The sequence below is a fragment of the Oncorhynchus tshawytscha genome, linkage group LG21 (assembly GCF_018296145.1).
Source record: "Oncorhynchus tshawytscha isolate Ot180627B linkage group LG21, Otsh_v2.0, whole genome shotgun sequence".
NCBI lineage: Eukaryota > Metazoa > Chordata > Actinopteri > Salmoniformes > Salmonidae > Oncorhynchus > Oncorhynchus tshawytscha.
This window is the reverse complement of record NC_056449.1, coordinates 22,107,768-22,229,663: the sequence shown is the minus strand read 5'-3', so window position 1 is coordinate 22,229,663 and position 121,896 is coordinate 22,107,768. Positions and strand designations below refer to the sequence as shown.

General features: G+C 43.2%; 1 protein-coding gene across 2 annotated transcripts; it reads right to left on the bottom strand.

Moving 5' to 3' along the window:
* Positions 1 to 1,912: 1,912 nt before the first annotated feature.
* glra4a (glycine receptor, alpha 4a) lies at positions 1,913 to 75,372 on the bottom strand. Of its 2 annotated transcripts, XM_024383200.1 has the most exons (10): positions 75,016 to 75,372; positions 17,930 to 18,063; positions 16,041 to 16,108; positions 14,243 to 14,466; positions 13,247 to 13,329; positions 8,048 to 8,185; positions 7,527 to 7,741; positions 6,496 to 6,645; positions 4,783 to 4,911; positions 1,913 to 2,932 (listed from the first exon to the last, which is right to left on the bottom strand). In XM_024383200.1, the coding sequence occupies exons 1-10, from the start codon at positions 75,081 to 75,083 to the stop codon at positions 2,636 to 2,638; spliced, it is 1,506 nt and encodes a 501-aa protein (XP_024238968.1). In that variant the 5' UTR covers positions 75,084 to 75,372; the 3' UTR covers positions 1,913 to 2,635. The 2 variants fall into 2 exon arrangements, with proteins under 2 accessions (XP_024238968.1, XP_024238969.1); XM_024383201.1 differs by lacking the exon at positions 4,783 to 4,911.
* Between the last annotated feature and the right edge of the window lie 46,524 nt (positions 75,373 to 121,896).

Below are 121,896 nucleotides of genomic sequence, written 5' to 3'. Positions count from 1 at the left end.
GAGACCCTGAGGATAAATGTTCCCTTCAGGAGGTGGGGATGGAGCAGGTGGGAGCAGGATGGAGCCTAGTGGGAGTGATGCGCCAGAAAGCACAGGGCCTATTTTGTGTGTGTCAGTCATGGATTGCAGATTTAGAAAAGCCTCTTAAACTCACACAAAAGCACAATTTTTCTCCACAAAATGAGACAATGCCTTCTCATGTTATACAGAGCCATAATTCAAATAAATGGATACATTATTGCTGTAATGGTTGTTAAAGTAATTTACAGCAGTCTCCATTTCTGGAACTTTTCCTGTTGCAGTCTCTCCCCCTTGGGTTGTGATCGCTGTGAAGAAACCGAGAGACAGACCCTCGCTGTTGACTACAAAATCCAATCTTTTTGACATTTGCCCATTGCCCTCAGATTTCCTTTTCGAAAATCTACTTAAGCTGTCAGAGGCGAGTATGCAGGGTTTAAGCGAATGTGTCAACCCAATGTATCCGTTCTCATGTCCAGAAACCCTTCAACTCTCTGAGGCAATGTGCCTCACCTTCCCCCATTTCCGATGTTTCTTTTCATGTATTCATGTCGGGAAAAGGGGGTCATCATCAAACTTGATTTGAGACAACAGGAATCGAGCTCTCGTCAGTAACTTGTCATAGTGAGGACAGTGTTTTATTATGGGCCTTCTAGGCCACCTTGGATTAACTCTGCAGTGGGCATGTGGAAGAGTATACATGTAATTTCAGAATCATAATGACAAGCTCCATCAGAGGGGAAAAATAGCCCCTTCAAAATCTGATTGTATGGAGATTGTATGCAACTATCCCCCAAGTAATGAGGAGATCCCACTCCCTTTCAGTCTGATTGGTTTACGTGCTGGTTTTTGACAATAGGTCTGTCTGTATGCATCGATTCATCAAGTGTCCACAACCTCCTACCTACACCCCCACATCCACATCCACACACACCCCCGCACTCACCCGCCCATGGGAGCACAGCAAACAAGAGTTGATTAGGAATGCCTCGTCTCAGACAAAGGACAGTGAGCTGAAGTTGCTGGTCTGGATTCATTGTCATTAGCAGTGAACGGCAAGTTCTTTTTAAACTCATTAGTTGATAAAACACCCTCTGATTTCCCATTTAAAAAATCATTTATTCTCCCTTGCTGGCAATGCCCTCTTTCTTTCCACGTCTCCACACGTCCATAGCCACACTAGGGACAGGAAAATGAACGGGAGCTTTCATACGTTTCACTCAAGGATTCTGGCAGTGATGCTTCTAATAGAAAAAAGTATAGGGGTGATGCATGTTTCTGCTAGTGACAATTAATGCCCCGGGGAAAAGCCTTCAAAAACTGTTGATGTTCACCGATGTTCTATTTGCTGGGAGGCAAAGTTGTAAAATTTCATGAAATAGTGGCAACACTTTTTGCACTTGCCTAATGGAATTTGGCCCACTGTTGGTGTACTCTAATGAAGTAATTCTGCCTGAGGAGGTGTAGTATATGATGAATTGACCACGGCTAAGGGGCTGGTTTTAGGATTTACAGCCCTTTGCCATGGTATATTGCCCATATACTGTACCACAACCCCCCGAGGTGCCTTATTGCTATTATAAACTTGCTTACCAATGCAATTAGAACAGTAAAAATGTATTTTTTGTCATACCTGTGGTATTGTCTGATATACTGTACCATGGCTTTCGGCAAAATCAGCATTCAGGACTCCAACCACCCAGTTTATAATGGAAGACTATAACAGAAAGCAATTGTCTATGATGCTGTAAATCTGTTGGGGAATTTCCTGACTGTTTTAAAAGTCAGTCTTGAATCTTCTGTGTATTACAGCTCTGCTCTTCTGTGATGCAAGCAATTTCAATCTTCCGCCAACAATACATTTAGCGACAGAGGAGCAAAAGCAATTGCGATTTCCTGGCAGAATATCCCATTTATTCAAATGTTAGACAAAAGGAAATACACATTTGTGAGGTGTACAATCGATGAACAACTCTGTTTATCTACAGTTTATACATTTGTGTGTGATACATATATAATCTCGTCATATGTAGTTAAAACAACATATCCCCACCCCATTTAAATATCCAGAATATCAAAGACCCCAATCCCTCCCTCATTTGTTTGGCAATCTAAAGTTGTAAAAAAGCCTTTTTTTAATTGTTATTTTTTAAAAACATTCATTCAAAGATGCATTGAGTGTTAAAATTCAAGTCAGCATTATCCATCCAGCTACAATCAATATTCACTTTGGAATATGGCTAAAGGCAAAGACAACGACTTCAGAGTTCAGGCAGAAGTTCAAAGACTAGCATTGTTATGTCTCTAGTCTAGCGCCTGTAGCATCTGCTGTAATCCAGTCAAAACAAGAGGAGTAAGATAAAAGAGAATGCAAAAAACAAACTGCAATCTAACACCAGTTTGAATCCATATCTTCACTTCGTTCTCTGCTCACATGCTCTCGCTCTGAGATCCTGAAGACCTACCTGAGCAGAGTTTTTAGGATCAATGGTTATGAAGCATATGCCTCAAACACTTAATCCTCCTTTTTTAATGTATATCTTGCAGGCAGTTTTGGTTGAAAGAAGAAAAACTGAAATGTAGCATGAAACAATGAGGAAGTTGTGCAGAGAGTGTATTACAAGTTTGCATGGATGTCTTCGTGTCGCAGCACTTTGTAGGTGATCCAGTAGAAAATGTTGAAGAAGAGGAAGCTCAGAGGGAAGACGGCCCTGGATATCGTGTCGATGCGCTTGGCCCGGTCCACGAAGCGCTGGCGGACCGCTTCGCCATCATAAACAGTGGACACCGCTGGGGGTGGCGGGGTGAAGACTGTTGCACCCTCCACAGTTGTTCCGTCCTTGGTCTGTAGGCAGTGACCCAGTCCGTAGCCGCGGAAGTAAAACCCACGGCTGTCTCTCGCCAGTTCCTCTTCCTGGGGGATCAAAAGGAAAACACAGATTGGCTTCACACTGTCAACTGGCATTAGCTCATATTTCTTCCCAGTGGATAATTCTCAGATGCAGGCATTTGGGGTGTATCGTAGCAAAAGGGCTATAGGGTGAGGGCACGATATAAAAAAAAAAAAACATCAAGCATGCCTGAAAATATAACTTAAAGGGAGATGTATTTCCAGTCTAAAGTGTTGTACTTTTGCCTCGTGTGATGGATTCTTTATGAGAGATGGGCTTTATAAATACATTTGATTGATTGATTGATTAATCAAGCCAGCGACCTAAGATCACTTTTGTTCAATCATCTGCCTTTCTGGAGTGTCAACAGCGTCATTAAAGCGAAGGGGACGTTTTAATTATCAGTATAACAAAAATTACCTCCATTTCTCTTTGTAGGCTAAGGACACTTTTTTTAATGATCTCTCAAGGTGCCTGAGTGAAAAGTCGGGGTCCGACAAAAAACTCACAATGGGCATTACCATGTGATGGATGGCACCCTTTCCACGCAGAGTGAGACGCCCTGTTCCCTTTCTTTGTGGAGAATATTAATAGACATGTAGCTTAACGCTGACAGTCCTTTGACACCTTGAGAGATGCCATTTGGCAGGGGGAAAGTGGAGATGTAGGATCTAAATTGGGTGATTAATAGTCAGTGTGAAGGCAGTGAGTCAATTGACCCCCCTCGAGTGTCTCTCTCTCTGACCCTTGATGCCCTTAGTGAAGGGCAGTTACCAATATGTCCCCATTTATTGCTCAACTTCAGCTCCGCCATGTTCCTTTCTTCAATAATGAGCATTGGCTTCCCTCTCCAACTTGCCTGCCTTGTTCCTTGGCTGTAAGTGAACTTGGTAGAAACTAACCATTTATCTGTTGCACAATGACAAATTACACCTTACAACAGAAGGATGAGGAGATCTTCTTGCACTTAATTATCTCTTCTACTTCCACCTAAACTACAGTACGTCATGTGCTGAGGTCTAATGATGCGTTTCACTAAAGATAATAGGTACTCATCGTCATTGGCCCGTGCTCATGGCCCCAGTCAGGTAGCTTTGGTACACACTTTGTGATTTGTTGAAGAGGAGTGCTGTTCTCACCACTGGGATCAACAGCATGCAGTGTCCTGACTCTGCAGAGCAGGGGTGGACAAGGACCAGAAATTGGCCAGCGCATTTCTGACACACCGGCCCTGGGTCGGGCCATTTTGGGCCAGCGTCTGGTTAATTGGACAGTAGTCAATTAGCCAAATGGTGATCATTCTGAGCAAAAATCATAACATTTGCATGCCCAAGGCCTGCGCCCGCTCTGCGTCCTAAAGATGGACCAGCCCACCGGGTATTTGCCCGAACTGCCCTAATGCCAGTGTAAACTGAGTGTATGTGGAAAAGTTGGTGTTAAAAATGGAGTTGCACTTCTGGTGACTTTCCTTTTAGCCGACTGCTAGAAATTCACACCAACGTTTTACATTATCGGCTTTGGCCTGGGGGTCAGAGCAGCAAGTAGTTGTCGACACTTTGAAATCAAACAGGTAAGTATATTTCAAGGGGTATGTATACTTTCTGAAGGCACTGTGAACCCCCCCCCCCCACACACACACACAAAGTGATGACAGACGAGGGAGAGAACACACCTGGATCCGCAGACATAAAGGCATCAGACTTCAAATAAATGTTTATAATTAGGAAGGAGTGAAGGTCAGGAGCCAAACCAGGGGAAGGAGAGTGAGAAGGGGCTTGGTTTAGGCCGACACATGGTGGAGCAGACCACATTCAGTTTGGGGACCAGAAGTGGCGGAAGACATTCAGTTTGGGGTGACACGGGTTGGTTTTACCCTGGCACAGGCGCTGCAGTGCTGATTCAGGTTCCCGTGGTAGCTGGTGCTGGTAGTGCTGTTGCTAGGCAGGTCGTTCACTTTCCTCAGTGACTCTACACTCCCCGGTTGATTGGCCAAGGCCATGGCCTCCGTAGGGAAAGGAGCAAGGACACAGATTGGAATAATGCCATTTGAAACCATGCTATTCTCTCAATACCAGTCAGAAACCAGTTGCACATTGGACTGTGTACTTATTCGCTCAGCTTTTATTATATTACAAGGGTCCCGAGAGAAAGAGTCGCTTAGTTCCTCAAACTTAATTCCACAGAAATGCTAATCTGCTTTTTGTTGAGTGCAGGAAATCTTTTCTACTTCATTCCAAATTCAGCTAAAGCACTAGCTTTGAGCCAAAACGTGTGATGAAAGAAGTGGACATAAAATGTATCAAACATGGTGATGTGGAACTAAACGGAAAACAAGCTATGCTATTTAGTCTTTAAGTCAGAAGTGCTCAAGGAAAATGTTGAAAGTACAATTCATCATCCATAGCTGTTACCAAATGAATTACTGTGGCTCAGGAGGCTGAGGAAAATATCCTTAAGGAACTAGAGTAGGCTCGGCAAACACCCTACAATTGTTGGCTCGGCAAACACCCTACAATATAACACATTTTAATTCCGGTATGATGTAAGCTGTAGTGTATACAGTAGAGGTACATGGGTGCTTGGAACTCAGGGTCTAACTGCTCTCTCTGGTTTTTCAAAGCTGAAGACCATGGAGGTACAATAGGTATTGATGAACCCTGGTCAGTCGGTGGCAGTAGGCAGGTGTGCTCCATCAGACCAAGGCTTTGCTTCAATACCACCCTAGATGGATAACTCAGAAGCCAAATTTCTCGACGGGAGTAATTGCCCAACTGATGTGGAGAGGAGGAGTCATAGGGAAGTAGGGGTGCTGAAACACCCCCTGAAAAATAGGAATTAAAAAACAATATTAATATTTCCTCACAAAAGTAATGTACTGGCCCTTTACTAGTCCTGTGTTAACGGACCGATATAGCCACTATGGGAGGAGTTACTTCTTGCTCTCGTGGACAATCATTTTCTCCCCTGTTATTGATTTGGGTCCAGTAGACGGTCCATTAAATCTGTGGGATTTGTCTGCCCTGGACAGTGGAAGCTTTACTACAAGTCTGGGAAAGCAGCCCAGCCATTTTGGAGCACAGCTTAATGTGATTCTTTCGGACTCTTGTCTCTGCTCTTGAGATTTAATTCTGTTTCGCTAAAGGGTCTTCCATTTGATCACATGCTCTCAGTAGCACTACCGCTCTACACTCTCTACAAGTGGGTACATGGTAGATTGGTTGTTTGCCTGGAAAGTAATACTTCAGATCAGCAATTTAAGTCGTAAGCTCTCATTCATCCTTTAAAACCCCCTGTATTACTTTCCCAAAGTTCCAGTGATGTGAGGCTGGAAAACAGCCTGTTAACCCAGCAGGGGAATGGTGTGCCGGGGGGAGCAAGGAGCACACAAACCTCTATGCAAGTTAGTGCTCACCATGGGAATGAGCTGAGCCTGAAACGAGCTGATCTGTCTCATGTAATGTGACGGCCAGCTGTAGTGTGTTGCCATTGTCAGTCTCTGAATAAACATAGGCGCACCATAACATGGGGCAAAAGTCAGTGTGATAGGAGATGACAGGTAGGTGTGTGTGTGGTGGTTTACACTCACTATTCTCTGCCGCCGCTGCTTCTTCCTCAGTCTGATGAACTCCTTGTGTTGCCGTGAGACAAAGTTGACTGCTGCGTACTCGAGCAGTGCGGCGAACACGAACAGCAAGCACACGGCCATCCAGATGTCAATGGCCTTCACGTAGGACACCTGGAGACGCAGGGAAGGGGTACATAAAGTCGCCGGGTCATCAATAGCCAATCAATTGAGGTGTTGGTGCGCATAATGACGGAGGTGTGACTTTCAACCCATCCCTCAACCAGGCAGACTATGGAGCCATGTCCTCAGAATGGCTCAGAATTCCAATGGGAGTCAATAAGATACAGGCAGACATCATCCTTGAGAGGTCACAGTAAGACCCAGGTAAAGCCAACTCCGCTCTATTCATGAACACGCCAAGGTCAAAACAGATCAAACTCAAATTGGAAATTCAATAGTCTGCCAGCTACCTGTCTAGACATGGCCTAGTTATTGTGATATTTCCTTATTCAGTCTAACCTAGCTATTGTGATATTTCCTTATTCAGTCTAACCTAGCTATTGTGATATTTTCTTAACCCATCAAACCTAGAGGCCTAGCGTGAGGCAGCAGTTACTTATCCAGGTACTTCCACATGTGTGTCATGGCAAGCATTGCAGATGCTGGAAGTGTTGGTTATGAACTGGACCGCTAAATTGCGTTCTGTTGATCTGTCAGGTGACGATAACCAGGTGTAACATCAGATTGATCTTAGCTTCATACTTCGAAAATTGGCATGGTCTACTTTGAACCAGCCTACTAAAGTGACATCTGAAATAGCCAATCAGCATTGGGAGAGGAGTCATTTGATTAGACTGAAACAATTTGAAAGATTCTGATACATACCCACCAAATCTAGCGGTTCCTACAAGCTCTGCGTTGACAGCGACGCATCTGATGTATAGTGTTTACGTGCGCTAGCACTTACTATACTCGCCGTCCATCATCCCGCTTACTTGTCTTACTTTTTAACACTACATCCCTGAGGTTGGTAGACCATTATCTCTGCTGACCTTGGGTAGAGAGGCCCGGGACCCAGAGCTCTGGGTGGTCATAGTGAGCACGGTGGTGATGCCTAGGCCCACTCTAGCCGGGGCAGCATCCATGTTGATCCAGAAGGAGACCCAGGACAGGATGACAATGAGCAGGCTGGGGATGTACATCTGGATCAGGTAATAGCCCATCTGTCTCTCCAGGTGGAACTTAACCTCGATGCAGGTGAATTTACCTGCCACCGGAAACAATAGAAATGGCAAGTATGTGTGTCAGTCTTTTTGGCATATTCAGAAGAATTTAAGTAGTTTAAATGTGTAGGTTGGAAAAGTTGCCACTGGTCCATGTTGATAAGGAAGTTGTTGCTACTCCATTGAGCACTTAATTATATATATTTTTCTCAGTTAAACTAAGTGAGCAGAAAGCACCGTCTTTATGCTCTGAACTTTTCTTAAACTTGGATTCAATCCCCAAACCTCTATACTGTCATTTATGTTTCTACCAGAAGAACAATGGAAGTGAAGTTCCACCAAGGTCCCACCTGTGTTGTAGTGCTTGGTGCAGTAGCCTAGATCCTGCTCATCTTTCAGCACAAACTGTGGGAGTGTCAGATCATCAGCCACCTGCACTGGGTTCTCAGCCAACCACTCGAAGATCAGATCATTCATGGTATACCCAACTACAGAGAACGAGACAGTGGGGGGAGGAGGGGTGGGAGAGATTGAGAAACAGAGGTGCAAAGGGTAAGATATAAGTGTTGGGCGGTTTCCAGATTTTTGTATCTTCATTCTGGGATTTACAATATTACATGCTTAATACACCAGGGGGCGCCAAACAAATGAGAAAAAACGACCATTGGGAATCTGTTTCCAGAATGCTAACAAAAGTAGCACAAGTAACAGCGAATTTCCATCGAGTCTGCTAGCTAAATATGCTAACAAACACACACGAAAATAACAAATGGCAAAGACAGGCAATCCAGCTCATAAAGTTATAAATATATGTAGGAGCTACCGAATGTCACTTTTGGTAAGTTTAGACATTTACAAGCGAATGTGAATGAGACATTGCGCAAATGAACAATGTTTTGATCCATGCTTGTCTGATGCAGCACCTTATTAATTCAGTATCTTACTTAGATAACGAGCAACCCTTACAAAAAAAGTGCAGTAACTGTGCAGTCGACTGTGGTATTTTGGACACAGTAATTGCAGAGTGCCTGCAGTGGTACTGCAATATAATTAAGCAATAAGGCACGGGGGGCTATATGGCCAATATACCACAGCTAAGGGATGTTCTTATGAACAACGCAATGCGGAGTGCCTGGATACAGCCCTTACCCATGATGGCCATATACCACAAACCCCCGAGGTGCCTTATTGCTATTATAAACTGGTTACCAATGTAGTAAGAGGAGTAAAAATAAATGTTCTCTCATATCTGTGGTATACGGTCTGATATACCATGGCTGTCAGCCAAATCAGCATTCAGGGCTCGAACCACCCAGTTTATAACTGCAGTTATACTGCACTGTAACTGCAGTTGCACTGCAAAATTACAGTTTTTTTAAAAAGCAGTATTTGCAGCATAGTGCACTTTAACTGCAGTTATACTGTACTGCACCTCGGTTATACTGCACTCTGACTGCAATCTTTTTTCGTATGGGAAGTTAAACTGAATTTTTCACGCAGGAAAAAAGATAATATGTGTAAGAAATCTTATTCTGCGTTTTGTAAAGGCAGATCTAAAATGCTTATTTTTGTCATTTCTGCTGGGCATCACACACATTTTGTGCTTCAGTTGCACCTCTCCACTCATGAGAATTCAAGAATGGGCATTCTATCAGCAGACAGTGCTTTGACTGATGTGTAGCTACTTTTCTCTGGTACTTTTCTTGGTATAGCCAACCTAATTTTCTCTGGTAAAATTCAAGATGAACTTCAAGAAACCATGATAAACATTAGAAATAGGATGGCCATGCATCAGCTGAATAGCGTTCCACTTCTGTTCATGAAAATTAACCAATTTTCTGCCGAATGTGTTGCACTAACGTATTTCAGACGGAAATCTATAGCTGCACGTCCCTTATCACTCGATTGAAACCAAAAACATTCAATATGAAACTTCTCCCTTTGTGCTATTTACACGTGACTGGCTGTTCTGGGGAACTATAAGCTTCATAATGTAAAATAATATGTAATAACCTGCTTTATCTCCTAACGCATTGCACAAGTTGACTGCAGGTATTTGTATTGAAAAGTTTCAAATGGTATTGAAAAACCATCCCGTGGCCATTTACAAATAACCTGGTATACGGTATACCGCCCAAGCTTAAATGATAGACATATGGAGAGAGGGATAGAGTTGAGAAAGGGAGAGATGGAGGGTTGGACAGAGATAGACCAGGGTGTAAAGAGTTAGGGTGGGAGAGGGAGAGGTGTGGGATATACAGGGTGATGTCCCTCAGTCCAGCTGCCATTCTGTTCACATCTCACTCCCCGCCTGTTTGTCATGATAAAGGTCATACGCCACAGCTTCCAAAGTGGCAGACCGGTTGCTTGAAGGTTGAATGCGAAGGGTGAACGTGAGGTGCATGCCTCCCCGACAGCGGGAGCTAATGGCTTAATGGATGCAGGGTTGCCCTTGCATTTGCTTACACGTGTTTGCGCCGCTGAAGACCCACAAAGCCTGTCAGTTTGGCGAGGTTACAGTGTAAGCAAACATACATCACACTCCACCAAGCACCCGTACATAACCACTCAAGACGAGACTGTAATTGCTTTGCACACACACACCCCACCCTCTGCCGCCCATTAGAGCACAGTATACAGGAGTTGATTAGAAGTGCCTAGCCTCAGACAAAGGACAGTAAGCTGAGGCTACCGTGGAAGACTTTACACATCTGAATAATACTACTGATGTCCATCTGGGGCCCCTTGGGGCCTGAGTAACAAAGACATCAATTATTGAAGATATTATCCCCCGATCCTTACCAGCAGACTGAAAACAACGCCACCACTAAAACACACGTATTTCTCCCCTGTTGAGTTCTGAGTCATTCACACAACCTTCATTAACGAGCAAGGAGAATATCAAGGTTTTCATAATGGTGATGAAATGTTCTCTGGACTGTCTGGATGTGTTTGACAAGGTTACCTAGCAGAGAATATGGTTTCGTATTGATGTGGTCTGGTCTCTTTTTGATGTTTATGGGCCTTGTCCCTGTAAAAAACACATTTAGATGGTGCTCTGAATTAGTCCAGTCTAACTCTGTCCTGTGGATTTACACTTTATCCATTTACTTACTAGCTTAATGATACCAAATTGGGTCACAAGAACACATCCTGGTTTAAAAGATTGTTTGAAATATGAAATAGCTACATGATCTGTCAGAATAAGGCAAACATTAAAAATGTAAATGTTTACTAGAGCTCAAGGCATCAAGATTACAGCTAACAAACAGCACTGGAATCCTCAGACCTCTTTCCCTCCCCCTCCCTTCCCTCCTCACTCTCTCTCAATGTGGCAGCGTTGGCAGTTGGCACGTCGCGTGGCAGTTAAACCTGCAACTGTGTCCTCGTCCCTGTCCTCCCGGGCAGACAAGGTGATCACACCCTTGGGCGGTGTAGTAACACTTGTCAAAACAGAGCTGGCCGGCCCCTTTAGAGCCACGGAGAGGAGGGCTTCCTTTAATCAGAAAGGATTAGGACTCCTGTAATGGCCCTGTCAGGTAGTAAACCTGCTGGCTGGCACGTTCTCCGCTGTTGGACAAGATCTCTCCTCACTTGATCTCCACACTTTAGGAGGGTTTAACTGCAGACAACGGAGGGGACGACGACGACAGTGGTATAGGGTTACTCTGTAGGGCAATGCTGAGAATAGTGAACCTCACAGAAGTAGGATTTAATTTGATCATTCTTTTGTTGCTGAGCATTTTCCTGCACCACAGGAAATGCAGATGAGCTTCATAATTTGCATAAATTCACAGAAAACCAACATGGTTATATTAACAGTTTAGCACTTTTCATGTAGCCTGATTGTGGCCAACTAATAGCCTATCCACAATCAAGCAACATTATGAACTAAACTTTCAAATCCTATTGCTGCAGGATTATTTTGCTGTGACAATATAGGTAAAATTAAGATCCTACATCTGTATATGCATCTGCATATTGATTCCCACAAATATATTTATTCATCTTTATCATATTTGGCATTGAAATACACTGAGTATACAAAAGACTGGCCAAGTGAATCCAGGTGAAGGCTATGATCCCTTATTGTTGTCACTTGTTAAATCCACTTCAATCAGTATAGATGAAGGGGAGGAGACAGGTTAAAGAAGGATTTTTAAGCCTTGAGACAATTGAGACACGGACTGTGTATGTGTGCAATTCAGAAGGTGAAAGGGCAAGACAAAAGATTTAAGTGGCTTTGAACAGGGTACGGTAGTAGGTGCCAGGCACAACGGTTTGTGTCAAGAACTACGATGCTGCTGGGTTCTTCCACACTCAACAGTTTCCCATGTGTATCAAGAATGGTCCACCACCCAAAGGACATCCAGCCAACTTGATACAACCGTGGGAAGCATTGGAGTCAACACGGGCCAGCATCCGGCATGCACACCTAGTAGTGTCCATACCCCGACATATAGAACCCAACAGTGGAGGTTTCATAATAGCCATAAAACCTAGTGGTCAAACAGGGAAATGGTTGCAATGGAAAAACGATTGGAACCATTTCCCTGTTTGACCACTAGGTTGTATGGGTATTATGACTCATACTGTGGTACACCCTAAAGGCTGTTCTGAGGGCAAAAGGGGGAGGTGCAACTCAATATTAGGAAGGTGTTCCTAATGTTTGGTATAGTCTGTGTTTTTGCTCCAAGCAAGTTCTTAAACTAGTAGAACTCTTCCAATTGAAACAGAGGGGCAAAGCAATAGGAATATTAACTAGACTTAAGTTATTTTGTCTGGCCTTGAGGAGGGCGCCAGGGGTGGGTCATATAATAAAAGGGAACATAAAATGAAGGTTTCATTATTGATATCCTGGAAATTAGATTTGTGGGGGGGAAGATGCCATCAGTGCTGGGGGCAAGGGGGTAGCGAATGGACTTTTTTTCTTGACCTTTTCTCTAGGTAATAAGGAAGGACATGCTATATCCAGGATTTATCCACTGACTTTGTTCTATTTATATTTTTTTATGAAGAGATTCCTACGTTTGATACACTGCACATTAATTTCATTACCCTTAAAGGATATCACTGTCAAAGGGGTGGCAGGTAGCCTAGTGGTTAGAGCGTTGGACTTGTAACCGAAAGGTTGCAAGATCGAATCCTTGAGCCGACAAGGTAAAATTCGTTGTTCTGCCGTTAACCTGCAGTTAACCTGTTCCTAGGCCATCATTGAAAATAAGAACTTGTTCTTAACTGACTTGCCTAGTAAAATAAAAAGTGTGTCATTTGTTATTGCACTACACAAGCCAGTGTCAGAAAGTCCATCTTTTATTTTATGCATGCGTAACCGTCATCAGAGGATGTTTGATAAAAGCAGCAACTCAAAACCTAGCCGGTCACATTCAGGCATTGAATAGAACCTCAATCAATGTCACCTCTTTGTGATGATAAGATTAAGATTTTCACAACTAAAATTGCTCCATCTATAAGCTAATAGCCAGTGTGAAAAGGGGAGGAGGAGGAGATGAAAACGAGGAAGAGGAAGGAGATAGAGGGAGACTCACAGCTTTCAAGCTGCATGGTACAGGTCTGAATATCCATGGGGAAATTCTTTAAGTCCATAGGGCAGGACAGGATGAGAGTCAGCCTGAGATAGAAAGAGAGAAGGGCAGCTTTAGGTTAAAGGTAAAGGGCAAAGGAGAGCGTAAAAGAAGAGAATTATAACATACAGAGAGAAATGAAGACAGAGGCAAGGAGGACAGCTGCAAAGGTCACCAAAGGTGCTTCACAGGGCAGACATTTGATTAAAACTCACCTAATGCTTCGACGGTGGACAGTTTTACGACCTATCCCAAGATGAACTCTGTACTATACATTATGGCATGAATTGTGAGCGTTATCAAAAAAGGCAAATTGCAAAGGATGCCGTGAGTTACAACGCCATTTGGTTACAATAGCAAACTAATTGGTAGACACATCCTTCCCTATATTTATTGAGGCGCTGATGCATTGAGCCTTCAAGGAGCCGCGGGGAAGAGAAGTAACTATTAAGGAGTTTGAGTTAAGAGAAGCCGTGTAATTACCTGCTGTAATGCATTGCCCAGAGGACAGACGAGAGGCACCAGCGCTATGCTGCTCGCAGCAGGAGCCCCATCGCTATCGTGCTGCGATGACGTGAAATTCCAGGCTCAAAAATATCCCCCACAAATACACTGACGAATGAGCCTCCGAAGTTTCTTTGTGTCCTCGGTTTCAGAGAGGTAGCTACTAAAATGCCTTTTGGACTACTGTGTGATTGTTAGCGAATAAATCTGCCATTGTAACCAATATGGTATGCCTAACTGCATGTTTTTCAATTCCTTTCATGGGGTCATGAATGTTGATGAAGGAGTGATAGATCAACTCACAGCAGTGTTTGGTTTTGATTGTGGGACTAATATATTGGTATCAAAGTTAATGTGATGAATAACTCACTCGGTCCCCCTGTGGCCACAGACAGAAGCATCTTGAATAACTCACTTGCTCCCCCTGTGGCCACAGACAGAATTGTTTCTGCTCACCTGATGCTATACAGTACACTCCCATCTTGGAAGATCCGCAGCAGTTTGTTGTCAGTGGTGACCTCATGAAAGTTAGCCCCCTTCTCGTTAGCGAAGAAAAGGTCAGGCTTCCAGATGGAGTCCAACATGGAAGGATCCAGGTCCAAGGAGTCGTCTGGGTACTCCTGGTAAGCCAAGCGGGGATCGTTCCACTTTTGCCGTAGGAACACATTGAGCCTGTAGTCCTGTGGATTGACCAATACATTTAGTAATCGTCTCTTTCTCAATGAATCTTTCCTAGATTCCTCGCATTCTCTTTCTTCGCCACCTCCTCAAAAATACACTGGAAAAAAGGTCAGAGGGGATGGATTTGGAACTTCTCCTGGAATGCGGTTGAGAAGGAGGCGAGGAGGTAGGACGTCAGGAATTGTGGAAGATGAATCGAGATTGAGACATAGTAGTTTGAGACAGTGTGTCATACCTTGTCACACACTATAGGAGGCAATTAATGAAGTGATACCATTGCCAGGTTTCAATTCTTCAATTAGCTTGTTCGGTTCATGATCGTCTGTCTCTGATGTAAAGTAGGAAGTCTGATTCAATGAATAACCTTTACTGTTGTTAATTATAGCCAAGACAATGCAACATTTTAATTAGTTCTTTGAAAAGTAGGGTGTATTTATAGAAAGTAGAAAGTAGTGTGAATCTATGTAGTTTAGGGTTACGCTGAAGGAATTAGGAGTCATGCAGGAGTAATTAACATTTTGTCCATTTGTAAAGGGGGAAATCACAGACAATAACCTAGAATACTTAGTGCAGAATGAAGTACCAGATTCTGGGTTAATCTAAGTTCTGTTCAGTGCCTGTTGAAATGACAAAAATATGCTTTGTGGGAAGCAAAATCAATGAATAACTACTTTGAAATTTGGTTAATTCCACAAAAAGTTCACGTCCTCATTTAGTCACAGGAGTTATTCAAGTGAATCATTTAAGTTAATGCTCATGGTATTGAAAGACTCAGCTGTGTCTGTCTCCTCCGGCAGTTCATAACGGTCTGTCTCTGTTCCCATGAGGTACCACAAATAAACTAAGGGCAGCACAACACATTTATCACAATAAACACTAGGCCTTTACCACATCGTCCAGTGACATCACTAGTGTCCTCTGTCCACACTGACCTAACCTGGGGTCCAGCCCTCTGTGCCAAAAGAGCCTTTAACAACTACAATCTACTGACCAAGCACTTTCCCTCTTGTATTGGACAGGCTTACAGGGAGAGATTCTTTCGCACTTCTTCCCATTTCACTCTTTTTTCCCTCCAATTTTTCATTTTAATTGCAGAGTGGACAGTTCATTATCAGAACATCACTGACCCACTGGTCTCTGAAGGTTGCTCTGATAGGCTCCAGGAAATAAAGGGAGAGAGGTGAGGGAATTGATCCAATACTGAGCAGGCCAAAGGGTAGGAATTAACAGGGTATTGTATAAGCTGGAGGAGATCATTTAGATTTCTCTTTCTTCAATTCAGGGATTTAGCTAGTGTATACCTGCTCAAATATGCTCCTTATCACGGTCATTCATGATTACAAAGCAATGAGACTGCCTTAGGGTTATCATGCTACCTGGATAATTATGGTATTTTGTATAAAGTGCATATTCATTTACATTTTTTATTTCACCTTTCTTTATACAGGTTTGTCTCTCTGAGACCCGTTCAAGATTGCAGCAGTCAGCAACACATTCAATTATTAGCTTAAAACAGTTTCTTATTCCAGGATGTTAATTCACTGTGGAAATTCAAGTTGGTCAGTTGACTCACCATAGTAGTTTCCGTGATGGACCCAAAGCTGTTGATGAAAATATTGCAGGTGACATTCACAGGCGGACCTGAAGAAATGATAAAAAGACAATCCATCACTCCTTATATGGAAGAGTCCTTTCAACTGTTTGACCTGCTGTGTAAAAGTTTGTGAGAGATCATTTTGAAATCTTTGAATGACACTGAGGGTTATTGTATGTACAGGAAGTGGTGAGTGTCTTGCTGTTAACTCTCTGATGTGGAGCAAGTATGAAATAGCCACTCAGTGGCCAGTTTATTATGTACACTGGTGTACCAGCTGGTTGGTGTGTTTACGGACAATTCAATCGCTCCCTATCCCAATCTGTTGTCCCCACATCCTGGGGACTTCAGGAAACAGCAGAGTGAGCACCCCTCAATCCACATCGAAGGGACAGCATTGGAGAAGGTGGAAAGTTTTAAGTTCCTAGGCGTACACGTCACAGACAAACTGAAATGGTCCACCCACACAGACAGTGTGGTGAAGAAGGCGCAACAGCGCCTCTTCAACCTCAGGAGGCTGAAGAAATTTGTCTTGTCACCCAAAACCCTGACAAACTTTTACAGATGCACAATCGAGAGCATCCTGTCGGGCTGTAACACAGCCTGGTACGGCAACTGCACGCAAGGCTCAAGAGCCTTGGTGCGGTCTGCACAACGCATCACTGGACACCTACAGCACACCTCCAGCATCCAATGTCACAGGAAGGCCAAAAAGATCATCAAGGACAATAACCATCGAAGTCACTGCTTGTTCACACCGCTACCATCCTGAAGACAAGGTCAGTACAGGTGAATCAAAGCTAGGACCAAGAGACTGAAAAACAGCTTCTATCTCAAGGCCATCAGACTGCTAAACAACAATCACTAACTCAGAGAGGCTGCTGCCTACACTGAGACCCAATCACTGGCCACTTTAATAAATGGATCACTAGTCATGCTACTTTAAATAATTCCACTTGAATAATGTTTACACATCTTACATTACTCATATCATATGTAAATACTGTATTTTCTACCATCTACTGCACCTTGCCTATGCCGCTCGGCCATCGCTCGTCCATATATTTATATGTACATATTCTCATTCACCACTTTAGATTTGTGTGTATTAGGTAGTTGTTGTGGAATTGTTAGATTACTTTCTAGATATTACTGCACTGTCGGAAGTAGAAGCACAAGCATTTCGCTACACTCGCATTAACATCTGCTAACCATGTGTATGTGACAAATTTGATTTACACCACCCCGTTCATGAAATGGTTTGCTATGGAAAGTAGGCAGACCGGCAATGAGGCATTCAGTTACGGTTTGATTGAACGTTAGCATGGACAAATGAGTTCACTTTCCTTGCTTTGTCAAACACCATCATGAATCTAGCAAAGAAGTTGTATTTAGTTTCATAGCACAAACGTTTGTTAGCACGTTTCTTACACTGGCTTTAGCCATGGAGGGAGCAGGCCTGCCCAGGCAAGTGCAGGGCGTTGCCTAGCAACATGTGCCTCAGAGGGAGACAGTGTCTGCACAGCACAACGGATTCCCGTGATTTGTGAATATTTCTGGCCGAGCAGCTAGCGTGACAGCTAAAATGGCGTCGAAAAAATATGATTACAGCTATTAGGGAGAAGTATCTAACAAAATAATGACATTATAGCATTCAGTAATCAAAATGTTTTCATATAATAGAAATCTGGGTACATTTATGGATAGAATTCAAACTTTAAGCAGTTCTATGCTTCCTATATACTTCTACAGGCAAGTCCTATTTGGCGTTTTATTAAAAACAGTGGCTGTCCGCTTGCATTCATTCTGTGAAGTTTCAGTGTTTTTTTATGGGAGCTGTGGCCCACTTCTGAAAATACTTAAGGTACCTTTGAAGTTGGGTCTGATGCGGGCGTCATAGCCAGACCTTTTCCCCATGAGCTTGTCCAGGAAGTCAGACGGGGACTGCGAGGAGGGGACTGTCCTACTAGAGGACTTTATCTCCTCCTTACAGGAGCCCGGTCTGAGGAAGAACAAAAACAAACACATAAAGAGGGGGAGAGAGAAGCAAGAGTTAGAGAAACTTCAAATTGGCATCAGTGGAATACATAATGAGAGAAAATAAACTTTTACACGGCCGCCTCCGAAAACCCATCGTTTGTCACATGATGTTCAGTACATAGTGTTCAATAGACCCTAACTACAGTGAGGTGGCGAAAGGGGAAAGGTACATCCACATCCAACCCCTGCACTCCCCCTTTCAGTGTGTAATCCAGCCTGGCTTAGCAGCAGTGGGGCTTGACAGATTGATGGCTCAATTGAAATGCTGTGAATGTCACACCAGGGGAGGAAGGCTTTGATTCCAGCTCCAGCATGGCTCAGTCTGCCACTGACAGGCCCAACAGGCCAAGGAGAGAAAGAGAGCGATAGAGAGAGAGGGGGAGAGAGCAGTTCCGGAGCCCAAGGGCCCTGGCTTGTGTGATGGATCTCTCCTGGCTGGCATGCCGCTGATTTTGCACGATGCTTTTGATGCAATTGTTAGCGGATCAGTCACGATGTGTAACCTGGTGCGCTGTGCAACCTGGGCTGTGAAGAGGCTCCCTCTCTGCTCTGTGTAACCTGGTGCCCTGTGTAACCTGTGATGGATCTCTCCTGGCTGGCATGCCGCTGATTTTGCACGATGCTTTTGATGCAATTGTTAGCGGATCAGTCACGATCCTGGCTCCCTCTTGTGAACTATGGAAGGCTATCCCACCCCAGGCCCCTCCCCCAGGCTCCCTGTGTGCTGTCTGCCCTGTGTAACCTGGGCTGTGAAGAGGCTCCCTGTCTGCTCTGTGTAACCTGGTGCCCTGTGTAACCTGGGCTGTGAAGAGGCTCCCTGTCTGCTCTGTGTAACCTGGTGCCCTGTGTAACCTGGGCTGTGAAGTGGCTCCCTCTCTGCTCTGTGTAACCTGGTGCCCTGTGTAACCTGGTGCCCTGTGTAACCTGGTGCTCTGTGTAACCTGGGCTGTGAAGTGGCTCCCTCTCTGCTCTGTGTAACCTGGTGCCCAGTGTAACCTGGTGCCCAGTGTAACCTGGTGCCCAGTGTAACCTGGGCTGTGAAGAGGCTCCCTCTCTGCTCTGTGTAACCTGGTGCCCTGTGTAACCTGGTGCCCAGTGTAACCTGGTGCCCAGTGTAACCTGGTGCCCAGTGTAACCTGGGCTATGAAGAGGCTCCCTGTCTGCTCTGTGTAACCTGGTTCCCAGTGTAACCTGGGCTGTAACCTGAAGTGGCTCCCTCTCTGCTCTGGTTCCCAGTAACCTGGTTCCCAGTGTAACCTGGGCTATGAAGAGGCTCCCTCTCTGCTCTGTGTAACCTGGTTCCCAGTGTAACCTGGGCTGTGAAGTGGCTCCCTCTCTGCTCTGTGTAACCTGGTTCCCAGTGTAACCTGGGCTATGAAGAGGCTCCCTCTCTGCTCTGTGTAACCTGGGCTATGAAGAGGCTCCCTCTCTGCCCTGTGTAACCTGGTTCCCAGTGTAACCTGGTTCCCAGTGTAACCTGGGCTATGAAGAGGCTCCCTCTCTGCCCTGTGTAACCTGGTTCCCAGTGTAACCTGGGCTGTGAAGAGGCTCCCTCTCTGCTCTGTGTAACCTGGTGCCCTGTGTAACCTGGTGCCCAGTGTAACCTGGTGCCCAGTGTAACCTGGTGCCCAGTGTAACCTGGGCTATGAAGAGGCTCCCTGTCTGCTCTGTGTAACCTGGGCTGTGAAGTGGCTCCCTCTCTGCTCTGTGTAACCTGGTTCCCAGTGTAACCTGGTGCCCAGTGTAACCTGGTGCCCAGTGTAACCTGGGCTATGAAGAGGCTCCCTGTCTGCTCTGTGTAACCTGGGCTATGAAGAGGCTCCCTCTCTGCTCTGTGTAACCTGGTGTGCTGTGTAACCTGGGCTGTGAAGTGGCTCCCTCTCTGCTCTGTGTAACCTGGTGCCCAGTGTAACCTGGTGCCCTGTGTAACCTGGTGCCCAGTGTAACCTGGTGCCCAGTGTAACCTGGGCTATGAAGAGGCTCCCTGTCTGCTCTGTGTAACCTGGTGCCCAGTGTAACCTGGGCTATGAAGAGGCTCCCTCTCTGCTCTGTGTAACCTGGTGCCCAGTGTAACCTGGGCTGTGAAGAGGCTCCCTGTCTGCCCTGTGTAACCTGGGCTGTGAAGTGGCTCCCTCTCTGCTCTGTGTAACCTGGTGTGCTGTGTAACCTGGGCTGTGAAGTGGCTCCCTCTCTGCTCTGTGTAACCTGGTGCCCAGTGTAACCTGGTGCCCAGTGTAACCTGGTGCCCAGTGTAACCTGGTGCCCAGTGTAACCTGGGCTATGAAGAGGCTCCCTGTCTGCTCTGTGTAACCTGGTGCCCAGTGTAACCTGGGCTGTGAAGAGGCTCCCTCTCTGCTCTGTGTAACCTGGTGCCCTGTGTAACCTGGGCTATGAAGAGGCTCCCTCTCTGCTCTGTGTAACCTGGTGCCCTGTGTAACCTGGGCTATGAAGAGGCTCCCTGTCTGCTCTGTGTAACCTGGTGCCCTGTGTAACCTGGGCTGTGAAGAGGCTCCCTCTCTGCTCTGTGTAACCTGGTGCCCTGTGTAACCTGGGCTATGAAGAGGCTCCCTCTCTGCTCTGTGTAACCTGGTTCCCAGTGTAACCTGGGCTATGAAGAGGCTCCCTCTCTGCTCTGTGTAACCTGGTGCCCAGTGTAACCTGGGCTGTGAAGAGGCTCCCTCTCTGCTCTGTGTAACCTGGTGCCCTGTGTAACCTGGGCTATGAAGAGGCTCCCTGTCTGCTCTGTGTAACCTGGTGCCCTGTGTAACCTGGGCTGTGAAGAGGCTCCCTGTCTGCTCTGTGTAACCTGGTGCCCTGTGTAACCTGGGCTGTGAAGAGGCTCCCTGTCTGCTCTGTGTAACCTGGTGCCCAGTGTAACCTGGGCTATGAAGAGGCTCCCTGTCTGCTCTGTGTAACCTGGTGCCCTGTGTAACCTGGGCTATGAAGAGGCTCCCTCTCTGCTCTGTGTAACCTGGTGCCCTGTGTAACCTGGGCTGTGAAGAGGGTCTCTGTGTGATCTGGTGCCCAGTGTAACCTGGTGCCCAGTATAACCTGGTGCAATGTGTAACCTGGGCTGTGAAGGGGCTCCCTGTGTGCCATCTGCCCAGTGTAACCTGGTGCCCAGTGTAGCCTGGTGCCCTGTGTAGCCTGGTGCCCTGTGTAGCCTGGTGCCCTGTGTAGCCTGGTGCCCTGTGTAGCCTGGGTGGTGAAGGTTCCAGACAGATCACAAGGTTTCTGAACTGTACTCATCTGCTGAGTCCCATACACTCTTGTTCGAACCCCGGTCTCCTACGTGCCAAGACTGTGTTAGCCTAATGAGCTAAAGCCAAGGCATTTTCTTGAGAAACTAGCACACAAGTTCAGGTCTCAGGCAAGGTTACATATCCAAATATCATGGTTCAACAAACCACCACCTCCATTTCAGAAGCACTGGCGCATTTGATGTGTATAGAGTTGCGTATGAGAAAAATAATGAAACCCAACATGCGTTGGCCAGCTACACAGGCAAACACCTCGAAAAGCCACAACACTGACTCCATTCAATCCTGGAAGAGCCCCCAAATCTGATGAAACCGGGTAGCAAACTTAGCTACATAGATATGATTGTCATTTTTTTTTTTACATGATTGGGATGCTCTGGTGTTTCTGATGACTAAATTTAAACAGGAAATAAAATGGTTTAAAAGCCTTGAATAGTATCACAAATCCCTCACTCAAACGTTGCTGTGATGTGTTTAATAAGATGATGCCTGCACAAAAAAACATGCATTTTTAATGACAGATGAGAGCTAAACCTCTGATTTGGGGTCTCCTTGGATGTCTGACTAAAGTTCACTTTCTCCACCCTCCATTGAAAATCAATCATCAACTATATACCCCTGAGGATTCTACTGAGCTACATCTCAGTCTCTCTTACTGCGGGAACGTTCCTGAATTCCCCCTAGTCTTTGGTTCATCTGCTGTTGAATGAAGTTTACAGTTGATGCTACTGCATTGATGCACCTTCCATCTCTTTTACTCTCGGTTATGGCCACAGAGACACACACACACACACACACACACACACACACACACACACACACAACGTTGTATTGGTAACCTGAATAGAATTCTATCCAGTAAATATATGTTTAATTTCTATCTGCTGTGAGACCAAGCTCCAAATTAAATTTCCAAAGACAAAAGCAATCTGATTTTCTTGACAAGTTTGAAATAGCGATTTCCTCTGAGCTGCAAATTTGCGACTCGATCTCGCCTCGAGCGTTAAAAAACTAAATAGCTGTGACAGTTCTCTTCAGACTTCAAGAAATATTGACACATGAGAAACTGGTCTCCTTAAATACAATTGCGAAGGTGTTGGCATGGATTTCTGGGTGATTGTGACAGGCAGGCAGGAAGGTGACTGAGGACAATTACGTGAAAACCGAACAAATCTCCATAGGGTGTCCATTTTATGACGCCCATGTCAGTTAAGCCGCAAAAGGGTTCAGGGGAGTTGGGGAAACTTCTTTAATTCACATTCTCGCTCAAGACGGAGTGAGCCGAGAGCATAAGCCAACCTACTTCCCTCCCATATACTGTATCAGCGAGGCAATGCTCTCGAAACAAAGCTATTAGGCAAGACATACTTTTGAGAGAATGAGTGAATTTCAGCCTAGAATCGTGGAGCTGTCTTTAGGTGACTCATTATGTGCCTGGTAATACTAATAAGCACTGAGGACAGTTCAGTTTGAGATGTCTCCTCGGTGCTGGCACCCCGTGTATAAAGAAAAGTTATCAGTACTCATTGTGAATCTATAATTACGTGATTTACTTTTCTATTATTTCTCTATTTTCTCTCTCTGTATTCTTGGGAAGCTCCCATAAGTCAGCATTTCACTGATAGTCTACACCTGTTGTTTACAAAGCATGTGACAAATACAATTGAAATGTTATTGTTTTTAAAGCTGTTACTTTAATAAGCAGTTAGAATTTTGACTTCGGGACTGAGAATATATTTATTTGGACCGCCCAACCCACCCGGTACATACTGACTGCTAATTATAATAAGCTAACTTTCAAAGACATAAAAATTAAAAGAGAGTGGTCCTCGAGTTTGGATCCTTCCCAACATTATATAGGCTTCCTTCAGTCCACAACAGTTCAGCAGTTCTTCGGTCCTGTTTGTAATGGTCTGCAGCCCTCTTTCATGTGAATCTTGAATCTTTACCCATGTGCCCTTGAAAGCTGTGGGATTCCTATGCATCCCCTTAGGCTTTACAGTACACCAACTCTCCATCAACCCTAACGCATTTCTAATCTGAGTCTTGCCTACACTGTCCTGCGTCGTCAAGGGTAAAAAATGACCCGACGTTGAATGTAAATTGTAGAACTATCTGACAGAGGTTGTGGCCTCCATCAAGTCTGTATTGCTTGCATCTTTAGGTCAGTGGTGATGGCTCGACAGAGCAGCAGGAGCCTGTTAAATAAAACGAGGGTCTCTTCCTAAATCACTGAGATGCAAGTTGGGGACATTGAATGACCTTTTCAGGCCTTCTCTACATCTTGTCTGATCTCTGTATCCACATCGGAGCATGTCCAAGAATATCTATCAACTAGGATTTCCTTATCTCTCTCCGTCCCTCCTCACAGAAGGCTTGTATTTTCTGTGTATCAGATTCCTGTAATGTGGTTAGTTTATTATTGACTTTCAGACAAATAACTAAATTTGGTCAACAATGTGTTTTGAAACAGAGGTTAAATTGTTGCCATATTTCTTGAAATGATAAACAAAGAGAGACACAGTGACTTGTAACTGCTCTGCCGTTGGAGAGGAGAAGAAGAAAATCTATATTTCTGCCATAGATCAAATGCAATTGGAAACCTCAAAGCTGTGGGATTGGGCAAACCTTGAACAGTGCTGTTACCAAATACAACAGGAGAATTGCATAACAACTCAACAGCTTTTCAGAATGCATTTTGGTGAGAAAAAAAATCCTGTAAAACATCCTCGTCACTGAATTTTACATGCAGAAATTTAGCATGAATCGTTAGTTTCAATTTTTTACATCTCTCTTCGAGCAACAACCGAGACCAATGAACGCATAGCGAGAATGTCATTTTCTCAAGATGGCTTCATGCCATGTGACTAGTGTATTCATGCCATGTGACTAGTGTATTCATGCCATGTGACTAGTGTATTCATGCCATGTGACTAGTGTATTCATGCCATGTGAATAGTGTATTCATGCCATGTGACTAGTGTATTCATGCCATGTGACTAGTGTATTCATGCCATGTGACTAGTGTATTCATGCCATGTGACTAGTGTATTCATGCCATGTGCCTAGTGTATTCATGCCATGTGACTAGTGTATTCATGCCATGTGACTGACCATGTGAATAGTGTATTCATGCCATGTGCCTAGTGTATTCATGCCATGTGACTAGTGTATTCATGCCATGTACCTAGTGTATTCATGCCATGTGACTAGTGTATTCATGCCATGTGCCTAGTGTATTCATGCCATGTGACTAGTGTATTCATGCCATGTGCCAAGTGTATTCATGCCATGTGACTAGTGTATTCATGCCATGTGACTAGTGTATTCATGCCATGTGACTAGTGTATTCATGCCATGTGCCTAGTGTATTCATGCCATGTGACTAGTGTATTCATGCCGTGTGACTAGTGTGTTCATGCCGTGTGACTAGTGTATTCATGCCATGTGACTAGTGTATTCATGCCATGTGACTAGTGTATTCATGCCGTGTGACTAGTGTATTCATGCCGTGTGACTAGTGTATTCATGCCATGTGACTAGTGTATTCATGCCATGTGACTAGTGTATTCATGCCGTGTGACTAGTGTATTCATGCCATGTGACTAGTGTATTCATGCCATGTACCTAGTGTATTCATGCCATGTGACTAGTGTATTCATGTCATGTGACTAGTGTATTCATGCCATGTGACTAGTGTATTCATGCCATGTGACTAGTGTATTCATGCCATGTGACTAGTGTATTCATGCCATGTACTAGTGTATTCATGCCATGCCAAGTGTATTCATGATGTGACTAGTGTATTCATGCCATGTGACTGTGTATTCATGCCATGTGTATGTATTCATGCCATGTGACTAGTGTATTCATGCCATGTGCCAAGTGTATTCATGCCATGTGCCAAGTGTATTCATGCCATGTGCCTAGTGTATTCATGCCATGTGACTAGTGTATTCATGCCATGTACTAGTGTATTCATGCCATGTGACTAGTGTATTCATGCCATGTGACTAGTGTATTCATGCCATGTACCTAGTGTATTCATGCCATGTACCTAGTGTATTCATGCCATGTACCTAGTGTATTCATGCCATGTACCTAGTGTATTCATGCCATGTACCTAGTGTATTCATGCCATGTACCTAGTGTATTCATGCCATGTGACTAGTGTATTCATACCATGTGCCTAGTGTATTCATGCCATGTGACTGTGTATTCTAGTGTATTCATGCCATGTGACTAGTGTATTCATGCCATGTGCCTAGTGTATTCATGCCATGTGATTCATGCCATGTGTGTATTCATGCCATGTGACTAGTGTATTCATGCCATGTGACCTAGTGTATTCATGCCATGTACCTAGTGTATTCATGCCATGTACCTAGTGTATTCATGCCATGTACCTAGTGATTCATGCCATGTGTGTATTCATGCCATGTACCTAGTGTATTCATGCCATGTACCTAGTGTATTCATGCCATGTACCTAGTGTATTCATGCCATGTGTGTATTCATGCCATGTACCTAGTGTATTCATGCCATGTGCCAAGTGTATTCATACCATGTGACTAGTGTATTCATGCCATGTGACTAGTGTATTCATGCCATGTACCTAGTGTATTCATGCCATGTGCCAAGTGTATTCATGCCATGTGACTAGTGTATTCATGCCATGTGCCAAGTGTATTCAACTCCCTGTCTTGAATGTCAGTTTTTGTTTAGCATCAAAGATGCAACTGCATAGTACTAATTCAGAATGAATGTGATATTTAACTTTGTCAGAAAACCACAGGACCAATATTTCCCATTTCATTAAGGGAGGCGAGTGTGTGTATCTTCATCTTGTGTTGATTGTGTCGACCCAGTGTAATATGCTGACAGTCTGGTTTGAGAACGAAGCACTGTGTCGACTTCTGTCAGCCCTGTCAGGAGCAGTGAGTGTACGGTCGGCACAGCAACAACATTTGACAGTCCTGTAACTATTGGAAACATGTTTGGAGGCCTCCCTTTGTTGCTTTTCAAGCTTTCATCAATTCTTGATTTGACAGTATTAATTCATTTCTTATGTCAGTCATTAAAGGCTCACAGTAAAAGATTTTGCTCATGGGCGTAGGGAGTTTATTTTAGGTACCACAACTTGTTCTGAGTTTGAAGTGGCCATGTTCACCGTCATTGTTCTTCTGTTGACTATGCAAGTCATATGGGGCTGGAGCCTTCTGCTAATTTGGGGAGTTTATCTCCAGTGAGCTTTTGCAGCCAAATATCTTACAATGCTTCCAAGACAGTCCAGCCTTCTGCCTCACTTAGCTAAAGGTTTTCTGACATTTGGAGCACCATTGAACAGCTTTATACAGTAGCATGTCTTCTACCTCCATACATAATGCACTGTTTTCTCTTTCTCCCATCAACTCAAGGCTTGGATTTATGAGGCTATAATCTTCATGAGGAGTTGTAAGGCAACCAGTAAGGCCGAGGTAAAGCAAGAGAGACAGCTAACAACACTATATAATATATCATGTGAACATTCACTACAATGCAGGGACAATGAGAAGATGCAACTGAAAGTGAAAGAGAACAGAACAGACAAGTCAGGAGTTGTAGAACAATAATACAATGCATTGAACTGCATTGTATTAAATATATATAAACTGGAGGAAGGGGGGAAGGGTGTCTGGGTCAGTGTTTAGGGCACCAACTCTTCTCTCCACAGGCATCATTGGACCCCTAGGAGTCTATGAAACACACTTCTATACTTCTTCTTTCACCACATTAAAGCTATAGCCGACACGGTTAGCGTGGACAGTCTTAAATAATACATCCTCGCCTCTTGACCTACCTTAATGCAAGTCTCAAACTATTTTACTCAATGTTACTTTTACTCGGTTATTGAAAAAAGGAACTGGCACATTTGACCTCACTCTGCTCTTCTTCTTGGAGTCGAGGAAAAATTATACAAAATATAACATTGAATTTCATAAATGTTAGAATAAAGTGTGTACTAAGTATATTAAGCACGTCTAAAAATCACTTTTAGAATATTTATGAAATACACATGGTTATATTTGGTAACACGTACATTTTTCCTTCACTCCAACCCCATTCGATGCATTGAATGGAGCAATGTCTACATAAGGGTGCAAATGAAATAAAAAATAAAACTCCCAAAAGCTCAGACGAAGGCCTTAAGGCCGATTCGTAAAGCTTAATAAAGAACAGTGATACTAGCAAGAGCAGAGTGCGGGCTTCTCTTCTCTCATGTTACTTAAGCATTGTTGAAATTATTTTGCCTTACAAGAAGCAAATTGGCAGCGCCTCTGTGTAGAATTCACCAAATTAGATTCATTTTAATTAGACCGAGCCCATATTCAGCGCATGAATTGCAAACATATGCTGCCAATTGCTTTTTATTAGTGAGCCCAGTGATCAGATCAATTCGGAATAGTGGCCCCGCCGTTCCTTGGATTTAGCACGCATCACGGGAAATCAGAGTCATTTAGACAGCCATGCGTTTTGTGTTATTAGCATAATGGGAGATGGAACAAAACAGGCCCTTCCACCTGTTGGAATATGCATTTTTAATTTCCCCTAGCTTGGAAATTGTCCTTTAAATCTACTCAAGCTTTCAATTTTTCTCTCAGACAAAGGCCACCAATTTATGACAATTTTGCGTGCATGACTAAATCACTTTGGATAAAAGTGTCTGCTGAATGGCATATATACTATCATCTTCATCATCATCACAGGGCTCTACAGTGAGTGAAATACAGAGTATTTCACTCACATTTGCCCCTAAAATTAGATATGTGCGAACAGGAAAAATGATTTACGAGCACAGTGTGCAAGTACTTGACAGGTGACCGTTTATTTACTCACTACTTAACAGATAAAGCGGGAAATAAAGAATGCACTCTTTTGTATTCTGCCATTTTCTCTCAGACATTGTTTGAGGAGCTGTTCTCACTTAGCCCCCCCTGCAAAGGAATGACCTGATCCTCCCCCAAGCCATGTCACAGTTGAGGAAGACAGTGACCAGACTGGAAGCACTCAAGCTTAGGGCAAAGGCAGGAGGCATGCTGGAGAAGATCAAGACCATGCATGCTCAGTAGCAGGGTGATGAGAGGAGATTCCAGGTGTTAGGATGAGAGCTTATTAGGATGTAAGATAAATCAATGATTAAGACAGATTCTCAGTGTGAAAATCAATGTATCTGTTGCTCAATAGAAGAATTTGAGGATAAGGAGGGAAATGCAGTGTAGAAGTCTTTAAAAAAAATGTTTATGGGAGACCGACAAATGGTCAGACATTTCATTGCATGTTGGTGTGTATGCGTGTTATTTATTAAACTGAATTAAACTGAAGGGAAATCTGAAAGGCTTCACAGACCTCACCAATCCCCAGCTGAAGCAGCAGATAGAGGCGTTCATCAACATGGGCGTGGTGGATGATCTCAAAGCCAGGTTTGGTGGTTTGCTGAAGGATGAGGGTGTCCAGAACACAGTGGAGACGTTCAGAGTGATAAACCCTGACACATGGCCAGAAGACCAGGCCAGCCTTTTCACCTTTGGCGATGATGGCGTGGCAGACCTGACGAGGCATTTCAAGGAGCCTCTAGAGAGGTAAGAATTTATTTGACACTGCATTGCCATATGAGACAATGTTATGTTTGCATATTTGCAAACTCACTTGCTCTGTTCAAACCTGCAGATTGGGGTGCAACATGGCTGCAATCAACTATGAGTGTCAGGGACTGAAAATCCTGGGCAGCCACAATGTCAAGGACAAGTCCTACAGTGGCCTGTGGGACAAAGGACCCCTACAGGCACGATTACAATGTAGACTAACAGTCCCGAGTGGTTATGTATGGCATCCTTCTATGGTTGGTTTTGATAAGTTAATGTTAAGAGTTTAAATGAAATTGAAAGATATCATCTTTTCCCTAGAACATACTGGAGTTGGTGCAGCTTATGCTGGTGCTGCCCATTTCAGCCGCCCAGTGTGAGCGAGGCTTCTCTGCGCAGAACCGGATTAAGAATTCGACAAGAAGCTGCCTTGGGGTCTCTACCACCGAAGACCTGATGAGGATCAGCCTGGAGGGGCCTTCTGTCGAGGAGTTGGATCCCACTCCTGCCGGGGACCACTCTCTGACCTGTAAGCGTGCCAGACGGCCAACATACAAAAGCATCTGGACAACTGATCTCCTTTGCGTCTAGTAGGCCTGGGTCAATGTGTGATTGGTGGCATGTGCTGTTGCACAGATGTGTGTCCCTTAGTACACGAGCGCACACACACACAGATACACAGCATAAATATGTATGGAATAAATTGTTTGTTAATAAACTCTGTTACTTAAACATTTCATATTGTGCTCCTGCATTCCTTTGTGTGCTCCTACATTTGTTCATTTAGGAGCACATGTACTCCTTGGGGAAAAAGTTAGTGTTAGTGTACACTGAGCGTTGACGAGCCCTATTTCATGTTACATATCCACTGACCTTTATATGGTAATATATCAACATGTCATTTTTTTGTCCTGAATGACACATGTGGACCTTCTCGCTCTATGGCCTGTAACAGAAGCCCTTCGCTATTGATCAATAGCCTCATTGGGGAATGGGATTTGGAGAACATTGCAATTTACCCCTGCACATTCATCTTCACTGCCACTGCACCACGGCAAACAGCGATGGTGCTCTATACAGTAGCAGACTTCAGCAACTCCCAGTCGAACACAACAAAAGGGATCGCATCAACAGCTGGACAAAATACTTCAAATGAACAAGACGGACTGATATGCACTTGAAGCAGTAAGTACTTTGACATGCAAATACAAGCCCAGCATTACTCAGACATTTTAAGACCTTTGCACTATCATGCTGACCTTTTTGTAAATACTCGGTCAATATCTGTAGCTTTTCTCTGTTGTGTTTTACATATGAATATGTATTGTGTCTGTATGTACTTTGACTGCTGCAAAATGTTTTCTGAATCTGAAAATGCTCTGCCTGAGAAATTGTGAGAAACTGGAATGGGTCAGATGTAAAGGCCATATGTATCCTTTGTGAGCAGGGGGCGAAACCCCACAAGACAGCAAACTGGAACACAGTGCAAAGGGAAGGGATCATTGCCGCTACCTCGCTTGCCAACCAAGGTGCCTGAATTAAGGATCAAAGAAGAGGTCAGACATACACAAATATACCTGGGAGGAGAAACTTGTTTTTGTTGAGTCGTGACTGGGTTGTGAAAAAGAAAAAAAAGTCATAAATGGTGATAGGGGAGTTCCTGGTTCAATTTACAGCCAAGGCTCTTTGTAAGACACGTGACTCCAATATGTTTCACTGCTGGGCTGTTACCGTCATGGGGAGAAAGTTAAATGTATAACTTTAGAGCATTTACATTTCCTCAATTTGACACAAATTTCAGCTCTACCCGTTATGTAAATCAACATTGCAGGAAGTGTTGAACATCCCAAAATGTTCTAATAGGCCTACTATATATATTTTTTTCAAGACACTTATCTAAAGAAAGAGGAATTGTATTTTCTGTTTACCATTGAAGTCTGAAGGAAGAGAACATAACACAGGATCACATTTGACTCCACTTCGCTGCCTCATCATTGGTTCATGGAGCGCCAAGAATTCATTATCATCCTTCAACAATTGTTTTTCAGAGTACAGTTGAGAAATGGCGGTATAGAGTGGGTGGGAAAATGCTGTACAGGGCAACAAGAGACACAGGAGCAGGCAGTAGAGTAAAAATAGTCCCGGGACATAAATTGACCTTGCGAGTTGTGTGGCTGGGCTGGAATCTACACAGTCTCATTTCTAAAAACATAGCATATCCTTTTTTTCCATTCTTATTGGTCTCTCTTCCATCTCCACCTCATCACTGAACTATTAATATTCACTACTGTGTTTATGGTAAATATTTTTTAAATGACTAAATATACATTTGTTTAGTGCGCAACGCAACAAATTGCTAAATTAGCTTTATGGAAACATTGTACATTTAGCCGTCTGATTGCAAACCCTGGGGTATAATTGATGATTTAAACTAATCTATGCTGCTAACCCACTAAGAAATCAATCGCCGCTTCCGACACTCATGCGCTCTACCCTCAGACCAGCTACATCTGGTCTGAGGGTAGAGCTACATCTGGTCTGAGGGTAGAGCTACATCTGGCCTGAGGGTAGAGCTACATCTGGCCTGAGGGTAGAGCTACATCTGGCCAGAGGGTAGAGCTACATCTGGCCAGAGGGTAGAGCTACATGTGGCCTGAGGGTAGAGCTACATCTGGCCAGAGGGTAGAGCTACATCTGGCCAGAGGGTAGAGCTACATGTGGCCTGAGGGTAGAGCTACATCTGGCCTGAGGGTAGAGCTACATCTGGCCTGAGGGTAGAGCTACATCTGGCCAGAGGGTAGAGCTACATCTGGCCAGAGGGTAGAGCTACATCTGGCCTGAGGGTAGAGCTACATCTGGCCTGAGGGTAGAGCTACATGTGGCCTGAGGGTAGAGCTACATCTGGCCAGAGGGTAGAGCTACATGTGGCCTGAGGGTAGAGCTACATCTGGTCTGAGGGTAGAGCTACATCTGGTCTGAGGGTAGAGCTACATCTGGTCTGAGGGTAGAGCTACATCTGGTCTGATGACCCACATAACGCCATTCCAGTTTTAGCTGATCTACTCCTCTAGTTTCAGTCTTGCAACTTACATATTTCTTCACACTGAAACCTTCAAACTATTCATATTGACTGTTCCCTCTAATGTAATGCTGCTATCAGCTAGGTGTCTGGATGTTATACGATTAGAAGTGAGAGAAGCTTTCTTTCTATCACGTTGGGTTTCTTCAACTCTTAATTGCTACATCTGCTGTCACTTTCAACCGTCTCACTGAGTGCCGACTCGCAAAAACCCAGCAGCTGATTATTCTATTATTAATTATCATGGCAGCTTTGTCTCTTTTCAACATTGGTCTAAGTTTTTTTTTTGTTTACCTTTATTTAACTAGGAAGGTCAGTTAAGAACAAATTCTTATTTTCAATGACGGCCTAGGAACAGTGGGTTAACTGCCTGTTCAGGGGCAGAACAACAGATTTTGTACCTTGTCAGCTCGGAGATTTGAACTTGCAACCTTTCGGTTACTAGCCCAATGCTCTAACCACTAGGCTACCATGCAGTAGAGCCATAGAGCTACATCTGGCCCGAGGGTAGAGCTACATCTGGCCTAACTAACTGATTAGGTAGAATCCAGTTTAATATGCGCATACATACTCAAAAGGTCACCCACTAATTGTGCCCAATGTAAGGATTTACATATGGAGAAATCCACACATTAATGAGCCCAATATATTTGTTTTTCTCAGGTATGTTGTCAAAGCTTTGGTGTAAGGTCTATAGAACTGCCTTTAAGTATTTCAGTCTAGTAACAGCTATTTTCAAATTGCTAGACTTAATGCTCCTGAAGGCCTACTGTACAGTGAAGGGCACTGATTGCATTGTTCTGCTCAGCACCTGAAGGACTTGATGAATCCTGTTAACACCTGCAACACGTAAACTTCCTCCTTGTTGTCTTAAAAACAGCAATTACTGATACAAATGTTGACCCTAAAAACTCCACCCTGTTGATCCCACCGCTACACTACAGCAGGGTTTAAGGGCTTCTAGCAGGTGTGCATCCCAAATGGACCCATACTATTCCCTATACAGTGCACTACTTTTGACCAGAGCCCTATGGGATTAGGCTTCTATTTGGGACACACACCTGGTATACAGTCAGCTCTCCTGAGCCCTCAGTCTCCAGATATCTCTTGTCTCGCCCATCCTCCCTGTATTCAACACCTTCCCACACGTCCACGATCTGATATCAGCACGGATTGCCTCCTGTCAGTCTCACTGCAACACTGCTAGCATGGATCTCTGATAGAGACAGGGACTGTGCAGGCTGTGAAAGAGGCCTTTGTGTCTGTTTAGGGCTGGAGATACGGCAAGAATACAACGGTTGATGTGTCTGTTTAGGGCTGGAGATATGGCAGGAGCAGCTCTATAGAAACTAGGCCTGTCCCCGACTAAATAAATCTTGGTCGACCAAGAGCCGTCTGTTGTTGCACCAATCAACTGGTCAAAATTGTTTTAATGTGTATTTTTCCATATATTGACACTCCATGCGTTTTAATCAAATCCACTATATTCACTGAGCTTGTCTGATGCTTTAAGCACATGGTTTGATTAAATAATTAAGACACACAAATTATTAGAGGGAGTCCGACCAGAAATGGATTTGATTGTGCCGGGCCCAGACTTGCTGCAGTGTGTAAAAATAAAATAAATACAGAAAAATACTGAGTAACTGTTGCTAGCACCTGTTTTCTCTCTCTCCTCCCTGCTGCAGCAACCACCACAGAACATAAGTATTTATCGCACGGTCCATGTTGCAACATAATTACAGCCATTTCTGAATGAAAAGTTCTGTTACCGAAATCCCTAATTTGTTTAGGAAAAACATTCCCTATTCCCTCGACCCTTGCTCTCTTTACGTTGCCCATGTATCCATCGCATGCACGTGACCAAATACCTATTGGCATGGGACTAGTATTACTAGAGAATGTTGTTTATGTAATTATTACTCCAGAATATCTGTTATTCCAGAGGACGATTCGGACAGGATAAGTTTTTTTCCAAACTGCCACACTGTAATTCTTTATTTTCTTCCAATAAATTGACAGTTATGACGGAAACCTGGAGGTTTTTATTCTAGGAGTGAAGATACAGTAATTCAACATGTGGCCCACCAGGTGATAGGTATAACTCAAGCTAGGTTGCCAAGTTTCTAAACCATACCAAACCATATAGTGTCACCATAATATTTGATTTGAAGTGTGATCATAATCAGTGGTGACCCGTTACGTAAAATTGACGGGGAGAGCTCGAAAATCAAGTCCCTTGGGTGCTGCCATAGATTTACATTAGAAGTTCCCATCCAAGAAGGCTCAAGGTCATTGGCCACAGATACAATTAAGTCAAATCACGTTATATCTACCATAGCTTTGATTGGACTGATCATGTCAACATCATACCTTCAAAATCTTAGCAAGCAAGCAGTCATCATTATAAATCAAGTCGACAATCTACTGGCAAATCCTTTTCAAGGATTTTCATATGAAGAGAAATGATAGATACAACGTATTGGTGCTCATCGGCCATTTGACATCAACATTACACAACAAGTGGGAAATCACAAAATCAACAATGAGTGGTTTGGAAGGAATCAGTGGCTAACTGCAAGCATTGCAAAGCAATCATTAGCTTGCTATCCAGTTGAGAGGATATGTGGGTCAAGTCTGGGTTTAAGGGTCTCTTTTACAAGTTTAAAAAGAGAAACATTCACATGCAACATCATGGGCCAGAAAAGTTAAATACATTGGCCATGCTGTCAATCCACAATCACATTCAAAACAGCTGGGAATTTTTTTCAGAACATTAACCATGTGTGCTCTCATTTTGTACTGTTCTGTAGTTTCAACCCAATGATTCGTCTGACAAACAAAGAACTTTGCGTCCTGCAGGCCCAGGCATGGATCCAAGCTGGCGAGTCATTCAATGATGTCATCTTCACAGAAGAATCAACCGTGGCCCTTGAGCAATTTGCTCAACATTTCTACAAAAAAAGGAAGGTCAAGCAAGCAGAGTCCCAAGCATCCCCTCAAACTCCATGTCTGGGGGGCAATGTCTCGCCAGAGACCAGGCCCATATTTGATTTTTGTTGGTAAGTTTGGCTATTTACAAATCAAAAAGGTACATCAAATATGGTAGCCTATACCGCACAGACTACTATGTGTTCCAAAATAATTCACTGTTGCCTCCCTTTTCAGGTATCATGGCACAACATTTCTTTGAGGAAGAAATCATCAAGAGTTATGCTGGACCCTATGCTTAAGTAGACCTTTATGTAGTAAAAAAAAAAACGTTTAAATAAAAATAAATAAAAAAGACCTACAACACCTATGGTAGGCCTACAGTATATCAAATTTTTTTTTTATCTCAACATGCATCAACTGAAAACATTAATCCGTAACTCTGCCAAACCTACAAGCAAAGGTGAACTGGTCAAGGCCATCAAGACGTTTTGGCTAGAGAAATTGACGATACTACAATGCAACAAATACATTGATCATCTCAGCAAGGTTTTACCTGTGGTTGTGGAAGTAGGTGGCTGTGCAACTAAAATGTAGTTTAAATAACCATCTGCATTTATGTATTTTTTCTAGTTAATTTAACGAAAGCATAAAGATGTTGATGAAGAAATACTGTACTGCTGTTTTGAGTTAGAAATGTAACACTTCAGAGTACTTAAGCATCGAATACATTGCAGGTAGGGGGATGTTCACACCTACAGTAGCCAGGCTATAAAGAGTATTGTCTAGTGAAAATCGGGCTACAAGTGTTTGAAAATCTATTTTCAAAATGCCACCAGCTGTCCATCACTACTGTAAATAAAAACACAGCATCTTGTTTACATTCTTTATAGTAACCACAAATAATTTGTATCTACCTTTCCACTTACTTAATTTGATAAATATTATGTTTTTATCCCAAGAAAAACAATGGAGGATGGAATGGAAACAAATGGCGCTGTTCAACGTGACGGTCGAGACCAGGGTTCAAATCCCGGGTGGGCAGGAAGGAGTAGGCTGTCCTTGTAAATAAGAATTTGTTCTTAACTGACTTGCCTAGTTATAAACCATAATTGTAGTCTAACCAACACCCAAACGGAGATTGTCAAAATAAAAATCTCTGATTCATCAAGATCAATAAAGATCCGCCCCCCTTCCTTCCCCATGGGATAGGTTGGTCTTCTGTGCGTGGCTCTGCGGCCCATGCCGTGCCCCCTGCCCTTGTGCCTTGAACCTCGCACGCTTTCAGTGGATACAGCTGAGCACTGCAAGGCAATCCCACTGGGAGCCATGACCAAAATATACATTGTCCTGCTAATAACAGGGTTAATAATCTGTGAGAATATCCAACAGGCTTTTATATAATTCTAAATGAATAATAAATCACTTCGTTTAAAAATAACAATATTTTGGAGATTTAGTTTTCAAATAACATAAAATGAGTGAGAAAAATGCCATTCTTGAACATGGGGTGAGACAGTTACTAATTTTTAAATGAAGCCAGTTTGTTATTTAGAATGATTTATCTCTGTATTTAGAGGGAGAGAAACCAAAAACCTGCAGTCATCTCATGGGTCTCCCAGTCGAGGCCAGCACAGGTATTGAACCAGCATCTGTAGCAACACACCTTGCACTGCTATGCAGTGTCTTAGACTGTTGCGTCATTCAGGCACTGTACAACGTGACCGGTCGGGAGTGGCCTACAGTACTACAGTAAGAGCAAAATAATCCTAACAAAATAAAATAAAAACCTTAGTGTAACAACAGTTTTAGTAAGTAATACTGAAGTCGTGCACAATTATCAGTTTCTATTTAGCTTTGTAGTTTTGTCACCCATTCAGAGACACAGTAGGACCCAAAAGCATAATCAGGGCTCCAACTCCCCCTTGCACTGGTCTGGAGCAATGAAGTGGTGATGCAGGGTACCGTACTAAACCACAAAATACATCCTGCAGCATAATTACAAAACCTTTAGTGGATCAACCATTGTATTTTACAGCCGTTGAAAATATTTTTGTTTTTTATTAGACACCTATGTTTGGACAAAGTCAAGGGCGGTCTGGGACGCACCAGAAAAAGACATCGAAAGGGCGTCAGTCCATGCTTACTGAGGTGTCCGTCTCGTTACATTATCATACATTTTATCTCCAGCCTGTAGGCTACATAAAAATGCCACATACTCTACCATATATGTTAGGTAATTCTTTGGGACTGAATGTTGGAGTGCTGCAGAGATGCGTCTCTTCAACAGCACCCTGGAGAGCTGCGCTGGGAATGGACAAGCAACATATTTTGCCCCCCCCCGCCTTTGACAAAGTGGGCACTGCTTATCACAGGGTGGCATCAGCACTCACCCAAAAAGCCCATATGCCTTTGGTTGAGAGAAATTGTAATTGTTTTTGGGCAGAATTATATGAGGTTTTATGTTACCCTCGTCAATCTGCCGCCATAGACGGCCGCCTAATCCTGCCTAATGACCGGGCAGGCAGTGCGTATAGCATATCATAATCACATCAATAAATTAGTTATAACAAACTCTGAACACGTAACAGCAAAATGGATGCAGAGGTCATGACAAACTCGAAATGGGGGAACATTTACAGGTTGCGCAGGAGTTAAAGAGAAAGTCAGATGTGTGGAATAAATGTGACTAGTTGTGTAAAATATTGGAGATCAAGCAAAATAAGGTAAGGTACAAGCATATTGTGTGTGCCAAACAGGTGCTATATAGATTACAATATAATTATTATGACCGTTTGGAACTAAATCAAGTTTAAGAATATTAGAGTCTGTGGTCAAGTTTTTTTGCTAAGCCTTTATTACAGCAAACACTAAAAACTGTTTCCGAGATGGAGCAGTTTATTTATTATTTAAGCTAATTATTCAAGGCTTGCTTTATTTTATTTAAAAAATAAAATGCAAAATTGAATTTCCAATCATGAATGACTTGTATGTATTGAAATATAGGCCTAAGTAAGTTACAGCATTAAAACTAAACAGGATGTGCTCTTAGACCTACAGTTCGATGGTGGTTAAACAAGGCTGCTATACTAAGCCTGCTAATGACACTACTTATTAATAACAATAAGGAGATCAAGAAAAAGGAGAGCTATTATTATAAATATTATTTAGTGTAAACACTAATTATAAATAATACGAGAGACATTTCTAATGGGGAAAAAAGTGTAAATCTTTTATTGCAGCAAAGCAAATATCAAAACGTCCGAATTTGTGAAATTGTTTACTTGACATGCTGTTGCATGAGGCTTGGAGCTCACGGAAACATTAGGCTATTAAACAAACACTCAAACAGGCAACAGAAGCAGGTTCTGTCTTATTTCTGTAGATATACAGTTGAAGTCAGAAGTTTACATACACCTTAGCCAAATACATTTAAACTCAGTTTTTCACAATTCCTGACATTTAATCACAGCAGAAATTCCCTGTCTTAGGTCAGTTAGGATCACCACTTTATTTTAAGAACGTGAAATGTCAGAATAATAGTAGAGAATGATTTATTTCAGATTTGATTTCTTTCATTACATTCCCAGTGGGTCAGAAGTTTATATACACTCAATGAGTATTTGGTAGCATTGCCTTTAAATTGTTTCACTTGGGTCAAACGTTTTGTGTAGCCTTCCACAAGCTTCCCACAATAAGTTGGGTGAATTTTGGCCCATTCCTCTTGACAGAGCTGGTGTAACTGAGTCAGGTTTGTAGGCCTCCTTGCTCGCGCACGCTTTTTCAGTTCTGCCCACACATTTTCTATAGAATTGAGGTCAGGGCTTTGTGATGGCCTCTCCAATACCTTGACTTTGTTGTCCTTAAGCCATTTTGCCACAACTTTAGAAGTATGCTTGGGGTCATTGTCCATTTGGAAGACCCATTTGCCACAAAGCTTTAACTTCCTGACTGATGTCTTCAGATGTTGCTTCAATATATCCACATAATTTTCCTACCTCATGATGCCTTCTATTTTGTGAAGTGCACCAGTCCCTTCTGCAGCAAAGCACCCCCACAACATGATACTGCCACCCCCGTACTTCACAGTTGGGATGGTGTTCTTCGGCTTGCAAGCCTCCCTCTTTTAATCCAAACATAACGATGGTCATTATGGCCAAACAGTTATATTTTCGTTTCATCAGACCAGAGGACATTTCTCCAAAAAGTATGATCTTTGTCCCCATGTGCAGTTGCAAAAAGTAGTCTGGCTTTTTTATGGCGGTTTTGGAGCAGTGGCTTCTTCCTTGCTTAGCGGCCTTTCAGGTTATATTGATATAGGACTCGTTTTTACTGTGGATATAGATACTTTTGTACCCGTTTCCTCCAGCATCTTCACAAGGTCCTTTGTTGTTGTTCTGCGATTGATTTGCAGTTTTCGCACCAAAGTATATTTATCTCTAGGAGACAGAACGCGTCTCCTTCCTGAGAGTTATGGCGGTTGAGTGGTCCCATGGTGTTTATACTTGCGTACTATTGCTTGTACAGAACTTCAGGCATTTGGAAATTGACCAGACTTGTGGAGGTCTACAATTGTTTTTCTGAGGCCTTGGCTGATTTCTTTTGATTTTCCCACGATGGCAAGCAAAGAGACACTGAGTTTGAAGGTAGGCCTTGAAATACATCCACAGGTACACCTCCAATTGACTCAAATGATGTCAATTAGCCTATCAGAAGCTTCTAAAGCCATGACATCATTTTCTGGATTTTTCCAAGCTGTTTAAAGGCACAGTCAACTTCTGACCCACAGGAATTGTGACAGTGAATTAAGTGAAACAATCTGTCAGTAAACAATTGTTAGAAAAATTACTTAGTGTGTTAACAAGATGTGTGAAGTGGTTGAAAAACAAGTTTTAATGACTCCAAGCTAAGTGTATGTAAACTTCCGACTTCAACTGTATTGATGATTTTAAAATCCAGGTACATTTAACAGTTAGGCAATTTATTATAGACCTAATTAAGTTTGCGTTTCCCCTCTCACTTTTCTTAGACAATACGGCAAGGGCTGTTTTCCCATCTCCTCATTCTGCTGCTGCCTCTGAGGCATTGTTCTTACCACCAGTATGCTGGTTAACTTTTCTGTTATGCACATAACATGGTCTCGGAAAAAGGCGGCAATTCAACAGTGCACTGATGTGTTTCAGAACCGTGGACAGAAACCACAATCCAAAGAGGGACAAAGCGCATGTTACAAAATCATATCATTGTATTAGTATTGTATTAGTATTGTTCTTTTGTAATATAACCATATACAATTTCAATAGCATGTCTTACACTTTGCCATCCCCACGGACTCCACAATGGTTCAAGCCACTCAGACAGGTGTCTTGTACATCATGATATACTATATTTTCTTTTGCTACTGCTCGACTAAGAAATCTCTGTCGACCAACAGCCTATCGACCAAACAATCGACTAAATGTGATCAGCCCTAATAGACACACACTATAGTCAACTAGTAGTCAAATACAAAGCCTAGACATCACACACACACACACACACACACCTTAGTCCTGGTATATTTATGGTGCTGCTGTATACTCCATACTAACTTAGTGATCTTGTGCTTAGTGTCCGCCCTGAGATTGTACGGTTGGGGTTTCGATCCCCAGTCCAGTCATACCCAAGACTGTAAAAATAGCACTCAGCATTAAGGAAATTAATTGGGGATAATGCCCTTTGATTGACATGCGGCTTGTCCAGAGGGTGTACAGTGCCTTGACTTTTTACACATTTTGTTAAGTTACAGCCTTATTATAAAATGGATTAAATGAAAAAAAAAAAATATATATATATATATATATAAATAAACAGCAATCTACACAAAATACCCCATAATTACAAAGCAAAAAAAAATAATCTAAGCATTAAAATCAGAAATACCATATTTACATAAGTAATCAAACCCTTTGCTATGAGACTCAAAATTGAGCTCAGGTGCATCCGGTTTCCATTGATCATCCTTGAGGTGTGTCTACGACTTGATTAGAGTCCACCTGTGGTAAATTCAATTGATTGGACATGATTTGGAAAGGCACACGCCTGTCTATATAAGGTCCCACAGTTGACAGTGCGTATCAGAGCAAAAACCAAGCCATGAGGTTGAAGAAATTGTCCATAGAGCTCAGAGACAGGATTGTATCGAGGTACAGATCTGGGGAAGGGTACCAAAAAATGTCTGCAGCATTGAAGGTCCCCAAGAACACAGTGCCTTCCATCATTCCTAAATGGAAGAAGTTAGGAACTACCAAAAGCTGGCCGCCCGGCCAAACTGAGCAATCAGGGGAGAAGGGCCTTGGTCAGGGAGGTGACCAAGAACCTGATGGTCACTCTGACAGAGCTCCTCTGTGGAGATGGGAGAACCTTCCAGAAGGATGACCAGAAGATTGAACTTTTTGCCCTGAATACCAAGCGCCACGTCCGGAGGAAACCTGACATCATCCCTACTTTGAAACATGGTGGCAGCATCATGCTGTGGGGATGTTTTTCAGCGGAAGGAACTGGGAGACTAGTCAGGATCGAGACAAAGATGGCCGTGTGGTGCCAGGACAACAACCTCTCCCTTAACGTGATCAAGACAACGGAGATGATTGTGGACTACAGGAAGAGGAGGGCCGAGCACGCCCCCATTCTCATCGACGGGGCTGTAGCGGAGCAGGTTGAGAGCTTCAAGTTCCTTGGTGTCCACATCACCAACAAACTAACATGGTCCAAGCACACCAAGACAGTCGTGAAGCGGGCACAACAAAAACCTATTTCCCCTCAGGAGACTGAAAAGATTTGGCATGGGTCCTCAGATCCTCAAAAGGTTCTACATCTGCACCATCGAGAGCATCCTGGTTGCATCACTGCCTGGTATGGCAATTGCTCGGCCTCCGACTGCAAGGCACTACAGAGGGTAGTACGAACAGCCCAGTACATCACTGGAGCCAAGCTTCCTGCCATCCAGGACCTCTATACCAGGCGGAAGGCCCTAAAAATGGTCAAAGACTCCAGTCACCCTAGTCATAGACTGTTCTCTCCGCTACAGCACGGCAAGCGGTACCGGAGCGCCAAGTCTAGGTCCAAGAGGCTTCTAAACAGCATATACCCCCAAGCCATTAGACTCCTGAACATCTAGTCAAATGGCTACCCAGACTATTTGCATTCCCCCACTCTCCACACCACTGCCACTCTGTTGTCATCTATGCATAGTTACTTTAATTAACTCTACCTACATGTACATACTATCTCAACTAACCGGTGCCCCCCACACATTGACTCTGTACTGGCACCCCCTGTATATATTGTTATTTTTTACTGCTCCTCTTTAATTACTTGTTACTTTTCTCTCATTCTTATCCGTATTTTTTGAAACTGCACTGTCGGTTAGGGGCTCGTAAGTAAGCATTCCACTGTCAGGGTCTACGCCTGTTGTATTCGGCTCATGTGACTAATAAATTTGATTTGAATTAGAATACAACTAGATTATCTCCTGTACTATTCTGTTCTCATCCACAGTGCATTAGATTGGACCTGATATTTTAATAATTGTTAACGTCTACGACATGTTTATTCAGCGATCCAATGATATGCCCCCTTATTGAAAGGCAAACAACCCTCCAGCCAATAAGCAGTCAACAATTGGCCTTGTCTCCACAGCATAATGATGTGGGTGACTGGGTGTTTTACGGGGGCCAGACAGATTAATGGGAAGAGCCAGTGGTCAAGCATTAAGGTGAGAGCAAAAACAAGAGTTGTGTCAGAAAGGGCACCCTATATAGTGCACTACTTTTGACCAGAGCCCTATGGGACAACCTATAGGGCTCTGGTCAAAAGTAGTGCACTATATAGGGAATAGGATGCCATTTGGGACGTAGCCAAGGATGAAAGTCAGGAGCTTAATCGGTGTAAGGCTCTACACCTGTTGTATTCGGCGCATGTGACTAATCAAATTTGATTTGAATTAGAGTACTACTAGATTATCTCCTGTACTATTCTGTTTTCTCATCCACAGTGCATTAGATTGGACCTGATAATTTAACAATTGATTAAGCAAGTAGGCGAGATGTACGCATCTTGGTTCGTTAAGGTAACATGCTTACAGTTGCGCACTGTGTGTGTTGCTCTTTACACACAACATTTACAGCAGATGTTTGCTGACTGTGGGTTGATGTAACTTACACCTGTCAATAACCTTTTCACTAACCTTGCCTTGTGCAAAGAAGGTGTGTTCAAATGTAGTCAGTATAATCTCCCTGATCAGAGAACCAGGGGCTTCATGTTCTTGATCTAGTCAAGGCCATGAAATGCAGTGATTTAAGAGGAGTACGATTGGATTTTAGATGCGAGCTAACTGGATTGGTAATTGGGTTAGATAATGGAGTGTGTGTGTGTTACTCAGTGGTTGTGTGTGCGCAATTGCTGGTGTGTGTGTGTGTGTGTCCCTTCCCACCACTGACAAGACACCTCTGTTTCAAATCCCATTGGGATTTCTCACCAGACTGAATCACACACAATCCCATGGGAGGAGTCTACATACAGTATCTTACTGTATATTCAGAACCTGCAGTGTGCTTCTTAAATTGAACCCTAGTGCAACACTTTTGTAAAAGTATTCCAATGTATAGGGAATAGGATGCCATTTGGGACACAAATCAGTCTGCTTGAGTGAGATGATAAAATGTCTTCCACTTACCACTGAGCCGGCATGAATATGAATGGAGGTGTCAACTCATCAGTCGAAACGTTAATCACTTGAATATGAATGGAGGTGTCAGCTCAGTAGTCGAACTTGTAATCACTTGAATATGGATGGAGGTGTCAGCTCAGTAGTCGAACTTGTAATCACTTGAATATGGATGGAGGTGTTAGCTCAGCAGTCGAACTTGTAATCACTTGAATATGGATGGAGGTGTTAGCTCAGCAGTTGAACTTGTAATCACTTGAATATGGATGGAGGTGTTAGCTCAGCAGTCGAACTTGTAATCACTTGAATATGGATGGAGGTGTCAGCTCATCAGTCGAACTTGTAATCACTTGAATATGGATGGCGGTGTCAGTTCATTAATCTCACTCAGTGGCGGTCGGGGGCCATTTAAGATGAGGGAGGATAAATGTTTTCATCAGCATGGCCTTATTTCTGTTACAGCATATTTGATGACTGTCATTCATATTACATTCACCCAGTTCCATGTAACATCGATATGTTTAGGCTACTTACTACATGATACTCTAATTTTCCCTGTACCCATCATGAGGTTACTACAACCTAGCCTATGAATGAAAGTTTACAGGTAGAGAGAAATTTGAGTAATCAAGGTGGTAGACAGTGACACATTCAATACCGCCTTCCACAAACTTACCTGCATCTAGCTGATCTATGTTGTACTCATTAGTCCAACAGTTGCAAACGAGTTTCTATTGGACAAATCCAGGTATGTTTATCCCTGTTTTCTTCCGTTTTCTTCAGTTTCAGAAACGTTTTTTCAGGAATGAATACACCCCTGATCACACGCAAACACGGTTCACATCAATAGCAGCCAGATCATTGAAGAATACCTTCTCGCATCTATGCACTCTCCTCCTCTCACCTTTTCTCTTCACTTGTGGACTTCAAGTGAACAACAAATCAGCTGCCTGTGACCAGGCAAAAAAAAACGTTCCAAGCCAACCCATATCATAACCGCTAACTTCTACACACAGCCTACGTCGTTGTCACCATATTAGCTAATGTCAAGTCAACATAGCTACTAGAACTAATGCGTTAGTAAACCCGCTACAATCATGCAATAGAGTGTACAGTTAGCAAGCAGTTTAGAGGTTACACCAGTGGGCCCCGGTGGCAATAAATGAATAACCTGAGCCTGTCAGAGATTGTGTGTGCGCGCGTGCGTGCGTGCCTGCATGCATCCATGTTTGTTTGTGTATCTCGGCTGGGGTTTTCAATCACGCTTGTGAAAGACACAAGAGAAAGTAAGGCTTTTCCATATCAGCCATGCAGTTAATGATGCATTTGACTGTGTACAAACCCTGGGAGGAGGTTCCTCTTCTGAAACCTGACAGATGCACAGCACCAGATAAGATGGCATGTGAACCCTCTCCACTGTAAGTACGAACAAAAGTCATGTTTTACTCTCTGAGGCTATCAGAAATACATGTTTACACAAAAAATATTGAGCTGCTTTTTCAGGAAAAATCTTTACAAACAACAGCTATTCATTATTCAAAAGTCAGTTCTAAATGAGAAACAGCATCTCAGTGTTAGAGGCGTCACCACAGACCCTGGTTTGATTCCAGGCTGTATCACAACCGGCTGTGATTGGGAGTCCCATAGGGCGGCGCACAATTGGCCCAGCGTCGTACGGGTTAGTGTTTGGCCGTCCTTGTAAATAAGAATTTGTTTTTACCTCACTTGCCTAATAAATAAAGGTTAAATAAAAAATAAAAAATAGATTCATGCACTGAGTGTAGACTGACCAGGTGAAAGCTATGATTCCTTAATAGACATCCAGCCAACTTGACACAACTGTGGGAAGCATTGGAGTCAACATGGGCCAACTCTATATTAGGAAGGTGTTCTTAGTTTTCGTACACTCAGTGTGTGTCTGATTCACACAAAAGGGCCAAATTGAGCTCTACTTGGCTTTCCTGGTTACACATACATCATAGCTACTGCAGGAAAGGACTACATTAAAGTTCTATATCCGAGCCAGTACGGTACGAGTTGGCACTATAGTGTGAATCGGCCAACTGAGTGGAAAGACTTTGGCTCCACTCCTGAACAGTATAATCCTCACTCACCAGCAGAGCTCTTGCCCACTTGTATGTTAGTCCAGAGGACGAGTCCTCTTTTGTGTGGAGTGCCTTCTGTTTGCAACCTGGCTGTTTGCAACCTGGCACCAACTCCAGTGTGTTGGACACACACAAACACTGTAGCATTGCCATGCCACAGTCCACTTGATTACTCTGTTGCTCTGGGCATGATGCATGCTGAAAGAGATGTGGACACGCATTTCCATTTTAGCCATTTAAGGACAGAAAAGTGCAGTAAAGTACAGGGCAGTGACATATAACTAACCCCATTGTAAGTACGTACGTGCGTGGGTTTTCCTCATGAGCTATTACAACTTGTGTTTGGCCAGGAGACTTTTAGAACTCTGTATGTTGGGTATGACCGAGACAGCTTTCTTCCAGATTTCGCCACTAATAGTTATGTGCCCGACACTGCCGGAAGAAAATGTGAAGAAAAACTCCATCTTTAAGACAAATTCACTTTGTGTAGGCAGACATCTCCACAGATTGTTGGCAGTAAAAAAATTACTCACCACATAGTGCCATCAGTTAACGTCTACGACATGTTTATTCAGCGATCCAATGATATGCCCCCTTATTGAAAGGCAAATGACCCTCCAGCCAATAGGCAGTAACAATTTGACCTTGTCCCCACAGCATAATGTGGTGGGTGACTGGGTGTTTTACGGGGGCCAGACAGATTAATGGGAAGAGCCAGTGGTCAAGCATCAAGGTGAGAGCAAAAACAAGAGTTGTGTCAGAAAGGGCACCCTATATAGTGCACTACTTTTGACCAGAGCCCTATGGGACAACCTATAGGGCTCTTGTCAAAAGTAGTGCACTATATAGGGAATAGGATGCCATTTGGGACGTAACTAAGGATGAAAGTCAGGAGCTTAAATCGGTGTATGTTTACCCGATAAACGAGATACAGCGCCAGTCATATAACGATGTGGAGGAGGCTGTGGGCCTGGCCATGCCTAATACAGTCAGGTATACCAGTACCACAGCACCTAGCAGGAGAGGAGACTGGGGAGGTTGGGCAGGGTTGCGTTCATTATGCACAAAAACAGAAGAAAGCGGACTGAAACAGGGAGGGTCCACCAGGACTCGTCCAATAATAAAACGCTCAGTTAACAACATTTTCTGTTGCGTGGCCTAATGAATCAAATCAAATCAAATCAAATTTTATTTGTCACATACACATGGTTAGCAGATGTTAATGCGAGTGTAGCCTTGTGCTTCTAGTTCCGACAATGCAGTAATAACGAGCAAGTAATCTAACTAACAATTCCAAAAAAAATACTGTCATACACAGTGTTAGGGGATAAAGAATATGTACATAAGGATATATGAATGAGTGATGGTACAGAGCAGCATAGGCAAGATACAGTAGATGATATCGAGTACAGTATATACATATGAGATAAGTATGTAAACCAAGTGCATAGTTAAAGTGGCTAGTGATACATGTATTACATAAGGATGCAGTCGATGATATAGAGTACAGTATCAACGTATGCATATGAGATGAACAATGTAGGGTAAGTAACATTATATAAGGTAGCATTGTTTAAAGTGGCTAGTGATATATTTACATCATTTCCCATCAATTCCCATGATTAAAGTGGCTGGAGTAGAGTCAGTGTCATTGACAGTGTGTTGGCAGTAGCCACTCAATGTTAGTGGTGGCTGTTTAACAGTCTGATGGCCTTGAGATAGAAGCTGTTTTTCAGTCTCTCGGTCCCAGCTTTGATGCACCTGTACTGACCTCGCCTTCTGGAGGCAGCGGGGTGAACAGGCAGTGGCTCGGGTGTTTGATGTCCTTGATGATCTTTATGGCCTTCCTGTAGCATCGGGTGGTGTAGGTGTCCTGGAGGGCAGGTAAAACGCCCCCGGTGATGCGTTGTGCAGACCTCACTACCCTCTGGAGAGCCTTACGGTTGAGGGCGGTGCAGTTGCCATACCAGGCGGTGATACAGCGACATGATACGCAACCCTGCTCTGTGCACATACAGTATGGACACACGCTCAATGTTCAAACCCATAAATACTGTGTTCCCATTACGATTTCATTTTGATAGATTGTGTCCCGTGTGTCGGCACTGGGTTAGTTAGTCTACTGAATATATTGCTACACGTCCTAATCACTTCTTTTTAAAAAGGAGTGAACTCCCACTCTTTTTGTATTTTTTACATTTATTGGACAAGGTTGTGCGATAGAGAAAAACAAAGAAGGACAGAGAGAGAAGTAGGTCGGATTCAAACCCATGCAGTGTAACAAAGATACTACACGTGACCCAGAAGCAGACCACCCCAGGCCTGAACCCCCAATACTGTAACAACTTGGACTACAAATCCCAACCGCGCCTCACTTAAGGACAGCTAGCCAATCTCATTAATGGTGTGTAGTCGGGTGTATAGTATAGGCCACAGTATAGGGGGCTTTTGACCACGGATAGACTCAGCTGTTTTATGCTTGAGAAAGCACCTCCATCAGTTTCCCTGTAAAATATCTACTAAAACCTGTACTGATGCAGAACACAGGACAAGTATCAAAGCATAATGGAGAACGACACTGAACTAATCAATAAATGACAATTCTTATGGCAACAGATTATTGGAGGAGGCTTCCAAGGGTCTCGGCCAGTACAGTGGAGGATGCAGAACGTCGATAAAGTTAGTACACACTTCCTGTGTAGTAGCTAGCTTAAGTAGCGAGGTCAGTGCACAAGTCAGCCTTTGCTACTCGGCGGTGGCACGGTTGTGGTTAGTGTTGTTGGATTTAATGTGCTCTTGCAGTAGCAGGCTGGATGGAGTCAAAGGGTTACGGAGATCTGCTCTGACACCAAGCCCTGCTAATTTATGCGGCGCTGCGAGGAATTAAACGTCTCACATGTGCACCGGCAACAGCTTGCTCTCATTTCATGCTCTTGGAGAGGAGCGGGGTCCGCCACACGCTACCATTGTGTTGTTATCTGACGAGCACAGTTGTAATCCCCCCCCCCTTCTCAAGACTGCTTCGCCAGCCATGTGTGACATGGGCTTCAAAATGTTTTTTGTTGTTGTTGTTTTTAATAAGAGAGAGAGATGGGTGAGTGGGGTAGAGGGGGTAAGCGAGAGAAGGACAGAAAGATGTGTTTTGTTATTTGGGGTCTTATCGAGATGCTTGTTTAAAGTCTGTCTTATAAGAGTGACCTCAACACCAGCCTATATCCTACCTCTTATAGCATCACCTATACAGACGAGCTACACAGTGAATTCCTAAATGGACATCGCTTTGCCTTTGCTGCCACTTTCTCTGAACTGCATTTTATAATGCAAATCACTTGCAATATATGGTCTTAAGGATCTTAGGCAGGCATTGTCATAGACCTACATAAAAGCAGACAGTACTAAGCAGTGCCAATAACCTAGATTTAAGTGTAGTTATGTGCGATCCAACCTCATTCATACTTCCCCGTTTAAAAACCCTTGTCACAAAGTGCTTTACAGTAACCTGGCTCGGACCACATAAGAGGACACAGCAGCACAGTGTCAAGGAAAAACTCCCTTGAAGGAAGAGATCTTGATAGGAACCAGACCTTCTTTTCCTCCTCTGGCTGTACCGGGTAGAAGTCTGAAGTGCATAATATGCTCATCTAGTCAAGACAGGTGTTCATTTAGGCAGTGCAAGAAGGGCAGTCTCATCAATCATTTCCTGACCAACCTTTAACAGTTCTTCTGAATTCAGAATACTCTCGTCTATTTTGACAGACCAATGCAAGGTTAAACTGAAATGTTGACCTCATGACTTCTCATTTGGTCCAAATTCCTTTAGCTGTCAACTCCGTTCCACCTATTCGCTCCCACGCTGTTTCATCTTAGCTGAGGAAATCTCCTCGGAAGGATTCTACCTGCACTGACACAATTCCATGCTTTCAGACCTCGGCTAACCTACAGTATCCATCTTTCAAAATCAAATCGAATTCTGTAACCACACTATTACAAACCAGGCTCACACTTAACATATGGAATTTTATTTTGGTTGTTGCTAGAACTCATTACACCGTTGCCTAATAAATTACTACAATGTTATTGCACTTCACTTAATTGCACTAATTTGTAAGAGTTTGGTTTAGTTATATATAATGGAATCTTTGCTTTACCTGCTGTTTCCATATACAACGAAGGACATTACATACCAGCTTCGATAGTAATTATGGAGTAATCACATGCATAAGCGTTACATAATGGAGGCCAAATTGGTAATCCATTGACGAGGTCGAGAGGTAAGTCAGTCAGTCTCTCAAGCTATATGGTGTGGGCTTAATGATATGATGAAGGGCTTTGTAATGGGCCCACTACATGTCCCTAATTGCAGTGAACATAATGACTTGCAGCAATGGTCTCAGGAGCCATTGGCTGGAGTGCTACTCAGCCAATTAAAGGCTATTTTCATTATTGGGAGCAAGAGAGAACAGATTCCATGGATTCCCTCAGGTAGCCATAGACAATATACCAGTATATGGTTTGGTATAGAGCAGGGCAGCCATACTCAAAAGGCTGACCGGATCCAGAATGGGGTCATTACGGTCTGCGGGTCCGACCCCCCCCCCCTAAAAAAAAAGAAAACACACCTGGTCAAAAGTTGGGGTCACTTAGAAATGTCCATGTTTTTGAAAGAAAAGCACATTTTTTGGTCCATTAAAATAACATGAACTTGATCAGAAATACAGTGTAGACATAGTAAATGTTGTAAATGACTATTGTAGTTGGAAACGGCTGTTTTTTTATGGAATATCTACAAAGTCTTACAGAGTTCCTCTGTCCAGTGTCTGTGTTATTTTGCTCATCTTAATCTTTTCTTTTTTTGGCCAGTCTGAGATAGGGCTTTTTCTTTGCAACTCTGCCTAGAAGGCCAGCATCCCGGAGTCGCCTCTTCAATGTTGATGTTGAGACTGGTTCAGTCTGCTTTCCAAAAATCTACATTTAAAGCTAAGTAAAGGTTACCTTGATTGACCAAGGCATCTTCTCAGCCAGTGTTAACATTCTATTTACAAGTAAGACTTGAAAACTGTGCACCATTGGCATTTCTCCCTTTAGTTGTTCACATTACTGTATTACATTTACATTTCAATAAAATGTGTAATATGTTGTGTAATTAAAAAGTACAACATTATTCAGTTTGAAAATGAACATCAAAACATCTGAATAAGCTAAATATGAGGAACAATATAATATTATAAATCAAAACTTCAACTGCAGAAAAGGATGCTGGTAATATATGCACATTTTTGTGCACATGCATTCTTGGAAAGGAGACTTAAAATATAATTTTGTACACATTTAAGTATACCTTTTTTGTAAGTATATTTTCTTGAGATATGAAATGATTGTTAACTTCTCAATTTTTGCAAATCTTATAATAAAGTTGTTTGAATAAGCTACAGTCCATCATCCTTTTGGTTAGAATTTCCACGACAAGTTACAAAGTGGGATTAACAGCTTTACACACCTGGATTGTGCAATATTAGCACAATTATTTCATAATTCTTCAAGCTCATGGCTACACAGCAATTTTCAAAATCTTGCCATAGATTTTCAAGAATATTTAAGTCAAAACTGTAACTTGGCCACTCAGGAAAATGTACTGGCTTCTTGGTAAGCAATTGTAGATTTGGCCTTGTTTTGTAGGTTATTGTCCTGCTGAAAGGTGAATTCCTCTCCCAGTGTCTGTTGTAAAGCAGGTTTTGCTCTAGGCTTTTGCCTGTGCTTAGCTCCATCTAGTTTCTTTTCATCCGGAAAAACTCCACAGTATTTGCCAATATCAAGCATACCCCAGCCACCACCATGCTTGAAAACAAGCTGACAGTTACTCAGTGATGTATTGTGTTGGATATGCCCCAAACATAAGGCTTTGCATTTAGGTCAAAAAATGTTTTTGCAGTTTTACTTTAGTGCATGTTTTCAAATATTTTTATTCTGTGTATTTGTATTATTATTTTCACTCTGTCATATAAATCATTATTTTGGAGTCACTAAAATATGTTGTTGATTCATCCTCAGTTCTCCCTTCACAGCAACGACTCTGTAGCAGTTTTAAAAATCACCAATGGCCTCATGGTAAAATCCCTGAGCAGTTTCATTTCTGTCCTGCAGCTCAGTTTAGAAGGACAACTGTATCTTCGATATTTTGGGTGGTTTAATACATAAACACAGCATATTTATTAACTTGACCATGCTTGTAGAGATTTTCAAAGCCTGATTTGATATCGTTAATTCTTTAAAAATTCTATACTTTTTCTTCCACTGATAGTCAAGTATTGTGGGAGGATTGTTAACAAAAAAGGACTACTAAATAAATTGTAATCTCACTTTGTAACAAAAATTGTGTAAAAAGTCAGGTGGAGTGAATACTTCCTGAAGGCACTAAATATTTTGGGGGGAATTCAGTTGGGATTTGCCTCCTGGTGTCATATGAACCCACATAAGACATTGAAAATGTGTAGAATTGCAGTAAATTAGCTTTAAAACCGATACATTTTCCCTTCGCTCCATGGCATAATGTGTAGAATGCAGGAAATTAGCTTTAAACGGAACATTTCTCTCTCTGCCAACAAGAGGGGTGTGAACAGTCTGGGGATGCATGTGTTACGAGGTGGGGAGGTGTTACTACACTGATAAATGACATCCAGACCTTTGCCACCTAGGATATTTGTGTGACTTGACCTTCTCAAACAGTACTTGAGTACCCCTGGTATGGCCTATACACTGGCCATTGTGTTCAATATGACACAGTGGCCGTGACTAAATACTCATACGTGCGTCCAAAACAGTAGGCCGTTTGAGTGTGCGTAAAGATGAAGTTTAATAGTATGCAACATTTCAAAAATCATGTATATTTTAAATGCCCGGATGTCAGACATTTCCACTTTGACAACAGCTTATCAATTAGACATGGGGATGCCCTACCGAAATCAACGAAAAGCGGGAAACGACGCAATCACGCATGACGCATTCTCAGTATGGCAAAAAATTATGTTAATAGTGTGCGACACTTCGAAAATAGAGGATGGTGTAAATGCCAGGATACACAAATTTTCATCTCTTCATCTAATTGAATTCGATGCACACTTTTACAGTGCATTGAAAGAGGAAAGCTGATAGTAGCTAGGGATAGGCCGTAGCTCTCGCCAAGTAGCCAACTAAACTAGGCTGATTAATTGGGAAGATGCCGAAGCTTCTGCGGTGGTGTTCAAATGTATGCTAAGTAGTTTGTTCTCCTTAATATGATCACGAGTATTGCATTGTAGGTTATCTTTGAAAAACAGAAGTATTTTTTGATTTATTAGATGAAGTGGATCTCTGTTTCCTCACTGAAGTGTTTCTTGTTTTTCCGCTTGGCCTTCGTCAGAGCTTATTTCTGAATGTGTCAGCACCAGGGACTCAGGAGGTGGCGGTGTTATTGATGTCATGTTAATCAGGACTTTGATTTTAACATATGGATTGTTTTAGTTTTGTAGGCTCGGCTACCTATTTAAATGATACAATTTATGGATCAAGCCTGTGCAATAGCCTTTTGATTTGAACATTTGAAAGGTTTTAGTGTGTGCACTAGGCTATTTGATATACACTGTGCACAAAACATTAAGGACACCTTCCTAATATTGAGTTGCACCCCTTACTTTCGCCCTTGGAACAGCCTCAATTTGTTAGGACATGGACTCTATAAGGTGTCGAAAGCGTTCCATAGGGTTGCTGGCCCATGTTGACCACAGTTGTGTTAAATTGGCTAGATGTCCTTTTGGTGGTGGACCATTCTTCATACACATAGGAAACTGTTGAGCATGAAAAACACAGCAGTGTTGCAGTTCTTGACACAAACCAGTGCGCCTGGCACCTATTACCATACCCCACTCAAATCCTTTGTCGTGCCGATTTACCCTCAATGGCGCACACACACTCTCGTTCAAAAGTTTGGGGTCACTTAGAAGTTTCCATGTTTTCCATGAAAACATACATGAAATGAGTTGCTAAATGAATAGGAAATAGTCAAGAAATAGACAAGGTTATAAATATCGATTTTTTTATTGAAATAATAATTGTGTCCTTCAAACTTTGCTTTCGTCAAAAGATCCTCCATTTACAGGCTTGCAGACCTTTGGCATTCTAGTTGTCAATTTGTAGAGGTAATTTGAAGAGATTTCACCCCATGCTTCCTGAAGCACCTCCCACAAATTGGATTGGCACTTCTTACGTACCATACGGTCAAGCTGCTCCCACAACAGCTCAATAGGGTTGAGATCCGGTGACTGTGCTGGCCACTCTATAATAGTCAGAATACCAGCAGACTGCTTCTTCCCTAAATAGTTATTCAATAGTTTGGAGCTGTGCTTTGGGTTATTGTCCTGATGTAGGAGGAAATTGGCTCCAATAAAGCAGCGTCCACAGGGTGTGGCACGCGTTGCAAAATGGAGTGATAGCCTTCCTTCTTCAAGATCCCTTTTACCCTGTACAAATCTCCCACTTTACCACCACCAAAGCACCCCCAGACCATCACACCATGCTTGACAGATGGCGTCAAGCACTCCTCCTGCATCTTTTCATTTTTTCTGCGTCTCACTAATGTTCTTCTTTGTGATCCGAACATCTCCAACTTAGATTCATCTGTCCATAACACGTTTTCCAATCTTCCTCTGTCCAGTGTGTGTTCTTTGGTATGTCTGAGATATGTATTTTTCTTTGCAACTGACTAGAAGGCCAGCATCCTGGAGTTGCCTCTTCACTGTTGATGTTGAGACTGGTGTGTTGCGGCTACTATTTAATGAAGCTGCCAGTTGAGGACTTGTGAGGCGTCTGTTTCTTACACTAGACTCACTAAATGTACTTGTCCTCTTGCTCAGTTGTGCACCGGGGCCTCCCACTCCTCTTTCTATTCTGGTTAGAGCCAGTTTGCGCTGTTCTGTTAAAAAGGGAGTAGTACACAGCGTTGGCAATTTCTTGTATGGAATAGCCTTCATTTCTCAGAACAAGAATAGACTGACGAATTTGAGAAGAAAGTTCTTTGCTTCTGGTTATTTTGAGCCTGTAATCGAACCCACAAAAGCTGATGCTACAGACACTCAACTAGTCTAAAGGCAGCCAGTTTTATTGCTTCTTTAATCAGTACAACAGTTTTCAGCTGTGCTAACATATTTGCAAAAGGGTTTTCTAATGATCAGTTAGCCTTTTAAAATGATAAAGTTGGATTAGCTAACACAACGTGCCATTGGAACACAGGAGTGATGGTTGCTGATAAATGGGCCTCTGTACACCTATGTAGATATTCCATAAAAATACAAATCTGTCGTTTCCAGCTACAATAGTCATTTACAACATTAACGATGTTTACACTGTATTTCTGATCCATTTGATGTTATTTTAATGGACAAAAAAGGTGTTTTTCTTTCAAAAACAAGGACATTTCTAAGTGACCTCAAACTTTTGAACGGTAGTGTACACAATCCATGTCTCAATTGTCTCAAGACTTAAAAATATTTTTTTAACCTGTCTCCTCCCCACACTGATTGAAGTGGATTGAACAACTGACATAAATAAGGGATGATAGACTGACCAGGTGAAAGCTGTCATGGAAAGAGCCGGTGTTCCTAATGTTTTGTGCACTCGGTGTATGTTGCAGTATTTGGTTTCATCAATAAATATGTTGAAATAGAACTAAATTATCTGTTTCGGTCTTAAGTCCTTTTTAAATAGGATAGATGGGCTATGATATAGGTCAAATGTGACAGTCTGCCTATAACCAGCCTGAGTAGGCCTATAATTCCATTCCTGCTCAGAGTAATTCATTTAAATTATAAATTAGCTACTATCAGGCTGGTTAATGTGAAGCATGTTGAATTTGGAAAAATCCAACTGCACTCGGCCCTGCCCCACCTACTCAGCCAATCAGGAGCCACTACTGTGTTGCAGACGTATCATACTGCATACCTTTTACTGAGCTTGCAACAATGAGTACATAGTATGCAGTACGCTAGTATTGGTATTCACGGCCAGTATGGAATGGTATGTGTTTATACGAGACGGTTGTAATGACTCTTATGTTAGTACAAGGAGAGGCTGTGACTGTCTGTTGATATTGGGTTGTACTGATTGAAGTTTGTGTCATATGCAGGGTTTAGGAAATACTGTGAGCGGAACACTAGTCATCTTACATATGCACTTTAAAGTCTGCATCTCTCTCCGACCCAGACCAGCGGACGACTTTGCATACTGATGACTTCTAGCCGACTGCTGTCTAAGTCTGCGTCTGAAATGGCACCCTAGTCCCTTTACTGTGCACTACTTTGGACTAGAACCTAAAGTAGTGCGCTATAGGGAATAGATGCCATTTGGGATGCAGACTTAATCATTAGGGGGACTTGTCAGGAGGGAGAGATTAAAAGTAGACATGGGGCTCCCATCATCCGCATCAGTTACATTCCATGATGGGCGCTTTATTTAGTGGCTCTGGGTTTGGTGGCTGGCAGTGGAGAAATTCCACTTTGTCAACTTTGCCACACAAGCCTGGGGACATAGCGGGTAAGGGTTACTACAGGGTAACAATTCAGTGTCCTTCCTCTCTCCGGGAAAAAGTTGGGTGAAAAAAATACTAATTTAGTGCATGTGAGGTGATATGCTTGACAAGGAGATATGACATAATTGGCCCCTTTCCCTGTGTTGAAAATTGAAAATGGAATACTCATTTTCACTTCACTGAGTCAGTCTGGGCCTGCTTCAACAGAGGGACACTTAGAATTGGCTAAATTATAGCAGGTCAGATCAGTCTTCACAGTGACTGCAAAACACACCTCATTCCAGACACAGACTGTGGCCTTGTCTGAATACCCATACTAGTGTACTGCATACTATTTACTCATTGTCGCACACTATTTAAAAAGTACCGTTTAGTAAAAAGTATGCAGTATGCCATGGTTGCAACGCAGTACCGGCTCTTGACTGGCTGAGTAGGTGGGGTCGGGCCGAGTGCAGATGTATTTTTCCAAATTCAACAGACATATGCATCGCTTTAACCAGCCTGATAATAGCTCATTTACAAATGGGATTAATTTCTCTGAATAGAATAGGACTGGAGTTATAGATGTACTCAGGCTGGTTATCACATTCAACCTTTACCACAGTAGCCCATCTATTCTATTTCAAAAAGACTCAAGACAGAAACAGAGAATTTGGTTGAATTTCAATATGTTTACTAGTGAAACCAAAGTGCTGTAACATATATAAATAAAATCAAATAGCCTAGTACATACACCAAAACTTCTTAAATGTTCAAATCAAAAGGCCATTGCACAGAACAACGTGGACAGTCGGGTGCATCACGAATTCAGAACTGCTGGTAGGACGATGGATAGGGCTGCCGTGCTTCAAGCTCTTAAGAAACTCTTAAGAAACATTTTTTTGTGTTATTCTTACATTATTAGCCCAGGAAATTGTTGGTGTTATTACATACAGCCGGAAGAACTTTTGGATATCAGCGCGGCGGTAACTCACCAGCATTACGACCAGGAATACGACTTTCCAGAACCAGATCCTTTGTTCGTACTCCCCAGGGCAATTGAATAGCTACCAGAGGCTGTTCCAAAACTCCGCCAGCGGAAAAGAGGTAGTCGGAGAGGACTGTTAGTCCAACTCAGGAGGCGAGCACACCACCCACCGCTTCCGAGTATATTACTTGCTAATGTTCGGTCTGGATAATAAAGTTGACGATGATTCTCTTACAGAGAGACATCAGGGATTGTAACATACTCTGTTTCATGGAAACATGGCTCTCTCAGGATATACTGTCAGAGTCCGTTCAGCCAGTTGGGTTCTCAGTTTATCGCAGGAATAAATATCTCTCCGGGAAGAAGAAGGGTGGGGGTGTACGTTTCATGATTAACTACTCATGATGTGATTGTGATAACGTTCAGAAACTCAAGTCCTTTTGTTCACCAAACCTAGAATACCTCAATCAAATACCGACCGTATTACCTCCCAAGAGAATTCTCTTCGGTTATAGTCACAGCCGTGTATATTCCCCCTCAAGCCAATACCACAACGGCCCTCAAAGAACTACACTGGACTTTATGAAAACTGGAAACCATATATACAGAGGCTGCATTTATTGTAGCTGGGGATTTTAACAAAGCAAATTTGAAAAGGTGTTCTATAGTACTCGCACTGCTAAAACAAACAACCACTGCTACTCCAACTTCCGGGATGCTTAAAAGGCCCTCCCCCGCCCTCCCGTCGGCAAATCTGATCACGACTCCATTTTGTTCCTCCCTCCCTATAGGCAGAAACTCAAACAGGAATTACCCAAGCTAAGGACTATTCAACGCTGGTCTGACCAATCGGAATCCACGGTTCAGGATCGTTTTGATTATGCAGACTGGGATATGTTCTGGGTAGCCTCCGAGAACAACATAAACAAATACATTGATATGGTGACTGAGTTTTATCAGGAAGTGTATAGGAGATATTGCAACCACTGACTACTAAAACCTACTCTAACCAGAAACCGTGGACAGATGGCCTCATTTGCGCAAAACTGAAAGCGCAAACCATCGCATTTAAACATGGCAATGTGACTGGGAATATGGACCAATACAAACAGTGTAGTTATACCCTCCATAAGGTAATCAAACAGGCAAAACGTCAGTATAGAGACAAAGTGGAGTCGCAATTCAACGGATCAGACACGAGACAACTACGGGCTACAAAGGGAAAACCAGCCACGTCGCGGACAGCGACATGTTGCTTCCAGACAAGCTAAACACCTTTATTCGTCAGCTTTGAGGAAAACACAGTGCTACCAATGCGGCCCGCTACCATGGACTGTGGGCTCTCCTTCTCCATGGCCGACGTGAGTAAGACATTTAAGCGTGTTAACCCTCGCAAGGCTGCCGGCCCAGACGGCATGAGAGGCTAGTTAAGGATCATTTCACCTTTACCTTACCTGACACCCTAGACCCACTTCAATTAGCTTACCGGCCCAATAGAGCCACAGACGATGCAATCACCATTGCACTGCACACTGCCCTATCCCATCTGGACATGAGGAATACTTATGTAAGAATGCTGTACATTGAATGCTGAGCTATAGTCAGCACCATAGTACCCTCCAAGTTCATCATTAAGCTCGAGGCCCTGGGTCTAAACCCCGCCCTGTACAACTGGGTCCTGTACTTCCTGACGGCCACCCCCAGATGGTGAAGCTAGGAAACACCACCTCTACTTCACTGATCCTCAACACATGGGCCCCACAAGGTTGGGTGCTCAGCTTCCTCCTGTACTCCCTGTTCACCCATGACTGCGTGGCTATGCATGCCTCCAACTCAAATCAATCATATTTCAATCATATTTATTTATAAAGCCCTTTTTGCATCCGCAGATGTCACAAAGCGCTGTACAGAAACCCCGCCTAATAACCACATCAAATAGACACCTTGCCTGAATACAAAGTCACAAAGAAAAAACAGAGACAAAATAAGACATAAAAAAACATGCAAACCTTATTCATTGCCCAAAGTCATGCCCCACACTATACACCATTCGTGTGTTGTTTTTTGGGTACTCTATAGCTTACTTGCTCCAGAGGATGGCATGTCATAGCACTGTTGTTTATGACAGCTGGTAGGAAGGTCCTCTGTTGAGACCAGTGTATCGGAAGACGTTGTCCAGGTAGGTTTCATGTTGTCTTCACCCATGAAATGGTCCACACAGTAGAAGACTGCTGACAGGGCAGCTCATAAATGCCTAAAACATTGACCAGCAAACCAAATGGACTGAATAATATATTATAATATATAATAATAATAATAATAATAATAATACATTACAACATATATATATAATATATTACTTACTTATCTATTATCATTATTTATTTATAATTTTATTCCTAACATGAACAACAACTTAAACATTCTCCACACAACTACATGGTGAAAGTTAATTTAGGCTAGGACACTGTACTTCAGATCCTTTGGGGGCACTTAAGACCAGTACAGTATCAGACTGGGGGTGACCCAAAATGGCACCTGAGCAACTGCCTGTTCACCCTGTAACCATCCAGAAGGCGAGGTCAGTACAGGTGCATCAAAGCTGAGACCGAGAGACTGAAAAACAGCTTCCATCTCAAGACTGTTAAATAGCCATCACTAGCACATTAGAGGCTGCTGCCCTATATACATAGACTTGAAATCACTGGCCACTTTAATAATTGGAACACTAGTCACTTCAAAGTTTACATATTTTGCATTACTCATCTCATATGTATATACTGTATTCTATCCTACTGTATCTTAGTCTATGACGCTCTGACGTTGCAAATATTTATATATCTTAATTCCATTCCTTTACTTTAGATTGTGTGTAGTTAGATATTACCGCACTGTTGGAACTAGAAACACAAGCATTTCGCTACACCCGCAATAACATCTGCTAAACATGTGTACTGTATGTGACAAATAAAATGTTATTTGGAAAGCAACATAATAAACTAAAGCACTGATCATTGGGAACAAGATCAGAATGACTGCTAAGGCTTGAAACATATATTAAATCATTCAATAGGTAGTCTAGCCTACAAAACTAAAACTAAATCAGATCAAAAGGCCTGATTAACATGACATCATTAATGTCCCTGGTGCAGACATATTCAGAAATCTAAAGAGGGTTTAGTATTTTGTTTAAAAGCTCTGACGGATGACAAGATAACAATAAACACTTTTCAGTGAGAAAATAGAAACCCACTTTGTGTAAAAAATCAAATGGAAAAAACAACTTCTCAAAACATGTAGTCTACGATGCAATACTGGTGATCATTTTATGGATAACAAACACTACTTAGCATACATTTCAACACCACCGCAGAAGCATCAGCCATTTTCCCAATTAAATAGCCTAGTTTTGTGGTTGGTTACTTGAAGAGAACTAGGGCCTCGCAGCCCACCTCTTCTAATGCACTGTGGAAAAGTGTGCATCAAATTCTATTAGATGAAGAGTTGAAATGAGTATAACATCCTCGAAATGTCACATACTATTAAAATTCTATTTTTGCTTACAGAAAATGCGTCATTACGTAGTTTCTCGCTAATAGTTGATTGCGGTAGCGCATTCCCATATCGAATTAATCAGCTGTTGTCAAAGCCAAAACGAGTATGACATCCGGGCATTTAAAGTGTCCCCGATTTTCAAAATGTTGCATACTATTAAAACATAACTCTTTTTTCCTCACATACTTAAAAACTGCCTACTACTTAGGACGCAAGGGTATTTGGACACGGCCAGAGTGATATTCAGTGTGGATCCCAGGCTACTGTACCTCTCAGCCCTACATACTTTCGCCATTGTCCGTCACACCAATCCCTTATCATTCAGTTGTGTACAAAAGGTGGTTGTTCTGCACATTCCATCTCATGGTAGAGACATGTTTCAGGTCAAGCGAGGTGCCGGGTGAAATGGGCTGAGAACCATCGGTTTCTTCTCTCCCAGCCCAAGGTGTTAGCCTCTGTCACCAACACACTGGAGAGACCATCAGTAAATTGTAACCTCCAAATTTAGTAAATCAGGTAAGTCCCATTGGGATAGGAATCTGGCAAAGAGGAAGCTGCAATGCATGCTTGAATGTATGCCTTGGGTTTGTGTGCTCATTTCCTGTCTGCTGAAAGCCCGCCAGGCGACGAGACAAATATTGATAGTAGGGGAAATTTTGGTTTACTCTGTACAAAATGAGTGTGGCTGGACCAAGGGCTACTGAGCTCATATAAGCTGCTGGTAAACAGCCTCAGACAACTATGTGCACAGAGGATGAATGGTAAAACGGTACGTCTATCCAAAGGAAAATGTGCATTTCTGTCTGACTGAAATCAGAAGTGTATTCTGATGGTGTTGCTATTCCAAAGCTGCCAGGTAGTGCCCGGCTGCCTGGCCATGGATGAAATGCATTAACAATGCGTTATGCATTGGTTTAACTCAATGCATATTTTGATCCAAAAAAGACAGAACGGATGCTTTCCAACGTCCCTATTGTCCATCACGTATGATGAGTCCCGTAGACAAACATTGTCTCAATACGGTTGACAGAGGTGACATTTCGATGTGGCTGGGTCCATATTCAAAGCTTTTGGTGGTTCTCTAACAAGAATGATATGAAATGATTTGGGTCCTTTTTCAGTCACTCATTTGTATCCATTCTCTTTGAGTATTACTTGTCTTATTTGACTGGATCCTCATAGCGCATTCCTTCAAGGCAGAGATGACGGGCAGAGGAGAACAATCCCATCTAACTTCGCCCTCATTTTCTACCATTAACCCACGTGTGCATCCCATCTGCCCCCCCAAACATCTCATTTGTCTACTCTGACTGTGAAAAAGTCCGAGAAATTTAAGATAATGAAAAGATACTCCAGCACATTGGAGATCTTAATGCTCCTCAGATTCAATGAATCTAATACCAACGTCTCAGTCAAAAAAAAACAGACAAATGTAAGAAATGTGTCTCCACGTACACTTTATTATTAAGACATATTTCTCTTCATTTGTATGAACCACTGTACCCCAACATTCTTTGAACAACAGGACTTTGATTCATTCAAAATCAAGGCTCTCTCCTTTGTTGACTAGCCCAGAGTCTTGCTCCGTTGATGCTTTCATACCAGAGAAATCAGCAGTCAGAATTTTATTAAAGCAGTAATAGCAAGTTCATGTCATTTCTGGAAGACTGTTTTAACTTTCTTTCAAAGTCTGTTGTATGCCCCGAATCCAAAGCTTCCCCAAAGGCAAGTTTGTTTTGATGTGTGTTGTGTGAATTTGAAAAGGAACAGTTCCTTGACACAAGTTGTCATGTTCCCTACTATCATTGTGGATGTCAAGTTTACGGACGACACTATAGTGGTAGGCTTGATTACCAACAACGACGAGACGGCCTACAGGGAGGAGGTGAGGACCCTCGGAGTGTGGTGTCAGGAAAATAACCTCACACTCAACAAAACAAAAGGAGATGATCGTGGACTTCAGGAAACAGCAGAGGGAGCAATCCCCTATCCACATCGACGGGACAGCAATGGAGAGGGTAGTAAGTTTTAAGTTCCTCGGCATACACATCACGGACAAACTGAATTGGTCCACCCACACAGACAGCGTGGTGAAGGCGCAGCAGCGCCTCTTCAACCTCAGGAGGCTGAAGAAATTCGGCTTGTCACCAAAAGCAGTCACAAACTTATACAGATGCACAATCGAGAGCCTCTTGTCGGGCTGTATCACCGCCTGGTATGGCAACTGCTCCGCCCACAACAGTAAGGCTCTCCAGAGGGTAGGGAGGTCTGCACAACGCATCACCGGGGGCAAACTACCTGCCCTCCAGGACACCTACACCACCCGATGTCACAGGAAGGCCATAAAGATCATCAAGGACAACAACCACCCGAACCACAGCCTGTTCACCCCGCTGTCATCCAGAAGGCGAGGTCAGTGCAGGTGCATCAAAGCAGGGACCGAGAGACTGAAAAACAGCTTCTATCTCATGGCCATCAGACTGTTAAACCACCACCACTAACATTGAGTGGCTGCTGCCAACATACTGACTCAACTCCAGCCACTTTAATAATGGGAATTGATGTAAAAAATGTATCACTAGTGACTTTAAACAATGCCACTTTTATGTTTACATACCCTACATTACTCATCTCATATGTATATACTGTACTCAATACCATCTACTGCATCTTGCCTATGCCATTCTGTACCATCACTCATTCATAAATCTTTATGTACATATTCTTTATCCATTTACACTTGTGTGTATAAGGTAGTTGTTGTGGAATTGTTAGGTTAGATTACTCGTTGGTTATTACTGCATTGTCGGAACTAGAAGCACAAGCATTTCGCTACACTCGCATTAACATCTGCTAACCATGTGTATGTGACAAATACATTTTGATGTCACTGATACGTAGAATAATAGATGCTATTTAACAGATGCTTTTATCCAAAGCTACCAACAGTCATGTGTGCATACATTTTACATTTGGGCGGTCCTGACAATATGTCCAGACTATTTTACATGGTTGGTCCAAATCCTAACCAATCATCTCTGTCCCATGAGGGTTATTACTTGCCTATTGGTCCAATTCCAATATAATCAAGCTATCTTCCATCTTAAAACCTACCCAGTCCTCCTTGGCCCATTAAAGAAAGACAGGACGGGCCTAGAATAGGAGCAAATTATCTGAACTGGAACCAGGACTCCCCTCATAAACAAGATCACTGGGCTCTCTCAGATATCCCTTTGTGTATTGTCTTATGCATTCCACCTAGGGCTGTTACAGTGACCGTATTACCGCCAGTCAAGAGTCATGACCATAGTCAAATTCCATGTAACTAGGCTTCTCCAAAACTGCGCTCTGATGTCTATCGACCCGTAGCACTCACATCTGTAGCCATGAAGTGCTTTGAAAGGCTGGTCATGGCTCATATCAACACCATCATCCCAGAAACCCTAGACCCACTCCAATTTGCATACCACCCCAACAGATGATGCAATCTCTATTGCACTCCGCACTGCCCTTTCACACCTGGACAAAAGGAAAGGAACACCTATGTGAGAATGCTATTCATTGACTACAGCTCAGTGTTCAACACCATAGTGCCCTCAAAGCTCATCAATAAGCAAAGGACACAGGGACTAAACACCTCCCTCTGCAACTGGATCCGAGACTTGCTGACAGGCCGCCCCCCAGGTGGTAAGGGTAGGTAACAACACATGCGCCACGCTGATCCTCAACACAGGAGCCCCTCAGGGATGAGTGCTCAGTCCCCTCTTGTGCTTCCTGTTCACTCATGAATGCATGGCCAGGCACGACTCAAACACCATCATCAAGTTTGACCGATGACACAACAGTGGTAGGCCTGATCACCGAAGAGACAGCCTATAGGGAGGAGGTCAGAGACCTGGCCGTGTGGTGCCAGGACAACAACCTCTCCCTCAAAGTGATCAAGACAAAGGAGATGATTTTGGAATACAGGAAAAGGAGGACCGAGCACGCCCCATTCTCATCGACGGGGCTGTAGTGGAGCAGGTTGAGAGCTTCAAGTTCCTTGGTGTCCACATCACCAACAAACTAACATGGTCCAAGCACACCAAGATAGTCGTGAAGAGGGCATGACAACGCCCATTCCCCCTCAGGAGACTGAAAAGATTTGGCATGGGTCCTCAGATCCTCAAAAGGTTCTACAGCTACACCATCGAGAGCATTCTGACTGGTTGCATCACTGCCTGTTATGGCAACTGCTCGGCCTCTGACCGCAAAGTACTACAAAGGGTAGTGCGTACGGTCCAGTACATCAATGGGGCCAAGCTTCTTGCCATCCAGGACCTCTATACCAGGCGGTGTCAGAGGAAGCCACCCTAGTCAAAGACTGTTCTCTCTGCTACCGCACGGCAAGCAGTACCAGAGCACCAAGTCTAGGTCCAAGAGGCCCCAAGCAATAAGACTCCTGAACTTTTAATCAAATGGCTACCCAGACTATTTGCATCCCCCCCTCTTTTACGCTGCTGCTACTCTGTTTATGATCTATGCATAGTCACTTTAATAACTCTACCAACATGTAGATATTACCTTGACTAACCGCTGCTCCCCCACATCGACTCTAAACGGTAGCCCCTGTATATAGCCTCGCTATTGTTATTTTACTGCTGCTCTTTAACTTGTTACTTCATTTTTTTGTATTTTTCTTAAAACTGCATTGTTGGTTAAGGGCATTTCACTATAAGGTCCTGTTGTATTCGGCGCATGTGACAAATAAAATGAGATTTTATCATTAGTAGCCTACCAAACTTGCTAAAGACCAGTCGCTAATGGCCAGTACTTAGCGCTCTATTGTCCCTCTAATCACTCTGACATCAATGCAAAGGAAATCAAAAATCAAATCAAACACTTCATGAGAGCGGAATACTGCACACGAGATCCAGCCTCATAGCTGGTTGATGCATAGAATGAAATAAGAGTTCCTATAAGCCCATGTTGTGAAACAATTCTATAGGCTTTGCTATCGTGTGAGAAATCAGAATTTTGATGACTATTAAAAAGCGGATCCCATTAGCTTTCTATAGCTTAGGCCTACTATATCTATTTCGCAACTTTCCTAATATGAAGCACATCGCTTCGCTTTACAACAGGAGCAGCCTACCTGGCTGTCATGAAAATTAACTGCGGGAAAGTGTCCTTCATTAGCTATTCAATCGATTAATTACAATTCACTGATCCGTTCTAAGTCAATACTAAATTCACACATCTATTGTTTAGTATATGTAAAGGCAAAATTAAATTGACAATAGTTTGATGGGTGAGAATAGTATCACTTGTGAATGATGCCCAGGGCGGGCAGTCTACTAAAGAAATGTTTTGCCTACTTTTTCAAATCAGTCGCATGCATCATGCATTCTAGCCCATAGGCCTATATGTTTTGAGAAAGTTTGTATCACAACTTAAGGGGCCAAATAACAAAGTACAGTACCCTATAGGCCTAGGACTCGTAGAACATGGGTGGAGAGCCCATAGTCTACAGAGCTTAGTGAAACGTGTTCTTATTAGCCCAGTCATACCGCAATCACGTTTGAAAACAGTTTTGACTGGCCACTTTAAAAAGACGATCCCAGTTCTCTCGTGCTGCTATATTTATTGCTCAAATCATTAAATTAAGCACATTCACTTGCTTTACAAACGGTGTAGCCTACCTGGCATATTAAAAATGTAACCTCACACAATCTCCATTTGCTATTCAAGTGCAGCCTATTTTGTGGGCCATTCTTAATAAAAAGTAACCATTCCACACATATTATTAGGCCATATGTAAACACCAGATTCATTTGAGAATAGTCTGATGGGTAAGAATATTATCAAGTGCTTATCAAATGGTGAATGAGAGATTGATGAAGTGTGTTCTGCATGAGCAAGAAACAGTAGAGCGCTTACCTTTCTTGCAACTTTTTTCAAATAATACTTTGAGTTCCATCATGCAGCCTTAAAATGTATTAGAAATCAAAACATATAGCCTAACACTTGTATCACAACTAAAGTTGCATAAATAACTCAGAGAACCTGCTTCTTTGCTAACCGCTCAACACAATAGCCACATGTGCACACTCCCTTGGAAATCGTTTGTGTGAAAATATCCTTTCTATTTTATTCAGTTCAATTCTATTGTTCCTACTATAAAATAATGCCACAGGAATAAGTAAATCCTGGCTGCAAAATGAACTAATGCAGCCCACAGACATATGCCATAGCCAGATCAGGATGACTCAAAATATGCTATTCTGTTCAACTGAAATAGGCTACCATTTCTCCTCATCATAATGTTTCTTTAGTCCTGCCTAAAATAAATAATGGATTTATTTTGATGGTGTATGCTATAGGATTTGGCGCTTGTCTGAGTGAGGGAAATGCTGTAAATCGAGAGGAGTCGATGTGTTCTGAAAGATGAGACATTGGGGATTATAATAAAATACCCCATTGATGTCATACAAGCTAGGCTTGGGTGGTGCACCGTATTTGGAAATAGCCACAGGATGGTATTACAATACCGTCAATAGAAACAATTTCTTTGATATTTTTTAAATACATTTGACTATTTGTTGGTACTTAAGTAAATACCTGCAGTCAACTTGTGCAACATGTTAGGAGATATGTAAAATAGTGTTCTTCATTTCACCCGTCGCATAATTTTTCCATTATGAAGGTTACCGGTAGTACTCAGCGACATGGTTTATGTTTACAAGCACACAATGACGAGAGACTAGCCTCTTATGAACCATTCTGATCTCGTGAGCTCACATTGTGTATCCGTATAGTGAAACAGCATGTGAGCTCGCCAGATCAGGATGGTTCGTACGAGGCTAACGAAAGACTGGAGCCTTGGGAGTCACTCACTGTTGTACAGCACGCACCAGGTGATCTAGTTACAGTATGGAATTCACAACTAAATGTTTGCCAGCTAGATATCTTATAACTTTTAAGTTAACTGTCTAAAAAGGTGCTAAAAATGCTATGCAGTTGTGAATTTGGTTTGCTAATTAAATAGCTAGTTAGCTAAGTGTTTAGCTTCTTCAATATCAAGCTTCACTTGCCGGTCTAATATTTGTTTTGCAACAAACTGTGAGTAGCATTTTTTATTGACTTGTATAACTTTATGAGCTGGCATGTCTGTCCTGAAAACAGTTTAAGTCAGAGACTGTATAAAAATGTTTGCTCGTGCAAGTTTGCATTCTCTATAGCATTTGATATGTAACGTAAACTCACCCCATTCCGTACAAATGTGCGCAACCTCAACATTCAAACGAGGCTACAAAGAAAACTAAATGGGACTGTAGCGACTGCGTTGACTTCAAAATCGGGGGTGTGAACTAGGTTTCTATTCAAGCGTTGATCGACATGGTAATGGCTCTATAGTATTGGAGAAAAGTTGAAAAAATGGACCCTCCGTTACATCATGACGTGTCGTGCCGTAATGTACAGCACGCATAAAGCAACTATTTCTGTCTTACAATCTCTCTCCACCAGGTGTAGCACTTCTCTCATCGTTAAAAACAAGAAATGGACAGTGACGGGAGTAAGGGGGGGATACCTAGTCATTTTTTGCGTCATCATTACATGCGATCATCCTTCTCAAAGCCGCTGTTTACTTCACTTTAGCACCGCCCTAAAAACCCGTTTCAGATTCGTCACAAACCTTCAAATAGGTATGTAATGACACATTATATAAACTCTTTATAGTGTTTTATTTACATTTTAGAGGCGATAAGGTGATAAGTTGGTCAGATCGAGTGAAAAAAAGCAATTTTCCCACACAACATCTCTCCTTCTCACTATCAAGCATTAGTTTCGCTTCCCCACACGCCATTTTTAAAAAGACCCGATGGGGCTCATTGCCTGCTTGAATCATGCAGAAACGGGCAGCGTTTAGGTCATGTAATTGATTATGTTGGAAAGGGGAGAAATTGTGCTTTGCAATGGTTTTGACATTACAGTTGATCTGGAAGTATTACGTTTATGGGGCGCTAAAATAAGTTCAATTGTACGGACCAAGGCGATGTACAAAAGTGAGTGAGTTTACGTTACTTGTTGGCATTGCTAACATTCAGATTAAAGGCTTAGCGGGGTTTCGAAAATAGTACCCTTGTGTTCAGTGCCGGTATAACCGAATATCCCAGTATGACAATCTGGATCCCACTGAAGCTTAGTAGGCTATATTAAATGGATTTATTCAACTTTTTAAAATTTAGATGTTCCAAAGGCCTGAATCATTGGCTTGTAGACTTTACGTGGAAACCGGAGATGCTAAAAGTGCTTATGTTAATGAGCAATTACCGTGAGGCCGGAAGTTATTTGCATGACAATCACCGACTGACAAAATTTCATGACCGCCACAGCCCTAGTTCCACCCACTTGACCACGTTCAATCCAATCCCTTGCTTATTTATGACCACTAACCCATTTTCAGAAGAAAACTCTACAATCTCGAAGTTGACTATCCAGTGTTGAGTACATATTTAATAAATGAAAGTCCTCGTTCGTGTTCCCTGTCATCCCTCCCTGGGGCATTTGATGAGATGGGTCAGTTCAGCACGGAAGACAGACACTGGGATATTGTAGTGTCTGAGTAGGCTCACGTTTAGCGTGCCTGCTAATCACAACCCTGCAGGCCCGGCTACACAGCAGTTACTGATGGGGAGGTGCTCTGAGATCAGGGTCACGTTCACGCATTTATGATGCATAATGAACACCAACCAGCTCAGCTTTGACTCAGTCTGGGTCCCTTCACTAAACAAATAGCACTGGGAGCAGGGTCTATGCCATTTTACGGCTGTAGATGCCGGTGTCTGTCTTTATCCATACGTTGGGTTAGCAGTGTAGTGAACACACACAGACGTAAATTACACACACAGAGTCTCCACGACAATGACTGATTACAAAGCGTGTAATTTACTGAACCCTGCTCAATGTCCTGGCTTGTTAGTCCCTAAGAGACCAACCATGTTACCCAGCCACAGGTCACTCCTTCCCCATCCCCACAGGGGACTGTGTCATTCCCTCTCCCTCCCTCTTATTTCTTGCTATATTTTGCCCCCTCCCGTCCACCAAACCAGATGTCCCCTCTTCCTAGTCTACCTCTATCCTACTCTACACCCCATTCTCTTTCTACGTCTCTCTATTCCTCCCATCACCTTCACACCCTCTGTCCTCTGTCTAACCATTTCTAGGCCCTGCGCTCTCCTCTTCACTCTCTCCCTGCCTGGTTGGAGGGCTGATTTCTCTGAGGTGATGTTGTCAGTTCCACTGCTCCCCAAGGCTAAAGGGCTGCTCTCTCCAGCCCCAAGGTTCACCGAGTGTTGAACCTGGCGGTGGGATTATGCAGATCTTAATTCCCTCTCCTGCTCACACCTGGGTTTGACAGGGCATGAAATAGGGAAAGTGTTCACTGCAAAAGTTTCCGCTACGCAGGGAGAGAGATACATCAAAAAGAGAAGAGGGAGAGGAGAGGTGTGTATGATATATATATATAAATATATATAAATAAATAGAGAGCGAAAGAGCACAAGAGTTTCTCTTTATATTTTTTACTATTTTCTAAATTGTAGAATAATAGTAAAGACATTGTCACGCCCTGACCTGAGTATTCTTTGTTTTCTTTATATATTTTGGTTAGGTCAGGGTGTGACATGGGTGATGAATGTGTTTTTGTACTGTCTAGGGGTTTTATAGGTTTATGAGGTTGTTTACCATCTAGGTTTTTATGTATGTCTATGGTTGCCTAGATTGGTTCTCAATTAGAGGCAGCTGTTTATCGTTGTCTCTGGTTGGGATCCATATTTAAGCAGCCATCCTCTTTGGGTATTTGGTGGGTTATTGTCTATGTGATGATGCATGTTTGCACTCAGTTTTGATAGCGGTCACGTTCGTCTTGTTATTTTGTTTGTTTGTTTAGTGTACTTCGTGTTTTTTCGTCTTTCATTAAAAAGATGTATTCACATCACGCTGCGCTTTGGTCTCCTCACTACGACGATCGTTACAGACATAAAAAATAATAAATAACATATGGACTCATGTAAACTCAGCAAAAAAAGAAACATCCCTTTTTCAGGACCCTGTCTTTCAAAGATTATTCATAAAAATCCAAATAACTTCACAGATCTTCATTGTAAAGTGTTTAAACACTGTTCCCCACTGTTCCCCATGGTTCAACGAACTGTAAACAATTAATGAACATGCACCTGTGGAACGGTCGTTAAGACACTCACAGTTTACAGACGGTAGGCAATTAAGGTCACAGTTATGAAAACGTAGGACACTAAAGAGGCCTTTCTACTGACTCTGAAAAACACCAAAAGAAAGATGCCCAGGGTCCCTGCTCATCTGCGTGGGCAATAAATTGCAATGTCCGTACTGTGAGACGCCTAAGACAGCGCTACAGGGAGACAGGACAGACAGCTGATCATCCTCGCAGTGGCAGACCACGTGTAACAACACCTGCACAGGATCGGTACATGATTTAGAATTTTATTATCAATTTTCATAAATTTCAATTATCCTAATCGGTCTACAACCCAGAGTGTGTAAAGTTCTGGTTTAAATGAAACAGACATAATTCCCAGCTCACAATTTGTCAAATCCAAGTTTATTCACGAGAGCTCTACCATTCATATACAAAGATGTTCCTTCTATAACATTCTTCTAATCTACGCACACTCACATTAGGAGAGCTATTATGTTTAATATTTTCAGTTACTCCTTATCCATAATACATAACCTCTAACCCCTACTGGTTAAGTTTCCGGGTATAATTATTTAATCATTTATCTTAAACCTTTTAAATTATTTTACCAGTAGGGGTTAGAGGTTATGTAGCATGGATAAGGAGTAACTGAAAATATTAAACATAAGTCTGTGTGTCTGTTACTTGAACTTTGTGAAGCATTTATTTGGGCTGCTTTTTCTGAGGCTGATAACTCTAATGAACTTATCCTCTGCATCAGAGGTAACTCTGGGTCTTCCATTCCTGTGAGAGCCAGTTTCATCATAGCGCTTGATGACGTTCAACATTTCAACAATTGACTGACCTTCATGTCTTAAAGTAATGATGAACTGTCGTTTCTCTTTGCTTTTTTGAGCTGTTCTTGCCATAGTACGGACTTGGTATTTTACCAAATAGGGCTATCTTCTGTATACCCCACCTACCTTACCACAACACAACTGATTGGCTCAAACGCATTAAGAAAGAAATTCCACAAATGAACCTTTAACAAGGCACACCTGTTAATTGAAATGCATTCCGGTTGACTACCGCATGAAGCTGGTTGAGAGAATGCCAAGAGTGTGCAAAGCTGTCATCAAGGCAAAGGGTGGCTATTTGAAGAAAAAATATATTTTGATTTGTTTAATACTTTTTTGGATACTACATGATTCCATGTGTTATTTCATCATTTTGATGTCTTCATTATTATTCTACAATGTAGAAAATAGTAAAAATAAAGAGAAACTTGAATGAGTAGGTGTTCTAAAACATTTGACTGGTAGTGAGTGAGATATATATATATATATCCACACACACACAGTTGATGTCAGAAGTTTACATAAACCAAATACATTTAAACTCATTTATTTACTCATACATTTAAAGTTTTTCACAATTCCTGATATTTAATCCTCGTAAAAATTCCCTATCTTAGGTCAGTTAGGATCACCACTGTATTTTAAGAATGTGACAAGTCAGAATAATAGTAGAGAGAATGATTTATTTCAGCTTTTATTTCTTTCATCACATTCCCAGTCGGTCAGAAGTTTACATGCACTCAATGAGTATTTGTTAGCACTGCCTTTAAATTGTTTAACTTGGGTCAAACGTTTTGGGTAGCCTTCCACAAGCTTCCCACAATAAATTGGGTACATTTTGGCCCATTCCTCCTGACAGAGCTGGTGTAACTGAGTCAGGTTTGTAGGCCTCCTTGCTCGCACACGCTTTTTCCATTCTGTCCACACATTTTCTATAGGATTGAGGTCAAGGCTTTGTGATGGCCCCTCCAATACCTTGACTTTGTTGTCCTTAAGCCATTTTGCCACAACTTTGGAAGTTTGCTTGGGGTCATTGTCCATTTGGAAGACCCATTTGCCACCAAGCTTTAACTTCCTGACTGATGTCTTGAGATTTTGCTTCAATATATCCACATAATTTTCCTTCCTCAATATGCCATCTATTTTGTGAAGTGCACCAGTCCATCCTGCAGCAAAGCACACCCACAACATGAGGCTGCCACCCCCGTGCTTCACGGTTGGGATGGTGTTCTTCGGCTTGCAAGCCTCCCCCTTTTTCATCCAAACATAACGATGGTCATTATGGCAAAACAGTTATATTTTTGTTTCATCAGACCAGAGGACATTTCTCCAAAAAGTATGATCTTTGTCCCCATGTGCAGTTGCAAACCGCAGTTGGGCTTTTTTATTGCAGTTTTGGAGCAGTGGATTCTTCCTTGCTGAGTGGCCTTTTAGGTTATGTCGATATAGGACTCATTTTACTGTGGATACAGATACTTCTGTATCTGTTTCCTCCAGCATCTTCACAAGGTCCTTTGCTGTAATTCTGGGATTGATTTGCACATTTCGCACCAAAGTACGTTCATCTCTAGGACACAGAACACGTCTCCTTCCTGAGTGGTATGACTGCTGCACTGAGTTTGAAGGTAGGCCTTGAAATACAACCACAGGTACACACCTCCAATTGACTCAAATTATGTCAATTAGCCTATCAGAAGCTTCTAAAGCCATGATATCATTTTCTGGAATTTTCCAAGCTGTTTAAAGGCACAGTCAACTTAGTGTATGTAAACTTCTGACCCCACTGGAATTGTGATACATATAAGTAAATATAAGTATATAAGTAAAATAATCCATCTGTAAACAATTGTTGGAAAATGTACTTGTGTCATGCACAAAGTACATGTCCTAAACGACTTGCCAAAACTATAGTTTGTTAACAAGAAATTTGTGGTGTGGTTGAAAAACAAGTTAATGACTCCAACCTAAGTGTACGTAAACTTCTGACTTCAGCTATATATATATATATATATATATATATATATATATATATATATATATATATATATATATATATATATATAGAGAGAGAGAGAGAGAGAGAGAGAAAGACTGACAACGAGAGCGTGTGAAAGCAAGATAGGAAGCTAAAAATGTATATACAGAAAGCAGGGAAGAGGGAGAGAGAGTGCACCCGAGAGAGAAATAGAGTGAGCGTCTCTCTCGTGTCTGTCAACCCAGACACCTTGTCTAAACAGAAATGAGACAGCAGCATTCCACTGTTTTCCTATGATAATTAAATCAAGCATTGTACAGGTGCCAGGCACACTCATTTCATCACTCCATTTCTGAAATCTCATCAGGACAGATTTTTCGAAAGAAGGCATTTGTTATATATATATATATTTTAAATGTTTAGAAGGTAGAGCTTATGGTGAGGTTACCAGGTTATGGTGACTGTTATATAATGGTTACAATATACATGTATCCACTATTTATAACACAAGTTCAGATGGATGCTCTACAGGTAGTTTAAGTCAATACAGGTTATCTTCTCTCTCTCTTCTGTTTAGGTGTGGGTGAGATAGAGGTCTTTTGCATAATATTGTGTTAATACAAGGGTAACATGCCAGGTAGAATCACACAAACCTGTTACTTGCACATAAGGAGACAGTGCTGTGAATAATCCATTGTTTGCATGTCTCGTTTGTTGCTAGTTATTTACCCTCCGTTATAAATCGAGTGTTACTGGTCAACATCTTGCCTCTATTTTTGACTAAACTGTCAAGATAACCTTTAATGCATTTTTAAGCAAAGGATCTAGGGCTCAAATATTATATATTAGAATGTGTTTGCCAATGTCCAAATATACAAAAGTCTGGTAGCAATCAATGTTCGGTTAGTCTCAAGATCAATTGATTTTACCTTAACCTTTTATTCCTCTGCATACTCAAAGCAAAATTTAACCACAATAATCAGATAGATAGTGATATAATCTCGGTAAGGGATTATATGAAATGTAGAAAAAAAACTGCTTTAAATCCACTCGGTTGCCCAGTGAAAGACAACCCACAAGCAATGCAATACTGTCTTTCTTACCTGATAAAGCCTCCTTGAAAAAAGCAAAAAGACAAGACATATAGAATCCTTATGACCTGTGGGAGCATCCTCTGACTCAGTCTCTCAATCCCTTCCGTTGGAATAATTTGCAGAAAATAATCTGAGCGGCAATCAAATCCACTGAGCGATTTTTGAGACTAGGCAAAAGAAAGGCATCGTCTCTGTGAGTCTGCAAATCTAATACAACAGTTTGGCTTTGGGGAAAGAAACTTCTTCCCCCCAACCACTAAATCCAGAGGACTGTACGAATCCACTCGGTCTCTTCTTTAACACTTGTGTTTGTTTGTCAGTGTGTGTTTTAGCGGGAGTGTGCTTTTCTCATTCTTTCTCGCTCTTTTTTTTTTTTAACGGCAAACCGCTTACTCCAGGAATAATACGGGGGAGGATTTAAAGGGACAGTAGCCTCTTTTTTTTATATTGGTCAGATAGAGAGATGGCTATAGAGCTTTTTGCAGTCCAAAACCCCTCAAAAAATACACCTGGTTAGTCCAGCCATCCCTATGGATAAAAAGAATGGGAAAGATTAGAGTTTAGGAATAAACCCCTCAAATAAATTCTGGGGTTAACACAGGCTCTTATATTTTGTGCTATGAGATAATAGCAGTTGGTTAACATGAACTGTATGAATGATGAAGCCCTTATGATTTATGTATTTTTATTATTACATACATTCTTCAAAATTCACAAAAAGTGACATTAGCTGATGAAGATTATCTAAACGTATAAGATCTCCTAAACCTGTGTTTACCACAGACCTTACTTTGGGCATTCATCCCAAAACTAAAAAAAAAAGTTTTTCATTTTCCTCATAGGCTTTGTCCAAAAAACCATGGCGGAGTTAGTGCCTACAAAAAGACGCCATTACTATTTCTCTCTTTTGCAATTAGCTCTGTGTGTGGGAGATCAAATCACATTTTATTTGTCAAATGCCCCGTAAACAAAAGGTGTAGACTTATTTACGGGTCCTTCCCAACAATATAGAGAGAAAAATAATGGAAATATAATACCATGAGGAATAAATACAAAATGTGTAACGATAACTTGGCTATATACACAGGGTACTAGTACATAGTAGATTGCAGGGGTGGTAAAACATTTCCGGTTTCCGGCCGGAGATGGGTTTTCCTCTTCGTTTCAATACGGGGAGAAGATTTTGTGGGGATGGTCGTGTGGAAAAAGTCTACAGAGACAAGCGGGAACCACAGGAACTTCTGTTATGAGTTTGGGGATTTACTGCCTCTACCTAAGCTGCAGGATACAGTCTTCTGTTTCAGCTGTGAGGAAGGGAAGATGAAAAAGAGGAAGAAGGCATTGAAGAGAATGAGGAATGCAGAGGTTGAGGTTGAATTTGATGAAGATGGTGATAGAAAGAGTGACGGGGGGGGGCGAAGAAGAGTGAGCAGTGCACCAGGTTGCGTAATGGAGGTGAAATGGAATTGAGTGAGGCCGAGTTATGTGAGGTGGAACGTGTGGTGAAGAGCTTGGAGCCTAAGCCTTTCATCGATGGACATAAAGAAGAATCTGGTCCAGTAGGAGTGAAATTTTGGGAGAAAGTGGATCCTTGCCATTTAGCAGGCCCATTTGTGATTTCAGGGTGGGTGGGATAGGAGTTGGGTGCAGTTGAGTCAGTGAAGGAAACTTGCGATATTTGCGTGTTTCTTCCGTCCAAAAGGGAGAGGGCGCTCCGTGTCACACAACTCGGGGCAAGATCGGTTTCTTGCTTTGCTCTTAGTAACAGGGTACCATTGAAAGGAGTGATTACTGGGCTAGCGGTAAATGTAAAGGTGGACAAGCGTCAGTTGGAGTGATGTAAATTTTGCCGCCATTGGACTCTGGATCAGTAGAAATGTGTTCTCTGGAGTGATGATTCACACTTCACCATCTGGCAGTCTGACGGATGAACCTGGGTTTGGCGGATGCCAGGAGAATGCTACCTGCCTGAATGCATAGTGCCAACTGTAAAGCTTGGTGGAGGGGGAATAATGGTCTGGGACTGTTGTTCATGGTTCGGGCTAGGCGCCTTAATTCCAGTGAAGGGAAATATTAACGCTACAGCATACAAGGACATTCTAGACGATTCTGTGCTTCCAACTTTGTGGCAACAGTTTGGGGAAGGCCCTTTCTGGTTTCAGCATGACAATGTCCCATGCACAAAGCGAGGTCCTTACAGAAATGGTTTGTCAAGATCAGTGTGGAAAAATTTGACTGGCCTGCACAGAGCCCTTACCTCAACCTTACCGAACGCCTTTGGGATGAATTGGAACGCCGACTGCGAGCCACGCCTAATTGGCCAATATCAGTGACCTACCTCACTAACGCTCTTCTGGCTGAATGGAAGCAAGTCCCCGCAGCAATGTTCCAGCATTTAGTGGAAGCCTTCCCAGAAGAGTGGAGGCTATTATTGCAGAAAAGGAGAGTACAACTTCATGTTAATGTCCAGGATTTTGGAATGAGATGTTTGAGTAGCTGAGGAGCTGTCCACGTACTTTTGGTCATGTAGTATAACACTTAACTAGTTGCCTTGAACTCAGCGTCCTAGCAACTCAACAAGCACCAGCTGCTAGCAATTGCCAATCAGCCTCCAGTGCCATTTGCAACACTTAATTAGTAACCTTGAACGGACCTCCTCAAACAAGCTCCAGTTGCTACTAAATCAAATCTAATTTTATTTGTCACATACACATGGTTAGCAGATGTTAATGCTTGTGCTTCTAGTTCCGACCTTGCAGTAATATCTAAGAAGTAATCTAACAATTTCACAACAACTACTTTTAAAGGGACGAATAAGGGATGAATAAGTACATGTAAATATATGGATGAGCGATGGCCGAACGGCATAGGCAAGATGCAGTAGATGGTATAGAATACAGTATATACATATGAGATGAGTAATGTAGGGTATGTAAACATTACATGAAGTGGCATTGTTTAAAGTGACTAGTGATACATTTATTACATCCATTTTTTCATTATTAAAGTTGCTAGAGATTTGAGTCAGTATGTTGGCAGCAGCCACTCAATGTTAGTGATGGCTGTTCAGCAGTCTGATGGCCTTGAGATAGAAGCTGTTTTTCAGTCTCTCGGTCCCAGCATTGATGCACCTGTACTGACCTCGCCTTCTGGATGATAACGGGGTGAACAGACAGTGGCTCGGGTGGTTGTTGTCCTTGATGATCTTTTTGGCCTTCCTGTGACATCAGGTGGTGTAGGTGTCCTGGGGGGCAGGTAGTTTGCCCCCGGTGACTGGTTGTGCAGACCTCACTACCCTCTGGAGAGCCTTACGGTTGTGGGTGGAACAGTTGCCGTACCAGGTGGTGATACAGCCCGACAGGATGCTCTCGATTGTGCATCTGTAAAAGTTTGTGAGTGTTTTTGGTGACAAGACAAATTTCTTCAGCCTCCTGAGGTTGAAGAGTCACTGTAGCGCTTTCTTCACAATGCTGTCTGCGTGTGTGGACCATTTCAGTTTGTCTGTGATGTGTACGCAGAGGAACTTTCCACCTTCTCCACTGCTGTCCCGCAGGGTGGAGATGTTGTTTCCTACCCTCACCACCAGGGGAGTCCTGTCAGAAAGTCCAGGACCCAGTTGCACAGGGCGGTGTCGAGACCCAGGGTCTTGAGCTTAATGACAAGTTTGGAGGCTACTATGGTGTTAAATGCTGAGATGTAGTCGATGAACAGCATTCTTACATAGGTATTCCTCTTGTCCAGATGGGTTAGGGCAGTGTGCAGAGTCATTGCGATTGTGTCGTCTGTGGACCTATTGGGGCGGTAAGCAAATTGGAGTGGGTCTAGGGTGTCAGGTAGGGTGGAGTTGATATGATCCTTGGCTAGTCTCTCAAAGCACTTCATAATGACGGAAGTGAGTGCTACGGGCTGATAGTCGTTTAGCTCAGTTACCTTGGCTTTCTTGGGAACAGGAACAATGGTGGCCCTCTTGAAGCATGTGGGAACAGCAGACTGGGATAGGGATTGATTTAATATATCCGTAAACACATCAGCCAGCTGGTCTGTGCATGCTCTGAGGACAGCTAGGGATGCCATCTGGGCCAGTAGCCTTGTGAGGGTTAACATGTTTAAATGTTTTACTCAAGTTGGCTGCGGTGAATGAGAGTCTGCAGGTTTTGGTAGCGGGCCGTGTCGGTGGTACTGTATTGTCCTCAAAGCGAACAAAGAAGTTGTTTCTTTTTTCTGGGAGCAAGACATCAGGGTCCGCGACTGGGCTGGTTTTCTTTTTGTAGTCCGTGATTGACTTTAGACCCTGCCACATACCTCTCGTGCCTGAGCTGTTGAATTGCAACTCTACTTTGTCTCTGTACTGACGCTTAGCTTGTTTTATTGCCTTGCGGAGAGAATAGCTACACTGTTTGTATTCGTTCATGTTTCTGGTCACCTTGCCCTGATTAAAAGCAGTGGTTCGCGCTTTCAGTTTTGCACGAATGCTGCCATCAATCCACGGTTTCTGGTTCAAGAAGGCTTTAATAGTCACCGTGGGTTCAACATCACCGATGCACTTGCAAATAAACTCGCTCACCGAATCAGCGTATATATCAATGTTGTTGTTCGACGCTATCCGGAACATATCCCAGTCCACGTGATCGAAGCAATCTTGAAGCGTGGAATCAGATTGGTCAGACCAGCGTTGAACAGACCTGAGCACAGGCGTTTCCTGTTTAAGTTTCTGTCTATGGGCTAGGACCAACAAAATGGTCAGATTTGCCAAAAGGAGGGCGAGGGAGGGCTTTGTATGCGTCGCGGAAGTTAGAGTAACAATGATCCAGAATTTTGCCAGCCCAGTTCGCACATTCGATATGCTGATAAAATTTAGGGAGCCTTGTTTACACGACTGTGATAATAATCGAAGAGAATTCTCTTGGTAGATAATGCGGTCGGCATTTGATTGTAATTCTAGGTCAGGTGAACAAAAGGACTTGAGCTCTTGTATGTTGTTATGATTACACCACGAATCGTTAATCATAAGGCATACACCCTTCTTCTTACCAGAGAGATGTTTGTTTCTTTCGGCGCTATCCGTGACAAAACCAGGTGGCTGTACAGACTCTGATAACATATCCCGAGTGAGCCATGTTTCCGTGAAACAGAGAATGTTACTATCTCTGATGTCTCTCTGGAAGGCAACCCTTGCTAAGATTTCGTCTACCTTGTTGTCAAGAGACTGGACATTGGCGAGTAGTATACTCGGGAGTGGTGGGCGATGTGCCCGTCTACGGAGCTTGACCAGAAGGCCGCTCTGTCTGTCCCTTCTGAGGGTCGTATTCCTGGTCATAACGTTTGTAAATTGACATTTCTCTTATATCCAATAGTTAATCCCAGCTGTGTGTAATAAGATTGAAGATTTCCTGGGGTAACAGTGTAAGAAATAATACATAAAAAATACTAAATACAAAATACTGCATAGTTTCCTAAGAACGCGAAGCGAGGCGGCCATCTCTGTCAGTGCCGGAAGTACTAAATGCTAATCAGCCTCAACACCTGTTCTCACTCTCCTTAATCACCACTACCATCCTACTAAAACCTCACCAAACAGTCATTATTTTTTTGCTTCTCATGCAAGACACTGTGTGTGAAATAACTTTATTGTAAGGTCTACTCAAGTTAGATAACTTACTTAGATTACAATGGAGATTGATCTCACTGCCTTGTTTTCCCGAGATGTTTTCAGACTAAGTTCCAGACTCTCCATTATCGGGGACACACCACCTCTAACTAGACAGCTGTGTTTGTTGTCTCAGTACCCCAACACCGAGCCTCACAAAGAACCTAAATACTTTGGCCAGCCTCCAGGCTGATTTCCCCACCGGCCTACCCGCCGGAGCTCACCATCCTCCCTTCTCCGCATGCGGGGAACGCTCGACCCCCACCATCCCGCCCTTCTACAGAACCCCTCCCCTCTGCTCCCGCATCCACTTCTGAGTCATCCAGCTCCGGGAATGAGGGATCCCATTCCATTGTAATGATAAGTCAGAGCTGTTCTGCCTGTACGTGGGCTCTCTGGGGGGTAAGCTCTTATGCGTATGGACCATACTTATCCATTCTGACCAACTTTCTGTGGTACACCTTAACAATGGCCATTCTGACTCCCTCTGTATCATGAGTTTCCTAAGATGTTTAGCCTGGCAATCTGTTAACCAATCGCTTCGTTCTTAGAACTGCACATTTAACCGGCTAATGTAACGCAATCGTGATTCAGGTGCTTGGCCCCGTATACAGAACCCCTACCAACCCCAGTCCCTCCTTATACATCTATCACATGCCTTTTTCTCCAACGACTTGGTCATTATGTCTGCCTTCATTATACATGCCAGCTCATCCCTCTCCATGCGGACATCCTCCATCCGAACTTTCTCAATTTGCTTACTGGGTCTCCATGTTCATCCTCTGACCCAAATGCCTCCCTTCTCCTCAAGGTCCTCCAATACACCTAAGCCCCCCCCCTCCACCCCTTGCTTCCAGCCCATCACAATCGTCATCCTGTCTGCCTGCATCCAGACGCTGCGGTCCGATTATTTCCATTGCAGTCTCTTCCACAGTAGAGTCAATGTTTGTTTTTTTAGGAAAAAATATATTCCTGAAATGTTCTGAGTTTACATCGTCATGTGCTATCTACAACCCTTCCTGTCATCCTAGCGAGTCAAATGTCGCCATCCTCGACATAGATTTCACCATCAAACACACTAAAACTGATCAGTTTGGCGGAACCACACCAGTGGTCCATACGCATAGGAGCTGTCTCCCTGACATCCCAACGGCGGCATCCCAGACTACACTGTACAACTTCTCAGCCACTTGTCCACGCAAGCCCATCATTCCTACATCTGCTCCGACATCATCAGGACAGCCCACAACATGCTGAGTCTGGTTCCAGGTTTTCTTCCTACAAGGAAGTATTTTTTTTCCTTGCCACCGTCGTTTCTGCTAGCTCTCCTGGGATCTACGGTTGGGTCACTGTGGACATCTTGTCCGTATGCCTGTACTACTTCAACTATATTGCCAACCATTCAGCAACTACAGTCCAGAACCTCTAACTTCCTCTCCAGGATCTGACTAACTTGGAGTTCTCTTTTTGTAGATTGCCTTCACCACAGCCATCTAACTATCCCGGCCTGACAATAATGTCTACGGGAGACTCCAAGCCAAACCCTACAGAGTCCCCCCCCCATCCCCCAGATCCTTCATCTGCAGATCTTGGCTTCATCCAATCTGTTCTCATTCCCCTTATGAAACTTATTCTCCAATCCATCTCCTCAAATATTCTAAACCCATTTCACGTCTGGTCCTCAACTTGTGAACTGTCAAAGTGAAAAGACTGTTGTAACCATAACCCTTGATTTACATGATCAACTAACAAGCATATACCTCTCAGTGGCGATTTTTGCAAACCCCCCATTTTTTTTAGAGACATGCCAGCAAAGCCACTATTCAATACATGAATTGCACTATAACTGTGACAAACGATGCCCACAAACTGTTAGGGGTGACATAAAGCTGTCCCTACAGCAGAGCTTTCTTTTTAGCACAATGGAGTGAATCCTTACCACTGCTACACCTGGCTATCAGCAGAGCCTTTTCTGAGAGCGAAACAGTGCTTTCAGCCTCATTTTTTTAAAACATAGCTGATATGGCTGACTTGCTTCAACAAATGTGGTTTCTACTGACAATTGAGATGTACAAACTATGGCATAAGGGAATGATGGGCAGATAAGAGGCAATCTGTAATTTCAATTAAGACATTAATGAAAGACCCTAAGACAGACATAATCAACTTTTTTTTCACTTTTGAAATTTACACCAACAGAATTCAGAATATGGGCCATTCTTAGTGTTCTCCCTGTACACCAAGTCAGAACCATAGGATAAATAATGGGAGCATATAAGCAGACAATGAAAGCTCTTACAGTATTCAATGGTGACATTTCTCTAAAACAGGCTATAGGCTACATGTGCACCACCACAGTAGGCTTAATTACAAGTGGGAAAGGGACCAGATTATTAGGGTGAGGCACATGGTCAACTAACACAACTTACACTTTCTTAGATACAGTATACATCTCTCCCTGGCATATTACATAACTTATGCAGCAGCATACAATACATTTTTGGACTCCCCTTGTTGTGCTGTGCTAACTTGAACAGGAGTTGTTGCGATGGTCCTTGTGGGAAAATGTTGTCATCAGGGTGGCAGAGTAGCCTAGTGGTTAGAGAGTTGGACTAGTAACCAAAAGGTTGCAAGTTCAAATCCCTGAGCTGACAAGGTCTGTCGTTCTGCCCCTGAACAGGCAGTTAACCCACTGTTCCGAGGCCGTCATTGAAAATAAGAATTTGTTCTTTACTGACTTGCCTAGTTAAATAAAGGTAAAATAAAAAAAATAATTTGGCATTCTCTGGATTTATGGTGCTTTCAAGACAACTGGAAACTCTGGGACAAAAAACAAGGTTGATTCATGACATCAGTGAACTTCGAGTCGATCTCTAGAAAGAGGCCTGATTTCCCGACTTGGAATTCTGAGTTAGTTGACTGTTCAACACGTATTTTCCCAATCGGAGCTCTTTTTTTTCTGTCAAAATTCCTAATTGTTCTGAACTCACTGAAGTCTGAGATTTTCCAGTTCTGAGTTTCCAGCCATTGACCAGTGTATGACCAGTGTATTCAACCCTTTATGGCCCATGATATTGCATGTGAATGTTTTCCCTTTTAAGCTAGGAAAAGAGACACTTAAACCTAGACCATACACACTCTCAACTGAATAGCAGGCTAGTGATTGCTTTGCAACGTTTGCAGTTAGCCTTTGATTCCTTCCAAACCACTCATTGTTGAATTTGTGATTTCCAATTTGTTTTGTAATGTTTTATGTCCAATGTCCGTTGAACACCAATATGTTTTATCTATTATTTCTCTTCATATGAAAATCCGTGAAAAATATTTGCCAGTAGATTGTCGACTTGATTCATAAGGATGACTGCTTGTCTAGCTTGCTAGCTACGATTTTGAAGGTATGATGTTGACATTATCAGCCCAATCAAAGCTATGGTAGATATAACGTGATTTGACGTAATTTTATCTGTGGCAAATGACCTTAAGCCTTCTTGGATGGGAACTTCTAATGTAAATCTATGGCAGCACCCAAGGGGCTTGAATTTGAGCTCTCCCTGTATATTTTGAGGTGATGTAGTTTCCCCATGATTGACAGAACACTGAGCCAATCACGGCCAACTAGATAACATTACCAACCCCCACGCTCTGTATTTTCTGCTGGTTGCCCCATCACCACTGAAAGTTATAAAGGCTTTAACACCTGCATTTTGGAACTTCCTTATTCAAGAAAGCAAAAAAGAGAACATGTTTATATGCGGCTTTATTGACTCAATTAACTAATTTATTTAACATGGTTTACAAATGGATATGTGACACATTAATGCCAACACATTTTGTTTCTCGCTTAACAGATGGGGCTCAAAACAGGTGGGGCTCTGCTCTGAATGGCAGGTCGCCACTGATACCTGCCACATTTTACCGAGTTGTAAAGCATAGGGGAGGTAAAGGGTGCATAAAACGCGACACACAAAGTATCCTGGGTGTCTTGGGGGGTTAAATCTATTTTATGCGCAATACACCCAACTGGGGATATAGTCGTTTAAAGACCACCAAAGCACTTTGGCTGCGTTTACACAAGCAGCCCAATTCTGATCTTTTTTCCACTAATTGGTCTTTTGACCTATCCGATCTATTCACATCAGATCTTTTTCAGAGCTGATCTGATTGGCCAAAGGACCAATTAGTGAAAAAAATAATTTGGTTGACTGTGGAAACGCATTGTTTGTAAGACAAGTAATTTTCTCTACATTCTCATTTATCCACTAGTTTCTTTTGATGCCACCACGCTGAGCCCTCAATCACCAATCTGAATAGGAATGTCTCGCGAGGCACTTTTCTGAAGAAAAACACAAAGTAAGGAGTGATAACGGAATTAATTTAACGGGTTTGTAAACTGGGAGATCAAAGGGTGGGAGCACAACATGAGAAATCACTCACGGGTCCTAACCATCAATTTCCCCCCATTCTGTTTAAGTCATTCATCTTCCTTGCGGATTTTGTCATATGCCCCTGACGCTTCCTAAAGAGATAAAGGTCTTGTATTTAAAAAAAATATATATTCATGGGGAGAAAACACACCCGATTAAACTCATCCTTTTTTGTGAGTGGGACAATTATCTGCCTGTTCCTTCTGCACTGAAGCCAGCTTATTTAAAATGCATTTGATTCTGATGCTATTATTGCCAGCTTCACATTTTCCCAATCACAAGATTTTGCATTCTTTTGTTCTTTCTCTTTCTTCCTCTCTCTTCACTTTGAAATAAAAAGCTCTTATTTTATCGTTGCTATTACTGAGAGTTTTTCTGGCTGCTAAAGCGCTTCTCCCTGGGGTGCCATGATTCAGCAGACAGAGTAGAAGCCAGAAAAGATTTGGAAAATTGACTGGAAAACTGGCTTGCTACACCTGCCACTGTTGGTTTCCTGGTAGCTGGCGTGGTGGCTTTGTGTGTTTTGACACAATTGTATATTTCTCTTTATTTTTCTCTTTCTCTCTCTCCTCCCTCCCATCATGCCTTGTAACCAACCACTCCATGGTAACAACCTGCAATGGAGGAGGGATGGAAGCGAGTGATAATGAGGGAAGTGGAGCAGTGTTGAGATGAAAGCTGTGGAATGGGGTGAGAAGTGATGGTGGAGGGAGAAGAAGTGATGGTGGAGGGAGAATGGAAGAAGATAGGGGGAAGAAGAATGGTGTTTGTTGGCAGCAGCACTTATCAAACACTGTTCTGACAGCATAATTTTCCCTGAGCATGGAGCTACACACCTAGGCTTGGTTGGCTGCCATGGCCCCCCCTAACGGGAGTGCTGACATCTGGGGCCGGGGATACATCTGTCACCCACCTAGAGACAACGTGATGGGGAGAGCGCAGCTCTGACCAAATATAGGCGAATATTAATGGTGCGTGACATCCTTGCCCCATTGGCTTGGGGACAGCTTGCTCGGCCACAAATCAAGTTGTGAATTCTCCCCTATTTTGGGAGATTTGGAGCACAGGAGCTGTCACTTCTGCTGTTCTCCTTAGTGTGTTTGTGTGTATGTACTCTGGTGGGTCTACAAGTGAGCAATGGTGAGCATTTTTCATAGTCATAACAGAGACAATTTTACATGAGAAGTCCCCAACAGTCAATACCCATTAAAAACACAGTCTTATTGATTAGGCAGTAAACGGAAGAAAAAGTACTGAAACGTTTTGATATAGTGTACTCTTATGAAGATAGGAAAAAAGGTCTGTGCTCCAATTCAACGCTAACATAGACCCTACAGATGAAAGTATGTACAGTATACTTAAGAACACCTTACATGGGCGAAAATAGACAGCTACAACAGACAAACCCCACAAGATGGATGCTACTGTAAAATAATACCGGCAGAGTTATTCCAATCCATCTCATGCTGCCAAACCTCTAACATCATTCTATTCCCTGCCTTCTACTTATTGGAGCTAGCCACGAAAGGTATGACTCCAGCTGTGGCCTTTCACTTATACTACCCCAATAGATCATCCTCTCCCAGCAACCTTAATATAACCAAACACATACCTCTCAGCAACTCTAATATAGCCAAACATGCATGTACCTAGACACGGTCTTGATCTTAATGCAGCTGCTTTCATCCCTGTCACATACAGTAGACAAATTTAGTTTTACTTCTAACTTCCCGGTAATGTTAATATAACCAAACGTGTCCCTTTTACCTATACGACCTTAATATAACCAAACAAGCAGGTAGTGTCACGACTTCCGCCGAAGTTGGCTCCCCTGCCTGTTCGGGCGGTGCTCGGCAGTCGTCGTCACCGGCCTACTAGCCGCCACCGATCCCTTTTTCATTGTCTGTTTGTTTTGTCTTATTAGTTTCACCTGTTGTATGTGCTTAATGGACTTCCTTATTTAAAGTACGTGTACCCGCCCTTGTTTTGTGCGGGATTGTATTTGTGTTATGTTTGGATCATTAGGTAGAGGTGTTCGTGTTTCTGGACCTGGCACCCTGTGTTGTGGGTGGTCCACATTATTGTCTGCGCCCTGTGTTGTGGGCTTGTTGTTTTGTGCCACATTAAAGTGCACCTTTTCCCAGTGGAACTCTCTGCGCCTGATTCCTTCCTCACCCACCTAGTCCCGCGTGACAGGTAGGGCTTCTTAGGTCCTGTACTTCGCTGCTTTCATCCCTGTCACATACCTGTATCACCGTCTAAATCACAGAGAATTTAAAATATTAATGTACACCCGACATGCCCACTTTTCAACAACAACAGAATGTATTTACAGCAAAGGTTGTCAAGGTTGTGTTCATAAGTGCATGCAACAGAAAAAAACTAAGCATTTATTATTATTATAAGGCTAGGTAGTACCTCCCTGTTTCAGTCAGTTTTCTTCTGCTATGTGCCTGATGATCACTAATATGTTCCCCAACAAGAAACCAAAAAGAAGGGGGAACTAACAAAGAGTCACTAACAACAACCAAAATGAAACAGGTGGGGTTTTAGGAGAGGTTCTCAGACACACATGGGGGTGTCCACTGAAAGTTGACTAGCAACAAGAAACTGGGTCCTAAAAGACACCAACCATGAGTCCAACTAAATTTGTCCAAGAAAAGACAAATGAAAACCCACACCAACTTGTTATATGGAGTAAATAGTAAGTGGCGCTAACTAAAGATAACACAAGTTAAAAGGCTTTGTTTTTCACAAACTCAATGAGGAAGAGTCAAGGTCTTCCAACATCTCTTATTCCCACTGGGCCAGCCGCTCTTGCATATCATCTGTGCCAGCACAGGTGAAACTAATGACTGACAAACGAGGCGACAGGTGCAACACATCCTGACCAACTAGGATGATTCCAATCAGGGCAAGCCACACCCAAACAGAACCAACCTTGAAATCGAAAACGAAATTGAGCAAAGCCCTAAAGCCTATAACATCACGATCTGGTCTTTAGCTCTCTATTATGTTGTTGATGTGAGTTGCAATCCAACAGAAAGTGGCCATAAAGCAGGCTTAGGGGTTACCCTCCAAGGGGTGTTGACCCTATACTTCCCTCTGAAATTGGTAAGCACGTGCACAAACACATCACTGAGGCGCACAATCCCCCCAGTCTGAAGTCCCCAAGGAGGGATTGACCTGTGGCTGTAAAGCTCTGTTTGTAGCTAACCTGTCCTTCCACTGATCCTCCATAGCACAGCAGCAGACTAAACACCAAAGAAACACCCTGGTTCAGTGGAATACTACAGGGTTTGTCTTGGACATAGAAACGAGTCCAGCTAAATCTTTGGCCCCTCCTCTTAGATCAGGAGAAGCATCTTTAAGGTTAGGGAACATCAATTAGTCAAAAAGAGAGGATAGACAACCAAAACCTTGAGAAAGAATGATATAGTCAAAAACAGAGGGTAGACAACCAGGTCGTTTCAAATCAAGCTGGTGGACAGTGAGACATAAATTAAATGGAAGGTTTAAGATAATGGAGATGGGGGCGTTAGATACACAAATCACTTTATTCTAAGGTGAACAATAGAGTAAGATAAGTACAATCCCAATCACAACATTAAAGGATCTGTTTAGCATTTCTATGGTAGGCTTTTAGAAATACACAACATCTACTTAGAATATACACATGGTGCAAAGACAACGAAACCAATTCTATGAGAAAGTGATTTAAATGGTATGCAGATAAGCCTATTCAAAGAGAGAGGACCCATATGCAACAAAAAATATGCCTGTTCATTTTAAAGCGCCTCATACATAAAGATGTCATTCCTCCCTTTAAATCTAATCCTCATGGCCTTTCTCAATTTGCCGGTTCACATTTTTATCTAAAAAAAAACCTGGTTTGAGGCAACTTTCGAAAGCACAAAAATGCTTTCTAAATATAATATTTATATCATTTGATTACATGTGTGTGGCGCGGCAGAAAGGAACGTTCCCCCAAAGCAGATGTAAATCCAGAGGGATAGCGTTCGCTTGCTCTTTCTCCCTGTTGACAGCAAGGCTTTATTCAATGGGACAGACTCTAGCATGAGTTAGCAGGCCTAAAGCGTTCGTACAATATCCAAGGCAGCCAAAGTAGACAGCCCATCCACATGAATAGCAACAGGCACTGACAGAATGAAAGGGCTGACATCGAGCAGATGACTACCCATATCCAGATATGATGTAAGATCATAGTGGTGATATAAGGAGAGTTAAATGGGGAATTCCACCCAGAAGTTGAAATTTGACATTTTGTTCTTGACCTTTCTTTAATGTTTATCTGATATGTCTACCATGTGCCAGGGTGCTAGGAAATTCCATCCTGACATCAGCTGTCGGTGCTGTGGTGAGTGCCAATTTTCTATTTATTTAACCTTTAATTTAACAGCGAGTCATGCTGAGACCAAGTTCTCTATAACAGATGAGCCCTGTTCTCCAAACAAGGGAAGACAAACAATTCTCTTACTTCCCAAGGTGTTTTCTAAGCAGTCAGAAGTATTCTGTCTCAAAGTATGTCGGTAACAAAGATGCCAAAAAAGATTTTCATTAACAATGCAACATTTGGATAAGATGTTTCTCGGGGCAAAAATAGGGTGTTTTTGTGATTTGAAAACTTTCCCCGGTGCTAAGACGAGAGTCGTCTAAACTAAATTCCAATGTTTTACACAGACTCATTAAGGAATCCTCATAAGGTTTTCTGAGACTTTCCCCCACGACTTCCAAAGAAGTTTTTATATATTTTTGACAGCATTGTGCTTTGTGAAAAGTCCAAATTGTCATTTTCTGGTTGCAAACAGTTTGTTTAAATTGAGGAATCATAATATAACCTGACGTCGTTTTCATGATGACATTAAGACATGGTGACATTAAGACATGGTGACATTAAGGCATGGTGACATTAAGGCATGGTGACATTAAGACATGGTGACATTAAGACATGGTGACATTAAGACATGATGACATTAAGACATGGTGACATTAAGACATGGTGACATTAAGACATGTTGACATTAAGACATGGTGACATTAAGACATGGTGACATTAAGACATGTTGACATTAAGACATGGTGACATTAATTAAGACATGATGACATTAAGACATGATGAGAACGACGTCCTATTTTGCTTCATATCTGTTCAGATAACCAGATTACCGTCTGTTTGCTAAAAGACGTTAAGAAAATGTTGTTTTACAACCTGAACATGATGTTTATAACCTAACCAGTTTTGCCTACCGGGTAGTGTTCCAAGTCTGAATCAGTCCCTGATTAAAGAATAAAGAAAATCAGCAGGACTTTTGGCCTCAAGGTCCAGTCTTGAGAAAAAGGGATCTAAATGATGACCCAGGTCATGAGTTGTCCTCCAGACATGCAGCACCAATTTAAAGGATGTAATAATAATAATAGTAATAATAACAATAATAATTTGGTGGGTGCTTAAATTTATCCGCTTTCATACACAAGTGTGTATTATGGGCATGTGTGAATTGGAAATGCGTTTTTTCACATATCCCAACTCTCCCCGAGACACCCTCTGAGAGTTTGTCAGAAGTATTTAAAGAATGTATGTCTTTGGTATCAGAAGTGGGCCAGGATGTACTGTGAGGAGTTATTTTCCATACACTACTACTCAAGGTCCTCCAGCCTATCCATTATGTCCTTAATTGCTATAGCTTCTGATATACAGTGAGGGAAAAAAAGTATTTGATCCCCTGCTGATTTTGTACGTTTGCCCACTGACAAAGAAATGATCAGTCTATAATTTTAATGGTAGGTTTATTTGAACAGTGAGAGACAGAATAACAACAAAAAAATCCAGAAAAACACATGTCAAAAATGTTATAAATTGATTTGCATTTTAATGAGGGAAATAAGTATTTGACCCCTATGCAAAACATGACTTAGTACTTGGTCACAGAGACCATGACAGCCAGACACTTTCCCCCCTCACAGAGACCATGACAGCCAGACACTTTTTCCCCTCACAGAGACCATGACAGCCAGACACGTTTTCCCCTCACAGAGACCATGACAGCCAGACACTTTTTCCCCTCACAGAGACCATGACAGCCAGACACTTTTCCCCCCATCACAGAGACATGACAGCCAGACACTTTTCCCCCTCACAGAAACCATGACAGCCATACACTTTTTCCCCTCACAGAGACCATGACAGCCAGACACTTTTTCCCCTCACAGAGACCATGACAGCCAGACACTTTTTCCCCTCACAGAGACCATGACAGCCAGACACTTTGCCCCCTCACAGAGACCTTGACAGCCAGACACTTTGCCCCCTCACAGAGACCTTGACAGCCAGACACTTTGCCCCCTCACAGAGACCTTGACAGCCAGAGACTTTGCCCCCCCACAGAGACATTGACAGCCAGACACTTTGCCCCCCTCAGAGACCTTGACAGCCAGACACTTTGCCCCCTTCACAGAGACCTTGACAGCCAGACACTTTCCTCCTCACAGAGACCTTCACAGATATACCAAGTACTCTCCCTACTTCCAGATAAGCAACAGAAACCCAAAGTGGAACCGTTGCTGGTCTTTCAATCGGTAACGTCCATTCACCACCTTTTCACACTCGCTCTCCGTCTTATGTCCTGCTGCTTAGCTAGAGTGTCTCTGTCTTCGACTCTCCATAAAGCTCCTTTTCAACCATGTGGGGAAGGCCCAAATGACGATTCTTGACCTTGTCTGCCCCTTCCTACTTAATTTGCATTCCTACCGTCTCGGCTATGTCGTTCATTTGGAAGTTAAAGAAGTAGAGCAAGGATTGTGTGGTGCGGAGAGATAACCTGGGACTCTTCTACAGGTGTCCTTGTGTCACGCCTTCAGTGGTTCAGGGCTTGTGCCTCTCAACGCCTCAGTCCAGTGGCTGACTTCAGAGAAGCCACTGTTCAACCTGGTCCAGCTGCCTTATGCTGTGTTTTCAATTATAGACACATATGCAAAACAGTACATGCACAAGCACACGCACGAGAGTGTATGCATATGCACACACACACACATACACACACACACACACATACACATACACACACACACACACACACACACACACACACACACACACACACACACACACACACACACACACACACACACACACACACACACACACACACACACACACACACACACACACACACACACACACACACATTAATTGAAACATGTATTTGGCCTGAAAAGCATGCAATGATTTTATTTTAGATAATTTTGAAAATGACTGACATGTCTCTCTCACACACGCAGACCTTCCATTCTCCATATATCAAATGCCATGATTTGTGCGTCGAGCACATTGGTCCATTAACAAGACATGTTGGGTATGGTAGATACGTTACAGTGGATTTGAATTGTAAAGCCTTTTTATGACATGGCAAGTGGTTGTACAGAGCAATTGTAACAATGAAATACAGATCTAACTGTGTTGGCTTGAGTGTGTACAATTGTATGAGTCTGAAACATATTGTGGACGTTAATCATCTGAAGTGCTGACTAACACTTGCTTGTTGCTACTGAACATTCTACTCTGCTCCTTGTCCTCATTTCAGACCTCAAAGCACTTCCTATTAATTCTTTACAGTCTGAGACGTTGGAGGAGAGAGGGGTGCTAAGCCGACATGGAATTGTTTTAACATGGTTATACTATGGCTCATTTAGCTATTTTGAATTGTAGGACCCCTTTAGGTATAAAAATATATACAGTACCAGTCAAAAGTTTGGACACACCTACTCATTCAAGGGTTTTTCTTTATTTGTACTATTTTCTACATTGAAGAAAAGTAGTGAAGACATAAACTATAAAATAACATATATGGAATAATGTAGTAAGCAAAAAAGTGTTAAACAAATCAAAATAAACTCCGCAAAAAAGAAACGTCCCTTTTTCAGGACCCTGTCTTTCAAAGATAATTTGTAAAAATCCAAATATCTTCACAGATCTTCATTGTAAAGGGTTTAACACTGTTTCCCATGCTTGTTCAATAACCATAAACAATTAATAAACATGCACCTGTGGAACGGTCGTTAAGACATGAACAGGTTAATAGGCAATTAAGGTCACAGTTATGAAAGCACTGGACACTAAAGAGGCCTTTCTACTGACTCTGAAAAACATCAAAAGAAAGATGCCCAGGGTCCCTGCTCATCTACATGAACGTGCCTTAGGCATGCTGCAAGGAGGAATGAGGACTGCAGATGTGGCCAGGGCAATAAATTGCAATGTCCGTACTGTGAGACGCCTAAGACAGCGCTACAGGGAGACAGGACGGACAGTTAATCATCCTCGCAGTGGCAGACCACGTGTAACAACACCTGCACGGTACACGATATTGAATTTTATTATCAATTTTCATAATTGTGGAACCAACCAACCATGTGGAACCAACCATGTTCCTCCTTGAATGGAATGACGATTTTCTCTGTGATTGGTGTGTGCACCGAACACACAGACTCTGCCGTGCTGGCATAGTACTCCTGAGACTAATCCTACTATCTAGCTAGCTAAAGTCGGCTTTAACTAATAACAGTAAAGCAGGCAAATTGTTTGATCTGAAGAGGATAAAATTTGGAGCTTCATGTGATGGATATTTTTTTTATTTCATCAATATAAACTTTTTTTTTGCTATACTTTACTCAGTGGGCCCACATCAACACTTGTACTGCAGTTAAACTGCACTCTGACTGCAATCTTTTTTCGCCAGGGAAAGAACTATCTCGCCGTAAATTGTAGAGGTGGCCCTTTTGAGCAGCATCAATATGAGTCGGATTCGTAACAATGGGATGTGAAGGAGTGTTTAACGTGGGCTGCCCCATTTTCCTCAGCTATGCCTGTAGCGTTCATGGGGCTGGAGATGGGACGATGTGGAAAATGCAACAATACAGTACCCTGGGGCTCCTATGTAGCTGCAGTGCTGAATACATCATGGAGAAAAATGAATGCAACACAGGCATTAAGGTTATTGGAGAATTGTATGAACTCCCGTCCACTGCTGTTTTTACATTTGCATGTGTCTTGCTTAGCACACCTGGAATTGTGATTTATTTTTTATTGGACTCCAGAATATGATACATTCCCCTGTGGAAAGCAGAGATACATTCCTTGAAAATGTTTTCAACTTGAACCTCAATCGAAGGAAAAGGCACATGCATGTTATGCCCTCAATATGTCTACATTTTTAAAACCTCTACAGGATTGGTGGGTCCCCTACGGGACGGTTGAGCTAACTTAGGCTAATGCGATTAGCATGAGGTAGTAAGTAACAAGAACATTTCCCAGGACATAGATATATCTGATGTTGGCAGGAAGATTACATTCTTGTTAATCTAACTGCACTGTCAAATTTACTGTAGCTTTTACAGTGAAAGAATGCTATCCTATTGTTTGAGGAGAGTGCACAGTTATGAACTTGAAAAGTTATTAATAAACAAATTAGGCACATTTGGGAAGTCTTGACACAAAAGTTTGAACAGAATTGCAGTGGTTCACTGGATCAGTCTAAAACTTTGCACATACACTGCTGCCAAAATCTAAATTATGCCTGGGCTGGAATAATACATTATGGTCTTTCTCTTGCATTTCAAAGATGAATACAAAATACCACGTGTTTTCTTTGTATTATCTTTTACCAGATCTAATGTGTTATATTCTCCGACATTAATTTCACATTTCCACAAACTTCAAAGGGTTTCCTTTCAAACGGTATCAAGAATGTGCATATCCTTCCGTCAGGTCTTGAGCTACAGGCAGTTAGATTTGGGTATGTCATTTTAGGCTAAAATTGAAAAAAAAGGGTGCGATCCTTAAAAGGATATTATTAAGTATCAAAGCGCACAGTGTTTCCAAAGTCTAAGAAAAGCATCTCCACGTCAAGTCATGTGACTGTTTGAATTTCCTTTAGTGTTCACTTTTATGTTGTCATATATCAATTGTGTAATCTGGGACCTGGACTGATGGAAGAGCTGTCTTGACCAGGGACTGGGAACCGTCATGTTACATGAGTGATGCTCCCTCTTCACCATATAACCTCTCTCTGATAAGCCCTCTGCAAGGCTAGCATCAGATGTCTGACTGAGAAAATGCACCTACAATTAGTTTAGCCTTGTCTACTCTGGGGGAAGCGCCTTAAAATTAAGCGCAATGATGTGAGTGCTCCTACTGAACCATCTTATTAACTGGTATGAGACGATTACCGCAGATCAACAGGGCATTTGAAATACATGTGTCTGTGAGGTTATTAGATATTAATATGTATTCATTATGGAATTGTTTGATTTTCAGATTACCCATAGTTCAAATTGAAAGAATTCAGTGATAAAAAAAGAAGAAAGAAAACAAAATGGCATCCCTAAGCCACAACATGAATCAAGTTTGAACTTAGTGGTTGAGAAATTGGCTCCAATTACCATTGTGTCTATTGACACCCCTGGTTGGTCTGAATCCTATTCGCTGGCATGAGTTCATTTGTTTTTCTCTGATTGTTATTGATGTCCAGAGCTGCTGTGGAATGGAAATGTTTCTCAGAGCCAGAGTTAATGGTCTAAGTGGGAATTGAGTTTCTCTACATAACACTGACCAGACAGAAAGCTTTCCTCGACCGTTAAAACTGTTTGTCAAGAAGAAGAGAGGTGGTTACTGAGTCCAACATGAAAGTCCAACATTTTGTTTTTGACCCATGATGAAATCTGAAGTAAACTCAGTTTCTATTTTTTGATTGTATGACAAGCGCACCAACACTTTTCATGTGAAACAGACGTACGTTTAAGCACTTCAAAGCACAGCTTGCTAATTGATGTAGTCAACTTTAGATGAGTCAGTGGCAAGAGGAAGGACCATAACTATCATTATAACATTAGTACTTGCTGCATGACAGCACATTGTGGGAGGATAAAGCAACATTTCCTAGATGATTGATTGTTGTGCTCTGGTAGCATGCTGGTGTTGGCACAGGGTGAGCTAGGCCTTTGCTAAAGTTTGAGGGTGTTTTGAGGGATTTACTTTAGGCTACACAAAGCCTGCCCACAAAGGCTGTGTTGACATTGCAGCGATTATAGACAAGTTTTTCCTGAATTTGTGGGACCTTACATGCAAAAACATTCAAGATGTTGAACATTTAGATGATAGTATATAGTCCTGTGATAAAGGTCATAGAGAGGTTTGTGTTTAAAAAGTGGGCCAATAGTACACAGCTACTCTTTAGCCTCCTCTGTACACTTTTAGGAGGCCACCCACCACACCATCAATGTCCTAGTTGAGCGGTAGTCTGCCTCAGCACACCAAGAGAGCAAGGTTACTGTAAGAGAGCAAAGGTTACTGTAATAAAAAAAAATGGTGCGAATGTCAAACAAGATGCAGAAGGGTCTGGGAGCTAGGCGCAGGAGGGTATGGGAGCTAGGCGCAGGAGGGTATGGGAGCTAGGCGCAGGAGGGTATGGGAGCTAGGCGCAGGAGGGTATGGGAGCTAGGCGCAGGAGGGTCTGAGTTCTAGATGCAGGAGGGTCTGGGGGCTAGATGCAGGAGGGTCTGGGGGCTAAATGCAGGAGGGTCTGGGGGCTAGATGTAGGAAGGTCTGGGGGTCAGATGTATGAGGGTCCGGGGTCGGTTTTCTCAGATGAGTACAGAATGAAACTTCCAGGAGTCCCTGTAATGACTATTTAATAAGAGTCGGAGAGGAAAGGAGGAAGGGAGGGAATGTTAGAAAAGAGGAGAGAAAGTCCATTTTCTGAAGTCTGAACACCGCCCAGAGCCACGTTTGCTTGAGCTTCAGTTTGCTGTCTCGACTGGTTATACCGTCAATGTGTCAATGGTACACAACCCTTTTAATAAGTGATATTCACCTGGATTCAAATAAAGAAGTGATGAGTCATTTCTTTATTTGAATCCAGGTTATTATCGCTTTTTAAAGGGTTGTGTAATGTACACACATAAAATATAACACTGAAAACAAAGTGATGTTGGGGAATTAAGTTTGTTGAATGGCTGGAGACCAGAACTAGTGACAAAACAACCTTTTTATAATCTTCAGTAGTCTTATATAAATCATTATGAAAGAAATGTGTACTTGTGTTTGAAATAAAAAACATTGTATTCTATCTGTACCTTTTGCAGTCTAAAGGAACATTTTGTCTAATAACCTCAAACCATCTGATAAGATTACCTTCCTCTGTCTAGGCAACAAAATAAAAAACTGTTCTCAGCCTGGCTTCAAAATACGCCCGTAGCTAGAAAAACCACCAGAGATGCAACAAAGTGGCAAACAATCCAAGCATCCGTCCTTCTTGCTTGACCTTTGCCATCAGAACAAACAAGAAGGAAGACGTTCCAGCAGGAGGAACACACTCTTCACAAACTTCGGCCAGGTGCCAAGTTTGTTTTGAGAATGCTGCTTCCTCATAGGCTTTCCCTGGTCTCCCTGCTCATGAATTTTTTATTCTGTGTAGCAGAACCAGATTAAGCAGCCCAAAGCGCCTGTGAGAAAGAGCTGTGAGATGCTTCTTCCGGTCATGAGCAGGGTATTATCGCTTAACGCACCTGCTCTAAAGGCCAGACATCTCATGCTCTATTCAATCTCTGACGGCACCAGCTAACAGAAAAATTGAGAAAAGTTTCAGAATTCAGAGCTCTGGTGCAGAAGGTTAGAATACTAGATGAACATTCCCGGCATTCCGTTGATAAACGTCCTCTGTGACTACTTTGTGTTTTGGCTTAAGCTCCTCTGAGAGATTTCTCAAACTCAGTCTCTGTAAACTGGGCACGGATGTCATTTCAGCATCTATTTTTGATTTACATTTGGTTGAGCTGTCAACTAACCTGAATTCAATGTGAAATCAACAAAAAATGTCACTGTCATTGGATTATGTTAAAAGTTGGGTGACAAAAAGATGAAACACTGATTACTTTTTCTCTTACACTGATTACAACGTTGATTCAAACACTTTTGCCCAGTGGGAGACAGCTTGATGCGCTGAAACTACTCCACCATACAGGGCTCAGCAGGACTGTCAATGATCTATTATAAATGCATTTGATGCCTTGCCTCTCACTTTGGACTAAAAACTCATATTCTGGTCAAATCAGAGTAGGAGCAGAGATTCCTGAGTGGAGGTTTGGCCGGCCCAGATGTTCTTGTCCTATCGCTCTCTAGCGACTCCTGTGACGGGCCTGACGGACGCATGCACGCTGACATGGTTGCTGATTGTATAGTGTTTCCTCTAACACATTGGTGCGGCTGGTGAAGCAGATGGTGAAGGAAGCAGTGTGTCAAGAAGCAGTGCTGCTTGGCAGGGTCGTGTTTCGGGGGATGCATGGCTCTCGACCTTTGATTCTCCCAAGTCCGTACGGGAGTAGCAGCGACGGGACAAGACTGTAACTACCAATTTAGATATCAAGAAATTGTGGAGAAATAGGGGTAAAAAAATGTTATTAAAATATTTAAAATATATATATATATATGTATATATATATATGTATATAAAAAATATACCTATATATTATACTCCTGTTACATGTAACATGCTTGTTCCAGTGTTCACTTCTAGATGAACACTGTTATTTTCTTTACAGCTACACTTCTACTGTCCACACAACAAAGCTGCCCAAGGAGACCAACGTTGCACTCAATGCTCTGTCCAAGCTGGCAACAGCTCTAACTTAGTATTAGAGCACCCGTTATAGCTCTCTTCGTAGAGTACACAGGGGCTACGTCCCCATTCTCCACCCTACAAGGGCTACCTCCCCATTCTCCACCCTACAAGGGCTACCTCCCCATTCTCCACCCTACAAGGGCTACCTCCCCATTCTCCACCCTACAAGGGCTACCTCCCCATTCTCCACCCTAGAGGGGCTACGTCCCCATTCTCCACCCTACAAGGGCTACCTCCCCATTCTCCACCCTACAAGGGCTACCTCCCCATTCTCCACCCTAGAGGGGCTACGTCCCCATTCTCCACCCTAGAGGGACTACGTCCCTATTCTCCACCCTACAGGGGCTACCTCCCCATTCTCCACCCTAGAGGGGCTACGTCCCCATTCTCCACCCTAGAGGGGCTACATCCCCATTCTCCACCCTAGAGGGGCTATGTCCCTATTCTCCACCCTACATGGGCTACCTCCCCATTCTCCACCCTAGAGGGGCTATGTCCCTATTCTCCACCCTACAGGGGCTACCTCCCCATTCTCCACCCTACAAGGGCTACCTCCCCATTCTCCACCCTAGAGGGGCTACGTCCCCATTCTCCACCCTAGAGGGGCTACCTCCCCATTCTCCACCCTACAGGGGCTACCTCCCCATTCTCCACCCTCCACAGACTCCACAGACCCACTCCAAAAGGCTTTCGGAGCCATCATCGACTCAGTGGGTTTTGTCCAACATGTCTCTGGACCTACTCACTGTCACAGTCATACTCTGGACCTAGTTTTGTCCCATGGAATAAATGTTGTGGATCTTAATGTTTTTCCTCATAATCCTGGACTATCGGACCACCATTTTATTACGTTTGCAATTGCAACAAATAATCTGCTCAGACCCCAACCAAGGAACATCAAAAGTCGTGCTATAAATTCACAGACAACACAAAGATTCCTTGATGTCCTTCCAGATTCCCTCTGTCTACCCAAGGACGCCAGAGGGCAAAAATCAGTTAACCACCTAACTGAGGAACTCAATTGAACCTTGCGCAATACCCTAGATGCAGTTGCACCCCTAAAAACTAAAAACATTTCTCATAAGAAACTAGCTCCCTGGTACACTGAAAATACCCGAGCTCTGAAGCAAGCTTCCAGAAAATTGGAACAGAAATGGCGCCACACCAAACTGGAAGTCTTCCGACTAGCTTGGAAAGACAGTACCATGCAGTACCGAAGAGCCCTTACTGCTGCTCGATCATCCTATTTTTCTAACTTAATTGAGGAAAATAAGACCAATCAGAAATTTCTTTTTGATACTGTCGCAAAGCTAACTAAAAAGCAGCATTCCCCAAGAGAGGATTGCTTTCACTTTAGCAGTGATAAATTCATGAACTTCTTTGAGGAAAAGATCATGATTATTAGAAAGCAAATTACGGACTCCTCTTTAAATCTGCGTATTCCTTCAAAGCTCAGTTGTCCTGAGTCTGCACAACTCTTCCAGGACCTAGGATCAAGAGAGACACTCAAGTGTTTTAGTACTGTATCTCTTGACACAATGATGAAAATAATCATTGCCTCTAAACCTTCAAGCTGCACATTGGACCCTATTCCAACTAAATTACTGAAAGAGCTGTGCTTGGCCCTCCTATGTTGAACATAATAAACGGCTCTCTATCCACCGGATGTGTACCAAACTCACTAAAAGTGGCAGTAATAAAGCCTCTCTTGAAAAAGCCAAACCTTGACCCAGAAAATATAAAAAACTATCGGCCTATATCGAATCTTCCATTCCTCTCAAAAATTTTAGAAAAGGCTGTTGCGCAGCAACTCACTGCCTTCCTGAAGACAAACAATGTATACGAAATGCTTCAGACTGGTTTTAGACCCCATCATAGCACTGAGACTGCACTTGTGAAGGTGGTAAATTACCTTTTAATGGCATCAGACCGAGGCTCTGCATCTGTCCTCGTGCTCCTAGACTTTAGTGCTGTTTTTGATACCATCGATCACCACATTCTTTTGGAGAGATTGGAAACCCAAATTGGTCTACACGGACAAGTTCTGGCCTGGTTTAGATCTTATCTGTCAGAAAGATATGTTTGTCTCTGTGAATGGTTTGTCCTCTGACAAATCAACTGTAAATTTCGGTGTTCCTCAAGGTTCCGTTTTAGGACCACTATTGTTTTCACTATATATTTTACCTCTTGGGGATGTCATTCGAAAACATAATGTTAACTTTCACTGCTATGCGGATGACACACAGCTGTACATTTCAATGAAACATGGTGAAGCCCCAAAATTTCCCTTGCTAGAAGCATGTGTTTCAGACATAAAGAAGTGGATGGCTGCAAACTTTCTACTTTTAAACTCGGACAAAACAGAGATGCTTGTTCTAGGTCCCAAGAAACAAAGAGATCTTCTGTTGAATCTGACAATTAATCTTAATGGTTGTACAGTCGTCTCAAATAAAACTGTGAAGGACCTCGGCGTTACTCTGGACCCTGATCTCTCGTTTGAAGAACACATCAAGACCATTTCAATGACAGCTTTTTTCCATCTACGTAACATTGCAAAAATCTGAAACTTTCTGTCCAAAAATGATGCAGAAAAATTAATCCATGCTTTTGTCACTTCTAGGTTAGACTACTGCAATGCTCTACTTTCCGGCTACCCAGATAAAGCACTAAATAAACTTCAGTTAGTGCTAAATACGGCTGCTAGAATCCTGACTAGAACCAGAAAATTTGATAATATTACTCGAGTGCTAGCCTCCCTACACTGGCTTCCTGTCAAAGCAAGGGCTGATTTCAAGGTTTTACTGCTAACCTACAAAGCATTACATGGGCTTGCTCCTACCTATCTCTCTGATTTGGTCCTGCCGTACATACCTACACGTACGCTACGGTCACAAGACGCAGGCCTCCTAATTGTCCCTAGAATTTCTAAGCAAACAGCTGGAGGCAGGGCTTTCTCCTATAGAGCTCCATTTTTATGGAACGGTCTGCCTACCCATGTCAGAGATGCAAACTCGGTCTCAACCTTTAAGTCTTTACTGAAGACTCATCTCTTCAGTGGTCATATGATTGAGTGTAGTCTGGCCCAGGAGTGGGAAGGTGAACGGAAAGGCTCTGGAGCAACGAACCGCCCTTGCTGTCTCTGCCTGGCCGGTTCCCCTCTTTCCACTGGGATTCTCTGCCTCTAACCCTATTACAGGGGCTGAGTCACTGGCTTACTGGGGCTCTCTCATACCGTCCCTGGGAGGGGTGCGTCACCTGAGTGGGTTGTGTCACTGATGTGATCTTCCTGTCTGGGTTGGCGCCCCCCCCTTGGGTTGTGCCGTGGCGGAGATCTTTGTGGGCTATACTCAGCCTTGTCTCAGGATGGTAAGTTGGTGGTTGAAGATATCCCTCTAGTGGTGTGGGCGCTGTGCTTTGGCAAAGTGGGTGGGGTTACAACCTGCCTGTTTGGCCCCCCCTCATCAGATGGGGCCACAGTGTCTCCTGACCCCTCCTGTCTCAGCCTCCAGTATTTATGCTGCAGTAGTTTATGTGTCGGGGGGCTAGGGTCAGTCTGTTATATCTGGAGTACTTCTCCTGTCTTATCCAGTGTCCTGTGTGAATTTAAGTATGCTCTTTCTAATTCTCTCTTTCTCTCTTTCTTTCTCTCTCTCGGAGGACCTGAGCCCTAGGACCATGCCTCAGGACTACCTGGCATGATGACTCCTTGCTGTCCCCAGTCCACCTGGCCGTGCTGCTGCTCCAGTTTCAACTGTTCTGCCTGCGGCTATGGAACCCTGACCTGTTCACCGGACGTGCTACCTGTCCCAGGCCTGCTGTTTTCAACTCTCTAGAGACAGCAGGAGTGGTAGAGATACTCTTAATGATCGGCTATGAAAAGCCAACTAATATTTACGCCTGAGGTGCTGACTTGTTGCACCCTCGACAACTACTGTGATTATTATTATTTGACCATGCTGGTAATTTATGAACATTTGAACATCTTGGCCATTTCTGTTATAATCTCCACCCGGCACAGCCAGAAGAGGACTGGCCACCCCACATAGCCTGGTTCCTCTCTAGGTTTCTTCCTAGATTTTAGCCTTTCTAGGGAGTTTTTCCTAGCCACCGGGCTTCTACACCTGCATTGCTTGCTGTTTGGGGTTTTAGGTTGGGTTTCTGTACAGCACTTTGAGATATCAGCTGATGTAAGAAGGGCTATATGAATAAATTTGATTTGATTTGACAGAAGCTCCCACACTCTCAAGTTTGATGTAGGTTAATTGTTTCACGCTCTGGCTGGGAAATTAATGAAATGCTTTGCTTTGGCTCCGAACAGACAAAACTCCCCTTGCTTCCCAGAGCACATACGTTTTGCCCCCAGTGTTTTTGTCAGAGCTGCTCTAGCTAAAGAGGAAGCCGACCCCTTCTGACACTCTGCTGCTCTACCTGGGCTAGCTTGGCTGGTGAAGGGGCAAGGATGGTCATTTGTTTGTATACTGGCTGAGTCGAGAGTGGGGTGTCGATCAGCAAACTGCTAATTGCCACGCTATCTGCCTGAGTCAAATTTAAATAATTCAAGTACTGTAAGTTGATGATTTGTTTGGTTAAAGGTTCCCTAGATGTGATGGAGAACAGGAGAGGGTAGATGGAATGAGAGGAGAGGGGGTACGAGGAATGAGCAGAGGATTTTCATTGACTGAACCTATCCAGTAATTACATACACTACAGATGGAGATTACATACACAGATGAATTACATACACATCCCAGATGACACGATATTCCCTATGGGTCCTGGTCGAAAATAATGCACTATATAGGGAACAGGGTGTCATTTGGGACGTACTTTGGATATACAGTGCATTCGGAAAGTATTCAGACCCCTTGACTTTTTCCACATTTTGTTACGTTACAGCCTTATTCTAAAATATATTAAATTGTTGTTTTCCCTCATCAATCTACACATAATACCGCATAATGAAAAAGCAAAAAAAGGTTTTTAAAAAAAAAAACATTTTGATTTGTGCTTACGGTCATTGTCTTGTTGGAAGGTGAACCTTCGCCCCAGTCTGAGGTCCTGACCACTATGGAGCAGGTTTTCATCAAGGATCTCTCTGTACTTTGCTCCATTCGTATTTCCCTCAAGCCTGACTAGTCCTCCAGTTCCTGAAGCTGAAAAACATACCAAAAACATGATGCTGCCACCACCATGCTTCACTGTAGGGATAGTGCCACGTTTCCTCCAGATGTTCAATCTTGGTTTCATCAGACCAGAGAATCTTGTTTCTCATGTTCTGAGTCCTTTACGTGTTTTCAACAAACTCCAAGCGAGCCGTCATTTGCAAAAAAATCGAAAAACCAGTTTTTGCTCTGTCATTATGGGGAATTGTGTGTAGATTGATGATTTAAAAAAAATCTATTTTAGAATAAGATTGTAACGAAACACAATGTGGAAAAAGTCAAGGGGTTTGAATACTTTCCGAATGCACTATACAAACATACAATGTGTTTGTTTCCCTCTTTACTGATGACCAAGTCATACAGCAGCACCGGTAATAATTGTGCAACTAGCCGACAGCATATTTTGCAAATGAGATGCGGCATTTCTAGTCATCGGGAGCACAATATTATGCAGTCTACACATTATGAATACTCACTTCATTTTCCTCTATTTTCAATGCATACATCCCTTGTCCCTCCATGCAATGTGGAACAGCATGTAGTCATTGGGGAAACCTATTTTTTGTCCCATAGAAATTAACTGTATGAATCATACACATCTCAAGTTGGTGCATGAGCATTTAGGTCACAGACCCGTCTTTGGTGAAATCAGATTTGGTCGCCTGCAGCAACAAGTGTCTCTATTCTATTGTGGGATACAACACCCACTCTGGGGGGACTGCAAAATGTGGAGATTTCTTGTTGTGCGACATACGAACACACACATTTTCATAACATAAACAGATGCATACAGCTTATAGTAACACATTTGCCTTGGCACTTCCACATCTTCTGTAATGAACAATGATCACCTCCTGCCTATAGATGATTTTCATCACCACCATCACCATCTCCACCGTCATTCTTCTTGTTCTTCTCAAACCTCTGGATTTCATACCTCAAACGACCCACCGTGTTTTGATTACATCAGTGGTACCCACCACCTGGTGCTGCTGTCTTAAGGCAGGCACCTTCAAATACCAAATACCAAAAAACAACCAGCCATCTTCCGTCCCTGTGTCTATATTTGTATTTAATGATGTGGTTGCCGAGGCTTGGAAGATTTGCATTTGAAAAATACGTCGGTGAATCCCTTTCTTTGCCACATCTTTTTTTTTTGACTTTAAGTTTTCATCTTAGCTCGCTTTAAGATGGATGACTCAGAGATAGTTACACCTTCCTCTCTTTCCCCCTCCTCACTCCCTCCTCCCCGCTCCTAGAACTTCAATAGGCCTTGGAGCGAAGTCTGTGTGTAGAGGTACTTGCAGGGCTCTCTGCTTGAGGCAGCCTTTGAGCTCTACTTCATACTGCTGCCGAGACCCTGTAGTGTATTTTTTCTCTTTTTTTGCAAGCAGTCATGTCTGTTTGCGATATTACGACCACGAAGTTACAGCAAACAACAAACACTGTTTTTTTCCCCTCGGACATCATTGAGACATCATCATCTACGTGAGATAGAAGAGCACAATATGGGATGGCTGCCGTTTTACGGGCTACCGTCTCTTATGAACAAAATAACTTCTGGACATCAGAACAGCGATTTTTCACCTCGAACTGGGCAAAGATTTTTTCTTCTAGTCCAACACGGTCCACCAAAATAGGTTAGGTGGATCCCAAACAAATCTACTGCTTGGTATTTCATCCTTGTTTCTCTCCATTCTTTGAGAGACAGAGTGTCACACATTGAAATGGTAATGCTAGGATCTATGCCTTGTCCAGGATACTTGCTACTCTGCATGGCATTGTTTCTGGTGCACATTGACTTGCCTATAGTCTCCATAATGAATACAAACTGTGGCGCACAATTGAATAAAACAGTAGCAACGTAGACTCCAATCCAATAAGCGGGAATAAATGGAGCTTTTGTACGAGGCCAGGTGAGTGTATCTAATCCCCTTAATGAGACAGAAACATCCACATACTTTTCTTTTCTGCAAACTGGCTGGAGAAATGTAGGCCACCCAAATGTCTCTGTGTCCTAATCATATCAAATTAACAAAATGTTTATGAATGTCTGTCTGTTGTGTCAAATGTGCTGTACATCAGTTGTACAACCTGAGTTTGTACGGGGCCTGGTTATTTTGCAGCAGGGAGTTAGGAGGGAGGAAAGGAACGTATTGGAACAATAACCAGGCAAACACTGGTGATGTCTCCCCCGGCGCCCGTTCCAACCACCCAACCATTCTCTACCCTCTCGTCTCTATGGCAACCATCGTCTTTTAAAGGCTCCCAAACCCTGGATTTAATTTGTATCTGGCAGTTACATGGCTGCCGGTCCAACTGTGTGTAACCAAGTAAATGGGTCTTTCGATGCTTTGGTCTGTGAAGCAGTGACATTTGTAAAGTTGGACCAATTCTTCTTCTTCAAAAACATTTTTTTTATCTCGTCTTCTGTAGTAATGATCATCATCTGACGCACTGAACCAGCCTGCATCAATTATTCATGTTAACCTCTGAGTAATACAAGGTTGCCCTCACGTTAAATCACAAACACGGAGGAGATTTAAACCTATGCATCCCAAATAGACCCTTATTCCCGATGTAGTGTAGTACTTTTGACCAGGGCCCGCAGGCCCATTTGGGATGCACCCTATTACTTTTCTGCACCCTGTGTTTGGAAGCAGATCTACATAGGATGGTGACTGTGGTTGACTGGATTTGCCTAACCCCAATGCGTTTTCAATAGAATCTATTGCAGTCAAATGATCAATTGCCAGTTATTGCTGTATCTCTTACAAGCTCTAGTTGAGTGGTGGAGTGGTGGGGTGTATAGCATGCAAGCTTCTCTTCTTAGGATAGATATAAAGGGGATTGTTGGGCCTTATCGAGGAGCAATTTGGAATCTGTGTTTTTGAAGTTTCTCTTGCTCTCTGTAGGAGCCAGCTGTTGAAGAAGAGTGTGTAATTCTGCCCCGCTTCCATTCTGGCAGCCATGATGGAGCCATCCTGAGATGGATGTCGAATAAAGCCCCCCCCCCGCAAGGCTCAACGAATGAGACCAGGCGAGAGACAACATACACTGAACTGTTATTGCTTTGTCTCAATGATTTGGCTGAGGTTGATCTATGTGCAGCTGTACATGTGTGTTGATTCAATTTGGCATTGTCTGGATCTCACAGGTGAGAGTCATACCTTCGCCGTGGCAATCTCCAGGATGAGACGTTCCCATAGAAGTCCTGGGGTCACTGACGCCCGGAGAGGTGTGACAACTAATGAAAACTTCAATTGACCAAATGAATGTTACTGTGTGAATTCAATGAAATCTTGTTAAGTTTGTTTCAAGAGCTTATAAAGAGCAGCACATTTGTATACTGTGTATCTTATAGCATTGTATGTTTTCTTGTTGATGTATTATTGAAGTGAATGGATTGAAATTGTATGCTGGGTTGACTGGTTATCAGGCACATTTCACATTCAAATTAAATTGATTAGATTATAATCTGGGTGTGTTGTTTCAGCCTTATGTTCTCATTAGAAAAGTGCAAAGAGATGTTAATTCAGGTTCGGTGTGCGTTCCCGCTTGAATTTGGTTTAAAGGGTAGTGAATTCGCTCATACTTTGAGATTTTGCTTCCAAGCAAGATCTCAGTTGTCAGACACTGTTTTTTCTCTCAGAGATGATTCTGAACTGAGTCTTAGTTGATAGTAATTTACTCGGTGTATTCTGTAATGTATCATGTATTTCATGTACACTGGAATTGTTTGAGTGTCAATCATTTAGTGACATACATTCTATTAGTTGAATTGAGTAAATGCATTCCTCGTTTTACACATACTTTTTTTGATTGACTATATGCCTATAATTTAGTAGGTCTATTGATAGTTGTTAATTACACTATACGCATAGCACATGCTTAGGTACCAACTTGACATCCCTGAGCTGGGGATGTAGATGGCGCCGGTCGAGATGGCTGCTGTTTTACGGGCTCCTAACCTATTGTGTGTGTAGTTCCGCATTATTTGGAACTTATTTTGTACATAATGTTTCTGCTACCATCTCTTATGACCGAAAAGAGCTTTTGGATATCAGGACAGCGATTACTCACCTTGAACTGGATGAAGATTTATTCTTTAACGAGTCAAACGTGAAGGATTTTGCTTCAGACACCCAACAAGGCCAACATCCCCGTCATTCGCATGAAGAAGAGACTGCGATATTGGGGACGCAGTTTGGGGTGCCTTGTAAGGAGTAATCCCCCTCTACCATCAGTCCTATTAGCCAACGTGCAATCATTGGATAACAAAATGGATGAGCTTCGATCAAGACTATCATATCAACGGGAGGTGATAAACTGCAATATCTTATGTTTCCAAGAGTTGTGGCTGAGCGACGACATGGATAACATACAGCTGGCTGGGTTTTCGGTCCATCGGCAAGATAGAACAGCAGCCTCCGGTAAGACAAGGGGTGGCGGTCTGTGTCTATTTGTAAATAACAGCTGGTACATGAAATCTAATATTAAGGTAGTCTTCAGGTTTTGCTCGCCTGAGGTAGAGTATCTCATGATAAGCTGTAGATAACCCTATTTACCAAGAGAGTTTTCATCTTTATTTTTTGTAGCTGTCTATTTACCACCACAAACCAATGCTGGCACTAAGATGGTACTCAACGAGCTGTACAGGGCCATAAGCAAACAAGAAAAGGCTCATCCAAAGGAGGCGCTCCTAGTGGCCAGGGACTTTAATGCAGGGAAACTTAAATCCGTTTTACCTAATCCGTTTGCTCCCCCTCGCCCTCCATTTGGCAAATCTGACCATAACTCTATCCTCCTGAATCCTGCTTACAAACAAAACTAAAGCAGGAATACCAGTGACTCGTTCAATAAGGAAGTGGTCAGCTGACGCAGATGCTAAGCTACAGGACGGTTTTGCTAGCACAGGCTGGAATATATTCCAGCATTATTCTGATGGCACTGAGGAGTACACAACATTAGTCACTGGCTTCATCAATAAGTGCATCGATGACATTGTCCCGACAGTGACCGTCCGTACATATCCCAACCAGAAGCCATGGATTACAGGCAACATCCACACTGAGCTATAGGGTAGAGCTGCCGCTTTTAAGGAGTGAGACTCTAACGCGGACGCTTATAAGAAATTCCGCTATGCCCTCAGATGAACCATCAAACAGGCAAAGTTCCAAAACAGGACTAAGATTGAATCATACTACACCGGCTCTGTCGCGCATCTAATGTGGCAGAGCTTGCAAGCTATTACAGACTACAAAGGGAAGCACAGCCGCGAGCTGCCCAGTAACACGAGCCTACCAGACGAGCTAAATCACTTCTATGCTCGCTTAGAGGCAAGCAACACTGAAGCATGCATGAGAGCATCAGCTGTTCCAGATGACTGTGTGATCACGATCTCCGTAGCCAATGTGAGTAAGATCTTTAAACAGGTCAACATTCACAAGGCCGCAGGGCCAGACGGATTACCAGGATGTGTACTCCGAGTGTGAGCTGACAAACTGGCAAGTGTCTTCACTGACATTTTTAACCTGTTCCTGACAGTGTCTGTAATACCAACATGTTTTAAGCAGACCATCAGAGTCACTGTGCCCAATAACACCAAGGTAATCTGCCTAAATGACAACCGACCCTTAGCACTCACGTCTGTAGCCATGAAGTGCTTTGAAAGGCTGATAATGGCTCACATCAACACCATTATCCCAGAAACCCTAGCACCACTCCAATTTGCATACCGCCTCAACAGATCCACAGATGATGCAATCTCTATTGTACTCCACACTGCCCTTTCCCACCTGGACAAAAGGAACACCTACGTGAAAATGCTATTCATTGACTACAGCTCAGTGTTAAACACTATAGTGCCCTCAAAGTTCATCACTAAGCTCAGGACCCTGGGACTAAACACCTCCCTCTGCAACTGGATTCTGGACTTCCTGACGGGCCGTCCCCAGATGGTAAGGGTAGGTAACAACACATCTGCCACGCTGATCCTCAACACAGGGGCCCCTCATAGGTACATGCTCAGTCCCCTCCTGTTGGCCATGGAGGAACTGGGACATTTTCAGCTTCCAGTAAGTGTGTACAGATCCTTGCAATTATGATGCTGAAGCATGAGGTGCTGGAGACAGATGAATGGCACGTCAATGGAGCTCAGGATCTCATCACAGTATCTCTGTGCATTCAAATTGCCATCGGGTTCATTTTCTGTAGCTTATGGCTGCCCATACCATAACCCCACCGCCACCATGGGGCACTCTGTTCACTGCATTGACATCAGCAAACCGCTTGCCCACACAACGCGTAACACGCTGTCTGCCATCTGCTCGGTACAGTTTGCGGTTGTGAGGCCGGTTGGATGTACTGCCAAATAATCTAAAAAGATGTAGGAGGCGGCTTATAGTAGAGAAATTAACAATTATTTGGCAACAGCTCTGGTGGACATTCCTGCAGTCAGCATGACAATTGCACGCTCTCTCAAAACACGAGACATCTGTGGATTGTGTGACAAAACTGCACATTATAGAGTGGCCTTTTATTATCCCCAGCACAAGGTGCACCTGTCTAATGATCATACCATTTAATCAGCTTCTTGATATGCCACACCTGTCAGGTTGATGGATTATCTTGGCAAAAGATAAATGCCACACTTACAGGGATGTAAACCAATTTGTTTACAACATTTTAGAGAAATAAGCTTTTTGGGTGTTTGGAAAATATTTTGGATCTTTTATTCCAGCTCATGAAACATGGGACCAACATTTTACATGTTGCGTTTTATATTTTTGTTCTGCATAGATAGCATTGATAAGACTAAAAGGCATGGCGTGTAAAATGATTACACATTATCGAGTTAGCATTGCTCATTGTACATACTGATCTTATAAGATAATTCCATAATAGGAATGGATTGTACAATTATTTCACATTGTTCAAATTTACTTCCATACAATGTGAAAAACGGAAAGAGGAAAACAATGGATCTGAGGATATTAGCTAGATAATTAGCTTTTCTCCTAGATTGTTATGCTCCCTCTGAGATGCATGTTCAGGTAGCTAATGAAATAGTCATCACAATGACAGCTTTATGGTATCTAATTCCAGTTTGATCTGCTCCATTATAAATACATTTCTCTCAACTGCCAAGGGGAAAGGCTGCATTTGAAGAATTTTCCATGTCAGAAATGAGGGAGCAATTGACTGAATATGTAAAAGACGTTCTTCAAAAGTTCAGCACTCAGGTTGGGCCCATTTATTTTGGATGGATTTGCAGCAGTGTTTATCCTCATTACCTCTCTGTCTCGTACCCTATCCCTAATGAATCCCTAATGAATCATTAATGATTCACACAACCTTAAAGTGATTTGATAGCTGCTAATATCCCTTCAATGCACTGTAAAGCCACTACAAGGATTCAGCTGTCAGGAGTTGAGTGGTGCTTTACATTGAAGTGAGGGCGCCCGACTGCTTGTTGTTAGATTGGATGAGAGGTTAAGTACACTAGTCTAAATATCACTACACATAAGGTTATTGTCACACCCTGATCTGTTTCACCTGTCCTTGTGATTGTCTCCACCCCCCTCCAGGTGTCGCCCACCTTCCCCTTTATTCCCTGTGTATTTATACCTGTGTTCTCTGTTTGTCCGTTGCCAGTCTTGTTTGTCAAGTCAACTAGTGTTTTTGTTCTCAGCTCCTGCTTTTCCAGTCTCTCCTTTTTCTTGCACTCCTGGTTTTGACCCTTGCCTGTCGTAACTCTGAGTTCACCTGTCTGACTGCTCTACCTGTCCCTGAGCTTGCCTCCCGACCTGTAACTTTGCCCCACCTCGGGAGAGTTGACCTCTGCCTACCCTGACCCTGAGCCTGCCTGCCGTCTGGTACCATAAACCCACCTCTGGTTTACTGACCACTGCCTGCCTTGACCTATCTATTGCTTGCGCCTGTTGAAATATTAAACCATTGTAAATTTGACGTGTCTGCATCTGGGTCTTACCTTGATTCCTGATAGTTTTGTACACTAGTCCATATATCACCACACATAAGGTTATGTACACAATTCCATATACAGTAGCACCACACATAAGTCACTGGCAGCTTCTTGTAAAACTTTTTGCCCGCTTTGAGGACAATACAGTGCCACTGACACGGCCTGCAACGGAATCATGCGGTCTCTCCTTCACTGCAGCCGAAGTGAGTAAGACATTTAAACGTGTTAACCCTCGCAAGGCTGCAGGCCCAGACGGCATCCCCAGCCGCGCCCTCAGAGCATGCGCAGACCAGCTGGCCGGTGTGTTTACGGACATATTCAACCAATCCCTATACCAGTCTGCTGTTCCCACATGCTTCAAGAGGGCCACCATTGTTCCTGTTCCCAAGAAAGCTAAGGTAACTGAGCTAAACGACTACCGCCCCGTAGCACTCACATCCGTCATCATGAAGTGCTTTGAGAGACTAGTCAAGGACCATATCACCTCCACCCTACCTGACACCCTTGACCCACTCCAATTTGCTTACCGCCCAAATAGGTCCACAGACGATGCAATCTCAACCACACTGCACACTGCCCTAACCCATCTGGACAAGAGGAATACCTATGTGAGAATGCTGTTCATCGACTACAGCTCGGCATTCAACACCATAGTACCCTCCAAGCTCGTCATCAAGCTCGAGACCCTGGGTCTCGACCCCGCCCTGTGCAACTGGGTACTGGACTTCCTGACGGGCCGCCCCCAGGTGGTGAGGGTAGGCAACAACATCTCCTCCCCGCTGATCCTCAACACTGGGGCCCCACAAGGGTGCGTTCTGAGCCCTCCTGTACTCCCTGTTCACCCACGACTGCGTGGCCATGCACGCCCAACTCAATCATCAAGTTTGCGGACGACACAACAGTGGTAGGCTTGATTACCAACAACGACGAGACGGCCTACAGGGAGGAGGTGAGGGCCCTCGGAGTGTGGTGTCAGGAAAATAACCTCACACTCAACGTCAACAAAACTAAGGAGATGATTGTGGACTTCAGGAAACAGCAGAGGGAACACCCCCATCCACATCGATGGAACAGTAGTGGAGAGGGTAGCAAGTTTTAAGTTCCTCGGCATACACATCACAGACAAACTGAATTGGTCCACTCACACAGACAGCATCGTGAGGAAGGCGCAGCAGCGCCTCTTCAACCTCAGGAGGCTGAAGAAATTCGGCTTGTCACCAAAAGCACTCACAAACTTCTACAGATGCACAATCGAGAGCATCCTGGCGGGCTGTATCACCGCCTGGTATGGCAACTGCACCGCCCTCAACCGTAAGGCTCTCCAGAGGGTAGTGAGGTCTACAACGCATCACCGGGGGCAAACTACCTGCCCTCCAGGACACCTACACCACCCGATGCTACAGGAAGGCCATAAAGATCATCAAGGACATCAACCACCCGAGCCACTGCCTGTTCACCCCGCTGTCATCCAGAAGGCGAGGTCAGTACAGGTGCATCAAAGCTGGGACCGAGAGACTGAAAAACAGCTTCTATCTCAAGGCCATCAGACTGTTAAACAGCCACCACTAACATTGAGTGGCTACTGCCAACACACTGTCAATGACACTGACTCTACTCCAGCCACTTTAATCATGGGAATTGATGGGAAATGATGTAAATATATCACTAGCCACTTTAAACAATGCTACCTTATATAATGTTACTTACCCTACATTGTTCATCTCATATGCATACGTTGATACTGTACTCTATATCATCGACTGCATCCTTATGTAATACATGTATCACTAGCCACTTTAACTATGCTGCTCTGTACCATCACTCATTCATATATCCTTATGTACATATTCTTTATCCCCTTACACTGTGTATAAGACAGTAGTTTTTTTTTGGAATTGTTAGTTAGATTACTTGCTCGTTATTACTGCATTGTCGGAACTAGAAGCACAAGCATTTCACAACACTCGCATTAACATCTGCTAACCATGTGTATGTGACAAATAAAATTTGATTTGATTTCGTCCACATCATCATTGCCCAGGGAGCAGTTGTTGTTGCATGACAGACTAGTCTTCACATATCTGGAGCCAATATGATCCTGTTGTTGGCAGAGGATCTTTCACCTTACAGAGACTGTCCTCTTAAAATATTCACACTGTAGAACATTAAATATGGATGGAAACTGTTAAACAAGACAATGGAACACTGTAACTATGTGTTTGTTAGTGGGTGAGTGAGTGGGTGGGATGGATTTTTGCTGCCCTAGTGATAGAGATGCTATTCCATTTCCATTGCGATGCTACAGAGTAGACTTTCTCCCCTGTGCGGCCTCCACAATTACTGTTCTCTCTCCCTGACACGCTCACTTTATCTGCTTCTAATTCATTCTGAATCAGCTGGTCAGCAAGGAACCCACCCCCCCTCACCTCTCCCACCCCTGGTTAAGTAACCTCTGAGTGACTCCCCAGCACATACACACACACACATGCAACAGAGACACTATGCTGAGGGTCTAGGAAGTTAGGAAGGAGTCTGGCAGCAGGAAGTTCAACTAGTCTGGCAGCAGGAAGTTAAATTGGTCTGGCAGCAGGAAGTTCAATTGGTCTGGCAGCAGGAGGTTAAACTGGTCTGGCAGCAGGAAGTTAAACTGGTCTTGAAGGAGGAAGTTAAACTGGTCTGGCAGCAGGAAGTTAAACTGGTCTGGCAGCAGGAAGTTAAACTGGTCTGGCAGCAGGAAGTTAAAGTGGTCTGGCAGCAGGAAGTTAAACTGGTCTGGCAGGAGGAAGTTAAATTAGTCTGGCAGGATGAATTTAAGCTAGTCTGGCAGGAGGAAGTTAAACTAGTCTGGCAGGAGGAAGTTAAAATAGTCTGGCAGCAGGGAACTGGTCGAAGTTGGAGTTAAAACATTGTTTAATGTTAAGCTGGAGTGAAACAACACCACTTGAGAATCCAATGGTCTTGTATAACCATGCTCCATATAGTACATTGGCACAATGAACACCGTCATACTGCAACAGCATTGCAACAGATTTAAAAATCTGGTGCTGCTGTACAATTGTTTTTGCTGTCTTTTCTTCTTCAGAGACTGAGGCTGGGAACAACAAAGTAGAATCCCTGATGGGCAGGCCAGGTTTGAGGCTTAGAACGGCTCGCTCTAGTTGAGCTGTACAACATTGCATGACAGACTAGTCGTTCACATATCTGGAGACAATATGATCCTATTGTTGGCAGAGGATCGTTCACCTTGCAGAGGCTGTTCACCTTGCAGAGGCTTAAAATATTCACACTGTAGAACATCAAATATGGATGGAACCTGTTTAACAACACAATGAGACACTATCTGGCTGTGGCAGTATTTTCTCACTTGGTCTTCACTCTTAGCAAAGTACTAAAGATGCATTGTCGTTGTGTATTCAGCTATGCCGGCGCTACCAGAGATCTGAGCCTTTCAAAAAAGGAGAAATTACAGAAACACGCAAATATGACCACAACAATGAGCTAGCTATTCAGTTCATTTCATGGTTTATTTCACGGTTCTCTTTAATTAATTAAAGACTAAATGTGCTTCCCAAATGGCACCCTATTCCCCATTAGTGCACTACTTTTGACCAGGGTTTGGCACCTTCCTTTGTGTTGTATAATACTTCAGCCTCGTCATAATTTTCCTGCATTGAGCCAGAAAGCTGAAATTTTCCTAAATCAGCTCCCTGAGCAGTATGCAGCTGTGAATAAATATCCGCTAATTGAGTTATTTTGCTTAATTCTGTTTCATTTGGAATCTCATCAGTCCTAACTGACTCCCGCTGACTCCCACTCATTGATGAGAGAATTAGATTGAACCGGGAGAGTAAAACCCGCTGTATAATCACAAGATGTGGGGCTACCAATTAAATAGGATAATCATCTCCGAAGCTCTTTCCATTACGCCCATACAGTATAGAGATTGGAATGCCCCCATATTGAGTAATATTCCATAAATTTATAATTCACCATAAATTCACAAATCTAATAGCCTGTGACCTTGATGGGGCGGTGGAGTCATTTACCTTCCATAATGGAAATAATGGAAATACATCACATTTCCAAGATCTGTAATTCATACACTAACAATGTTCTGGTTTTCATTACACCCTGTTGGCACATGTTTATTCCCTGACTGGTGGAATCCATAGTCTTGTTAGGATTATGATGGGATCTGATAACTGTATTCTAATGACATTATCTCACAATTTAAAAAACACACCCTTAACTCTGCAAACCTCACAGTGAAGTCTAACTGGCCCTTTCACCAGATGCTTGTGGTTCTCACCATTCTAGGAGGGGTGTATATAGATAGGCTACATGTAAAAGGGGCTTGTGGTGCAGCACTGAGCGAAAGGCGGTCTGGGAAAGGTTGTAGCCGGGGCTAGACAGTGATACATGGGGCGTGTCTGGAGCGATCGGGGCTGATGGCAAGAGTCCGAGGCGTCTCGCAGCCCCCCTTCTCGACGTACCACTGCCCTTTGAGGAGCGTCGGACAAAGGGGCGGGCAGACGAGCAGAACGAGCGACCGCTCCTTTAACTCAATGGCATATTGGAGACAAAAGCAGAGAGAGCGGGGTGCTTGTCATCGCTGATAAAGGTTGGGGTTGTCCTTCAGAGGAGAGGAGAAAAGGAGAGCAGGGAGGATAAACAACTGAAGGTGATCTTACCTTAGAGGGCACTGAGAGGGGGCACTGTGTGGAAGTGTGTGTGTGTGTGTGTGGTGGGGTCTGTGTGTCCGTGACAGTGGGACGGTGGAGCTGTCACTTTGTCAACAAAGCAGCATTACATTACATTACATTATTAACCCAAGTTTGGGAAGATATATATCAAGTGGGCCCATACGTCACCCTCCTCTGGTCATCCTGGGATCGGTCGAATGGTGTGTTGCCTTAGTGGGAAGTACTGGTGGCCCACCTTGGCCAAGGACGTGAGGGTTTATGTTTCCTCCTGTTCGGTGTGTGCCCAGTGCAAGGCTCCCAGGCACCTGCCCAGAGGGAAGTTACAACCCCTACCCATTCCACAACGGCCGTGGTGGCACCTGTCAGTGGACTTCCTAACAGATCTTCCTCCCTCACAGGGCAACACCATGATCCTGGTCGTTTATCAGTTTTCTAAGTCCTGCCGTCTCCTCCCTTTGCCCGGTCTCCCTACGGCCCTACAGACTGAGGAGGCCCTGTTCACTCACGTCTTCTGGCACTACGGGGTGCCTGAGGACATAGTCTCTGATCAGGGTCCCCAGTTCACGCAGGGTCTGGAGAGCGGTCATGGAACGTCTGAGGGTCTCGGTCAGCCTTACCTCAGGTTTTCACCCGAGAGTAACGGGCAGGGGAGAGAGTTCAGGATATGGATTGGTTTCTGATCATATTGCCAGGACCGGCCAGGGGAGTGGGCGATGTTCCTCCCCTGGGCAGAGATGGCCCAAAACTCACTCCGCCACTCCTCCACTAACCTCTCCCCTTTCCAGTGTGTACTGGGGTATCAGCCGGCTCTGGCACCGTGGCATCAGGGCCAGATTGAAGCTCCTGCGGTGGACGAATGGTTCAAGCCCTCAGAGGAGACCTGGGATGCCGCCCATGTGCATCTACAACGGGCCGTGAGGAGGTAAAAAGCGAGCGCCGACCGCCACCACAGCGAGGTGGCAGCATGTGTGCAAACACCGGGGCCTCGCTGTGGTGGCGGTCGGCGCTCGCTTTTTACCTCCTCACGGCCCGTTGTAGATGCACATGGGCGGCATCCCAGGTCTCCTCTGAGGGCTTGAACCACTCTCCATATTGGGAATATATAACGTGATCTGTGCATTTGAACAACAGCATAACTAACTTTTTATTTTGCATTTAATAACAGAATCCCCACTGCTGCACATGCTGCCACTGTTTTGATTACCAAAATTTTTAGAATGAGCAGCGCTCAGCCAGCTCACGAGAGCATTGGTAACACAAGGCTAGCACAGGGAAATGCAACAAGCACAGATGCGACAAGTGAAAGCAAATGATCTACCTGGAAGTAGCTAGCTAGCATCATGCCGCACGCACGATGAGCTCACCAGTAACTTTAGTTGGACTTGATTGGCATGTGAGCTAGCAAGCTACAGTGCCTTCAGAAAGTGTTCACACATTTTGTTGTGCTACTGCCTGAATTTAAAACGGATTCAATGGAAATGTTTTGTCACTGGCCTACTGTACACAAAATACCCCACAACATTGTAGGTACTCCACAATACTAACCTAATTGACAGAGTGAAAAGGAGAAAGCCTGTACAGAATAAAAATATTCCAAAGCATGCATCTGGTTTTCAAGAAGGCACTAAAATGTGGCAAAGCAATACATTTTCTGTCCTGAATACAAAGCGTCTGTGTGTAGCTGGTGTGATGAGTCAGGCGCAGGACAGCAGATATGAGTAATAAAATACTTTACTCAAAAATTCAAACATAACACGTAATATAACACGTAATAACAATACGGACCACAATACAACAAACAATCACTTACAAATACAACATGTAGAACAGGGGGTAAAATAATAAACAAGTAATTGAATATGTGAAGCCAGGTGTGATAAGACAAAGACAGAACAAATGGAAAATGAAAAGTGAATCGGTGGCGGCTAGAAAGCCGGGGAAGTCGACTGCCGAACGCTACCCGAACAAGGAGAGGGACTGACTTCGGCGGAAGTCGTGACAGTCCAGCAGCGCGCCGACACCGACCTCAGGGACGACACAGAGGACGAGGCACAGGGCGATCTGGATGGAGACGGTGGAAATCCCGTAGCAACGAAGGTTCCAGGATGTCCTCCACCGGCACCCAGCATCTCTCCTCCGGACCGTACCCCTCCCAATCCATGAGGTACTGAAGGCCCCTCGCCCGGCGCCTCGAGTCCAGGATGGCTTGAACAGCATACGCCGGGGCCCCCTTGATGTCCAGAGGGGGCGCAGGAACCTCCCACACCTTAGCTTCTTGAAGTGGACCAGCCACTACTGGCCTGAGGAGAGACACATGGAACGAGGGATTAATGCGATAATCTGGGGGAAGCTGTAACCTGTAGCATACCTCGTTCAGTCTTCTCGGGACTTTAGATGGCCCCACAAACCGCGGACCCAGCTTCCGGCAGGGCAGGCGGAGGGGCCGGTTCCGAATCGAGAGCCAGACCCGGTCCCCCGGTGCAAACACCGGGGCCTCGCTGTGGTGGCGGTCGGCGCTCGCTTTTTACCTCCTCACGGCCCGTTGTAGATGCACATGGGCGGCATCCCAGGTCTCCTCTGAGGGCTTGAACCATTCGTCCACCGCAGGAGCTTCAATCTGGCCCTGATGCCACGGTGCCAGAGCCGGCTGATACCCCAGTACACACTGGAAAGGGGAGAGGTTAGTGGAGGAGTGGCGGAGTGAGTTTTGGGCCATCTCTGCCCAGGGGAGGAACATCGCCCACTCCCCTGGCCGGTCCTGGCAATATGATCGCAGAAACCAATCCATATCCTGATTTACTCTCTCCCCCTGCCCGTTACTCTCGGGTGAAAACCTGAGGTAAGGCTGACCGAGACCCTCAGACGTTCCATGACCGCTCTCCAGACCCTGGACGTGAACTGGGGACCCTGATCAGAGACTATGTCCTCAGGCACCCCGTAGTGCCAGAAGACGTGAGTGAACAGGGCCTCCTCAGTCTGTAGGGCCGTAGGGAGACCGGGCAAAGGGAGGAGACGGCAGGACTTAGAAAACTGATCCACAACGACCAGGATCATGGTGTTGCCCTGTGAGGGAGGAAGATCTGTTAGGAAGTCCACTGACAGGTGCCACCACGGCCGTTGTGGAATGGGTAGGGGTTGTAACTTCCCTCTGGGCAGGTGCCTGGGAGCCTTGCACTGGGCACACACCGAACAGGAGGAAACATAAACCCTCACGTCCTTGGCCAAGGTGGGCCACCAGTACTTCCCACTAAGGCAACACACCATTCGACCGATCCCAGGATGACCAGAGGAGGGTGACGTATGGGCCCAATAGATCAAACGGTCACAGACAGAGGAGCCCAGCTGGACACTGGGCAGGATTGGGCTCTGTGCGTAACGCCTGCTCGATGTCCGCGTCCAGCTCCCATACCACCGGTGCCACCAGGCAAGAGGCCGGAAGTATGGGTGTGTGATCCTGGTGTAGTGGAGCTGGTGGAGTCGCTGGATAACCTCCTCAACTCTCCCAACGATCCATTGTTTGCAGCACGCAATCCATGGCTGTGCCCAGACGTTGCAACATGGTCGTGTGCTGCTGAATGCGCTCCTCCACTGCAACTGGGAGGGCGTCTGCTCCTGCTGACTCCATTCTTCTGGGTGAGTGATTCTGTAAAGGCGTCTGTATGTAGCTGGTGTGATGAGTCAGGCGCAGGACAGCAGATGTTAGTAATAAAATACTTTACTCAAAATTTCAAACATAACACGTAATATACACGGCCACATAATACGGACCACAATACAACAAACAATCACTCACAAATACAACATGTAGAACATGGGGTTACAGGGACCGACTTCGGCGGAGGTCGTGACAATCTAACACAACACATCATTGAGTACCACTCTCCATATTTTAAGGCATAGTGTTTTTTTTGTGCTACCAGATTCGCGAGAATGTTCTAGCTAATATACCCGCTGTTCTTCAACTGTTGATGGATGTCCTGTTCAGGTCCCTGGCTCCCAAATGACTGTTATGCTGTCGCGGCCGCCATGGTAACACTGTTATGATTAGTTTAATACAAGTCAGCTACCATTTTCTCTTTGGCTGTTGACTGTTAGAGTAGATCCAGAAGGTCTGCTCACTCATTTCATTTTACTTTGTGCTGTTAAAATTTAAAAAAATGAATTGGTGGTGTCCCCCCTCATAGCAAATAGCTGACAAAACAATCCAAGCACTGGGCCCATGGTCCAGGCACCCGGAGATGCTGCTGGCAAAGTAATAAGTAACTGCTTGTAACAGCTTGTACTGAACAATATATTTTTTTAACAGAAAAGAATTCACATTTCCACACTTTTATGAGCATTTGTAACATGATCTAAATAAAAATACTTTAATTTTTTTACTCATAAGTAGTTTTTGGGGTTTTATGTTTTTGACAACTTTTTATTTTACTTCACTACATTCCTAAAGAAAATTATGTACTTTTTACTCCATACATTTTCCATGACACCCAAAAGTACTCATTACATATTTAATGCTTAGCAGGAAGGATAAGGGTCCAATTCACACACTTATCAAGAGAACATCCCTGGTCATCCCTACTGCCTCTGATCTGGCGGACTCACTAAACAGAGAACATCCCTGGTCATCCCTACTGCCTCTGATCTGGCGGACTCACTAAACAGAGAACATCCCTGGTCATCCCTACTGCCTCTGATCTGGCGGACTCACTAAACAGAGAACATCCCTGGTCATCCCTACTGCCTCTGATCTGGCAGACTCACTAAACCGAGAACATCCCTGGTCATCCCTACTGCCTCTGATCTGGCGGACTCACTAAACAGAGGACATCCCTGGTCATCCCTACTGCATCCCTACTATATACACAAGTGCTTTGTTTGTTTGTGCCCCTGGCCATCTGACATAAAAAAATAATCTTAATATAAGTCTGGTTTGCTTAAATGTCATTTGAAATGATTTATACTTATACTTTTGATACATATGTATATTTAAAACCAAATACTTTTAGACTTTTACTCAAGTAGTATTTTACTGGGTGACTTTCACTTAAGTCATTTTCTATTAAGGTATAGTTACTTTTAGTCAAGTATAGCAATTGGTTACTTTTTCTGTCACTGCCATTATATAATATATGTGTGTGTGTATGTATGTACGCTACCGTTCAAAAGTTTGGGGTCGCTTAGAAATGTCCTTGTTTTGAAAGAAAAGCACATTTCTGGTCCATTAAATTAACTTTTTTTTTTAAATGGAATATCTTCATAGGGGTACAGGGGCCCAT

Bases quoted from the DNA above. Each gene is read 5' to 3' on its own strand.
- glra4a (XM_024383200.1), bottom strand. From the start codon at position 75,083: ATGCTCCCACAGGTCATAAGGATTCTATATGTCTTGTCTTTTTGCTTT. The intron at 8,186-13,246 runs GTGAGTCTCCCT...CGTTCTCTGTAG, and splicing joins TACCATGCAGCTTGAAAGCT to TTGGGTATACCATGAATGAT. The intron at 7,742-8,047 runs GTGGGACCTTGG...TTCCGGTGGCAG, and splicing joins CACCAAGCACTACAACACAG to GTAAATTCACCTGCATCGAG.